We start from the raw sequence: 144,179 nt of genomic DNA on the forward strand, positions 1-144,179 counted from the left end.
CGTCACTTTATTCCAGTGCAAAGACAGTAAATGATCCACCAAAATACATTTAACCCATATTTCCAATTCCTCTTTGTTTCCTAAAAGGAGAAAGACTAAGGAGCAATATCCTAGGAGAATTTAGCAGTAATATTCCGCCTGAAAATGAGCAGGAGGTTTGTTACAGTGTGTCACCCCAGTAGTAAGGAGATTACATGAGGAAGAGGTTTGTTACAGTGTGTCACCCCAGTAGTAAGGAGATTACATAAGGAGGAGGTTTGTTACAGTGTGTCACCCTAGTAGTAAGGAGATTACATGAGGAGGGGGTTTGTTACAGTGTGTCACCCCAGTAGAAAGGAGATTACATGAGGAAGAGGTTTGTTACAGTGTGTCACCCCAGTAGTAAGGAGATTACATGAGGAAGAGGTTTGTTACAGTGTGTCACCCCAGTAGTAAGGAAATTACATAAGGATGAGGTTTGTTACAGTGTGTCACCCTAGTAGTAAGGAGATTACATGAGGAGGGGGTTTGTTACAGTGTGTCACCCCAGTAGAAAGGAGATTACATGAGGAAGAGGTTTGTTACAGTGTGTCACCCCAGTAGTAAGGAGATTACATGAGGAGGAGGTTTGTTACAGGGTGTCACCCCAGTAGTAAGGAGATTACATGAGGAGGAGGTTTGTTACAGTGTGTCACCCCAGTAGTAAGGAGATTACATGAGGAAGAGGTTTGTTACAGTGTGTCACCCCAGTAGTAAGGAGATTACATGAGGAGGAGGTTTGTTACAGTGTGTCACCCTAGTAGTAAGGAGATTACATGAGAAGGAGGTTTGTTACAGTGTGTCACCCCAGTAGTAAGGAGATTACATGAGGAGGGGGTTTGTTACAGTGTGTCACCTCAGTAGTAAGGAGATTACATGAGGAGGAGGTTTGTTACAGTGTGTCACCCCAGTAGTAAGGAGATTACATGAGGAGGGGGTTTGTTACAGTGTGTCACCTCAGTAGTAAGGAGATTACATGAGGAGGAGGTTTGTTACAGTGTGTCACCCCAGTAGTAAGGAGATTACATGAGGAGGATGTTTGTTACAGTGTGTCACCCCAGTAGTAAGGAGATTGCATGAGGAGGAGGTTTGTTACAGGGTGTCACCCCAGTAGTAAGGAGATTATATGAGGAGGAGGTTTGTTACAGTGTGTCACCCCAGTAATAAGGAGATTACATGAGGAGAAGGTTTGTTACAGTGTGTCACTTCAGTAGTAAGGAGATTATATGAGGAGGGGGTTTGTTACAGTGTGTCACCCCAGTAGTAAGGAGATTACATGAGGAGAAGGTTTGTTACAGTGTGTCACCCCAGTAATAAGGTGATTACATGAGGATGAGGTTTGTTACAGTGTGTCACCCCAGTAATAAGGTGATTACATAAGGAAGAGGTTCGTTACAGTGTGTCACCCCAGTAGTAAGGAGATTACATGAGGAGGAGGTTTGTTGCAGTGTGCCACCCCAGTAGTATTGTGATTACATGAGGAGGAGGTTTATTACAGTGTGTCACCCCAGTAGTAAGGAGATTACATGAGGAGGGGGATTGTTACAGTGTGTCACCCCAGTAGTAAGGAGATTACATGAGGAGAAGGTTTGTTACAGTGTGTCACCTCTGTAGTAAGGAGATTACATGAGGAGGAGGTTTGTTATAGTGTGTCACCTCAGTAGTTAGGAGATTACATAAGGAGGAGGTTTGTTACAGTGTGTCACCCCAGTAATAAGGTGATTACATGAGGATGAGGTTTGTTACAGTGTGTCACCCCAGTAATAAGGGGATTACATGAGGAGGAGGTTCGTTACAGTGTGTCACCCCAGTAGCAAGGAGATTACATGAGGAGGAGGTTTGTTACAGTGTGTCACCCCAGTAGTAAGGTGATTACATGAGGAGGAGGTTTGTTACAGTGTGTCACCCCAGTAATAAGGTGATTACATGAGGAGGAGGTTTGTTACAGTGTGTCACCCCAGTAATAAGGTGATTACATGAGGATGAGGTTTGTTACAGTGCGTCACTCCAGTAATAAGGGGATTACATGAGGAGGAGGTTTGTTACAGTGTGTCACCCCAGTAGTAAGGAGATTACATGAGGAGGAGGTTTGTTACAGTGTGTCACCCCAGTAATAAGGTGATTACATGAGGAGGAGGTTTGTTACAGTGTGTCACCCCAGTAATAAGGTGATTACATGAGGATGAGGTTTGTTACAGTGTGTCACTCCAGTAATAAGGTGATTACATGAGGAGGAGGTTTGTTACAGTGTGTCACCCCAGTACTAAGGTGGGGCATGTCAAAGGGCAGGGCCAATGGGCGGGTTCAAGGGATGGCAAAATGAGCTTTTGCCTAGGGTGGCAAAAATCCTTGCACCAGGCCTGCCTAACATGTAAGGGGGCGCCCCGACTATGGCCGGGCCCTATATGATGCTCAACCATAAGCAGCAGCATTTTTTTTTTTTTTACTTTTCCGCGTTTACAAATCCGTCGCACATGTTCTCCAACTTCTCCCTCCGCCGAACACTTGCGAATGTAATGACGCGCTCCATCTGTTTTCGCCGTGACCCGTTACGAATTTCTACAAGGCGCAAGAGGAAGACGTCTTCAGATCCACCCAGCGTTCTGTTTATCCTTTCTATTTTACATTTTGCATTCTAAGAACAGATATTTAATCGCCGCCGCCGCCCCCTCCCCGCAATGAACGAGCATCAGCAGTTTTTAAAGGAGCTTATGAGCTTATCTGCGGATATTACCGAAGCCGAGCGCGGCGAGACAATTATTTATGTACAAGATGAGACGATATCATCACCAGCGGCGACAACTCCCGAATCGGGATACAATGTATCAATGGAGGGGGCGTCCTCCAAAATCATAGAAGGGGCATCACCCCCTAACTGAGAGGTGTATGAAACATACTGTGGCTGTAATGTAGCAGAGCTGTATCAGGGTTAGGGTTAGACTTAAAGGTTAAATTAGGTTTAGGAATTAGGGTTAAATAATAACAGGGGTCATGGTTAGGGTTCTTATTTTTAGGGGTTAAAGTTAGTAGGGTTGGGTTATGGCAGTGTTTCCAAACTAGAATGATCCAGCTGTTGCAAAACTACAAATCCCAGCATGCCCGGACTGTCCGGGCATGCTGGGAGTTGTAGTTTTGCAACAGCTGGAGGCACACTGTTTGGGAAACACTGCCATAACCCAACCCTACCAACTTTAACCCCTAAAAACACTGGGTTAATGTTAGTGGCTAGGTTCAAGGTTAGAGTTTAGGGTAATTGCATTAGTGTTTAGTAGGGTTATGGGTAACAGAATTGTTTTCCAACCAGTGTGCCCCCAGCTGTTGCAAAACTACAACTCCCAGCCTGTCCGGACAGCCTAAAGCAGTCATGGAGTTAACCTATAAAATTTAGGAAATTATTTTCTTTTGGAATTCCTTTTTGTCCTGTCCACAGTGCTCTCTGCTGACATCTGATGCCCGTATCAGGGAATTGTCCAGAGCAGGAGAAAATCCACATAGCAAACCTCTGATGCTCTGGACAGTTCCTGACACGGACAGAGGTGTCAGCAGAGAGCACTGTAGACAAGACAAAAATGAAATTAAAAAATAAAAGAATTTCCCCTGTAACATACAGCTGCTAATAAGTACTGAAAGGATTAAGATTTTTAATTTACAAATTAAAGAAGTAATTTACAAATCTATATAACTTCTTGTCACCAGTTCATAAAATAAAAAAAAATAAAAAAGTTTTCCACCGGAGTATCCCTTTAATATGGGTTAAACCACAGTCCCATGTAAAACAGCAGAAAAGACAATGGGGGTATTCATAAAAAGGTGAATGTATTTTTACTCCATTAAAGGGGTACTCCACCCCAAACATCTTATCTCCAATCCAAAGGATAGGGGATAAGTTATCTGATCACGGGGATCCTGCTGCTGGGGACCCCCGCAATCTCCCTGCTGCACCCGGCGCCGTTTAGAGCATCGGGAGCAGTGCCGGAGGCTCGTGACATCATGGCCACGCCCCCTTCAATGAAAGTCTATAGGAGGGGGCGTGGCCGTGACGTCAACATGTGGGTTTTTTGGACTTTAGCGATCCAAAAACGGGATCAAGATACCATTTTTAATAGAATTTCGTAGGGTACCATTAAAAAATAGTAATAAAAAAGATACAGTAGTGATGGAAAAAATTGTATTTAACAAAATGTTTCTTTTTTATAAGGAAAATGTTATTCATTTTTAAACAAGGATCAATTTATGTGGGCGGGCAGGGCACTAAAAATGTAGCCAACAATGATTTAAAAAGTTGTGTTTTTCACTTTTTTCATTTTTTTATTTTTAAGGTAGTACTACTACTCCCAGCATGGAACACACTGTTCCATGATGGGAGTAGTAGTACCTGTAGTAATTGACAGATCGCCCCGGGTGTCACTTCTGACACCTGTCTCGATCCTCCTGTATAATATTAGGATGTGGGCAGCCGCTCTTCTATGGTCCCCTGCACAGCCATATATATACATATTCATATTTCCCGCAGAGCTGTGATTGGTCAGATATATACACCTACTCATATTTCCTACAGACACAACTCTTTGTAGGAAATATTAAAAGGTGTATATATACGTGAGTGCAGGGGACCATAGAAGAGCGGCCACTGCATCTATACATTATACAGGAGGATCACAGCAGGTGTCAGGAGTGACACTCGCTGTGATCTGTCTATTAATGTGGGTACTATAGCTCCCAGCATGGAGCAGAGAGTGCTCCATGTTGGGAGCAGTAGTACCTGCAGTTAAGGACAGATCACAACGGAGATGTGGAGCGGCTTTCTCCTGCGCTCTACATCTCTGCTCTATACTCCGGCCGGCCGCTCACCATTCATATTTCCCTCAGAGCTGTGATTGGCTGCCACCATCTGGCCAATGAGTGATGTTCTATTCACAGTGCAGGAGGATGACGCTTCGCATCTCGGTGTCAGGAGTGGGGCGATCTGTCTGTTAGTACAGGAACTACTACTCCCATCATGGAACAGTCTGTTCCATGCTGGGAGTAATAGTACTACCTAAATATTTATTTATTTATTTTTAAGAAAAAAAAAGTGAAACACACATACACACTACATTTTTATTATTATTGGCTACATGTTTAGTGCCCTGCCCGCCCACATAAATTGATCCCTGTTTAAAAATGTATAAAAATTTCTTTATAAAAAATATAAATTTTGTTAAATACATTGTTTTCCATCATTACTGCATCCTTTTTTTTCTGGTACCCAACAAATTTAGAAAAAAAAAACGTCAAAGGGGCCAAAAATGCTATTTTCACTCAAAGGCAAAAAACGACAGATAAAAAACACAAGAAAAAAATGCTGTGGCGTTTTTCTGGCGTTTTTCTGGCGTTTTTTTTTCCTTGCGTTTCTTGGGGCCAGAAAAAGTGGAAACTTTGCCTAAAGGTTTCCTTCACTGGGGTTTTTCTGGGCATTGGGAGTTGTGGCTTTGGAACATCTGGAGGTCCACAGTTTGGAGACCACTGTCATGATGGTTGACATCAAGCTTTCCTAGGAACAGAACAGCTGCAAAAACTACAATTCCCAGCATGCTCTGAGGTTTGCTATTCCCTTAGGTTAACCGCAGGATTTCCCAACTACTGTGCCTCCAGCTGTTGCAAATCTACAATTCCCAGCATGCCTGGACAGCCTCCAGCACTTAGGGAAGAAAAACCTGCCTCAATGGAGGAAACCTCTGGAGAACCATGGCTGGAGGTTTGCTATTCCCTTAGGTTAACCGCAGGATTTCCCAACTACTGTGCCTCCAGCTGTTGCAAAACTACAATTCCCAGCATGCCTGGACAGCCTCCAGTACATAGGGAAGAAAAACCTGCCTCAATGGAGGAAACCTCTGGAGAACCATGGCTGGAGGTTTGCTATTCCCTTAGGTTAACCGCAGGGTTTCCCAACTAGTGTGCCTCCAGCTGTTGCAAAACTACAATTCCCAGCATGCCCGGCCAGCCTCCAGTACATAGGGAAGAAAAACGTGCCTCAATGGAGGAAACCTCTGGAGAACCATGGCTGGAGGTTTGCTATTCCATTGGGTTAACAGCAGGGTTTCCCAACCAATGTGCCTCCAGCTGTTGCAAAACTACAACTCCAATCATGCCCGGACAGCCGTTGGCTGTCCGGGCATGCTGGGAGTTGTAGTTTTGCAACAGCTGGAGGTCTACAATTTGGAGACCACTGTCATAATGGTTTTCACCCAGCTTTCCTAGGAAGAGATAAAACAAAACAAAAAATTAATAAATAATCATATAAATACATACAAAATAATAATAATGTGTCCTATAAATCTTTAAATGCACTTAAAAATAGTTATCCAGGACTAGATAAAAAATATAGTTTTCTTCCCAAAACAGTGCCACACTTGTCTTCAGGTTATGTGCGGTATTACAACTCGACTCCATTAATTTCAATGAGAGACTGAGCTGCAATTCCCTGCACAGGCTGAGGACAAGGGCGGCGCTGTTTCTGGAAGCTATGCTCAGTCTATGTGCAGCAGCTAATTTTTTGGTGTCTCTGCTGAGCTTGGGCTTCTACACAACAATGTAAAGGAGCGGCGCTGCAGTGTAAAGTTTATAGCACCCCTGTTACTTCAGGTGACTTTCCAGGAATAGCTGCCTTGTGTGTATACATTAGGAGCAGCACTATTTCTGCCCATTATAAAACTTGTATAAGATATTTTTTTATCAGAGTTCTGCTCTGCAGGCTGTTTATAATTTGCAGTTCTCCCAAAGCTGGTGGGCGGAGCTTTCGTTCCCCCTCCATAGACTTGTATTGCTTGTAAGTGCTAGGGAGACACAAAAACACATAAATTCAGTGCACGGCATGTCCACTAGTCTTTATTTTTATTTGAGTTTAATATGTAACACTTCCTGCTGAGCTTGTGCTTCTAAACAGCAGCCATTCAGAGAAAGCAGAGCTGCAGTGTAAAGTATATGGAAGCCACAGAGCAGCCTCCACTGTAGATGAGTCCAGTAGACAATACATCTAAGTGGAAATCAGTGATTAAAGGAGATCTCGAATGGAAAAAAAACATATCCCGTATATCCGCAGCGAGGATGTTACGCGCCCTGCATACATCTCAATGGGAGAGCCGCTCGGTTATCTTCATCTTTCCCATAGAGATATATGGAGGGGGTGTAGTGGCCTACGCTTCGGGCAGGGGACGTGATGTGCCACTCCAGGGAGAGTCGGGGCTCCATAAAGGAGGTCGCCGGGGGCCTGCGGATAGGGGATACGTTTCCTTCCATGAGTTTAGTCCTAAAAGAGAAGAGCTTCAGTGTAAAGTATGGGTTATAGACTGAGCAGCATTCTGAACCTAAATAAGACAGGAGGTGGGTTTAGGACTACACCAGGGACCAAAAGACGCTGCATAAGCTGGAGTCACCATTTTGTTGTTCCCTATTGGAGCAGAGCTAAAGACAGCCGCTGACCACCCCTTAACACAGCACTATAGCTGAGAGGTTCTAGAGCAGAGAGTCGTAGAGCAGAGGCGTCCTAGAGCAGAGGGGTCCTGGAGCAGAGAGATTCTAGAGAAGAAGGGTCCTGGAGCAGAGGGGTCCTAGAGCAGAAGGCTCCTAGAGCAGATGGGTCCTGGAGCAGAAGTGTCCTGGAGCAGAAGGGTCCTGGAGCAGAAGGGTCCTAGAGAAGAAGGGTCCTGGAGCAGAGGGGTCCTAGAGAAGAAGGGTCTTGGAGCAGATGGGTCCTAGAGCAGAGAGGTCCTAGAGCAGAAGGGTCCTAGAGCAGAGGGGTCCTAGAGCAGAGGGGTCCTGGAGCAGAAGGGTCCTAGAGCAGAGGGGTCCTAGAGCAGAGGGGTCCTGAAGCAGAGGGGTCCTAGAGCAGAGGGGTCCTAGAGCAGAAGGGTCCTAGAGCAGAGGGGTCCTAGAGCAGAAGGGTCCTGGAGCAGAGGGGTCCTAGAGCAGAATGGTCCTAGAGCAGAGGGGTCCTGGAGCAGAGGGGTCCTAGAGCAGAGGGGTCCTAGATCAGAAGGGTCCTAGAGCAGAGGGGTCCTAGAGCAGAATGGTCCTAGAGCAGAGGGGTCCTGGAGCAGAGGGGTCCTAGAGCATAGGGGTCCTAGATCAGAAGGGTCCTAGAGCAGAGGGGTCCTAGAGCAGAAGGGTCCTGGAGCAGAGGGGTTCTTGAGCAGAATGGTCCTAGATCAGAAGGGTCCTAGAGCAGAGGGGTCCTAGAGCAGAGGGGTCCTGGAGCAGAAGGGTCCTAGAGCAGAGGGGTCCTGGAGCAGAAGGGTCCTGGAGCAGAGGGGTCCTGGAGCAGAGGGGTCCTGGAGCAGAAGGGTCCTAGAGCAGAAGGGTCCTAGAGTAGAAGGGTCCCGGAGCAGAAAGGTCCTGGAGCAGAAGGGTCCTGGGGCAGAGGGGTCCTAGAGCAGAAGGGTCCTTGAGCAGAGGGGTCCTGGAGCAGAAGGGTCCTGGAGCAGAAGGGTCCTAGAGCAGAGAGGTCCTAGAGCAGATGGGTCCTAGAGCAGAAGGGTCCTAGAGCAGAGGGGTCCTGGAGCAGAAGGGTCCTAGAGCAGAGGGGTCCTGGAGCAGAGGGGTCCTGGAGCAGAGGGGTCCTAGATCAGAGGGGTCCTAGAGCAGAAGGGTCCTAGAGCAAATGGGTCCTAGAGCAAATGGGTCCTAAAGCAGAGGGGTCCTAGAGCAGAAGGGTCCTAAAGAAGAAGGGTCTTGGAGCAGATGGGTCCTAGAGAAGAAGGGTCCTAGAGCAGAGGGGTCCTAGAGCAGAGGGGTCCTAGAGCAGAAGGGTCCTGGAGCAGAACTCCCAGGATGCCCAAAGCCATCCCCCAAACTGCGTCTTTCTACCTTTAGCTGTTGCAAAACTACAACTCTCTAAAAGCTGGAGATGACAACAATGAATGACATCACTGCCAACGGCTGTTCGGACATGCTGGGAGTTGTAGTTTTGGGAAACACTGCTTTAAATAAAAATACTGTTTATTACCTCCTTTGGCCACTAGATGTCTCTCTTGTGCCTTGATAAAACCCTCCATTCACATTGATTTTCTGTATAGGATGGAGACTGTGAATGGTGTCAGCTCCAGCTCATGGATGTGTTATCCCAGAGAATAACAAGGCCTAAGCAGAATTAACCCAGCGCCAATCTCTGCAAACACCCCCCCCCCTGACCAAATACCCTGACAGCGGCCAACCTGGGAGAATACCCCCATTAATACAGCAATCTGCTCCTCCTACACAATTTACTGATGGATGGGAGACTTACATGCTGCAATGTATCTTAATAGATTTCACAGGAAAATAACAGCTTTGCCGACCATATTGCCGCGATATATTCCAGACATTAATATTCAGATATGTAGAACACTGCTGGTAAACGCCATGTCCCATCCCAAAATCCCCCTAAAGATGGCCACCACCTTACTGCTCCAGTATAGCCGTTTAAAGGGATATTACGCCTTTTGTGCATATTACGAAATAATTATTTCCGGATATCAGGACACTCGGAGCCTTAGGATAGATACAGGGCTGGTGCAAGGATTTTTGCCATCCTAGGCGAAAGCTAATTTTACTTCCCTTTGACCCCGCCCATTGGCTCCACCCTTTGACACACCCCACATTATTACTGGGGTGACACATTGTAACAAACCCCCTCCTCATGTAATCACTTTATTACTGGGGTGACACACTGTAACAAATCTCCTCCTCATGTAATCTCCTTACTACTGGGGTGACACACTGTAACAAACCTCCTCCTCATGCGATCACCTTATTACTGGGGTGACACACTGTAACAAACCCCCTCCTCATGCGATCACCTTATTACTGGGGTGACACACTGTAACAAACCCCCTCCTCATGTAATCACCTTATTACTGGGGTGACACACTGTAACAAACCTCCTCCTCATGTAATCACCTTATTACTAGGGTGACACACTGTAACAAACCTCCTCCTCATGTAATCACCTTACTACTGGGGTGACACACTGTAACAAACCCCCTCCTCCTGTAATCACCTTACTACTGGGGTGACACACTGCAACAAACCTCCTCCTCATGTAATTACCTTACTACTGGGGTGACACACTGTAACAAACCTCCTCCTCATGTAATCACCTTACTACTGGGGTAACACACTGTAACAAACCTCCTCCTCATGTAATCACCTTACTACTGGGGTGACACACTGCAACAAACCTCCTCCTCATGTAATTACCTTATTACTGGAGTGACACACTGTAACAATCCTCCTCCTCATGTAATCACCTTACTACTGGGGTGACACGCTGTAACAAACCTCCTCCTCATGTAATCTCCTTACTATTGGGGTGACACACTGTAACAAACCCCCTCCTCATGTAATCTCCTTACTACTGGGGTGACACACTGTAACAAACCTCCTCCTCACACAATGGTGTTTCAGGCTGGGTGGGTTCTGATGAGCGGCGGGGGCTTCAGATGCTGGCTACTAACTTTATTGCTGCGGGCAGAGCGGTGCCCCCCATGGAGAGGGCGCTTTAGGCGGCTGCCTATTTTACGCATAGGCAGAACCCACCCTGGATAGATAAGTGTCTACTATGAGAGGCGCTCGTGCCTTATAATAGGCCATCAGCCAATCAGCTGTCAGCACTGCTTTATGAATATTGCCGCAGTATTTTATGTTTTATTTTGTGTCTGTGTCTGCGCAGAGTATTTAAGGTCAAGCGCACATTTTTTATTTAGTCCTCGTTATCTGGACTGATTTTCACAGACTTGCAAGAAAAGGAGAAAAAAAAAAGCGAAAGCGATGTTTTCTCGTTTTGTGATATTTTGCACTTTTTGCGCGCTGCTATGCGGGCATTGTTATTTACTTGCACGTAGCGGAGGTGCCAGCTTGTTAGCTGATGCTGCTTGTTACAGATGATTTAAATCGTTTTATCCAGTAGTGTTTTTTTTTTCTTTATATATAAATTAATGATTCGAAAAAGTTCTGCGACTTTCTAAGATACTTTGTGTTCCATTTTTTCTTGATTTTTCAAGATCTCTGCTTGCTGTCAGGGCGTTGTTCGCAACTGTCGCTCTCAAATGACAACCTACAACAGTGGTCTCCAAACTGTGGACCTCCAGGTGTCGTAAAACTACAACCCCCAGCATACCCAGTAAGCTGTGGACCTCCAGCTGTTGCAAAACTACTACTCCCAGCATGTCCGGACGGCCAGTGGTTGTGGTATTGCAATATCTGAGGGGGGGGGAGGCTACTAGTTGGAAAACACCGGGTTATGGACCTTTAGATGTTGCAAAACTACAACTCCCAGCATGCCCCGACAGCCGTTGGCTTTCCGGACATGCTGGGAGTTGTGGTTTTGCAACAGCTGGGGGCACACTTTTTGGGAAACACTGAGTTATGGACATCCAGCTGTTGCAAAACTACAACTCCCAGCATGTCCGGACAGCCGTTGGCTGTCCGGGCATGCTGAGAGTTGTAGTTTTGCAACAGCTGGAGGTCCACAGTGTGGAGACCACTGACCTAAACTTATGATTCCCAACCTGTGGCTCTCCAGTTGTTGCAAAACTACAACCACCATCATGCACGGTCATCGGGATATGTTGGTGGTTGTAGTTTTGAAACAGCTGTTAAGCATCTCTGACCTAAAGCTACAGGAGAGCAGAACATTGTAAGAACTGGTTTGCAGCTTCTGGGTACGAATAAGAATGTTTCCATTCACTGGCAGTAAGCAGAGATTGTAATATATATATATATATATATATATATATATATATATATATATATATATATATATATATTGATACATTGAAGAAGAACATTTATTTAGTGTATACGGTGACTGCGCTTTATGGATGACGTCTTTTTATACATCCTCTGCAGCTAAATGAGGGTTGTTCCTGTGGGAACCACCAGGGGACACCACTGCGCCCCAACACATGGACATATGGAGGCACTTTGTCTATATCCTAATGATATAGAAGCCAAAAATGACATCTGCCAGATAGCTGGCGGTCCCCTTGGATGGCGACATTACCTGCAGCGCGCTCCTTGTATACGGATTGCCGTTTCACTGGAGCAGCTCTGCGCATATGTTGCACGGATAAGTGAGTTCATCTAAGACTGGGCACTCACCCTAGAACCGGGGACCTAAACCTTATCATTGTATCAGACTAGAAATGCTTTGCTGCGGGAACAGCGCCCCCTCTTGTCCATTACCCTGCCTGGTATTGCAGCTTAGCGCAGTTTACATGAATATTAGACATTAGACGTGCCTCCAGCTGTTGCAAAACTACAACTCCCAGCATGCCCGGACAGCCTCCAGCACATAGGGGCGAACCCCCCCCCCCTCAATGTAGGGAACCTCTAGGGAACCATGACTGAGGGTTTACCCTTCTCCTGGGCTTAGAGTGTTTGCCAACCAGTGTGCCTCCAGCTGTTGCAAAACTACAACTCCCAGCATCCCCGGACAGCCTCCAGCATTTAGGGGAGAACACCCCCCCCCCTCTCTCTGTGGAAGGTAACCTCTAGGGAACCATGGCTGAAGAATTGCCCTTCCCTCTGGCTTACAGCAGTGTTTCCCAACCAGAGAGCCTCCAGCTGTTGCAAAACTACAACTCCCAGCATGCCCGGACAGCCTCCAGCCCTTAGAAGAGGGGGTGGGGGGGGGGAACTAAATGGAGGAAACCTCTAGGGAACTATGGCTTAAGATTTACTCTTCCCTGGGGCTTGGGGCAGTGTTTCCCAACAAGAGAGCCTGCAGCTGTTGCAAAGCTACAACTCCCAGCATGCCCGGACAGCTTTCAGCTGTCCGGGCATGCTGTGAGTTGTAGTTTTGCAACAGCTAGAGGCCCCCTGGTCGGGAAACACTGCAACAGATTAATGTTATATGTGGAACCAAGTTGGTTTCTTTGCCATATTTAAGGTTTTTACAATTTTTTTGGGATGACAAGTGCCGTTTCTTCTTCTTGAGCCCCTGCCTCCCAAAATGTCTGTGCACGCCCCCAACCCACTTCTAGATCCACCATTCTGACTTGACCAATTGAGGTCTACAGAGTCAGGAGCAGGAGAGAATTGGCCACCATAACCCTATTGTAGGGGTTGAGGTCGATGGGGGTCGTTGTTGAGGAGGGGACAGTTCTCGGAGACCGTCTGGGTCAGTGGGAGGAAAGCAAGAGATCTTCAGTCCCCATTCAGTCCTGTCATTTGGGTGGAAAGGACATGAAGGAGGAGCCTCATAAAGAGAGACATGTCAATCAACGCCCCTCAGCCAATCAGCATTGCCGGTCCTGCTATGTGGGAGAAGCTGGTTGACAGGACTCTTCGCCCACATGTCCTTTCCAGTTGGATGCCGGCCCAGGTGTGACAACCATTGGGGGCCAGAATGGAGGCTGACCCCCTTTAGCCCTTCCCATAGCCTTATATAGGGGAGGCCCCTGCAATGTGTGGTATGTGACCCCCTATGTATGAAGAAGGGGGGGGTCCTTACAAGATGGAAGACCCTTCTACGTTGCGTACAGCGTTGTGTACAATTCATTACAGCTCCAAATGCCTGAAGACCAGTGTGAGGGGCAGGAGGTGACAATGACCCCCATGGAAGGGTTCACCTTGTTAGGGTGCGCTCACACGGCCGCCCTGTCCCCGTTTTTTTTATCCCCGTTTCGGTTCCGTTCTTGCAGGATATAAACGGAGTAAAAACTGTTTTCTTTTCTTAAATCATATTCATGTCAATGGGATTTTTTTTTACAATCCGTTTACATCCGTTTGTACCTGTCTGCGCTCATTTCCTTTTTTTTTTTTACGGCAGAAAAAACGGCACATGCGGAGAAAAAAAAACGGATACAGTTGTGGTGTCCTGGTACAGGATAAGTATACTTACCTTGTTGTAGTGTCGCAGGACCTGCGGGTCGCGTGATGCTTACAGAACTCTATGGTTTTCTGGTTCAAGGACCTTTGGAGGAAGTCAGGTGATCGCCCACCATGCATTGTAACGGTGACTGACAGCTGACATGGACCAATCCAAAGCGGCCCTGCCCATATAAGGGAGCGGCGGCCATTAATCGCGCTCTTGTTCCTGCGCTGTGGATGAGGACGGATCTGCGCAGCTATCTTCAGCAGTGACTAGGCCCAAGCCTTGCGGCAACGGCCATCTTTACAAAACTGTGAGTTACCTCAATCCCTGTTAAGTCTGCAAGATCACCGGACCTAAACAGACCCCTAAATCAGGACGGATCTCTGCACCAATCCTAATTCTAATAATTTCTGAATAAGTCAATGGTCCTCGGCATCTGCCAATCACTGCGGTGCCGTATAGAGACTGTATTACTGAGACTGTTACTGTTATTGGATGTAACGCAAGTACCTCAGTAAAGTTTATACAAGTCCAAGTTCATCCCTATTGTGGACCTTCATTCATTTAAGCACGCACCTATCCTTTCTGGGAAGGGTGGTGATAGGCCGAAGATTTACCTCAGCGTATTAACCCTCCCCCTGGCGTCACGAGTGACAAGGGTTAAATTAACCCCTCATATACCAACACAGCAACACCCCAACTACACAACACCCCAAGGCAGTTACCACACAGTAAATGTAACATTGAAGTCTATGGATGGGCCTTTTATGTCATCCGTTTTTTCAATATGTTTTTTGATCCGTTGTTACTTCTGAACACGCTCGGAACAAAAAAAAAATTGGGGGTTTTATTAACTGAACATTAATGGATACGAACAGATACAAACAGATAACATCCATTTGCATTCGTTATTGTCTGTTGTTATTTTTTCTTAAGGTCCGTTTTTATTTTTGACGGGAGAAGAACGGGACGGGTCTAGGCGGCCGTGTGAGCGCAGCCTAAATTCCCTTCTGGTGCCTCCACCCCTCGCGTTTACACCAGAAGCGTCAGATAAGACTTGCTCGATATTTAATGATCATGTGCGCTCCGCGCTCTGGTCTGATTTCCTCTCGGCGTCTCTGATCATTAGTTCCTTGTGATTTCCAGAACATTTGGGAAGATTAGACAGCGGCGTCTCGCATCATGTGACGGGTCAATGTTCTGCTGCCACAAAGCACAAGGCAGAGACTGTAGACTGCGGGCCCAGGATGGACTATTAGGGGCCCCACAGATACAGACTGCAGACTGCGGGCCCAGGATGGAATATTAGGGGCCCCACAGATACAGGCTGCAGACTGCGGGCCCAGGATGGACTATTAGGGGCCCCACAGATACAAGCTGCAGACTGTGGGCCCAGGATGGAATATTAGGGGCCCCACAGATACAAGCTGCAGACTGCGGGCCCAGGATGGACTATTAGGGGCCCCACAGATACAGGCTGCAGACTGCGGGCCCAGGATGGACTATTAGGGGCCCCACAGATACAGACTGCAGACTGCGGGCCCAGGATGGACTATTAGGGGCCCCACAGATACAGACTGCAGACTGCGGGCCCAGGATGGACTATTAGGGGCCCCACAGATACAGGCTGCAGACTGCGGGCCCAGGATGGACTATTAGGGGCCCCACAGATACAGGCTGCAGACTGTGGGCTCAGGATGGACTATTAGGGGCCCCACAGATACAGGCTGCAGACTGTGGGCTCAGGATGGACTATTAGGGGCCCCACAGATACAGGCTGCAGACTGCGGGCCCAGGATGGACTATTAGGGGCCCCACAGATACAGACTGCGGGCCCAGGACAGACTATTAGGGGCCCCACAGATACAGACTGCAGACTGCGGGCCCAGGATGGACTATTAGGGGCCCCACAGATACAGGCTGCAGACTGCGGGCCCAGGACAGACTATTAGGGGCCCCACAGATACAGACTGCAGACTGCGGGCCCAGGATGGACTATTAGGGGCCCCACAGATACAGGCTGCAGACTGTGGGCTCAGGATGGACTATTAGGGGCCCCACAGATACAGGTTGCAGACTGCGGGCCCAGGATGGACTATTAGGGGCCCTAAAGATGCAGACTGCGGGCCCAGGATGGACTATTAGGGGCCCCACAGATACAGGCTGCAGACTGCGGGCCCAGGATGGACTATTAGGGGCCCCACAGATACAGGCTGCAGACTGCGGGCCCAGGATGGACTATTAGGGGCCCCACAGATACAGGCTGCAGACTGCGGGCCCAGGATGGACTATTAGGGGCCCCACAGATACAGACTGCAGACTGCGGGCCCAGGATGGACTATTAGGGTCCCCACAGATACAGGCTGCAGACTGTGGGCCCAGGATGGACTATTAGGGTCCCCACAGATACAGGCTGCAGACTGTGGGCCCAGGATGGAATATTAGGGGCCCCACAGATACAGGCTGCAGACTGTGGGCCCAGGATGGAATATTAGGGGCCCCACAGATACAGACTGCAGACTGCGGGCCCAGGATGGACTATTAGGGGCCCCACAGATACAGGCTGCAGACTGTGGGCCCAGGATGGACTATTAGGGGCCCCACAGATACAGGCTGCAGACTGTGGGCACAGGATGGACTATTAGGGGCCCCACAGATACAGACTGCAGACTGCGGGCCCAGGATGGACTATTAGGGGCCCCACAGATACAGGCTGCAGACTGCGGGCCCAGGATGGACTATTAGGGGCCCCACAGATACAGGCTGCAGACATGTGATGTATTATTCTTATTAGAATCTTGTGATGTATTATTACTATTATTATTATCATTATCCTCATGTTTCTATGTGTAATTACAGGAGGGGATGTCATATTATTATTATTATTATTATTATTATTATTATTATCATCATTATTATGTTGCTATGTGTAATTACAGGAGGAGATATCATATTATTATTATTATTATTATTATTATTATTATTATCATTATTATGTTTCTATGTGTAATTACAGGAGGGGATGTCATATTATTATTATTATTATTATTATTATTATTATCATTATTATGTTTCTATGTGTAATTACAGGAGGGGATGTCATATTATTATTATTATTATTATTATTATGTTGCTATGTGTAATTACAGTATCGGATGTCATATTATTATTATTATTATTATTATTATTATTATTATTATTATTATCATTATCCTCATGTTTCTATGTGTAATTACAGGAGGGGATGTCATATTATTATTATTATTATTATTATGTTTCTATGTGTAATTACAGGAGGGGATGTCATATTATTATTATTATTATTATTATCATTATTATGTTGCTATGTGTAATTACAGTATCGGATGTCATGGCGGATGATTCGCTTGTTTCCATCCTCTTATAGACAGCTGCAGATAGACTTTCTATTAGGCCTCCCCTGGGGCTGCTCTGCTCTTTCTATCTTGTTGTCTTTATGCTTCTTTTCTTTCTCTTATATATTTGCTGCTGCAAAGTTAATAATTTTACCTGAGTAATTCTTCCATTTCTAGTTACCTGGGGGATTGTTAATAGCAGCGCATCCCATTCAGACTCTTCTCTCAGCTCAATCAAATCTTCAAGGCGCCAGTTCCCTGTATTGATCTCTGGGTTCCTGACAGACTTTGCCACAAGGATGCAGCATCTTCAGCAATAGTCAGACTAATAGCCTGTGTGCAAGTCTCTAGGAGAGAAGGGAGTTCTCCTGCCTGAGCCTCACATTATCCCCTGACCACAGACACACAGGACTCCTCCACCCTCCCCTGCAGGAATGGTTACACCTCATAGGGATGACATGGAGCATGCAGAGGGGATGACATGGAGCCTGCAGAGGGGATGACATGGAGCCTGCAGAGGGGATGACATGGAGCCTGCACAGGGGATGACATAGAGCCTGCAGAGGGGATGACATAGAGCCTGCAGAGGGGATGACATGGAGCCTGCAGAGGGGATGACATGGAGCCTGCACAAGGGATGACATGGAGCCTGCAGAGGGGATGACATGGAGCCTGCACAGGGGATGACATGGAGCCTGCACAGGGGATGACATGGAGCCTGCACAGGGGATGACATGGAGCCTGCAAAGGGGATGACATGGAGCCTGCACAGGGGATGACATGGAGCCTGCAGAGGGGATGACATGGAGCCTGCAGAGGGGATGACATAGAGCCTGCAGAGGGGATGACATGGAGCCTGCAGAGGGGATGACATGGAGCCTGCAGAGGGGATGACATGGAGCCTGCACAGGGGATGACATGGAGCCTGCAAAGGGGATGACATGGAGCCTGCACAGGGGATGACATGGAGCCTGCACAGGGGATGACATGGAGCATGCAGAGGGGATGACATGGAGCATGCAGAGGGGATGACATGGAGCCTGCAGAGGGGATGACATGGAGCCTGCAAAGGGGATGACATGGAGCCTGCACAGGGGATGACATGGAGCCTGCACAGGGGATGACATGGAGCCTGCACAGGGGATGACATGGAGCCTGCAGAGGGGATGACATGGAGCCTGCAGAGGGGATGACATGGAGCCTGCAGAGGGGATGACATGGAGCCTGCACAGGGGATGACATGGAGCCTGCAGAGGGGATGGGGATGGATATAGAGCCTGCAGAGGGGATGACATGGAGCCTGCCGAGGGCATGACATGGACCCTGCAGAAGGGATGACATGGAGCCTGCCGAGGGGATGGGGATGGATATAAAGCCTGCAGAGGGGATGACATGGAGCCTGCAGAGGGAATGGGGATGACATAGAGCCTGCAGAGGGGATTGGGATGACATGAAGCCTGCACAGGGGATGACATGGAGCCTGCAGAGGGGATGGGGATGGATATAAAGCCTGCAGAAGGGATGACATGGAGCCTGCAGAGGGGATGGGGATGACATAGAGCCTGCAGAGGGGATGGGGATGACATGGAGCCTGCAGAGGGGATGGGGATGGATATAGAGCCTGCAGAGGGGATGACATGGAGCCTGCACAGGGGATGGGGATGGATATAAAGCCTGCAGAGGGGATGACATGGAGCCTGCAGAGGGAATGGGGATGACATGGAGCCTGCAGAGGGGATGGGGATGGATATAGAGCCTGCAGAGAGGATGGGGATGGATATAGAGCCTGCAGAGAGGATGGGGATGGATATAGAGCCTGCAGAGGGGATGACATGGAGCCTGCAGAGGGGATGACATGGAGCCTGCAGAGGGAATGGGGATGACATGGAGCCTGCAGAGGGGATGGGGATGGATATAGAGCCTGCAGAGGGGATGGGGATGGATATAGAGCCTGCAGAGGGGATGGGGATGGATATAGAGCCTGCAGAGGGGATGAGGATGACATGGAGCCTGCAGAGGGGATGAGGATGACATGGAGCCTGCAGAGGGGATGGGGATGGATATAAAGTCTGCAGAGGGGATGACATGGAGCCTGCAGAGGGGATGGGGATGATATAGAGCCTGCAGAGGGGATGGGGATGGATATAAAGCCTGCAGACGGGATGGGGATGACATGGAGCCTGCCGAGGGGATGGGGATGACATGGAGCCTGCAGAGGGGATGGGGATGGATATAAAGCCTGCAGAGGGGATGACATGGAGCCTGCAGAGGGGATGGGGATGACATGGAGCCTGCAGAGGGGATGGGGATGACATGGAGCCTGCAGAGGGGATGGGGATGACATGGAGCCTGCAGAGGGGATGGGGATGATATAGAGCCTGCAGAGGGGATGGGGATGGATATAAAGCCTGCAGAGGGGATGGGGATGGATATAAAGCCTGCAGAGGGGATGGGGATGACATGGAGCCTGCAGAGGGGATGGGGATGACATAGAGCCTGCAGAGGGGATGGGGATGACATGGAGCCTGCAGAGGGGATGGGGATGACATGGAGCCTGCAGAGGGGATGGGGATGACATGGAGCCTGCAGAGGGGATGGGGATGACATGGAGCCTGCAGAGGGGATGGGGATGACATGGAGCCTGCAGAGGGGATGACATGGAGCCTGCAGAGGGGATGGGGATGACATGGAGCCTGCAGAGGGGATGACATGGAGCATGCAGAGGGGATGACATGGAGCCTGCAGAGGGGATGACATGGAGCCTGCAAAGGGGATGACATGGAGCCTGCACAGGGGATGACATGGAGCCTGCACAGGGGATGACATGGAGCCTGCACAGGGGATGACATGGAGCCTGCAGAGGGGATGACATGGAGCCTGCAGAGGGGATGACATGGAGCCTGCAGAGGGGATGACATGGAGCCTGCACAGGGGATGACATGGAGCCTGCAGAGGGGATGGGGATGGATATAGAGCCTGCAGAGGGGATGACATGGAGCCTGCCGAGGGCATGACATGGACCCTGCAGAAGGGATGACATGGAGCCTGCCGAGGGGATGGGGATGGATATAAAGCCTGCAGAGGGGATGACATGGAGCCTGCAGAGGGAATGGGGATGACATAGAGCCTGCAGAGGGGATTGGGATGACATGAAGCCTGCACAGGGGATGACATGGAGCCTGCAGAGGGGATGGGGATGGATATAAAGCCTGCAGAAGGGATGACATGGAGCCTGCAGAGGGGATGGGGATGACATAGAGCCTGCAGAGGGGATGGGGATGACATGGAGCCTGCAGAGGGGATGGGGATGGATATAGAGCCTGCAGAGGGGATGACATGGAGCCTGCACAGGGGATGGGGATGGATATAAAGCCTGCAGAGGGGATGACATGGAGCCTGCAGAGGGAATGGGGATGACATGGAGCCTGCAGAGGGGATGGGGATGGATATAGAGCCTGCAGAGAGGATGGGGATGGATATAGAGCCTGCAGAGAGGATGGGGATGGATATAGAGCCTGCAGAGGGGATGACATGGAGCCTGCAGAGGGGATGACATGGAGCCTGCAGAGGGAATGGGGATGACATGGAGCCTGCAGAGGGGATGGGGATGGATATAGAGCCTGCAGAGGGGATGGGGATGGATATAGAGCCTGCAGAGGGGATGGGGATGGATATAGAGCCTGCAGAGGGGATGAGGATGACATGGAGCCTGCAGAGGGGATGAGGATGACATGGAGCCTGCAGAGGGGATGGGGATGGATATAAAGTCTGCAGAGGGGATGACATGGAGCCTGCAGAGGGGATGGGGATGATATAGAGCCTGCAGAGGGGATGGGGATGGATATAAAGCCTGCAGACGGGATGGGGATGACATGGAGCCTGCCGAGGGGATGGGGATGACATGGAGCCTGCAGAGGGGATGGGGATGGATATAAAGCCTGCAGAGGGGATGACATGGAGCCTGCAGAGGGGATGGGGATGACATGGAGCCTGCAGAGGGGATGGGGATGACATGGAGCCTGCAGAGGGGATGGGGATGACATGGAGCCTGCAGAGGGGATGGGGATGATATAGAGCCTGCAGAGGGGATGGGGATGGATATAAAGCCTGCAGAGGGGATGGGGATGGATATAAAGCCTGCAGAGGGGATGGGGATGACATGGAGCCTGCAGAGGGGATGGGGATGACATAGAGCCTGCAGAGGGGATGGGGATGACATGGAGCCTGCAGAGGGGATGGGGATGACATGGAGCCTGCAGAGGGGATGGGGATGACATGGAGCCTGCAGAGGGGATGGGGATGACATGGAGCCTGCAGAGGGGATGGGGATGACATGGAGCCTGCAGAGGGGATGACATGGAGCCTGCAGAGGGGATGGGGATGACATGGAGCCTGCAGAGGGGATGGGGATGACATAGAGCCTGCAGAGGGGATGGGGATGACATGGAGCCTGCAGAGGGGATGGGGATGACATGGAGCCTGCAGAGGGGATGGGGATGACATGGAGCCTGCAGAGGGGATGGGGATGACATGGAGCCTGCAGAGGGGATGGGGATGACATGGAGCCTGCAGAGGGGATGACATGGAGCCTGCAGAGGGGATGACATGGAGCCTGCAGAGGGGATGGGGATGGGAAGGGGATAACATTTCACCTCTCTTCTCCCTGGTGTCAATACATATTTGTATCCAGCCGTGTATACATAGAGTCACATTCCCTCCCTGGTCTCCGCTTTCCATAATATGATCCTCTGTGATTTTTCTTTTGACATGTGCTTAACCCTCGGTGTGCCAGACAGCAGAGAAAGTGATCAGTTACTAAGTGCAGAGTGCGGCAGATCATCCACTGTAATAGAATCCATCTATCTATCTCATATCTATCTATCTATCTATCTATCACATATCTATCTATCTCATATCTATCTATCTATCTATCTATCTATCTCATATCTATCTATCTATCTATCTATCACATATCTATCTCATATCTATCTATCTATCTCATATCTATCTATCTATCCATCTATCTCATATCTATCTATCCATCTATCTCATATCTATCTATCTCATATCTATCTATCTCATATCTCTCTATGTATCACATATCTATCTATCTATCATCGATCTATCTATCTATCTATCTATCTATCTATCTATGTATGTATCTCATATCTATCTATCTCATATCTATCTATCTATCTATCTATCTATCTATCTCATATCTATCTCCTATCTATCTATCTATCTATCTATCTATCTATCTATCTCATATCTATCTCCTATCTATCTATCTATCTATCTATCTATCTATCTATCTCATATCTATCTCCTATCTATCTATCTATCTCATATCTATCTATCTATCTATCTATCGATCTCATATCTATCTCCTATCTATCTATCTATCTATCTATCTATCTATCTATCTATCTATCTATCTATCTCATAGGTAGAGAAGCAGGTGGAGCAGCACTCTCAAGTTGAACTAGGTGCAGTGGGTGCAGGCTGTGGATGGGCCCTGGTCCTCGGGCCCCGATGAAATATAGCAACCAAGTAAACGCAGCAGCACTCCGGCGTAGTGAAGAATAGTGACTTTTATTTATCACCAAAAAGCAATAGCGACGTTTCAACCACCTCACGTGGCCGTCCTCAAGCCACGTGAGGTGGTTGAAACGTCGCTATTGCTTTTTGGTGATAAATAAAAGTCACTATTCTTCACTACGCCGGAGTGCTGCTGCGTTTACTTGGTTGCTGTATCTATCTCATATCTATCTATCTATCGATCTCATATCTATCTCCTATCTATCTCATATCTATCTATCTATCTATCTCATATCTATCTATCTATCTATCTATCTATCTATCTCATATCTATCTATCTATCTATCTATCTATCTATCTATCTCATGTCTATATTCACACACTTTATCTCTCCCCTTTGTATGTTTCTATTGTCTGATATGTTGCCACTATTCAGACATTGCAGTATAGTTACATTTGTACAATATGTAACCACAATTCTGACAGTCAGCTCTTTATATTTATAGAATATTTATAGGGTGATCCTGCCCCCTGTTATCTTGCTGCACCTCTTGAACCTCTGCTGCCCCCAATTACCCCTGTTGTCCTCCTGATACTCCCCTCCCCCCCTTGCCCCTGTTCCTTCCTTATTACCCTCTGTTCCTCCCTTGTTGCCCCCTGTCCCTCTCTTGTTGTCCCATGTTCCTCCCTTGTTGCCCCCTTTTCCTCCCTTGTTGCCCCCTGTTCCTCCCTTGTTGCCTTCTGTTTCTTCCTTGTTGCCCCTGTTCCTCCCTTGTTGCCCCTGCTACTCCATTGTGGCCCCCCTGTTCCTCCCTTGTTGCCCCTGTTCCTCCCTTGTTGCCCCCTGTCCCTCTCTTGTTGTCCCCTGTTCCTCCCTTGTTGCCCCCTGTTCCTCCCTTGTTGCCCCCTGTTCCTCTCTTATTACCCCTGTTCCTCTCTTTGCTCCTGTTCCTCCCTTGTTGCCCCTTGTTCCTCTCTTTGCCCCCTGTTTCTCCCTTGTTGCCTCCGTTGCTCCCTTGTTGCCCCTGTTCCTCTCTTGTTGCCCCCGTTCATCTCTTGTTGCCCCTGTTCCTCTTTTTGCCCCCTGTTCCTCTCTTGTTGCCCCTGTTTCTATATTTGCCCCTGTTCCTCCCTTGTTGCCCCTGTTCCTCTCTTGTTGCCCCTGTTCCTCTCTTGTTGCCCCTGTTCCTCTCTTGTTGCCCCTGTTCCTCCCTTGTGGCCCCCTGTTCCTCTCTTGTTGCCGGTTTCTCTCTTGTTGCCCCCTGTTCCTCCCTTGTTGCCCCTGTTCCTCTCTTGTTGCCCCTGTTCCTCTCTTGCTGCCCCTGTTCCTCTATTTGCCCCTGTTCCTCTCTTGTTGCCCCTGTTCCTCTCTTGTTGCCCCTGTTCCTCTATTTGCCCCTGTTCCTCCCTTGTTGCCCCTGTTCCTCCCTTGTTTCCCCCAGTTCCTCTCTTGTTGCCCCTGTTCCTCTCTTGTTGCCCTCTGTTCCTCCCTTGTTGCCCCCTGTTCCTCCCTTGTTGCCCCCTGTTCCTCTCTTGTTGCCCCCTGTTCCTACCTTTTTGCCCCCTGTTCCTCTCTTGTTGCCCTGTTCCTCTCTTGTTGCCCCTGTTCCTATTTGCCCCTGTTCCTCCCTTGTTGCCCCTGTTCCTCCCTTGTTGCCCCTGTTCCTCCCTTGTTGCCCCCTCCTGTTCCTCCTTTGTTGCCCCACTGTTCCTCTCTTGTTGCCCCCTGTTCCTCCCTTGTTCCCCCGATTCCTCCCTTGTTGCCCCTGTTCCTCCGTTGTTGCCCCGTTTCTCCCTTTTTGCCCCTCTTCCTCCCGTGTTGCTCCTGTCCCTCCCTTGTTGCCCCTCTTCCTCCCTTGTTGCCCCTGTCCCTCCCTTGTTGCCCCCGTCCCTCCCTTGTTGCCCCCTGTTCCTCTCTTGTTGCCCCTCTTCCTCCCTTGTTGCCCCTGTCCCTCCCTTGTTGCCCCTCTTCCTCCCTTGTTGCCCCTGTCCCTCCCTTGTTGCTCACCTTCTTCTTTTGTTGCCCCTCTTCCTCCCTTGTTGCCCCTGTCCCTCCCTTGTTGCTCACCTTCTTCTCTTGTTGCCCCTCTTCCTCCCTTGTTGCCCCTGTCCCTCCCTTGTTGCCCCTGTCCCTCCCTTATTGCCCTGTTCCTCCCTTGTTGCCCCTGTCCCTCCCTTGTTGCCCCTGTCCCTCCCTGGTTGCCCCTGTTCCTCCCTTGTTGCCCCTGTCTCTCCCTTGTTGCCCCTGTTCCTTCCTTATTACCCCCTGTTCCTCCCCTGTTGCCCCTGTCCCTCCCTTGTTGCCCCTGTCCCTCCCTTGTTGCCCCTGTTTCTCCCTTGTTGCCCCTGTCCCTCCCTTGTTGCCCCCTGTCCCTCCCTTGTGGCCCCCTGTCCCTCCCTTGTTGCCCCTGTTCCTCCCTTGTTGCCCCTGTCCCTCCCTTGTTGCCCCTGTTCCTCCCTTGTTGCCCCCTGTCCCTCCCTTGTGGCCCCTGTCCCCCCCTTGTTGCCTCTGGTCCTCCCTTGTTGCCCCCTGTCCCTCCTTTGTGGCCCCCTGTCCCTCCCTTGTTTCCACTGTCCCTTTCTTGTTGCCCCCTGTTCCTCCCTTGTTGCCCCCTGTTCCTCCCTTGTTGCCCCTGTTCCTCCCTTATTGCCCCTGTTCCTCCCTTATTGCCCCTGTCCCTCCATTGTTGCCCCCTGTTCCTCCCTTTTTGCCCGTTCCTCCCTTGTTGCCCCTGTCCCTCCCTTGTTGCCCCTGCCCCTCCCTTGTTGCCCCTGTCCCTCCCTTGTTGCCCCTGTCCCTCCCTTGTTGCCCCCTGTTCCTCCCTTGTTGCCCCTGTCCCTCCCTTGTTGCCCCTGTTCCTCCCTTGTTGCCCCCTGTCCCTCCCTTGTGGCCCCCTGTCCCTCTCTTGTTGCCCCCTGTTCCTCCCTTGTTGCCCCTGTCCCTCCCTTGTTGCCCCTGTCCCTCCCTTGTTGCCCCTGTTCCTCCCTTGTTGCCCCCCTTCCTCCCTTGTTGCCCCTGTCCCTCCCTTGTTGCCCCCCTTCCTCCCTTGTTGCCCCTGTCCCTCCCTTGTTGCCCCTGTTCCTCCCTTGTTGCCCCCCTTCCTCCCTTGTTGCCCCTGTCCCTCCCTTGTTGCCCCCTCCCATGTAACATTTAATGAACCTCTCTCCATTAACCCCCCATTGATTTCCCATCCTGTGATCACTGGTAAATAATGGGACACGATCTCCTGTGATCGGATATTTTTAGTCGGGATCGATGGATCTGATTAAAAACACGTTAAACATGTGATCGTCTGTCTCCACAGGACGCGACAGCCTCAGCAGCGCTATAGAGGGGTGAGCGGAGCGGTATAGAGGGTAATGGAGGGGTGAGCGGAGCGGTATAGAGGGTAATGGAGGGGTGAGCGGAGCGGTATAGGGGGTAATGGAGGGGTGAGCGGAGCGGTACAGAGGGTAATGGAGGGGTGAGCGGAGCGGTATAGAGGGTAATGGAGGGGTGAGCGGAGCGGTATAGGGGGTAATGGAGGGGTGAGCGGAGCGGTATAGGGGGTAATGGAGGGTAATGGAGCGGTATAGAGGGTAATGGAGGGGTGAGCGGAGCGGTATAGGGGGTAATGGAGGGGTGAGCGGAGCGGTACAGAGGGTAATGGAGGGGTGAGCGGAGCGGTATAGAGGGTAATGGAGGGGTGAGCGGAGCGGTATAGAGGGTAATGGAGGGGTGAGCGGAGCGGTATAGGGGGTAATGGAGGGGTGAGCGGAGCGGTACAGAGGGTAATGGAGGGGTGAGCGGAGCGGTATAGAGGGTAATGGAGGGGTGAGCGGAGCGGTATAGGGGGTAATGGAGGGGTGAGCGGAGCGGTATAGAGGGTAATGGAGGGGTGAGCGGAGCGGTATAGGGGGTAATGGAGGGTAATGGAGCGGTATAGAGGGTAATGGAGGGGTGAGCGGTATAGGGGGTAATGGAGGGGTGAGCGGTATAGGGGGTAATGGAGGGGTGAGCGGTATAGGGGGTAATGGAGGGGTGAGCGGTATAGGGGGTAATGGAGGGGTGAGCGGTATAGGGGGTAATGGAGGGGTGAGCGGAGCGGTATAGAGGGTAATGGAGGGGTGAGCGGAGCGGTATAGGGGGTAATGGAGGGTAATGGAGCGGTATAGAGGGTAATGGAGGGGTGAGCGGTATAGGGGGTAATGGAGGGGTGAGCGGTATAGGGGGTAATGGAGGGGTGAGCGGTATAGGGGGTAATGGAGGGGTGAGCGGTATAGGGGGTAATGGAGGGGTGAGCGGTATAGGGTGGTAATGGAGGGGTGAGCGGAGCGGTACAGAGGGTAATGGAGGGGTGAGCGGAGCGGTATAGGGAGTAATGGAGGGGTGAGCGGAGCGGTATAGGGAGTAATGGAGGGGTGAGCGGAGCGGTATAGGGGGGTAATGGAGGGGTGAGCGGAGCGGTATAGGGGGTAATGGAGGGGTGAGCGGAGCGGTATAGGGAGTAATGGAGGGGTGAGCGGAGCGGTATAGGGGGGTAATGGAGGGGTGAGCGGTAAAGGGGGTAATGGAGGGGTGAGCGGAGCGGTATAGGGGGTAATGGAGGGCAATGGAGCGGTATAGTGGGTAACGGAGGGGTGAGCGGTATAGGGGGTAACGGAGGGGTGAGCGGTATAGGGGGTAATGGAGGGGTGAGCGGTATAGGGGGGTAATGGAGGGGTGAGCGGAGCGGTACAGAGGGTAATGGAGGGGTGAGCGGAGCGGTATAGGGGGTAATGGAGGGGTGAGCGGAGCGGTATAGGGGGTAATAGAGGGGTGAGCGGAGCGGTATAGAGGGTAATGGAGGGGTGAGCGGTATAGGGGGTAATGGAGGGGTGAGCGGAGCGGTATAGGGGGTAATGGAGGGGTGAGCGGAGCGGTATAGGGGGGTAATGGAGGTGTGAGCGGTATAGGAGGGTAATGGAGGGGTGAGCGGTATAGGGGGTAATGGAGGGGTGAGCGGAGCGGTATAGGGGGTAATGGAGGGGTGAGCGGTATAGGGGGTAATGGAGGGGTGAGCGGAGCGGTATAGGGGGTAATGGAGGGGTGAGCGGAGCGGTATAGGGGGGTAATGGAGGTGTGAGCGGTATAGGGGGGTAATGGAGGGGTGAGCGGTATAGGGGGGTAATGGAGGGGTGAGCGGTATAGGGGGGTAATGGAGGGGTGAGTGCAGGTTCACACTGGAACTATAAACGCTACAATGTGCAGCAGCTGATGGGAAGAGATTTATTACCGCCTGTGATGACCTGTAATAACCGGGATCCTGCCGGACCTCCATGTATTGGACTCAACCACAACACAGCAGAGCATTGCACCCTATTAGCCACATACACAGCAGAGCATTGCACCCTATTAGCCACATACACAGCAGAGCATTGCACCCTATTAGCCACATACACAGCAGAGCATTGCACCCTATTAGCCACATACACAGCAGAGCATTGCACCCTATTAGCAACATACACAGCAGAGCATTGCACCCTATTAGTCACATACACAGCAGAGCATTGCACCCTATTAGCCACATACACAGCAGAGCATTGCACCCTATTAGCAACATACACAGCAGAGCATTGCACCCTATTAGCAACATACACAGCAGAGCATTGCACCCTATTAGCCACATACACAGCAGAGCATTGCACTGGAGCAGTCACATCACAGCAGAGCATTACACTGGAGCAGTCACATACACAGCAGAGCATTGCACTGGAGCAGTCACATCACAGCAGAGCATTGCACTGGAGCAGTCACATCACAGCAGAGCATTGCACTGGAGAAGTCACATACACAGCAGAGCATTGCACTGGAGCAGTCACATATACAGCAGAACATTGCACTGGAGCAGTCACATATACAGCAGAGCATTGCACTGGAACAGTCACATACACAGCAGAGCATTGCACTGGAGCAGTCACATCACAGCAGAGCATTGCACTGGAGCAGTCACAACACAGCAGAGCATTGCACTGGAGCAGTCACATATACAGCAGAGCATTGCACTGGACCAGTCACATACACAGCAGAACATTGCACTGGAGCAGTCACATCACAGCAGAGCATTGCACTGGAGCAGTCACATCACCGCAGAGCATTGCATTTGATCAGTCCCATATACAGCAGAGCATTGCACTGGAGAAGTCACATACACAGCAGAGCATTGCACTGGAGCAGTCACATCACAGCAGAGCATTGCACCCTATTAGCCACATACACAGCAGAGCATTACACTGGAGCAGTCACATACACAGCAGAGCATTACACTGGAGCAGTCACATATACAGCAGAGCATTGCACTGGAGCAGTCACATCACAGCAGAGCATTGCACTCGAGCAGTCACATCACAGCAGAGCATTACACTGGAGCAGTCACATATACAGCAGAACATTGCACTGGAGCAGTCACATATACAGCAGAGCATTGCACTGGAGAAGTCACAACTAAGCAGAGCATTGCACTGGAGTAGTCACATCACAGCAGAGCATTGCACTGGAGCAGTCACATATACAGCAGAGCATTGCACTGGAGAAGTCACATACACAGCAGAGCATTGCACTGGAGTAGTCACATCACAGCAGAGCATTACACTGGAGCAGTCCCATACACAGCAGAGCATTGCACTGGAGCAGTCACATACACAGCAGAGCATTGCATTGGAGCAGTCACATCACAGCAGAGCATTACACTGGAGCAGTCCCATACACAGCAGAGCATTGCACTGGAGCAGTCCCATACACAGCAGAGTATTGCACTGGAGCAGTCACATCACAGCAGAGCATTGCACTGGAGCAGTCCCATACACCGCAGAGCATTGCACTTGATCAGTCCCATACACAGCAGAGCATTGCACTGGAGCAGTCACATATACAGCAGAGCATTGTACTGGAGAAGTCACATACACAGCAGAGCATTGCACTGGAGCAGTCACATATACAGCAGAGCATTGTACTGGAGAAGTCACATACACAGCAGAGCATTGCACTGGAGCAGTCACATACACAGCAGAGCATTGCACTGGAGCAGTCACAGCAGAGCATTGCACTGGAGCAGTCACATCACAGCAGAGCATTGCACTGGAGCAGTCACATCACAGCAGAGCATTGCACTGGAGCAGTCACATCACAGCAGAGCATTGCACTGGAGCAGTCACATCACAGCAGAGCATTACACTGGAGCAGTCACATACACAGCAGAGCATTGCACTCGAGCAGTCCTATACACAGCAGAGCATTGCACTGGAGCAGTCACATCACAGCAGAGCATTGCACTGGAGCAGTCCCATACACCGCAGAGCATTGCACTGGAGCAGTCACATCACAGCAGAGCATTACACTGGAGCAGTCCCATACACAGCAGAGCATTGCACTGGAGCAGTCACATCACAGCAGAGCATTGCACTTGATCAGTCCCATACACACCAGTGCATTGCACTTGATCAGTCCCATACACAGCAGAGCATTGCACTTGATCAGTCCCATACACAGCAGAGCATTGCACTTGATCAGTCCCATACACACCAGGGCAGGGGCGATCTACAACCTTCTCTATACCGCTCAAGGACACAGAGCTGGTGCTATAAACACATTTACTATAGAGATCGCGGAGAAGCAGGAGGCGGCTGGTGGAGAAGCTGCAGCAATGATCCTGCAGGGATACACGGCTTCTAATGTATCTAAGCTGAGTGCAGGGGGGCAGCAGAGACCAGGGCAGAGATCCAGCAGAGCACTGAGGGTCCGCAGCAGCTCCGGCACCTCGGACAGCTCCTCCCTGCAGCTCCTCTGCTGCTGACTGCTGAAGTTTTACTCCCCTCTTGGAAATTTGAAGCTCCCCAGCTCCAATGAGAGGCGACGGCCCCCCTCCTCCCCAGCAGTCTGTGATAGGCTGCAGCCTGCAGGATGCCAGCTCCCTCCCCCTCCCTGCTCCTCTGTCTCTCTTTACAGACTGCACTGGCAGTAGTTGTTAGCAGCAGCAGAGAGAGACAGCAAGGTGCCAGGATCCAGAGAACTCCGGGAGAGGAACTACAAATCCCGGGCACCCGGAGGACTGTGCCATAAGGAGCCCATTCTCCTGCTTGGATTGTTAACTACTTCATTCCCATTTTTCTGCATATTCCAGAAGAATTCCAGAAGGGAAGAGGCGTCGGGTGGGCTCGGGGGCTCCGCAGGAGTCTTCTCCCCCCCTGGACATTATCTGGAGATAACTGACAGTCTTCCTGCTGCATCCGTACTGGATTTATTTGCTGCTTGGCTCCTGCAGACATTCCGGGAGGGGGGCTCCGTGCAGCCCACCTGCTCTCCTATCCTTCACACTTTGTGGAGATCACAGGCATAAGGTGGGACTTGGCATTTTTTTTCTTGGCAAATCCACAATTGCAGATAAGGGGAGCCGGCGGTGGGCACTGGACTGCGTAAATGAATGGACGCTGCTGTCTGCTCTGGATCAGATGGGGCTGAGGGAGGTTTGGGGCTGAGCTGAGCCTCGGACTCCCTGTCATGCTCCCAGACACCTCCACATCCCTGCACATCTTGAGTCATGAGGACGCGGTATAAGTGCCCATCTAGTGCCCTCTGATGCCTTCTCCCTGACACATTGCGCATGCAGAGCAGGTGTCGGGGTCCTAGGCAGCCCCCCATTCTTCCATCCTTACATTGGAGCTGAGACTGCAGCACAGAAGGCGAGAAGAAGCCAAGTAGTGGACCCCTCACCCAGCCGGACCCCGATTGTGTAGATGTGTGTTGTGCCCCTTGGTTGTGTAGCCTGCACCTTGCATTTCCCCGCCTGAGCCCTGTCAGCCCCTCAGTGTGACACTTCAGGGGGCAGCAGAAGACACTATGTGGTCGTGTATGTGGAGGGAGATGGATATTTTGCACATTTTGCTTCTTCTGGTCGTGTCGTGGAGTCGTAGTCGGGCGCTGATCAATCTGAAGTACTCGGTGGAGGAGGAGCAGAAAGCGGGCACCCAGATCGCTAACGTAGCTAAGGACGCTAAGGATGCGGGCTTCGTGCTGGACCCCCGGCAGCCAGCCTTCAGGGTGGTCTCCAACTCTGCCCCCCACCTGGTGGACATCAATGCCTCCGGGGTGCTGGTCACCAAGCAGAAGATCGACCGGGACCTTCTGTGCAGACAGATGCCCAAATGTGTCATCTCCCTGGAGGTCATGTCCAACTCCATGGAGATCTGTGTCATCAAGATCGAGATCAAAGATCTGAACGATAATGCCCCCAGCTTCCCCACCGACCAGATCGACCTGGAGATCTCGGAGACGGCCAGCCCCGGCACCAGGATCCCCCTGGAGAGCGCATACGACCCCGACTCGGGCAACTTCGGGGTGCAGTCGTACGAGATCACCCCAAACGATCTGTTCGGCTTAGAGATTAAAACCCGGGGGGACGGATCCAGGTTTGCAGAATTGGTGGTAGAAAAGAACCTGGACCGGGAGACCCAATCCCACTACAACTACATCATCACGGCCCTGGATGGGGGGGACCCCTCTAATTTCGGGACAGTGGAGCTGAATATTAAGGTGATCGACTCCAATGACAATAACCCGGTGTTCGAGGAAGCGGCTTACACCGTCAATGTCCCGGAGAACGCCCCCCTCAACTCCATCGTCATCGATCTCAACGCGACCGATCCAGACGAGGGCACCAACGGGGAGATCGTCTACTCCTTCAACAGCTACGTGTCCGACAAGACCCGGGAGCTCTTCAAGATCGACCCCAAGACCGGAGTCGTCACCGTTATCGGGGCCATAGACTATGAGGAGGGCCACGTCTATGAGATCGATGTCCAAGCCAAGGATCTGGGACCCAACTCCATCCCCGCTCACTGCAAAGTGACAGTCAATGTGCTGGATGTCAATGACAATGTGCCTGTCATCAACCTGCTGTCAGTCAACAGTGAGGTGGTGGAGGTGAGTGAGAATGCGCCCCCCGGCTATGTCATCGCCCTGGTGAGGGTCTCAGACAGGGACTCGGGCATCAATGGTCGGGTGATGTGCAAACTCCTGGGCAATGTCCCCTTCAGGCTGCAGGAGTATGAAAGCTTCTCCACCATCCTGGTCGATGGCAGATTGGACAGGGAGCAGAGGGACCAGTATAACCTGACCATCCAGGCCAAGGATGGGGGGAACCCTTCTCTACAGTCCACCAAGTCCTTCACAGTCAGGATCACAGATGAGAATGACAACCATCCCCACTTCTCCAAAACCTTCTACCAAGTCATTGTCTCCGAGAACAACACCCCCGGGGCCTTCCTGCTGGCGGTGTCAGCCAGGGACCCCGATCTAGGATTAAATGGCAGTGTGTCCTACCAACTGGTGCCCTCCCAAGTCAGAGACATGCCAGTCTTCACCTATGTGTCCATCAACCCCACCACTGGGGACATCTATGCCCTCAGGTCCTTCAACCATGAGCAGACCAAGGCTTTTGAGTTTAAGATTTCTGCCAAAGATGGGGGGACCCCACCTCTCCAGAGCAATGTCACTGTCAGAGTCATAGTGGTGGATGTAAATGACAACACCCCAGTGATCACTGCGCCCCCACTGGTCAATGGCACCTCGGAGGTCTACATCCCCAGGAATGCTGGCATGGGCTACCTGGTGACTGTGGTCAAGGCTGATGACTATGATGAAGGCGAGAATGGCAGACTGTCCTATGAGATCACCGAGGGGGACAGGGGCTTCTTTGAGATTGACCAAATGAATGGGGAGATCAGGACCACCAGGACCTTCGGGGAGAACTCCAAGACCACCTATGAACTGATTGTAGCTGCTCAGGACCATGGGAAGCCATCACTCTCTGCATCTGCCTTGATTCTCATCTACCTGTCCCCGGCCCTGGATGCCCAGGAGTCCATAGGATCTGTCAATTTGTCCCTGATTTTCATCATTGCCCTGGGATCTATTGCCGCCATCCTCTTTGTCACCATGATCTTTGTGGCTGTGAAATGCAAGAGAGACAACAAGGAGATCAGGACCTACAACTGCAGGTAAGGAGCCATTCCCAATGTACCGAATAGCAGGGACGTGCACAGATATATATATATATATATATATATATATATATATATTATATATATTATTATTATTATTTTTTTTTTGGGGGGGGGGGCGAGGGCTCAAGTAAAAAAAAAGGGCACTTTTTGCTAAAAAATAAATAAATAAATATATAAATACATATATATATATATATATATATATATATAATATATATATATATTTATTTGTTTATTTTATTTTTATTTTTTTATTTTTTTATTTTTTTTAAACTGTCAGCTGAATAGGACCTGCATCTCCCCCACAGAGGTCCCAATCTAGGTGCATTAAAGGGGCAGGGGGTCAAGAGCCCCCTTTAGTCTATGTGTGCACGTCCCTGCATAAAAGGGTGAATAATGTGCAGTGTGACCAGTCCTGGTCCAATAAGTCAGAGCTTGTGCACCTTCCTATCCTCTCTCCCTCCCTCTGATCTTCTTATGTTTTCACTGTTGACCAGTATTCCGCATCTGGTATATGTATGGCTGTGTTTTTCCAACCAGGGTGCCTCCAGCTGTGGCAAAACTACAATTCCCAGCATGCCCGGACAGCCTTCGGCTGTCCGGGCATGCTGGGAGTTGTAGTTTTAACCACAGCTGGAGGCACCCTGGTTTGGGAAACACTGGTGTATGGACTCAATTGAATATGTCGCCTGATAATACAGGCAATGAAAGTGTTAAGCACTGCTATAGAACTTTGCATGTACAGCATAGATAGAGTGCTAATAGGATGGGGGGGGGGGGGTTGCAGAATGGGATTAGTTTATTCCTAGGTTTTAGAAATGCAACACAAATGACAAACTCATGCAGGTGTCTGCAGTCACTGCTCCTCTCTGCTGCCAGTTCATGGAGCAGGTTGCAGGAGACAAGGTGCCACTTCTGACTTTTCACCACTAGGTGGCAGTGTGAGCACAAGGAATGCACGAGCCAGCGGAGTCCTGCAGGCTGATGTGAATCACAGTTGGAATTTGAAAGAAAACTGAATTAAATGAAAACAAAATGATTTTTACATTCAATGCTGCCCCGTGAGGTGATCGCCCCCCCCCCCCCCAGCCCCGTCCCCCCTGCCCAACCCGAGTGACAGCACAAATGGCTAAAGAGAGAGCGAAAAACACCAACAAATGCCAGGAGTCACTGTCCATTCCTCCTTATCAGATCAGATTTATTAGAATTATTTCCATCTCACATATTGTGGAGGCAGCAGCGGGGTGGTGGGGGGGAGAAGCCTCCTGTATAGGGTGCGGGGGTGGTGGGGGGGAGAAGCCCCCTGTATAGGGTGCGGGGGTGGTGGGGGGGAGAAGCCCCCTGTATAGGGTGCGGGGGGGGGGGGGGGAGAAGCCCCCTGTATAGGGTGCGGGGGTGGGGGAGAAGCCCCTGTATAGGTTGCAGGGGTGGGGGGGGAGAAGCCCCCTGTATAGGCTGCGGGGGGGGGGGGGGGGGGGAGAAGCCCCCTGTATAGGGTGCAGGGGGTGGGGGGGAGAAGCCCCCTGTATAGGGTGCGGGGGTGGTGTGGGGGGGAGAAGCCCCCTGTATAGGGTGCGGGGGGGGTGGGGGAGAAGCCCCCTGTATAGGGTGCAGGGGTGGGGGGGGAGAAGCCCCCTGTATAAGGTGCGGGCGGGGGTGGGGGGGAGAAGCCCCCTGTATAGGGTGCAGGGGGGGGGGGGGGAGAAGCCCCCTGTATAAGGTGCGGGGGGTGGGGGGGGAGAAGCCCCCTGTATAGGGTGCGGGGGGGGGGGAGAAGCCCCCTGTATAGGGTGCAGGGGTGGGGGAGAGAAGCCCCCTGTATAGGGTGAGGGGGTGGTGGGGGGGAGAAGCCCCCTGTATAGTTTGCGGGGGGTGGGGGGGGGGGGAGAAGCCCCCTGTATAGGGTGCAGGGGGTGGTGGGGAGAAGCCCCCCTGTATAGGGGTGCGGGGGAGAAGCCCCCTGTATAGGTGTGCGGGGTGGGGGGGAGAAGCCCCCTGTATAGGGGTGCGGGGGGTGGGGGGGAGAAGCCCCCTGTATAGGGTGCGGGGGGGGGCACTGGGGCTACTATCAGGGACCAGGGCTATGGAGCAGGATTTCTCGCCTTACACTATTGTCAGGAAAATAACAAAAGTTTGGTAGAGAAATGGTCGCCCCAGATGAATATCAATCAGATACAGGGGGGGGGGAGGGGGGGGGGGAGGGGATAATATACAATATACAGCCTAATCCTGTTACTCTGATATCAAATATTACATATCACAAATATTACATATCACAAATATTACATATCAAAAATATCACAGATCACAAATATCACAGATCACAAATATCACAAATATTACATATCACAAATATCACAAATATTACATATCACAAATATTACAGATCACAAATATCACATATCACAAATATCACAAATATCACAAATATCACAGATCACAAATATCACAAATATCACAGATCACAAATATTATATATCACACAAATCTCATATCACATTTATAACATATTACACGTACTGTATCACATCTCAAATATCATATAAATCCCATATCACATATATCAGATATTACATAAATCACAAATATTGTATTGCATCTCAAATATTGCATAAAACACATATCACATATTATATAAATCATACAGCTTGTGAATCACATAAATTATATTGCATAAATCACATTTAAGACATATCACATATCACATAAATCACATGTATCAAATCATCATCACATATATCATGTATCAGATATTACAATAATCACATCTCACATATCCCATATATCACATAAATATCATATAGTATATAGCATAAATCACATATCACATCGATCCCATTACATAAATCACATATCACAGGAGACAGGCCGAGATTTACTAGATTGTTATGTATTATGTAGCTCAGTTTACTTATTGTTGTTATAATAATAGAAAATGCCACAAAAATCTGTGTAAAATCATAGATAGATAGATAGATAGATAGATAGATAGATAGATATGAGATAGATAGATAGATAGATAGATATGAGATAGATAGATAGATAGATATGAGATAGAGAGATATGAGATAGATATGAGATAGAGAGATATGAGATAGATAGATAGATAGATAGATAGATAGATATGAGATAGATATAAGATATATAGATATGAGATAGATAGATAGATATGAGATAGATAGATAGATAAGAGATAAATAGATGGACATATATATATATATATATATATATATATATATATATACACACACACATATGAGACAGATAGATAGATAGATATGAGATAGATATGAGATAGATGGATAGTTAGATATGAGATAGATAGATAGATATGAGATAGATAAATAGATAGATATGAGATAGATAGATATGAGATAGATAGATATGAGATAGATAGATAGATATGAGATAGATATGAGATAGATATGAGATAGATAGATAGATATGAGATAGATAGATAGATAGATAGATAGATAGACAGATATGAGATAGATACATAGATGTGAGATAGATAGATATGAGATAGATAGATACATAGATAGATATGAGATAGATAGATAGATAGATAGATATAAGATAGATAGATAGATGGATAGATATGAGATAGATAGATATGAGATAGATATGAGATAGATATGAGATAGATAGATATGAGATAGATAGATATGAGATAGATAGATATGAGATAGATAGATAGATAGATAGATAGATGCATCCCTGGAATGACAATTGCCATCTTGTCCTGATATCTAGGAGGGCATGCTGTGATTTGTAGTTCTCCCCAGATCACAGGCCCCTTCCCTGTCTTGGTATCTAGGAGGGCATGCTGTGATTTGTAGTTCTCCCCAGATCACAGGCCCCTTCCCTGTCTTGGTATCTAGGAGGGCATGCTGTGATTTGTAGTTCTCCCCAGATCACAGGCCCCTTCCCTGTCTTGGTATCTAGGAGGGCATGCTGTGATTTGTAGTTCTCCCCAGATCACAGGCCCCTTCCCTGTCTATTCTCCCTACAGATCATTGTATCTTCTCCCTGTGCAGTAAATCAGGTTCCTTTGGGCTGAATCCTATGACCCCCGCGTCCACTATAGGGGGGGGGGGGGGGATATATATATTCACTCACTGTCTATAGAATGGAGAATAATTAACCCTTTGGTTTACTGAAGCAGAATAGCAGAGCCTGCAGAGGATGTGAGGGGGCTGCACAGATGTAATGAGTCAGGGAGCTAAACATGTTACACCCCAGTTGTGCAAACATCTGCCTCTGTCCAAATACACAAGGCTGACTGCAGCGCCTGTGCTGATCTGTGGCTGATAATGCGGAGAGCAGATCTGTCAGGTCGGGGAGGCTTAGACTGGAGAGCTGCTCTCTGCTTCACTGACTACTATGTGCTAAGTCTCCTGCACTGTGTCCAATAGGGAGGGGGGTGCATTGACTGCTTGTAGTGAGGGGGTGGGGGGTCAGGTGCATGCACTGCTTCCAGTAAGGAGTGTCAGGGGGCATGGGGGACTCATGCATGGTGGGGGGGGGGGGGAGAGTAGGTGCATGCACAGGAGCACGGGGGGGGGGTAGGTGCATGCACAGGAGCACAGGGGGAGAGTAGGTGCATGCACAGGAACACGGGGGGAGTAGGTGCATGTACAATAGCACAGAGGGAGTAGGTGCATGCACGGGCACATGGGGAAGTAGGTGCATGCACAGGAGCACATGGGGAGTAGGTGCATGCACAGGTGGGGGTTAGGTGCATGCACAGGAGCACGGGGGTAGGTGCATGCAAAGGAGCACAGGGGGAGTAGGTGCATGAACAGGAGGAGTAGGCGCATGCACATAAGCACATGGGGTAGGTGCATGCACAGGAGCACAAGGGGGAGTAGGTGCATGCACAGGTGGGGGTTAGGTGCATGCACAGGAGCACGGGGGTAGGTGCATGCAAAGGAGCACAGGGGGAGTAGGTGCATGAACAGGAGGAGTAGGCGCATGCACATAAGCACATGGGGTAGGTGCATGCACAGGAGCACAAGGGGGAGTAGGTGCATGCACAGGAGCACATGGGGGAGTAAGTGCATGCACATAAGCACAGGGGGAGTAGGTGCATGCACATAAGCACAGGGGAGTAGGTGCATGCACAGGAGCACAAGGGGGAGTAGGTGCATGCACAGGGGCACATGGGGGGAGTAGGTGCATGCACAGGAGCATAGGGGGAATAGGTGCATGCACATAAGCACAGGGGAGTAGGTGCATGCACAGGAGCACAAGGGGGAGTAGGTGCATGCACAGGGGCACATGGGGGGAGTAGGTGCATGCACAGGAGCATAGGGGGAATAGGTGCATGCACTGTTTCCAGCAAGGTGCCTCAGAGGGGATTTCCGTCATTTGGGGAATTTGGGGGTACATGCAATGTTTCCCAGGGGAGCTGGGTGGGGTGGTAAGGAGCAAGCACTGCTTCCATTGGGGAGCCTTGAAGAGGGGGGGGGGTACATTGATTGCTTGTAGTGAGGAGCACAGGGGGTGGGAGTAGGTGCATGCACTGCTTCCAGTGAGGAGAACAGGGGGGAGTCTATGCAGCCCCCATTGCACATAATGCAGTTATAGACTATAGATCCCCCCCCCCCCCCCCTTTTCTTCTTAACAATTTTAGGAAATTCTATCAAAATGAAAAATTGATGGGCAGGCGAAAATTACAATTCCTCCGCTCTGCCCGGCAGAACCTTCCCTCTGTATTTTCCCTGTGCGGCTGGGAGTCTGGATGACTTTTTCGTGGCTCCGTTGCCCCTCCCCCCACCCCCATCGCTATTTAATTCTGTGGTTTTATTTCCGTCAAGATGAAAATGTCATCGGGACTGAGGGATAAATCCATGTCATATTTTTTAGTTTTATGTGACATTTCCAATTGCCGATCGTGGGCCTCCATTCATTACCATCACTTAGCTTTCTTGGGTTTTCTCGTAGGAGGAAGAAAAAAATAAATAGATAAAAAGGAGGTGGTATTAACCCTTCATGGCCTGCGCTGTCTCATTGATCTTTCCCAATGCAAGGAGAACTTCATGATCATAGATGTAGATCTGCAATGTGTAGCTATGATCATAATCCCAACCCCCCCCCCCCCCCCCCCAACCCCCCACACATCTGTACCTGCCCATAGAGGGCCTGTTAGAAGAAGTAAATCATTTGGTCCATAAATGCATTGTATAAGTTTGTGCCCCCCTCCCCTTCTATCCATAGTCTATGGCTGTGGTCTCCAAACTGTGGACCCCCAGAGTGCTCAGAAAACCCCCCTGTGGAGGAAACCTCAAGGGAACCATGGCTGGAGGACTGTCCTTCTCTTGGGCTTAGAGCAGTGTGTTCCTACTATTCTGCCTCCAGCTGTTGTAAAACTACAACTCCCAGCATGCCCAGATTGCATCCAGTGGAGGGAACCTCTAGAGAACCATGGCTAAAGGATTGCCATTCCCTTGGGCTTAGAGCGGTGTTTCCCAACTAGTGTTGCTCCTGCTGTTGCAAAACTACAACTCCCAGCATGCCCGGACAGCCAAAGGCTGTCCGGGCATGCTGGGAGTTGTAGTTTTTCAACAGCAGGAGGTACCCTAGTTAAGAAACATTGGGTGTCTAGAACTGGACTTCACCTATAGTAGTTGTCCGGGCATGCTGGGAGTTGTAGTTTTGCAACAGCAGGAGGCACCCTGGTTAAGAACCATTGGGTCACTAGAACTGGATTTCACCAATAGAAGTTGTCCAGGATGTTGGGAGTTGTAGTTTTGCAACAGCAGGAGGCACCCTGGTTAAGAAACATTGGGTCACTAGAACTGGACTTCACCTATAGCAGTTGTCCGGGCATGCTGGGAGTTGTAGTTTTGCAACAGCAGGAGGCACCCTGGTTAAGAAACATTTGGTCTCTAGAACTGGACTTCACCTATAGCAGTTGTCCGGGCATGCTGGGAGTTGTAGTTTTGCAACAGCAGGAGGCACCCTGGTTAAGAAACTTTTGGTCTCTAGAACTGGACTTCACCTATAGCAGTTGTCCGGGCATGCTGGGAGTTGTAGTTTTGCAACAGCAGGAGGCACCCTGGTTAAGAAACTTTTGGTCTCTAGAACTGGACTTCACCTATAGCAGTTGTCCGGGCATGCTGGGAGTTGTAGTTTTGCAACAGCAGGAGGCACCCTGGTTAAGAAACTTTTGGTCTCTGGAACTGGACTTCACCTATAGCAGTTGTCCGGGCATGCTGGGAGTTGTAGTTTTGCAACAGCAGGAGGCACCCTGGTTAAGAAACATTGGGTCACTAGAACTGGACTTCACCTATAGCAGTTGTCCGGGCATGCTGGGAGTTGTAGTTTTGCACCAGCTGGAGGTTCACAGTTTGGAGACTACTGGCCCGATGTGGTGAAGCAGTGTCTATGGCTTCTATTTGTGGACTGGGTATTCAGGTCGGGAGTTTTCTCGCTTTCTTGGCTTCTTGCACTTATTTACTTGTATTTTCTACTCGAATCTCCATCTTTCAGTCATTTGGGGGTTGTTTAGCTATCAGATTGCTCCTCACGCTCGGGTGCTTGCAGGAGAAGAGGAGCCTTAGGTGAGACGTGACTGCTCATTGACTAGTCATTGGAGATAAAGGTTCCCTGTATAATAGACTGTAGTCTCCAATAAGCAAATCCTCCGGAGTATGTTCTCCCAGGCCGGACAGGTTATCATCATCATCCTCACTTCACCGCACAAATGCATTAGTAAATGCGACACATGCCTTCCCGATCCTCACTGACAAGCATGCAGATGTAGCAGAGCCGTTGACGATTTGCATAGGACTGCATCTAACAGCTATGGTTGGATAGGGGTTGCTGTTGTATCACAATGTGCGAGTGGATACAATGTGTCAGCTTAGATGGCTGATTAGTAACAGTGACATAAATGGTTAATATTAACATTTACCCAAATTATTGCAAGTCAGCCCTGCGACATCTGTATTCTATGGCCCACTCTATCATGGTGGTCAAATACCTAGTGCATCTTTTCCCAACCACTGTGCCTCCAGCTGTTGCAAAACTACAACTCCCATCATGCCCGATCAGCCAACAGCTGTCTGGGCATAGTAACATAGTAACATAGTTCATAAGGTCGGAAAAAGACCAGAATCCATCAAGTTCAACCTATGACCCTAATGAGTCCCTACTGAGTTGATCCAGAGGAGGCAAAAATCCCTCAGACTAGAGGTAAAAATTCCTTCCCGACTCCAAATATGTCATGAGAATAAATCCCTGGATCAACGTTCTGTCCCTATAATTCTAGTATACATAACCTGTAATGTTATTATTCTCCAAAAATGCATCCAGACCCCTTTTATATTCTTCTACATAGTCCCCCATGACCACCTCCTCAGGCAGAGAATTCCACAGTCTCACTGCTCTTACAGTAAAGAACCCCGTCTGTGCTGGTGTAGAAACCTTCTTTCCTCTAGACGTAGAGGATGCCCCGTTGTTATAGATACAGTCCTGGGTATAAATAGATCATGGAGAGATCTCTGTACTGTCCTGATATATTGATACATAGTTATTAGGTCGCCCCTAAGCCTTCTTTTTACTAAACTAAATAACCCTAATTCTGATAATCTTTCTGGGTACTGTAGTCCTCCCATTCCCCGTATTACTCCGGTTGCCCATCTTTGAACCTCCTCCAGCTCCACTATATCTTTCTTGTACACTGGTGCCCAGTACTGTACACAGTATTCCATGTGTGGTCTGACCAGTACTGTACACAGTATTCTATGTGTGGTCTGACCAGTACTGTACACAGTATTCCATGTGTGGTCTGACCAGTGCTGTACACAGTATTCCATGTGTGGTCTGACCAGTACTGTACACAGTATTCCATGTGTGGTCTGACCAGTACTGTACACAGTATTCTATGTGTGGTCTGACCAGTACTGTACACAGTATTCTATGTGTGGTCTGACCAGTACTGTACACAGTATTCTATGTGTGGTATGACCAGTACTGTACACAGTATTCTATGTGTGGTCTGACCAGTACTGTACACAGTATTCTATGTGTGGTCTGACCAGTACTGTACACAGTATTCTATGTGTGGTCTGACCAGTACTGTACACAGTATTCTATGTGTGGTCTGACCAGTACTGTACACAGTATTCTATGTGTGGTCTGACCAGTACTGTACACAGGATTCTATGTGTGGTCTGACCAGTACTGTACACAGTATTCTATGTGTGATCTGACCAGTACTGTACACAGTATTCTATGTGTGGTCTGACCAGTACTGTACACAGTATTCTATGTGTGGTCTGACCAGTACTGTACACAGTATTCTATGTGTGGTCTGAACAGTACTGTACACAGTATTCTATGTGTGGTCTGACCAGTACTGTACACAGGATTCTATGTGTGGTCTGACCAGTACTGTACACAGTATTCTATGTGTGATCTGACCAGTACTGTACACAGTATTCTATGTGTGGTCTGACCAGTACTGTACACAGTATTCTATGTGTGGTCTGACCAGTACTGTACACAGTATTCTATGTGTGGTCTGAACAGTACTGTACACAGTTTTCTATGTGTGGTCTGACCAGTACTGTACACAGTATTCTATGTGTGGTCTGACTAGTGATTTGTATAGTGGTAGAATTATTTCCTTGTCGTGGGCATCTATGCCCCTATTGATGCCCCCCATGATTTTATTTGCGTTGACAGCAGCTGCCCGACACTGGTCTCTACAGCTAAATTTACCATTATCTAAGACTCCCAAGTCCTTTTCCACATCAGTCGTCCCAAGTGAGCTCCCATTTAATACATAATCCCAGCCCGGATTTTTCCTCCCCATTTGCATTACCTTACATTTATCAGTGTTGAACCTCATCTGCCACTTCCCAGCCCAAATCTCCAACCTAGCCAGATCCATTTGTAACAGTGCACTGTCCTCTATTGTGTTATCTACTATACACAGTGCACTGTCCTCTATTGTGTTATTTACTATATACAGTGCACTGTTCTCTATTGTGTTATCTACTATATACAGTGCACTGTCCTCTATTGTGTTATCTACTATATACAGTGCACTGTCCTCTATTGTGTTATCTACTATATACAGTGCACTGTCCTCTATTGTGTTGACCACTTTACAGAGTTTAGTATCATCTGCACAGATTGCTACTTTACTATTCAACCCCTCTATAAGGTCATTAATGAATATATTAAATAGAATAGGACCCAAGACTGACCCCTGTGGTCCCCACTAGTAACAGTCACCCAATCAGAATAAGTACGATTAATAACAACCCTCTGTTTCCTATCACTGAGCCAGTTACTTACCCACTTACACACATTCTCCCCCAGCCCCATCCTTCTCATTTTATGCACCAACCTTTTATGTGGCACCGTATCAAATGCTTTGGAAAAATCCATATATACGACATCCAGCGATTCCCCCTTGTCCAGTCTGGAGCTCACCTCCTCATAAAAGCTGATCAGGTGACAGGTCCGATCCCTCATAAAGCCATGTGATATGGGGTCATACATTTATTTGTATCAAGATATTCCAAAATAGCATCTCTTAGAAACCCCTCAAACAATTTACATAAAACCGAGGTTAAACTAACAGGCCTATAATTCCCGGGGTCACCTTTTGACCTCTGTTTAAATATTGGCATGCTGGGAGTTGTAGTTTTGTAACAGCTGGAGGCACCGTGGTTGGGAAACCCTGACGTAGTGGATTTAGCCCCATCATTCCCTGTATAGTCTACTGTAACCTCCGGAGTATGTTCTCCCAGACCGGACAGGTTATCATCATCATCCTCCTCACTTTACCGCATAAATGCATTAGTAAATGCGACACATCCCTTCCCTATCATCACTGACAAGCATGCAGATGTAGCAGAGCTGATGACGATTTGCATAGGACTGCATCTAACAGCTATGGTTGGATAGGGGTTGCGGTTGTATCACAATGTGCGAGTGGATACAATGTGTCAGTTCGGATAGCTTATTAGTAACAGTGACATAAAGGGTTAATGTTAACGTTTTCCCAAATTAAATGAGTCAGCTCTGCTGCATCTGTATTCTACAGCCAGCTCTATCATGGTGGTCAAAGCCCTAGTGCAGTGGTGTTCAACCTGCGGACCTCCAGATGTTGCAAAACTACAACTCCCAGCATGCCCGGACAGCCAACGGCTGTCCGGGCATGCTGGGAGTTGTAGTTTTGCAACATCTGGAGGTCCGCAGGTTGAAGACCACTGCCCTAGTGGATTAAGCCCCATTATTGCTTTTTTACATTTATTTTTGGTCGAGAAGAGGACAAGGTGCAGCTCCAGAACTGGACGTAGTATAATATCTAGATAATATCCGCAGCAATGAGCTAAAGCCCAGGGCATTCTTGGAGTTGTAGTTCAACATCACTAAAGGTGTCCACCTCTGTGTTCTTCCCTACTTGGTTGGATACACATTCTGTATCGTTTTCCATCCATCCCTGTAATTAAAGACTAAATGCTAAATCTATAGGCTCCGTCCTAATGAGGGGCCGTAACAATGTGTCAGGGAAGAAAGGAATCAAATAGAACAGTGGTCTTCAACTTGCGGACCTCCAGAGGTTGCAAAACTACAACTCCCAGCATGCCCGGACAGCCAAAGGCTGTCCGGGCATGCTGGGAGTTGTAGTTTTGCAACCTCTGGAGGTCCGCAGGTTGAAGACCATCTTCAACGCGAAGCTAAAAAAAAACGTGACACAATTGATAGATTCCCGTATATAAAGCCGAAACGTTTGACGGCCGCCCGCAATCTCAGCGCGGCTTTGTAGATACGTCTCTCTGTCCGACCAATTAACCCCTAGAACTTCCCATTAATATTCTCCAAATCCGGGTTCACGACTCCTAACATGAGCGTAATGAGAGGATGAAGGGAACGACACTTGTAAATCTTCACAGCGTGTGAGTCTGGAGAAGCTTAGACAACCATCATCCAGGGTTCCGGAAATGTTTTCTCTGCATGTAGAGTTTTATTATTTATTTATGTAGAGTTTTATTATTTATTTATTTATTTATTTATGTTGTTGTTGTTTATTTATTTATTTTTTTTGTTTCTTCTGCATTCATTCATGTTGGGTTTGCCATGTATGACACCCTGCCCTAATAAAACCTGCATGTGTTTGCACCTTATTAATGTTGTCTTGCAGAATAGCGGAATACTCCTATGGCCACCAGAAGAAATCCAACAAGAAGAAGAAAATCAGCAAGAACGACATCCGCCTGGTGCCTCGGGATGTGGAGGAGACGGATAAAATGAACGTGGTGAGCTGTTCCTCCCTTACTTCATCACTAAACTACTTTGACTACCACCAGCAGACCCTCCCGCTTGGCTGCAGGCGTTCCGACAGCACCTTCCTCAATGTGGAGAACCAAAACACCAGGAATGCTGGCTCCAATCATGTCTACCACCACACCTTCACCAACCAGAGTCCTCCTCAGCCCGACCTCATCATCAACGGGATGCCTCTACCCGAGGTGAGTACATTGAGCAACCACCTTCTCTTCCACTAGCCTCATGGTGGGGGTGGGTCTACAGCATAACCAGCATGGCAGGTGAGATGCATTATGGGTCACACGTAGCCTTTGGCAGTCAACGAAAGCTCCTACGAAGTCAACCGAGTGTCTCGTCTTTGTGTGTTTGCTCTTTCGCCATGATTCTTGTAGCTCGGTATAAGCTTCTTATGGTTGACTTTTATGGATGTAGCGTTGGGAACGACACGTAGAGGTTGGCGCATCTCCTGTGAATCTTAACTGATGGTATTATTGCTTATATAAACGCTATCACGGAGAAAATTGAAATATGCGCTCATTTAAAACGTAACATTTATTTAGTGTGCAATTGTTGCTGCCGCTCAGGGAGGAGGAGAAATCGTTATCCGAGATCCCTCTATAGCTACTATTGGTTCATCCATGGCGTCTGAGTGAGTGGTCCGTAACCGGACCGATCTGTCATTGTTTTGGCAATTGTCTACATCTTATTTAAAGGGGTACTCCGTTCCTAGACATCTTATCCCCTATCCAGCGGCAGGACCCCCAAGATCTCCACGCTGCACCTTGCGTTCGTTTAGAGCGTCAGGTGCAGAGGCGGAGGCTGGTGACATCATGGTCATGCCCCGCTCGTGACGTTACGGCCATGCCCCCTCAATGCAAGTCTATGGGAGGGGGCGTGACGGCCGTCACGCCCCCTCCCATAGACTTGCATTGAGGGGGCATGGCCGTAACGTCACGAGCGGGGCATGACCGTGATGTCACCAGCCTCCGCCTCTCATTGCCAGTCATCCAGCGCGGAGCGAAGTTCGCTTTGTGCACCGGATGTCTGCTGGAGTGCCGTGGCCGAGATCGCGGGGGTCTCCAGCGGCGGGACCTCCGCAATCAGACATCTTATCCCTTGGATAGGGATAAGGTGTCTAGGGGCGGAGTACCCCTTTAATGCTATATTGTTTTTTTATGCCGTTTTTTTGTTCCTAATTGTTGTCCCCTGATGAACCCCTCTCATTGTTGGTCTCTCTAAATAGGGGGGAAACGTGTCGGGACTTGTTGTACATTAGAGTGTTTATTACACAGTACTGTAGGAAATTACTTAAATATCTATCCCAGGCTGTTGTGGAATTTACGTGGAGGCATTACCTGGTTAGCCCCCGACCCAGCCTTCGTTTTTGAGACGTATGTTTTTGGTGTATTATTTCTATGGTTTTTGAGGACACTTATTTATTCCATACTAAATAAAGTTTTAAAAGAGCGAATATTGCAATTTTCTGTGAAGTGTATTATTGCTTATATAACTCATGGAAGTATCCTGAGCAATAAGGGACTATATGAAGGACTGTAGGCCGAGTTATTCCCAATATTCTCCGTAATCTTTGTCTATGTCAGCGCCTCCATGAGACGACTTCAGTGGTGATGGTCGAAGCATAGGAACAGATTGCCGGAATGGCCACTGGATTGTTTGGTTGTGGGGGCGGAAGGAAAAGTCCCTGAAGTTTTTGAAATGTTTAGATTATGTGTGTGAACAAGGATTGAAAGGCGAAGAAGCGTCATAGACCAGAAAAAAAAAAGAAAACTATGTTCGTTAAGGAAGATGCTTACTAGCATAGTAATAGTAGTTTTTTTCTGGTCTTTATTTATCGCTGAAAGATTACACCTAGCGTGGTCCCCTGCAGGACCGATACAATAAATTGTCTTCTGTAGTAATAAGATTTTGGAGATGCACCGTACCCATATAGAGAGGTTTTGGGTCAATGCGTTGACTTTATTGAAACAGCAGGTAGAATTGTCACACATTGTTACTTTTTGGTACTGTGTGGTATTGTTATTTTGTATCTGCTCAATGGACGTTGACTTGGTTTCTAGAACAACTTTGCAACCCAAGCTACAATAACCAGAATACGGCAGTGACCAAGAAGAGATTTACTGTGTAGACTGGGTCGTGTGTGCGGAGCCTTTACTGCAGAACATTGACTTCCTATGATACTATGGAGCTGTAATGTGTTGCACTGCGCTTGTATAACACTGTATAGTATAGTGCAGTATCATATAGTATAATTTAATACAGTATCATATAGTATAGTGCAATATTATAAGGTATAGTATAATATACAGTATCATATAGTATAATATAATACAGTATCATATAGTATAGTGCAATATCATAAGGTATAGTATAATATACATTATCATATAGTATAGTGCAGTATCATATAGTATAGTATAATATACAGTATCATATAGTATAATATAATACAGTATCATATAGTATAGTGCAATATCATATAGTATAATATAATACAGTATCATATAGTATAGTGCAATATCATATAGTATAATATAATACAGTATCATATAGTATAGTGCAATATCATATAGTATAATATAATACAGTATCATATAGTATAGTGCAGTATCATATAGTATAATATAATACAGTATCATATAGTATAGTGCAATATCATATAGTAAAGCATAACACAGTATCGTATAATATAATACAGTATCATATAGTATAGTATAATACAGCATCAAATAGTATAGTGCTGTATCATATAGTATAAAACAGTGTCATATAGTAACATAGAATACAGTCTCATATAGTATAATATAGTAGAGTGCAGTATTATATAGTAAAGCATAATACCGTATTATATAGTATAGTGCAGTATTATGTAGTGTAGTACAGTATAGTGCAATACCATATAGTATACAATAATACTGTATAGTAAAGAATAGTATAGTATAATACAGTATGAAATAGTATAGTAAAGTGCAGTATCATAAAGTAGAGTACAGTATCATATAGTTTAGTATAGTGCAGTATCATATGGTATAGTGAAGTGCAGTATCATAAAGTAGAGTACAATATCATATAGTTTAGTATAGTGCAGTATCATATGGTATAGTAAAGTGCAGTATCATAAAGTAGAGTACAGTATCATATAGTTTAGTATAGTGCAGTATCATATGGTATAGTAAAGTGCAGTATCATAAAGTAGAGTACAGTATCATATAGTTTAGTATAGTGCAGTATCATATGGTATAGTAAAGTGCAGTATCATAAAGTAGAGTACAGTATCATATAGTTTAGTATAGTGCAGAGCCATATGGACTGTTGTCTTTTTTCTACCTTAAAAAGGATCTAGTATATAATAATATTGTACAGTAAAGATAATTACAGTATAATTAAAATTTCAAAGTACAGAACACTATAGTACATTATAATATAGTAAACTATATTGAAGTACAGCAGGGCACAGTTTTGTATAGCATACGGCAATAAAGTACAGTATATAATAGACAAGCATAGTGTATTACATTATAGTAAAGACAGTGTTATAAAGAATAGTATGTTGTCATATAGTATAGATTAGTGCAGTATCATGTATTATAGTATCATGTGGTATAGCAGAGTATAGCATAGTATGGCAGTATAGTAAAGTACAGTATATAATAGACAAGCATAGTGTATTACATTATAGTAAAGACAGTGTTATAAATAATAGTATATGGTCATATAGTATAGATTAGTGCAGTATAGTATCATGTGGTATAGCAGAGTATAGCACAGTCTGGCAGTATAGCAAAGTACAGTATATAATAGACAAGCATAGTGTATTACATTATAGTAAATACAGTGTTATAAATAATAGTATATGGTCATATAGTATAGATTAGTGCAGTATAGTATCATGTGGTATAGCAGAGTATAGCACAGTCTGGCAGTATAGTAAAGTACAGTATATAATAGACAAGCATAGTGTATTACATTATAGTAAAGACAGTGTTATAAATAATAGTATATGGTCATATAGTATATATTAGTGCAGTATCATGTATTATAGTATCATGTGGTATAGCAGAGTATAGCATAGTATGGCAGTATAGTAAAGTACAGTATATAATAGACAAGCATAGTGTATTACATTATAGTAAAGACAGTGTTATAAATAATAGTATATGGTCATATAGTATAGATTAGTGCAGTATAGTAACATGTGGTATAGCAGAGTATTGCACAGTATGGCAGTATAGTAAAGTACAGTATATAATAGACAAGCATAGTGTATTACATTATAGTAAAGACAGTGTTATAAATAATAGTATATGGTCATATAATATAGATTAGTGCAGTATCATGTATTATAGTATCATGTGGTATAGCAGAGTATAGCACAGTATGGCAGTATAGTAAAGTACAGTATATAATAGACAAGCATAGTGTATTACATTATAGTAAAGACAGTGTTATAAATAATAGTATATGGTCATATAATATAGATTAGTGCAGTATAGTATCATGTGGTATAGCAGAGTATTGCACAGTATGACAGTATAGTACAGTACAGTATATAATAGACAAGCATAGTGTATTACATTATAGTAAAGACAGTGTTATAAATAATAGTATATGGTCATATAGTATAGATTAGTGCAGTATCATGTATTATAGTATCATGTGGTATAGCAGAGTATAGCACAGTATGGCAGTATAGTAAAGTACAGTATATAATAGACAAGCATAGTGTATTACATTATAGTAAAGACAGTGTTATAAATAATAGTATATGGTCATATAGTATAGATTAGTGCAGTATAGTATCATGTGGTATAGCAGAGTATAGCACAGTATGGCAGTATAGTAAAGTACAGTATATAATAGACAAGCATAGTGTATTACATTATAGTAAAGACAGTGTTATAAATAATAGTATATGGTCATATAGTATAGATTAGTGCAGTATCATGTATTATAGTATCATGTGGTATAGCAGAGTATAGCACAGTATGGCAGTATAGTAAAGTACAGTATATAATAGACAAGCATAGTGTATTACATTATAGTAAAGACAGTGTTATAAATAATAGTATATGGTCATATAGTATAGATTAGTGCAGTATAGTATCATGTGGTATAGCAGAGTATTGCACAGTATGACAGTATAGTACAGTACAGTATATAATAGACAAGCATAGTGTATTACATTATAGTAAAGACAGTGTTATAAATAATAGTATATGGTCATATAGTATAGATTAGTGCAGTATAGTATCATGTGGTATAGCAGAGTATAGCACAGTATGGCAGTATAGTAAAGTACAGTATATAATAGACAAGCATAGTGTATTACATTATAGTAAAGACAGTGTTATAAATAATAGTATATGGTCATATAGTATAGATTAGTGCAGTATCATGTATTATAGTATCATGTGGTATAGCAGAGTATAGCACAGTATGGCAGTATAGTAAAGTACAGTATATAATAGACAAGCATAGTGTATTACATTATAGTAAAGACAGTGTTATAAATAATAGTATATGGTCATATAGTATAGATTAGTGCAGTATAGTATCATGTGGTATAGCAGAGTATAGCACAGTATGGCAGTATAGTAAAGTACAGTATATAATAGACAAGCATAGTGTATTACATTATAGTAAAGACAGTGTTATAAATAATAGTATATGGTCATATAGTATAGATTAGTGCAGTATAGTATCATGTGGTATAGCAGAGTATTGCACAGTATGACAGTATAGTACAGTACAGTATATAATAGACAAGCATAGTGTATTACATTATAGTAAAGACAGTGTTATAAATAATAGTATATGGTCATATAGTATATATTAGTGCAGTATCATGTATTATAGTATCATGTGGTATAGCAGAGTATAGCACAGTATGGCAGTATAGTAAAGTACAGTATATAATAGACAAGCATAGTGTATTACATTATAGTAAAGACAGTGTTATAAATAATAGTATGTGGTCATATAGTATAGATTAGTGCAGTATCATGTATTATAGTATCATGTGGTATAGCAGAGTATAGCACAGTCTGGCAGTATAGTAAAGTACAGTATATAATAGACAAGCATAGTGTATTACATTATAGTAAATACAGTGTTATAAATAATAGTATATGGTCATATAGTATAGATTAGTGCAGTATAGTATCATGTGGTATAGCAGAGTATTGCACAGTATGACAGTATAGTACAGTACAGTATATAATAGACAAGCATAGTGTATTACATTATAGTAAAGACAGTGTTATAAATAATAGTATATGGTCATATAGTATAGATTAGTGCAGTATCATGTATTATAGTATCATGTGGTATAGCAGAGTATAGCACAGTATGGCAGTATAGTAAAGTACAGTATATAATAGACAAGCATAGTGTATTACATTATAGTAAAGACAGTGTTATAAATAATAGTATATGGTCATATAGTATAGATTAGTGCAGTATAGTATCATGTGGTATAGCAGAGTATAGCACAGTCTGGCAGTATAGCAAAGTACAGTATATAATAGACAAGCATAGTGTATTACATTATAGTAAAGACAGTGTTATAAATAATAGTATATGGTCATATAGTATAGATTAGTGCAGTATCATGTATTATAGTATCATGTGGTATAGCAGAGTATAGCACAGTATGACAGTATAGTACAGTACAGTATATAATAGACAAGCATAGTGTATTACATTATAGTAAAGACAGTGTTATAAATAATAGTATATGGTCATATAATATAGATTAGTGCAGTATCATGTATTATAGTATCATGTGGTATAGCAGAGTATAGCACAGTCTGGCAGTATAGTAAAGTACAGTATATAATAGACAAGCATAGTGTATTACATTATAGTAAAGACAGTGTTATAAATAATAGTATATGGTCATATAGTATAGATTAGTGCAGTATAGTATCATGTGGTATAGCAGAGTATAGCACAGTCTGGCAGTATAGTAAAGTACAGTATATAATAGACAAGCATAGTGTATTACATTATAGTAAAGACAGTGTTATAAATAATAGTATATGGTCATATAATATAGATTAGTGCAGTATAGTATCATGTGGTATAGCAGAGTATAGCATAGTATGGCAGTATAGTAAAGTACAGTATATAATAGACAAGCATAGTGTATTACATTATAGTAAATACAGTGTTATAAATAATAGTATATGGTCATATAGTATAGATTAGTGCAGTATAGTATCATGTGGTATAGCAGAGTATAGCACAGTCTGGCAGTATAGTAAAGTACAGTATATAATAGACAAGCATAGTGTATTACATTATAGTAAAGACAGTGTTATAAATAATAGTATATGGTCATATAGTATAGATTAGTGCAGTATAGTAACATGTGGTATAGCAGAGTATAGCACAGTATGGCAGTATAGTAAAGTACAGTATATAATAGATAAGCATAGTGTATTACATTATAGTAAAGACAGTGTTATAAATAATAGTATATGGTCATATAGTATAGATTAGTGCAGTATAGTATCATGTGGTATAGCAGAGTATTGCACAGTATGACAGTATAGTACAGTACAGTATATAATAGACAAGCATAGTGTATTACATTATAGTAAATACAGTGTTATAAATAATAGTATATGGTCATATAGTATAGATTAGTGCAGTATAGTATCATGTGGTATAGCAGAGTATAGCACAGTCTGGCAGTATAGCAAAGTACAGTATATAATAGACAAGCATAGTGTATTACATTATAGTAATGACAGTGTTATAAATAATAGTATATGGTCATATAGTATAGATTAGTGCAGTATCATGTATTATAGTATCATGTGGTATAGCAGAGTATAGCACAGTATGGCAGTATAGTAAAGTACAGTATATAATAGACAAGCATAGTGTATTACATTATAGTAAAGACAGTGTTATAAATAATAGTATATGGTCATATAGTATAGATTAGTGCAGTATCATGTATTATAGTATCATGTGGTATAGCAGAGTATAGCACAGTATGGCAGTATAGTAAAGTACAGTATATAATAGACAAGCATAGTGTATTACATTATAGTAAAGACAGTGTTATAAATAATAGTATATGGTCATATAGTATAGATTAGTGCAGTATAGTATCATGTGGTATAGCAGAGTATTGCACAGTATGACAGTATAGTACAGTACAGTATATAATAGACAAGCATAGTGTATTACATTATAGTAAAGACAGTGTTATAAATAATAGTATATGGTCATATAGTATAGATTAGTGCAGTATCATGTATTATAGTATCATGTGGTATAGCAGAGTATAGCACAGTATGGCAGTATAGGACAGTATTATATAGTATAGTGCAGTATATTAGAAGGGTAGGGTCACATGTACTGTACGCTATCACATAGATGGGATCCACTAGACATTGATGATCTGTTGGCCTCATCTGTCTCCGCGAGACTCATGGGTGATGCCGAGGAGCAGTTGCGCCATTGTCTGTGCCCATTCTCTGGTGACTATAGGATTAGGGATCGCACCTCCTTGGTCCAATTAGTTCCTGTAGTCAGCCGGCTCATAAGACGTGTGAATTTCTCCCTTATCATCTGTACCGAGCTCCTTTCACACTTATAATACGACTAAAGAGATTTCTCGCGCCAAGTCAAAGCCAAGTGACAATGGTTTCTGCACTTCTCCTGGCACCTGTGCTCCGCGCTGTTCTTATAATATCCGGAGCCATTCTTCTCTCTCCTGTTTACATTCTGTCAGACAACTGAGATCTAATGCACCGGGGATAATGCTTGGATATAGAACATTACTCTACATGATGGCTTCATGGTTGAATATTGGTTATTTGCTTGATATATTGGGTTTTATCATTTTTCTTTGTAGTCCATTCTTGGCATACTGGTCCACCATCTTTACAAAGCCAAGCAGAAGCATTTACATGGCAAAAGTCCTGAATGACTGTTAATAATAAAGAAATGTAGAATGTTTATAGCAGAACAAATACCTTTTCATCATCTTCTGATTCCGTGCATCACATTTATTGCTGCCAATCTGTTTAACTGGGGTGAATTAGTCTCCTTCCCCCTCTGGCAACGGTCAATATAGTCCCCCCTTACTTCATCACCAGAAGGAGTCTTCTCCACTATACTATCCTGGTGGTTAAAGTTGTAGTTACAGTTGTATCTAATTATCAGTGATCTGTGAACTTGACCTGATAGTTTGCTACAATGTATCAGTGCATATAAAACGCATCATGGAGTCCCCAGGGATTCCCTACAGTGTATTCAACTGTAACAAACCCTCAGCTGTGACAAGCTGAGGTCAGAGTGGACACCTATGACATCATAGGAAGCGTCAAGTCTTCACTCTGATGATGTCATAATTCCAAAATGGCAGCCATATAACCCACTGCTGCCCTTAAAGGGGAAGTGCACCATTAACCAGTGAACTGCCCCTTTAAGAATTATTTGTAGATATAATGATAAACTTATTATACACGGTCCTTTTAATGTCATCTAACTCTGCATTTAGGTCAAGGGAATACCTGTGAGCGAGGGGAAATACGGGGCGTAAATTAAAGGGTCTCGTGTTATATAAATAGTCATTGTAGTAGAAGTTCATCATTATGGATCTCAAAAGTACATTTTTTGTTTAAGTCACCAATAAAGTCCCTAAAAAGGTCCTTAGTTCCGGACCACAAAACGAACACATCATTAGTGTTGAGCACGAATATTCGTAATGCTAATTTTTATATCAGCACGCTGCGATTTAGCAAATATTTAGAATATAGTGGTAGATGTTCATAATGAGGAATATTTGTTTTTATTTTATTTTTTTTTGTTTTGTTTTTTTCACATGCAAATTTTTAAGCAAATTTTATGCAAATTTTCCATGTGGATTTTCGCATGGGAAAAAAAAGTGAACGAACATAGCGAATATGCGAATTTCGCAAACATAGGACGAATAATCGTCAATATATTCGTGAAATATCGCAAATTCGAATATGGCCGCTGCCGCTCATCATTACACATCATCAATATACCTGCCCCAATAGATGATGTGGGAAATTTTTTTCCCTAAGTGCTGGAGGCTGTCCGAGGATGCTGGGAGTTGTAGTTTTGCAACAGCTGGAGGCACACTGGTTGAGAAACACTGCTCTAAGCTCCAGGGAACAGTAATTCTCCTGCCATAGTTCCCTAGAGGTTTCCTCCATGTTCACACTGAGGAATTCATGAGGAATAATTTCGGTCAGGAAATTGTTGCCTTCTGTCATTTTATCCATCAAACGGAATTTCCATGCGGAAATGAAGAGGAATGAAGGAGGAGGATATTTAATTCTACTTTTCTGAATTCCGCTAGAATTCCACTCGAAAACGATGTCGGGCAGAATGTTTTTTATACCATTGACTTCTATTGGCTTTCGCTTGAAGAATGAACATGCTCTTTCTTCAAGCGGAAAGGAATTCAGTGTTGGAATTCCGCTAGCGGAATTTCCGCAGAGTGAACAGGACAGCGGAAAAAACATTAAAGGGGTATTCCAGTAAAAAACCTTTTTTTTTTTTTTTTTTTTTTTAGATCAACTGGCTACAGGAAGTTAAACAGATTTGTAAATGACTTCTATTAAAAAAATCTTAATCCTTCCAATAATTATCAGCTGCTGAAGTTGAGTTCTTTTCTGTCTGACAACAGTGCTCTCTGCTGACATCTCTGCTTGTCTCGGGAACTGCACAGAGTAGAAGAGGTTTGCTATGGGGATTTGCTTCTACTCTCGACAGTTCCCGAGACAGGTGTCATCAGAGAGTACTTGGGCAGAAAAGAACAACTCAACTTCAGCAGCTCATAAGTACTGAAAGGATTAAGATGTTTTAATAGAAGTCATTTACAAATCTGTTTAACTTTCTTGAGCCAGTTGATTTATAAAAAAAGTTTTTTTTTTCCTGGATAACCCCTTTCAAATCAATGGGCAGAGGAGATGGGCATTCATTTGGAGCGGAGAATTCTAGAGGAATTACTCAGTGTGAACGGGCCCCTAAGTGCTGTGTGTACAATGTTTCACAATCCTATGTAACTTGTATCATGGAATCCTGCCCAATATTGATACATTTGTATCCTGGAAATCGTCCTATTTTTGTGCGCGGGGGCCGAGGCGTTTTGCAGTATATTGTTTCTTTAATTGTGCAAATTGGCCACATCGGGACTCATCCCGAAGTTTAATTCTCATTATTAGCTTGTTACGAAATTAAAACAACAACAGTCAAATTGGCAGAAGAGATGAGTCAAAGTGATGAGGAGAAATTAATTATCTGTGGACTTTTTACATTTCAATCAAAGAGTATTAGAAAGGGAAGACGACGCGCTCCTCGCCGCCGCCGCCACTCGCAACGCTTTAATGATGAAAAAAAGGGAAAAGGATACGAAGTTTTGCGCAGGATTTAGTGCGAGTGTCAGCGAGATGTTTAGAATGAATTCTTATTATTATTGAAGGGATATGGGAGATCAGTTGGAACCGATGAGGTTGGTTTTAATTAAGGAGCCTGATTCGTAGATTATTAGATTAGGTTTTGTTTGTTTTTTGGCTGTTTGTTGTGTTGGTTAATGGTTGGTAGCAGTTTGCATGGGTTGCTTAGTCGGTTTGAAAACTGTTTAAAGGGGTACTCCGCCCTTAGACATCTTATCTCCTATCCAAATGGCCAGGCCCCTTGTGATGTCACGCCACGCCCCCATGGCCAGGCCCCTTGTGATGTCACGCCACGCCCCCTCAATGTAAGTCTATGGGAGAGGGCGGCACGCCCTCTCCCATAGACTTGCATTGAGGGGGCGTGGCATAATGTCACAAAGGTCGTGGTCATGACGTCCCAACCCCTTGCCCACCGCACCCAGTGTTCTAAACGAACACTGGGTGCTGCACAGAGATGGCGGGGGTCCCCAGCTGCAAGATCCCCGCAATCAGACATCTTATCCCCTATCCTTTGGATAGGGGATCAGATATCTAGGGGCGGAGTACCCCTTTAAAGAATACCTGTCATGTTCAACAACAAAAAATACACAAATATTATATGTTACCCAGTCCCTAATCCTGATCATGTACATTTCATTTTTATGTATCTAGCACCTATATTTCTCTAACAAATACCTTATATCTGTTGCTCACTTGGTTTGTCATCCTGTGCTATGGAGGGGGCTTGCCCTCACTCTGCATGACTCCTCCTTCTCCCTGAGTCTGCTGTGCTGTTCTAGGTCTCTTTATCCAATCACTACAGGCTGCTCTGTAACCCCCTCCTCTCTGTTTTTATGCTGTAGTCTGATAGGACAGGAGTGAGCACAGAGGAGTACTAGTCCTGCCCTCACTTCCTGGACTTTGTCCCTGCCTGTGCTTTAGCTGGGTCAAAGATGATGCTACAGCCGGACAGGATTATGTTCTGGGTGAAATGGGGACCCCTAGTGGTCATTTTAAAAGTCATTATTTATATTAAAAGGAAATACAAATTTATTATTAAATATACAAGAAAGGTTACGTACAGGTTAGGCTGGGTTCACATCAGTTCCTAAAATGGACAGAGATGTCAGCAGAGAGCACTGCACCCATGATGTCAGCGGAGAGCTCTGTGTTCCAAAAAGAAAATAATTTCCCCTGTAGTATTCAGCAGCTAATAAGTTCTGGAAGGATTAAGTTTTTTTTTAATAGATGTAATTTACAAATCTGTTTAACTTTCTGGCTCCAGTTGATTTAAAATATAAAAAATAAAAAGTTTTCCACCGGAGTACCCCTTTAAAAGGGTACTCCGGAGGGTGGAAAAAAATAATTCAGATCAACTGGTGCTAGAAAGTTATACAGATTTGTAAATCACCTCTAATCCCTTTCTTACTCTAAATTCTACCATAGAGGACGTGAAAGTTCCCTATGACAAAATATGGAAAAAAATGGCAGATGTTAAATTGGATCCTTAGTCCGGCGCAACGCAGTAGAAGAAGAGTCTGTAATGCAGGGGTTAAGTTTGTATGGTTTATTCAAAACACAATCGCAACGCGTTTCTTGCCCGTACAGGGCACTTCCTCAGGTAATGTGTATACAGGCATGGCAAACAGCTCAGATTAAATAAGCATGGCAAACCTTCTAAAGTGACAAAATCTAACCACATTTTACTTTATCTGCATTTTCAATTTGATCGATCATTGGTTTTATTACCCGAAATGACAGATTTGGACTTCTGTGTGAGAAAAATAACACTAAACCTTGAGAAACCCTGAGGAACAGCGCCACTCTTGTCTAGAGGTTACATGTGGAATTACATATTAACCACACTTACTTGTTTTTTTAAAACGGCAATACCAAATATGACCAGAGAAAGCAAGGGTGGCGCTGTTTCTGAGAAAATATTCCGGGTACCGTATTTTAATCTTTTACATTTTTTTTTATTTGTTTATTTTTTTTTTTTGTTTTTTTTTTTTGGGGGGGGGGGGGGGGGGGGTAACAATACCAAAAGCATCCGCATTTCATTCAGTTATCCCACTCCATGCGGTCCTCTGCGGACCCCCTAACAATGTTTCGGATTTTGGCTGCCTATGTTTTGTCTGCTGCTTTTTCATGTCGCCCCCGTCTGCTCCTTCAGGCGTAAATGCCGTATTCTGCTTATTTGTACAGGACTGAGCCTGATAAACACAATTGGAAGTGAATTGGGGACTGAGTGGAGACGCCGGCGCTCGTATTAGGGTCTGGATCCGTTTCTTCTGTCGCAGTTCGGAGCTCATTATTTTTACTTGCAGCAGATATCAGAGCAGGCGGCCGTAATGGAAAGGCATATGCTTATCGCTGGAGTGTGCCGGGGCTGCAGCGCCGCGCCGTAACGGAACTCCCTAAAATGACCACCTGTCTGTCAGGGAACGCCGCGCCGGTTTTCATATGTAGCTGCTCTTTAATGAGAGACACTTTTAGCTTAACAGTTGTGATTCTTGAAAAAGAGACCCCCAGAGAGAAGACGATCTAATAAAGAGAGCCCCCAGAGAGAAGACAATCTAATAAAGAGACCCCTAGAGAGAAGACGATCTAATAAAGAGACCCCCAGAGAGAAGACAATCTAATAAAGAGACCCCCAGAGAGAAGATAATCTAATAAAAAGACCCCCAGAGAGGAGACGATCTAATAAAGAGACCCCCAGAGAGAAAACAATCTAATAAAGAGACCCCCAGAGAGAACATAATCTAATAAAGAGACCCCCAGAGAGAAGACAATCTAATGAAGAGACCCCTAGAGAGAAGACAATCTAATAAAGAGAGCCCCCAGAGAGAAGATGATCTCCTAAAGAGACCCCCAGAGAGAGGACGATCCAATAAAGAGACCCCCAGAGAGAAGACAATCTAATAAAGAGACCCCTAGAGAGAAGACAATCTAATAAAGAGACCCCCAGAGAGAAGACAATCTAATAAAGAGACCCCCAGAGAGAAGATAATCTAATAAAAAGACCCCCAGAGAGGAGACGATCTAATAAAGAGACCCCCAGAGAGAAGACAAACTAATAAAGAGACCCCCAGAGAGAACATAATCTAATAAAGAGACCCCCAGAGAGAAGACAATCTAATGAAGAGACCCCTAGAGAGAAGACAATCTAATAAAGAGACCCCCAGAGAGGAGATGATCTAATAAAGAGACCCCCAGAGAGAAGACAATCTAATAAAGAGACCCCTAGAGAGAAGACAATCCAATAAAGAGACCCCCAAAGAGAAGACAATCTAATAAAGAGACCCCCAGAGAGAAGATGATCTGATAAACAGACCCCCAGAGAGAAGATGATCTAATAAAGAGACCCCCAGAGAGAAGACAATCTAATAAAGAGACCCCCAGAGAGAAGATAATCTAATAAAGAGACCCCCAGAGAGAAAATGATCTGATAAACAGACCCCCAGAGAGAAGATGATCTGATAAAGAGACCCCCAGAGAGAAGATGATCTAATAAAGAGACCCCCAGAGAGGAGATGATCTAATAAAGAGACCCCCAGAGAGATGACGATCTCCTAAAGAGACCCCCAGAGAGAAGACTATTTAATAAAGAGACCCCCAGAGAGATGATGATCTAATAAAGAGACCCCCAGAGAGAAGACAATCTAATAAAGAGACCCTCAGAGAGAAGATGATCTAATAAAGAGACCCCCAGAGAGAAGAAAATCTAAGAAAGAGACCCCCCAGAGAGAAGACGATCTATTAAAGGGACCCCCAGAGAGAAGATGATTTAATTAAGAGACCCCCCAGAGAGAAGATAATCTAATAAAGAGACCGCAGAGAGAAGATAATCTAATAAAGAGACCCCAGAGAGAAGACAATCTAATAAAGAGACCCCAGAGAGAAGACGATCTAATAAAGAGACCCCCAGAGAGGAGACAATCTAATAAAGAGACCCCCAGAGAGAAGACGATCTAATAAAGAAACCCCCAGAGAGAAGACAATCTAATAAAGAGACCCCCAGAGAGAAGACGATCTAATAAAGAGACCCCCAGAGAGAAGACAATCTAATAAAGAGACCCCCAGAGAGATGATGATCTCCTAAAGAGACCCCCAGAGAGATTTTTATCTTCCTTAGGGGTACTCCACTGCTAGACATCTTATCCCTATCAAAAGGATAAAGGATATGATGTCTGATCGCAGGGGTCCCGTTGCTTGGGCCCCCTCTCGATCTCCTGTGGCAGTGGTCGTGACATCACAGACACGCCCCTTCCCATAGACATGAATAGAGGGGGCATGGTGTGACGTCGCATGCATGTGACAGGAAGTTGTTTAGTTCTTTCCAGTCTGACCACAGTGCTCTCTGCTGCCACCTGTGTCAGGAACTGTACAGAGCAGGAGAGGTTTACTATGTGGATTTTCTCCTGCTCTGAACAGTTCCTGACATGGACAGAGGTGTCAGTAGAGAGCACTGTGATCAGACTGGAAAGAACTACACAACTTCCCGTGGAGCATACAGCAGCTTATAACTACTGGAAGGATTGAGATTTTTAAATAGAAGTAATTTACAAATCTGTAGAACTTTCTGGCACCAGTTGATTTGGAATTATTTTCTTACCCCTTTTAGTCTTCATGTCAATACTGAAAGCGGGTCCCATTGGGCGCAGTGTTGTGCGGAACCCACCATAACCAGACAGATAGAGTTAAAAGGCCTCTGTGACAATGCGGAACTCTCTGCCGGGTATTTGCCTTTTTTATTTTTTGGCGCGTCTGCTCTCATCTCGCTCTGCTTTGTATCTGTTCCAAGGAAAATGATCCTGACATCTGTAAAAGACGGATCTGTGTCTTCCCCTCCTCTTGGCCCCGTCACGTGCTCAGAATCTCCCATTGAAGACGTAAAGGAAACTTCCAAAGGGAACCTTGTTGTTCACATCACACGGCTCGCAACGCGCTACACCAACCTTATCGCTTGGAATTGATTTTGTCTTCCGGGGCTTCTCTCTTTTTGTGATTTACTTAAACAATATAATGCGATGGAGAATCCCGAATCCGGACCCGTCCTGTCTCCATTCTTTATTTATCGGCTTCCAGCTGTTTATCCTCCTCGCGGTCTCTTTAGAGTATTTTCACTTATTGTGGGAACTCTTCATGTTGTGTAGGGGGAACGTCTTCACGCCGGGACGTTGCTCGGCAACACTTCCGAATTATTGTTTCACAGACGTAAATATTACATTTTTAAGGCTTCGCTTTCTCCTGTCGTTTATAAATAAAGTTCTATCACTTCCGCCGTTGTAGGTGGTTAATGAGGATGATGCGGGTGGGAGGACAACGGCTTCATTTAAAGGGGAATCCCACGGGTGATAAGGAGAGACTGTACCGGACGATCCAGAACCCAACATGACTCTGGGGGAAGAAGGTACTGAAGCCTTGTCCGCCATGGAGGAGGCTACAATATATACAGGGACATATACTGGTTGGGAGGAGGGGCAGGACGGATTGTACATCCCAGCCATATACTGTATACAACCACCACATAGAGTATATAGATGCCTCTTCATATAAAGCCCCAGATACTGTACACAGCCCCCTACAAACTCTATACAACCACTACATCAGCCCCACATACTCTATATAACCACATACTCTATATAACCACATACTCTATATAACCACATACTCTATATAACCACATACTCTATATAACCACATACTCTATATAACCACATACTCTATATAACCAAATACTCTATATAACCACAAACTCTATATAACCACATACTCTATATAATCACAAACTCTATATAACCACATACTCTATATAACCACAAACTCTATATAACCACAAACTCTATATAACCAAATACTCTGTATAACCAAATACTCTATATAACCACATACTCTATATAACCACATACTCTATATAACCACATACTCTATATAACCACATACTCTATATAACCAAATACTCTATATAACCACATACTCTATATAACCACATACTCTATATAACCAAATACTCTATATAACCACATACTCTATATAACCACAAACTCTATATAACCACATAGTCTATATAACCACAAACTCTATATAACCACAAACTCTATATAACCAAATACTCTGTATAACCAAATACTCTATATAACCACATACTCTATATAACCACATACTCTATATAACCACATACTCTATATAACCACATACTCTATATAACCAAATACTCTATATAACCACATACTCTATATAACCACATACTCTATATAACCAAATACTCTATATAACCACATACTCTATATAAGCACAAACTCTATATAACCACAAACTCTATATAACCAAATACTCTGTATAACCACATACTCTATATAACCACATACTCTATATAACCACATACTCTATATAACCACATACTCTATATAACCACATACTCTATATAACCACATACTCTATATAACCACATACTCTATATAACCACATACTCTATATAACCACATACTCTATATAACCACATACTCTATATAACCAAATACTCTATATAACCACAAACTCTATATAACCACATACTCTATATAATCACAAACTCTATATAACCACATACTCTATATAACCACAAACTCTATATAACCAAATACTCTATATAACCACATACTCTATATAACCACATACTCTATATAACCACATACTCTATATAACCACATACTCTATATAATCACAAACTATATAACCACAAACTCTATATAACCACATACTCTATATAACCACATACTCTATATAACCACATACTCTATATAACCACAAACTCTATATAACCGCATACTCTATATAACCACATACTCTATATAACCACATACTCTATATAACCCCATACTCAACTTAGCCCCCCCTTATAGCCACTCTTTCACCCTAACACCCTATATAGCCCCCTTATACTCTGCATTGTCCCTCATACCATATACAGTCTCTTCAATCCATATACATCCCTCACATACCCTATATTACCTCCTTATACCCTATATAGCCCCCATATACTGTATATAACCTCCTTATACAGCTGTTGACATACCCCACTTACCCTTTATAACCTGCTTTTATCCTACACAGGCATGCACATACCCTATCTAACCTCCTTATACCCTATACAGCCCCCCACATACCCTATATTAGCTCCTTATACCCTACACAGACATCCACATACCCTATATAGGCTTATTATACCCTATACAGACCCCACATACCCTATATAACCTTATACCCTATAAAGCCCCCACATACCCTATATAAGCTCCTTATTACCTATACAGTCCCCCCACATACCCTATATAAGCTCCTTATTACCTATACAGTCCCCCCACATACCCTATATAACCTTATACCCTATAAAGCCCCCACATACCCTATATAATCTCCTTATAACCTATACAGTCCCCCCACATACCCTATATAACCTTATACCCCATACAGCCCCCTCATACCCTATATAAACTTCTTATACCCTATACAGCCCCCACACACCCTATACAAGCTCCTTATACCCTATACAGCCCCCACACACCCTATACAAGCTCCTTATACCCTATACAGCCCCCACACACCCTATATAAACTTCTTATACTCTATACAGCCCCCACATACCCTATATAAACTTCTTATACCCTATACAGCCCCCACACACCCTATACAAGCTCCTTATACCCTATACAGCCCCCACACACCCTATACAAGCTCCTTATACCCTATACAGCCCCCACACACCCTATATAAACTTCTTATACTCTATACAGCCCCCACATACCCTATATAAACTTCTTATACCCTATACAGCCCCCACACACCCTATACAAGCTCCTTATACCCTATACAGCCCCCACACACCCTATATAAACTTCTTATACCCTATACAGCCCCCACATACCCTATATAAACTTCTTATACCCTATACAGCCCCCACATACCCTATATAAACTTCTTATACCCTATACAGCCCCCACATACCCTATACAAGCTCCTTATACCCTATACAGCCCCCACACACCCTATACAAGCTCCTTATACCCTATAAAGCCCCCACATACCCTATATAAACTTCTTATACTCTATACAGCCCCCACATACCCTATATAAACTTCTTATACCCTATACAGCCCCCACATACCCTATACAAGCTCCTTATACCCTATACAGCCCCCACACACCCTATACAAGCTCCTTATACCCTATAAAGCCCCCACATACCCTATACAAGCTCCTTATACCCTACGCAGCCTCTTTATTCTGTGTCTGATTTCAAAGTTAAAAGTCTCCATTTTCTTCTCACCCCAGGATTTTAGTGGGTGACAAATCCCTTATCGTTCACCTCCATTTACCTAATCACCCCAGGAATAAGATTTCATGCAAATCCAATGTGCCGGATGGTCCTAATCCCTGTCCGGAACGTTTTGCATGTAGATCCGCAGTGTGCGCTCAGTCTGGGCGCTGTACACACTGGGGGGGGGGGGGTATTTGAATACAGGAGAGAAGGATCCATCTCCAGGAGTATTATCTGTGCACATCCGGGGGTCCGGTCTGTGATATTTATAATTCAGAAATATTTATAATTCTAATTCAGAGATATTTATAATTCTAATTCAGAGATATTTATAATTCTAATTCAGATATATTTATAATTCTAATTCAGATATATTTATAATTCTAATTCAGATATATTAATAATTCTATGTTATTTTCACAGCAAATTATGTGTGAAGAGAACAAAAATCACCAGCGAAATAGTCATCAGCAAAGTTACCGGAAAAGACTTAATATCTCACTGTCTGAAGATGCATTAGCACATTGATATATATAGGCCAAGGTGATAAGGGACTACAAGTCCCAGCATGACCAGTCCATAAAGTTTTCTACTGAAGAGTATTATAATATGGTCTTTATATGACGTGTGCTAGAACATGGCAAAACTATAATCAGGCACAGAGCTGTATAACTATGATCAGGCACAGAGCTGTATAACTATGATCGGGCACAGAGCTGTATAACTATAATCAGGCACAGAGCTGTATAACTATAATCAGGCACAGAGCTGTATAACTATGATCAGGCACAGAGCTGTATAACGATGATCGGGCACAGAGCTGTATAACTATGATCGGGCACAGAGCTGTATAACTATGATCAGGCACAGAGCTGTATAACTATAATCAGGCACAGAGCTGTATAACTATGATCGGGCACAGAGCTGTATAACTATAATCAGGCACAGAGCTGTATAACTATGATCGGGCACAGAGTTGTATAACTATGATCAGGCACAGAGCTGTATAACTATGATCAGGCACAGAGCTGTATAACTATAATCAGGCACAGAGTTGTATAACTATGATCAGGCACAGAGCTGTATAACTATAATCAGGCACAGAGCTGTATAACTATGATCAGGCACAGAGCTGTATAACTATGATCAGGCACAGAGCTGTATAACTATGATCAGGCACAGAGCTGTATAACTATGATCAGGCACAGAGCTGTATAACTATGATCAGGCACAGAGTTCTATGACTATGATCAGGCACAGAGCTGTATAACTATGATCAGGCACGGAGCTGTATAACTATGATTGGGCACAGAGCTGTATAACTATGATCATGCACAGAGCTGTATAACTATGATCGGGCACAGAGCTGTATAACTATGATCAGACACAGAGCTGTATAACTATGATCAGGCACAGAGCTGTATAACTATGATCAGGCACAGAGCTGTCTAACTATGATCAGGCACAGAGCTGTCTAACTATGATCAGGCACAGAGCTGTCTAACTATGATCAGGCACAGAGCTGTATAACTATGATCAGGCACAGAGCTGTATAACTATGATCAGGCACAGAGCTGTCTAACTATGATCAGGCACAGAGCTGTATAACTATGATCAGGCACGGAGCTGTATAACTATGATTGGGCACAGAGCTGTATAACTATGATCAGGCACAGAGCTGTATAACTATAATCAGGCACAGAACTGTATAACTATGATCAGGCACAGAGCTGTATAACTATGATCATGCACAGAGCTGTATAACTATGATCGGGCACTTAGCTGTATAACTATGATCAGGCACAGAGCTGTATAACTATGATCAGGCACAGAGCTGTCTAACTATGATCAGGCACAGAGCTGTCTAACTATGATCAGGCACAGAGCTGTCTAACTATGATCAGGCACAGAGCTGTATAACTATGATCAGGCACAGAGCTGTATAACTATGATCAGGCACAGAGCTGTATAACTATGATAAGGCACAGAGTTGTATAACTATGATCAGGCACATAGCTGTATAACTATGATCAGGCACAAAGCTGTATAACTATGATCAGGCACTGAGTTGTATAGCTATGATCAGGCACAGAGCTGTATAGCTATGATCAGGCACAGAGCTGTATAACTATGATCAGGCACAGAGCTGTATAACTATGATCAGGCACAGAGTTGTATAACTATGATCAGGCACAGAGCTGTATAACTATGATCAGGCACAGAGCTGTATAACTATTATCAGGCACAGAGTTGTATAACTATGATCAGGCACAGAGCTGTATAACTATGATCAGGCACAGAGTTGTATAACTATGATCAGGCACATAGCTGTATAACTATGATCAGGTACAAAGCTGCATAACTATGATCAGGCACAGAGCTGTATAACTATGATCAGGCACAGAGCTGTATAACTATGATCAGGCACAGAGCTGTATAACTATGATCAGGCACAGAGCTGTATAACTATGATTGGACACAGAGCTGTATAACTATGATTGGGCACAGAGCTGTATAACTATGATCAGGCACAGAGCTGTATAACTATGATTGGGCACAGAGCTGTATAACTATGATCAGGCACAGAGCTGTATAACTATGATCGGGCACAGAGCTGTATAACTATGATCAGGCACAGAGCTGTATAACTATGATCAGGCACAGAGCTGTATAACTATGATTGGGCACAGAGCTGTATAACTATGATTGGGCACAGAGCTGTATAACTATGATTGGGCATAGAGCTGTATAACTATGATCAGGCACAGAGCTGTATAACTATGATCAGGCACAGAGCTGTATAACTATGATTGGGCACAGAGCTGTATAACTATGATCAGGCACAGAGCTGTATAACTATGATCAGGCACAGAGCTGTATAACTATGATCAGGCACAGAGCTGTATAACTATGATTGGGCATAGAGCTGTATAACTATGATCAGGCACAGAGCTTTATAACTATGATTGGGCATAGAGCTGTATAACTATGATCAGGCACAGAGCTGTATAACTATGATCAGGCAGAGAGCTGTATAACTATGATCAGGCACATAGCTGTATAACTATGATCAGGCACAGAGCTGTATAACTATAATCGGGCACAGAGCTGTATAACTATGATCAGGCACAGAGCTGTATAACTATGATTGGGCACAGAGCTGTATAACTATGATTGGGCACAGAGCTGTATAACTATGATCGGGCACAGAGCTGTCTAACTATGATCAGGCACAGAGCTGTATAACTATGATTGGGCACAGAGCTGTATAACTATGATTGGGCACAGAGCTGTATAACTATGATCAGGCACAGAGCTGTATAACTATTATCAGCCACAGAGCTGTATAACTATGATCAGGCACAGAGCTGTATAACTATTATCAGGCACAGAGCTGTATAGCTATGATCAGGCACAGAGCTGTATAACTATGATCAGGCACAGAGCTGTATAACTATTATCAGGCACAGAGCTGTATAACTATGATCAGGCACAGAGCTGTATAACTATGATCAGGCACAGAGCTGTATAACTATGATTGGGCACAGAGCTGTATCCTGTGCCATCCCTGTGCCGCCAGCCTCGTGGTCCACACAGCGTCTCGTTCACCTTTGCGGTACGGGGTGACGTGTCAGACGCGGTCATGTGACCATTGTAGCATAGAATTAAAATGGCAAATGTATTACAGGGGGTTATTATGTCTGAGGCATAAAAGTCATGTAATAAAATAATAATTATGAGGTAATGATAACCCCCCATCCCCTCCGGTCCCCATCACAGTCCTAGTTGTTTTTCTTTACTCTTCGCTGGGATCTTCTCCTCTTTGAGGACTGAGAGAAGTTCGGGTCCCATTTATTGTGCGGAGGCTGCACTTTTGTTGTAGTCGCTGACCAGTAGCTCCTGCACCTGCTAATGAAACAGTTAGGGGGGAACAATGATCCGTCAGGCGGCCATTATATGGGACAAAACACTCAGCTGAGTCAATAATCCAAGGGGGGAATGAAAAGGGCCACAACCAGGACAATGGGCATGTAAATAGGACCGTACAGTACGGGGCCCGTCCCCTCACATACAGACCCCCTCACTGCAATTACCCAGCAACAAAACAAATGGGGGACGGAAACTTCCCAGAGAGCCATAAAGGGATTGGAATGGAAATCTACTGGATAAACACAGGAAAGAGAGAAGAAAAGATGGAGGGAAGGAAGGAGAAAGAGGGGAAAAGAAGGGGCTTCTCTGTATTTACTATGGGGGCCGAACCCCCCGGGCAAGAAATAAAGGGAAAATGCAGAAATATAAACCCTAAATTAACAGTAATGTGAATATAACACTGGAAAGCTGAAAGCGTATATCAATAAATTAGATAGATATAAGATAGATAGATAGATAAGAGATAGATAGATAGATAAGAGATAGATAGATAGATATGAGATAGATAGATATGAGATAGATAGATAGATAGATATGAGATAGATAGATAGATATGAGATAGATAGATAGATATGAGATAGATAGATAGATAGATAGATATGAGATAGATAGATATGAGAAAGATATGAGATAGATAGATAGATATGAGATATATAGATAGATAGATAGATAGATGGATAGATATGAGATAGATAGATAGATATGAGATAGATAGATAGATAGATAATAATTATCATACAAAGCAGCACCTCCTCGTATCCAGATGGTTGGGTGCAGGCCCTTGAACCTCGGTGCTCCGGTCCTCTTTAGATATAAATGGATATAGGCAGCACACCAAAATGGGTGAAAAAAGTAAGTGCTTTTATTCCATAGATAGATATGAGATAGATAGATAGATAGATAGATATGAGATAGATAGATAGATAGATAGATAGATATGAGAGAGATAGATAGATATGAGATAGATAGATAGATATGAGATATATAGATAGATAGATAGATAGATAGATATGAGATAGATAGATAGATAGATAGATAGATAGATAGATATGAGATAGATAGATAGATATGAGATAGATAGATAGATAGATAGATATGAGATAGATAGATAGATAGATATGAGATAGATAGATAGATAGATAGATAGATATGAGATAGATAGTTAGATATGAGATAGATAGAAGATAGATAGATAGATAGATAGGTAGATAGATCGATAGATAGATATGAGATGATTGATAGATATGAGAGATAGATAGATATGAGATAGATAGATAGATATGAGATAGATAGATAGATAGATAGATATGAGAAAGATGGATAGATTTATAGATAGATATGAGCGATAGATAGATATGAGATAGATAGATATGATATAGATAGATATGAGATAGATAGATAGATAGATAGATATGAGATAGATAGATAGATAGATAGATATGAGAAAGATAGATAGATAGATAGATAGATATGAGATAGATAGATAGATAGATATGAGAAAGATAGATAGATAGATATGAGAAAGATAGATTTATAGATAGATATGAGAGATAGATAGATATGAGAGATAGATAGATATGAGATAGATAGATAGATAGATAGATATGATATAGATAGATATGATATAGATAGATAGATATGAGAGATAGATAGATATGAGATAGATAGATAGATATGATATAGATAGATATGAGATAGATAGATAGATATATATGTAGAGAGCAGGCAGCACACCACGTATTCTGACAAAGTCTTGGGGTGCAAGCGAGGATAGCAGTCCCAATCGCAGACGGCTCGAATAATCCAAGATGCAGAAAATACAGCAGCACACCCAGTAGTAAAGTGCAAAAATTGGGATTTATTGACCCATATCAAATGCTTTTGATATGGGTCAATAAATCCCAATTTTTGCACTTTACTACTGGGTGTGCTGCTATATTTTCTGCATCTTAGATAGATACATAGATATGAGATAGATAGATTTATAGATAGATATGAGAGATAGATATGGCTGGGTTCACATCACGTTTTTGCCATACTGTTTTCAATCCGTTTTTCTAAAGAAAACCGTATGGCAAAAAAACGGATGGAACAGTATGGGAAAAAGTAAACCGTATGCGTTTTTAAACAGTATACTGTTTTTAAAAGTGCATACAGTTCTGTCAGTTTTTATAGAAAAAAAACTCATACGTTTTTGAAAATGTTGTCCATTTTTAATGGGAGGGGTCTTGGGTGGGGACTTTAGGATTCAAATGCGCATGTGCAAAGTAAAAACGTATACATTTTTCCCGTATGGAACCGTATACATGTGCGTTTCCATTGACATCCATGTTAAAAAAAACATATGCGGTTGCAGTACGGTTTTTAAACCAGAGCCAAAATCGTGGTCAACCACGGTTTTGACTCCGGTTTAAAAACCATACTGCAGCCGCATACGTATACGTTTTTACTTTGCACATGCGCATTTGAATCCTAAAGTCCCCACCCAAGACCCCTCCCATTAAAAATGGACAAAATTTTCAAAAACGTATGGGTTTTTTTTCTATAAAAACTGACGGAACTGTATGCACTTTTAAAAACAGTATACTGTTTAAAAACGCATACAGTTTACTTTTTCCCATACTGTTCCATCCGTTTTTTTGCCATACAGTTTTCTTTAGAAAAAAGGATTGAAAACAGTATGGCAAAAACGTGATGTGAACCCAGCCTTAGATAGATATGAGATAGATATGAGATAGATAGATATGAGATAGATAGATAGATAGATAGATAGATAATATGAGATAGATTGATAGATAGATAGATATGAGATAGGTAGATATGAGATAGATATGAGATAGATATGAGATAGATATGAGATAGATAGATAGATATGAGATAGATTGATAGATAGATAGATATGAGATAGATAGATATGAGATAGATAGATAGATAGATAGATATGAGATAGATAGATAGATAGATAGATAGATAGATAGATATGAGATAGGTAGATATGAGATAGATATGAGATAGATAGATATGAGATAGATAGATATGAGATAGATAGATAGATAGATAGATAGATAGATATGAGATAGATAGATAAATATGAGATAGATGGATAGATAGATATAAGATAGATAGATATGAGATATATAGATAAATAGACATATATGAGATAGATATATAGATAGATATGAGCAGATTTTTCTTACCATCTAAATACCTTGACTGTTTTTGATAATTTTTTATATTTTAGAAGTCATTGTCACCTGACCCTCGGAGACCAATCAGAGACGACTTTGTGAGTTTTACCTTTTGACTTTCCGATGTGTTTTCCTCGTCTCACATATTCTACAGATGACTGAATCAGAGTTTTCTCATCTTGTTCCTATTTCTGGTCTCTGTGATTCACAGTGGGATTTTTTTTTCTTGGCTTCTGATGATTTGATTATTTTCCATATTTACGGTTTGGTACCGCGTGGTGTCACGTCATATTACTCCGCAGATATCGCCGCAGTGAAGAGTCTTCAACATAATCTTCACCAAATTAGGATTCACCCGGTGACCTTTCCGGTCGGATTATGATAAATTTTAATTTTATTTTTTGAAGGTCATCATATTGTAATTACGAAGCGCGGGCCGGGATCACTTCAGGCTCTAAAATCTGAATTTTCATATATTTTTATTTTTTTGCAGAAATACATATTTGATTCTAATTATTTCACATATCTTAAAATTACTTAATGTTTCTCCGAACTTTCCGTAACGCGGATCATCATCTCGCACATTCCAGAGACGACGGTAAATATGGTTCATTTCCCCGGATTTCGGAATGTAAAGTTAACGCTTTGAATGGGACTTTGTGCTGAAGTTGAGCAAAAATTTCTCTAATCAGGACAGAAATATTCCAGACACCCAGATAAATAGAGGGAAGCGTCTGCGCGGAATACCAAGCGACCGTCAATCAGAGCGCCATTGTGTCGGGAGGGAGTTGTGTTTTTGTTGTGTTTTGAGACTGGAATTAATTTCTGATTTTACAACATTAACCTGTAAGGAAATCAAGTCGCCTATTTATATAGATGACGGATTCTTCCTCTACTTGTGAACTGGATTGTGTCAGGGTAAATGGGACCGTGATTGCTTTGCTGACGGGGAGAACCTTTTTGGTTGGTGCAAACATTTCGGAGAACCGTGCAAAAAGTTCTTATATATTTCTTAAAGGGGTACTCCGCTGCTCAGCGTTTTTAACAAACTGTTCCGAATGCTTGAGCCGGCGCCGGGAGATTGTGACGTCACGCCCCACCCCCTCAATGCAAGTCTATGGGAGGGGGCGTGACAGCTGTCACGCCCCCTCCCATAGACTTGCATTGAGGGGGCGGGGCACCGTGTCATGAGGGGGTGGGGCTATGGCATCACGAGATCCGGGCGCCAGCTCCAGCGTTCGGAAAAGTTTGTTCCAAACGCTGAGCAGCGGAGTACCCCTTTAAGGATTGAGCAAAGATGGAGGGTTCTAAACTATGGTACCATATCTCTCCATTGAACCCATCCACTATCTTCTTAAAGGGGTACTCCAGTGGAAAACAAATATATTAAGATGTGAAGCAATAAAAATAGTAGAAGAAGAGAATTGCACTCACCCATTTTTGTGCGGTAATAGATGAAGCTTCGGCACATTAGTTCATCTCGGTGCAATGGCAGGGAGTAGCGGTCGGCATACAGCGGCTGTATGCCGAACCGCTACTCCCTGAAATTGCACAGAGATGAACTAATCTGCCGAAGCTTCATCGATTACCGAACAAAAACGGGTGAGTGCAATCCTCTTCTTCTACTATTTTTATTGCTTCACATTTGTTGTCTACGTTGGATTTGCACCCCCGGAATCCTTATGGTATTTGGAACCCTGGCGCCATTCATATATCTCTCCACATAGCTGATTGCCTAAATGTATTGTCCCGCCGCAGTGCCAGCCCTAGATTTCTCAGCCTAAACATTTTTTTTTTTATTAAGTGCCAAAAAGTTAAACAGATTTGTAAATATCTTCTATTTAAAAATCTTAATCCTTCCAGTACTTATGAGCCGCTGTATGCTCCACAGGAAGTTGTGCAGTTCTTTTCTTTCTGTCCACAGTGCTCTCTGCTGACACCTCTGTCCGTATCGGGAACTGTCCAGAGCAGAAGAAAATCCCCATCTGTCCACAGTGCTCTCTGCTGACACCTCTGTCCGTATCGGGAACTGTCCAGAGCAGAAGAAAATCCCCATAGCAAACTTCTCCTGCTCTGGACAGTTCCTGACATGGACAGAGGTGTCAGCAGAGAGCACTGTGGTCAGACTGGATTGAACTACACAACTTCCTGTGGAGCATACAGCAGCTGATAAGTACTGAAATGGTTAATATTTATATGCAGAAGTAATTTAAAAATCAGTTGATTTAAAAAAAAAAAAAAAAAAAATATATATATATATATATATATATATATATATATATATATTTTTTTTTTTTTTTTCCAACCAGAGTACCCCTTTTAATGATTCTAAAGTTCTTCTTAAGTCCAACCAGGTCTGAGGGACCCTCTGTTTCCTATGGATTACTTGGATACTTGAATAATCAAAGACTTGGTTCTATTTTTCTTTGAAGAAGACTATTTTGGTAAATGAGTCCAACAGTGGCTTCGAGCGTATTTTATACCACTATTGGACTCATTTACCGAAATAGTCTTCTTCATAGCAAATAGAACCAATTTTAAAAAAATAAAAAAACTTGGAAACTTGAGTCCTGGACTCTAACTTTTTGCTATGGGCAACCCCCCCCCCAAAAAAAAAAAAAAAAAAAACAGTTTCAAATTTTTACAATGGTGGGAATGTCATCCAATGTGGAGCAGGGCTGGTGCGAAGATTTTTGCTACCCTAGGCAAAAGCTAATTTTGCTGCCCTGTTGACTCCGACCATTGCACCGCCCTTTGACACGCCCCATGCTGGCTGAGCGAGTGGTTCAGATGCTGGTTGTAATGTTCTTACGGCAGACAGAGCGGCGACCCCCCCCCATCAAGAGGGCGCTCCAGGCGGCCACCTATTTTGCCTATAGGCAGAGCCGGCCCTGATGTGGAGCCACTTCACCTGAACATGATTCATTGGCATCGTCCTAGACCAGCGGTCTCCAAATTGTGGACCTCCAGCTGTTGCAAAATTACAACTTCCAGCATGCCCGGACAGCCAACGGCTGTCCGGGCATGCTGGGAGTTGTAATTTTGCAACAGCTGGAGGCAGAATGGTAAGAAAACACTTCTCTAAGGCCAAGGGAAGGACAATCCTTCAGCCATGGTTCCCTAGTGGTTTCCTCCACCGAAGGTTTTTTCATAGCTAAAAATTGTAGTTTTACAACAGCTGGAGGTTCACAGTTTGGAGACCACTGGTCTAGACCATGATCGATCCCAACATCTTCTAGCCTAGATATGTCTTCTACTAAAATAAATAGCAACTCAAAATCTCAATGTACTTTTGAGCCCTTTCATGTGAAAATACACTTGACAGGTCCATTAAGGCGATAAATGAGGAGCATTGTTGGTTTCGGGATCAGAGAACATGTTTCTTTTTGGGGGCGCTGAGCAACTGGAGAATTTTTATTTTTTTTATAAAATTTTTTTTTTAGCATTTAGTTTTTTTGTGACATTTTACAGTCTTTGCGGCACAAGAGACAGTAAGATGTGATCTATTTTTACCTAGGAACACACAACAAGGACGTTTGCTGTTTGTTGTCGTTGTGGGAGGTTCCCTATATATTATTCTCCACTTGCTACATTGTATCCGATCAATAATGTGTCAAGAAGCATTTTCAGAACAACTTTTCATTGCATAGGAAATCGCACAATATCACAGTCGGCGAAAAACAGGATGGAAGGCAGGGAATAGACCAATATAGACGTCCCTGAGCCACAATGGTTGTGTCTGACTCCACGCGTGCAAAAAATAGGTCACCCTGGGTGTTAGCGGTGAAGCGCCGCAGCCTTATCGTGGGTGCAAGTCTCAACCGGATTGGTTAAAATTGAAAAAAAAATAAAATAAATAATGATAATAATTATATATATATATATATATATATATATATATATATATATATATATATGGGAATATGCAAATCAGCTCATTACATCACCTGATTTGCATATTCCCCTACCCAGAATGCCTTCGGAGTGCTTAGTGGCCCTTGAAAGCTCCGTCACACCAGAAGTGGTGAACTCTCCCCGAGTTAAATACTCATCTTGTTTATATATATATATATATATATATATATATATATATATATATATATCTTTTTATTATTATTTTAAGTTACATATTCTATGTAAATGATAATATAGCAACTAGATATAAGCAAATCTGCATAAATAAATTTTTGGCTCCATTTGGCGAATCAGGTTACTTTCGGAATCTGATCCCAATTTAGACTGGAATTGCCCCCATTGACCTGCAATTATCCATACAAAGTATGTGCAGGAGCAGGGACACCTGTCAGAGCGCACTAAGGCTAGGTTCAGACTACGGAATCTCCGGGCAGAAAATTTCCGCCCGGAGATTCCGAGTTCCGCCTGCGCCGACTGAATTAGTCAGCGCTAGGACCGAGCGGACACTGCAGTCCCCTATAGACTGCTATGTGTTCCGCTAGGATTTCCGCCTGAAGAAAGAGCAACCCCTTTCTTCAGGCGGAAATTTTCTAGCGGATTTTTCATCCGGATTTTCCGCTTCACAAATTCCGAAGTGCGGATTTGTGAACGGAAAACCATTCACTACACTATGCATTATAGTAAGCGGGAATTTCTGCCGGAAATTTCAAAGCGAAAATTCCGGCGGAAATTCCTTAGTCTGAACCTAGCCTAAGTGGGGGGGACACATTTTCTTGGCCTCTTCTCCTGTACAAGTCAATCAACCAAAAAAGAATTACAAAAAGTTGGAATTCTAATGAATAAGAATTTTATTTTTTGGTGAAATTTCGACCGAATCCAATTCAAGCTGGATTTTCTGGCTTATTTCGAAGGCTATGTGCCTTATTTCAGCCTTTTTTCTGTTTTTTCTGTATTTATTTATTTTTGAGACGTGTATAGCTCAAAATAGGGCTCAAAAACATGGCCTAAAAACCACAAACCACTTTTGGTTGAGATTTGTTTGAGATAAATAAATAAAAACAAATAAATAAAGAAATATGCAAAATAAAATAAAAACTCTATTAGGTTTTATGTTGTTGTTACTTGTTTTATTATAAATGTTTTATTATTATTTTTTCTACTACTCACTGTCAGTATTGAAGATATTTTTATACTTAGATCAACTGGTTGGTAATAATAATAATGTTCTAAAATAATAAGAAAACTAGAAATAACAATAATAATAATAATAATAATAATAACTATCATTATTATTATATAAAAAATCTTTTTTTTTTGTACATCTATTTATTAGTACTAAAAAAAAAATCTATTAAGTGCACGAGATGCCGGACAATGTCCAGATTCACAAATAACAAACATCTATTTCATTGTATCATTTCCTACCGTGTTGTCCGGATTATTTGAATCTGTTGAATTATTTCCCTTCATCTACATCCGCTCTGAGGTTTGTGTTATTATTGACATCGCAGAAAAGGAATGTGCTTTAAATATAGTCAAATCATAATTCACGTATAATCCTCTTTGACTATGCAAATAATCCAAGCAAATTATTACTGACCTGGAAATGCTGAGAAAGGCAAAATGTAAATAATAATAATCGAAAAATGATGTATTCACTATAATATATGAAACATTAAAATGTGACGGTTCTATGGTTTGTTTTCTTATCTCGCTGGATTTTGTATATCGGAGAAACGTGGAAAAAGCACTTCTGCAGATTTTATGTTACTGCAGTTTAAGCCTCATATTGTGCAGATTTCATCTTATACAATCTTTAGATAACATGGATCCCCTACAGATTGTGTGATACATAGTAGAAGGTGAAGCCATAACAAAAACTGATAGCAGTTTCTTAAACAGCTTGTGACAATCCTGATCCTTAATGGATATTTAACATTCAATATAAAGAATATCTGAGCTGTTCAAAGGATTTGGATCATTGATGGAATTTGGGATCTTGAATTCTATAATACTTCCACATGTACTGGAATATAATTTATATTCCCTGTGTACAACAGTATAACTACTATAATACTGCTCCTATATACAAGAATATAACTACTATAATACTGCTCCTATATACAAGAATATAACTACTATAATACTGCTCCTATATACAAGAATATAACTACTATAATACTGCTCCTATATACAAGAATATAACTACTATAATACTGCTCCTATATACAAGAATATAACTACTATAATACTGCTCCTATATACAAGAATATAACTACTATAATACTGCCTCCTATATACAAGAATATAACTACTATAATACTGCTCCTATATACAAGAATATAACTACTATAATACTGCTCCTATATACAAGAATATAACTACTATAATACTGGTCCTATATACAAGAATATAACTACTATAATACTGACCCCTATATACAAGAATATAACTACTATAATACTGCTCCTATATACAAGAATATAACTACTATAATACTGCTCCTATATACAAGAATATAACTACTATAATACTGCTCCTATATACAAGAACATAACTACTATAATACTGCTACTATATACAAGAATATAACTACTATAATACTGCTCCCTATATACAAGAATATAACTACTATAATACTGCTCCTATATACAAGAATATAACTACTATAATACTGCTGCTATATACAAGAATATATCTACTATAATACTGCCTCCTATATACAAGAATATAACTACTATAATACTGCTCCTATATACAAGAATATAACTACTATAATACTGCTCCTATATACAAGAATATATCTACTATAATACTGCCCTATATACAAGAATATAACTACTATAATACTGCTCCTATATACAAGAATATAACTACTATAATACTGCTCCTATATACAAGAATATAACTACTATAATACTGCTGCTATATACAAGAATATATCTACTATAATACTGCCTCCTATATACAAGAATATAACTACTATAATACTGCTCCTATATACAAGAATATAACTACTATAATACTGCTCCTATATACAAGAATATAACTACTATAATACTGCTCCTATATACAAGAATATAACTACTATAATACTGGTCCTATATACAAGAATATAACTACTATAATACTGCTCCTATATACAAGAATATAAATACTATAATACTGCTCCTATATACAAGAATATAACTACTATAATACTGCTCCTCTATACAAGAATATAACTGCTATAATACTGCTCCTATATACAAGAATAGAATTACTATAATACTGCCCCCTATATACAAGAATATACCTACTATAATACTGCTCCTATATACAAGAATATAACTACTATAATACTGCTCCTATATACAAGAATATAACTACTATAATACTGCTCCTATAGACAAGAATATAACTACTATAATACTGCTCCTATATACAAGAATATAACTACTATAATACTGCCCCTATATACAAGTATATAACTACTATAATACTGCCTGCTATATACAAGAATATAACTACTATAATACTGCCTCCTATATACAAGAATATAACTACTATAATACTGCTCCTATATACAAGAATATAACTACTATAATACTGCTCCTATATATACAAGAATATAACTACTATAATACTGCTCCTATATACAAGAATATAATTGCTATAATACTGCTCCTATATACAAGAATAGAACTACTATAATACTTCTCCTATATACAAGAATATAACTGCTATAATACTGCTCCTATATACAAGAATATAACTGCTATAATACTGCTCCTATATACAAGAATATAACTACTATAATACTGCCTCCTATATTCAAGAATATAACTACTATAATACTGCTCCTATATACAAGAATATAACTACTATAACACTGCTCCTATATACAAGTATATAACTACTATAATACTGCTCCTATATACAAGAATATAACTACTATAATACTGCTCCTATATACAAGAATATAACTACTATAATACTACTCCTATATACAAGAATATAACTACTATAATACTGCTCCTATATACAAGAATATAACTACTATAATACTGCTCCTATATACAAGAATATATCTACTATAATACTGCTCCTATATACAAGAATATAACTACTATAATACTGCTCCTATATACAAGAATATAACTACTATAATACTGCTCCTATATACAAGAATATAACTACTATAATACTGCTCCTATATACAAGAATATAACTACTATAATACTGACTCCTATATACAAGAATATAACTACTATAATACTGCTCCTATATACAAGAATATAACTACTGTAATACTGCTCCTATATACAAGAATATAACTACTATAATACTGCTCCTATATACAAGAATATAACTACTATAATACTGCTCCTATATACAAGAATATAACTACTATAATACTGCCTCCTATATACAAGAATATAACTACTATAATACTGCCCCTATATACAAGAATATAACTACTATAATACTGCTCCTATATACAAGAATATTACTACTATAATACTGCTCCTATATACAAGAATATAACTACTATAATACTCCCCATATAAAGCTCCTATAATGTTATATACAGTGACTTTCTTTTTCAGGGTATATATTGATGTTGTGATCATTTCACTATAACCCGTGGGTGAAGCCTCCATGGTCCTCGGCCTCGTGGTCTTGCACTTTCATTGATGACCTGTTTATCTCATCTTTGGACCCTGAGACGGTTTTACGGGTTTATATTTTAGCCGGTGATGTTTCTAATATTAAAATGGTTTTGTTGCCCTTTAAAGGTAAAATCCAATCTGCTTTGCCGCGGAGGGAACAATACATTTCATTACGGCTTCTGCAGACACAGAACCTCGGAGTCCTTAAAAAAAGCGAAGCGTAGGATTGAGCTTGTCGGATTACGCCATCTTTTTGTAGTGGCAGGTGTATGCCAGAGGGCAGCTTTACAAATCCTTGTGTTATAGAATTACCTCAGCCCTGAGTCAGGTATGTACAATACTATTAAGCTCACACACCTCCTGGCGGTGCGGGATGAGACGTCTGCAGGACACGCACAGGCACCGACTGTCCTATCTATTAGTGTGATGAAGGTTCACGAAAAATAACAACATCTATCTCTCCCTGCGTATTGACCTATAATGGAGCGCGCTGGGTAATGGGCTCTGAAAATGGCGAAACAGATTAAAATGGGTCAAACCAGATTGATTAAAAAGTTTGTGTGAAGAAAATCATTTACTAGTCAGCTGAGCCGCCATTAACCCCGTCAGCTGCCGAGAGATACAATAAATTAGAACTTGTTACATAAAGGATACAATGGGACAATTCACACTGTAAATACATTATATAACAGAGTGTTTACAGTGACCTCACCAGCAGAATAGTGAGTACAGCTCTGGGGTATAATACAGGATATAACTCAGGATCAGTACAGGATAAGTAATGTAATGTATGTACACAGTGATCTCACCAGCAGAATAGTGAGTACAGCTCTCGAGTATAATACAGGATATAACTCAGGATCAGAGCAGGATAAGTAATATAATGTATGTACACAGTGACCTCACCAGCAGAATAGTGAGTACAGCTCTGGAGTATAATACAGGTTATAACTCAGGGTCAGTACAGGATAAGTAATGTAATGTATGTACACAGTGACCTCACCAGCAGAATAGTGAGTACAGCTCTGGAGTATAATACAGGATATAACTCAGGGTCAGTACAGGATAAGTAATGTAATGTATGTACACAGTGATCTCACCAGCAGAATAGTAAGTACAGCTCTGGGGTATAATACACGATATAACTCAGGATCAGTACAGGATAAGTAATGTAATGTATGTACACAGTAATCTCACCAGCAGAATAGTGAGTACAGCTCTGGAGTTTAATACAGGATATAACTCAGGATCAGTACGGGATAAGTAATGTAATGTATGTACACAGTGACCTCACCAGCAGAATAGTGAGTGCAGCTCTGGAGTATAATCCCGGATATAACTCAGGATCAGTACAGGATAAGTAATGTAATGTATGTACACCGTGACCTCACCAGCAGAATAGTGAGTACAGCTCTGGAGTATAATACAGGATATAACTCAGGATCAGTACAGGATAAGTAATGTAATGTATGTACACAGTGACCTCACCAGCAGAATAGTGAGTACAGCTCTGGAGTATAATACAGGATATAACTCAGGATCAGTACAGGATAAGTAATGTAATGTATGTACACAGTGACCTCACCAGCAGAATAGTGAGTGCAGCTCTGGAGTATAATACAGGATATAACTCAGGATCAGTACAGGATAAGTAATGTAATGTATGTACACAGTGACCTCACCAGCAGAATAGTGATTACAGCTCTGGAGTATAATACAGGATATAACTCAGGATCAGTACAGGATAAGTAATGTAATGTATGTACACAGTGACCTCACCAGCAGAATAGTGAGTGCAGCTCTGGAGTATAATACAGGATATAACTCAGGATCAGTACAGGATAAGTAATGTAATGTATGTACACAGTGACCTCACCAGCAGAATAGTGATTACAGCTCTGGAGTATAATACAGGATATAACTCAGGATCAGTACAGGATAAGTAATGTAATGTATGTACACAGTGACCTCACCAGCAGAATAGTGATTACAGCTCTGGAGTATAATACAGGATATAACTCAGGATCAGTACAGGATAAGTAATGTAATGTATGTACACAGTGACCTCACCAGCAGAATAGTGATTACAGCTCTGGAGTATAATACAGGATATAACTCAGGATCAGTACAGGATAAGTAATGTAATGTATGTACACAGTGACCTCACCAGCAGAATATAAGTTTCGGTGGTGCTCACTTCCCCTTACATTAGGATATTAGACGCCACTTTACAGATGTCTTTGTTGTGGAATTAAAGGGGCGTCGTACTCAACTAAGAGATAATAAAATGTTCATCCCATGAGAACTGATCCTGAGGACTTTGGAGAAGAAAGAGTCCCTTTTAATGGAGTCATGTGATGCAGACATGTTTGCTGTGTGATGTGCGGCAGTGATGGTTCTCATGGGGCCTATGATCCCTCTGACGTCTTTTCATTATTAATATTGTCCCTTTGTATATTACTCTGTTTTTAAGGCCAATTTTATGGAGTTAAAACCACATCAAAGCCCCCGCGAGCACAAGCCCCCCTTTCATTGAACCATTTGAAGTCATTTGATGATTTCAGCGCTTGTGTAGGAGACAATGGCGCGGCTGACAGTTATGGCCGTACGTACTTTACATGGGATTTGCCTCCTCAATGACAACTTCGTCTTCATCGGCTTTTATTCTCTAACAACAAAGTGATTGTTTACAAATTGTTTCTGCTCGGAGATTGCGGATTCCTGCGGCGGAGCAGGTTACGACTTGTGACAGCGCCGGCGAAATATTAGTCACTGAGAGGGGAAAAGTGTGCGAGACGGGAAGGGACGGGGAGATTGGGGATTTTTATCTTTTATGGTGTGTATTTTTTTTATTTGACAGCATTTTCTCACTCTGTTAAAGGGGTTATCCAGGAAAAATACTTTTTTTATATATATATATATCAACTGGCTCCAGAAAGTTAAACAGATTTGTAAATTATTTCTATTAAAACAATCTTAATCCTTTCAGTACTTATGAGCTGCTGAAGCTGAGTTGTTCTTTTCTGTCTAATTGCTCTCTGATGACACATGTCTCAAGAACTGTCCTGAGTAGAAGCAAATCCCCATAACAAACCTCTTCTACTCTGTGCAGTTCCTGAGACAAGCAGAGATGTCAGCAGAGAGCACTGCCAGCAGACAGAAAAGAACAACTCAACTTCAGCAGCAAATAATTATTAGAAGGAGTAATATTTTTTTGTAGAAGTAATTCACAAATCTGTTTAACTTTCTGGAGCCAGTTGATATGTATAAAAAAAAAGTTTTTTCCTGGAATAGCCCTTTAAGGCAATGCTATAGAATTTATAGATGTATCACTGGCCGCTCATTAAAGGGGTACTCCACCCCTAGACATCCAATCAGCTGGGGTCGTGATGTCACGGCCACGCGCCCTCGTGATGTCACACCACACCCTCTCATTGCAAGTCTATGGGAGGGGGCGTGGCGGACGCCACGCCCCCTCCCATGGACTTGCATCGAGGGGGTGTGACGTGAGGTCACGAGAGGTGTGGCTGTGATGTCATGACCCTCTGCCACCTGCTCCAAGCATTCGGAACAAAATTTTCTTAAAGGGGAACTTCACTGGAAAACATTTTTTTTTTTTTTTAATCAACTGGTGCCAGAAAGTTAAACAAATTTGTAAGTTACTTCTATTAAAAAATCTTAATCCTTCCAGTACTTATCAGCTTCTGTATACTACAGAGGAAGTTATTTTCTTTTTGAATTTCCTTTCTGTCTGACCACAGTGCTCTCTGCTGACACCTCTGTCCATGTCAGGAACTGTCCATAGTAGTAGCAAATCCCCATAACAAACCTCTCCTGCTCTGGACAGTTCCTAAAATGGGCAGAGGTGTCAGCAAAGAGCACTGTGGTCAGGCAGAAAAGAAATTCAAAAAGAAAAGGACTTCCTTTATATTATACAGCAGCTGAAAAGTGCCAGAAGGATTTTTTTAATAGAAGTAATTTACAAATCTGTTTAACTTTCTGGTAGAGTACCCCTTTAAATAGTGATTCATTGGGGAACCATAACTACCAGCAGATCCTCATGGAGTCCAGATTTGAATGTTTTAAAAAAAAACATTGTGAGGCTGGTTTACAGTGAAATATTATGGCTTCCTTATAAACTATGTATCCCAGGAAGCGTATATAATACATAGTGTAGGTATATAATACTGACTTCACATACAATACACAGTATAGATGTATAATAAACAGTATAGCTATATCATAAAGGAGATGAGTATATAACTCAAATACAACATTGGATAGAAGTATTATACACCAAATAGGTATATGACACACAGGAGTGGTATGTAACGCTTGTAACTGATATAAAATTCACAGAATAGGTATAGAATAGACAGAATAAGGCAGTAATGCACAGTATAAGCACATGATAAACTAGCTACCATAGACATATAGCACACAGGATACAATAGGCATATAGAACACTGTATATCATATAAGATAGGTGTACATTATACGCTCATTATATACAGTCTATATAGTCCACATGTGTAGAGATCACAGGATAGATATATACCACTCAGCTGATACAATATACATAGGATAGACATGTGACACTTTGATATTCCTTCATCTTGGGGAACAATTTAGTTTTTTCCTTGTTCTGCAACTATATTTCCTTACCAGGGCTGCACAGTTTGTTGCATTTTCCCCAGCACCCGTACCCCACCTCCCTTTCTACCCCTGGCCAGGGCCGGCTCTGCTTATAGGCAAAATAGGCAGCCGCCTGGAGCTCCCTCTTGATTGGTGGGGAGGGAGGGGAGGCGCTGTGTTGCCTGCCGCAAGAAAGTTACAACCAGCATCCGAACCACTCCCTCAGCCAGCATGGGGCGTGTCAAAGGCCAGGCCAATGGGAGGAGCAAAATTAGCTTTTGCCTAGGGTGGCAAAAATCCTTGAACCAGCCCTGCCCCTGTCTTTTAGGATCCAGGGGCCAACCCCCTCCTAGGCCTCCAGGGGGTTACTTTCTACTGCATATTTCTAGAATCCAGGGCCTTTCTCTAACTCTTGGCTCCCACGAGCCAACCCCTCCTGGGCCCTTACCTCCCCTGACTCTTAGAACCCAGGGGTCACCCCCAACTTTTAGCACTCAGTTGCCAACCCCTTCCAAGCACACAGGGGCCAACCCTTCCCCGGCACATCGTGGGTCAATTCCCACCCCAGACTTCTAGAACCCAGGGGCCACCCCTTACTCTCAGCGTCCAGTTGTCATCCCCTTCCAGACACACAGAGGGACACTCCTCTACCCGGACTCTTAGAACCCAGGGGCCACCTCTAACTCTTAGTGTCTAGTTGTCATCCCCTTCCAGACGCACAGAGGGACACTCCTCTACCCGGACTCTTAGAACCCTGGGGCCACCCCTAACTCTCAACGTCCAGTTGTCATCCCCTTCCAGACGCACAGAGGGACACTCCTCTACCCGGACTCTTAGAACCCTGGAGCCACCTCTAACTCTCAGCGTCCAGTTGTCATCCCCTTCCAGACACACAGAGGGACACTCCTCTACACGGACTCTTAGAGCCCACCCCCAGGGATGTAAAGGGGACCACTCCTCTTCCTTGACTTCTAGCATGCAGGGACCACCCCCTCCCCTTGCCCCTAACACCGAGGGGCCACACCTCAACTACAGGATGTGTATATTGGCGGTCGTCTTATGTCCTCTACAATCATCGGCATCCATTTTACTAACAGTCCGTGTTCTTCTTTTTCTTTTAATTGGAAGTAAATTAACATATTGGCCAATTTATTAACCATTTAATTTCCCTCCATCAGGTCTGGTCCCTGTTTTCATTAAGGCTCATTACATAATGTGCTGAATGTGATTAGTTCTCTCGGGTTCAGCGTATTTGATTCTTATTTTGTATCCAAACATATTCTATTACCGGAGAGCCCAGAGACCGTTCCTTATCAGCCCATTCAGAATAAAATTAATTTCTTAGCACCGGAGCCCGTCCATTTCCCCAGCTGTAAGTTGTTAAGTTCCCCTTTTATACCTGCACAGTATTGAGTTTCCTTTCAGGAGGATATTTAATCGTCATGTAATCACATCACAACGTATCAGGTTACTTGTTACATTTGTCCTGTGAGAACTCATTGTATTTTCCTTTTACATCCAAACCCGGGTGAGTGAATGGGGCTTTATGTAGACTTAAATTACATACATTTGTTGGGAGGGTTATGGCGGGCCCCGGCGCCGTATGTTACTAAAAGCAGCAGAAAGTAAAAAAATAATCAATAATTAATGAGTTCATAAGAGGGAATTAGAGCAGACACAGGGACCGCATTGTCCTGGGAGCTTGCAATTCTATCAGTTCACAAATAGGTTCCTTTAAATTCACTTCAGTTTCTTTTGTTAGGATTAGTCATGAGTTTTATGAGTAAAGTCAATGGCAGGAGAAAGTGACTTTGTGCTCGGAGAAAAGCGCCTACTATCTACACCCGGCAGCCATGAGTATCTGTAGACTGGGGCGCCCACCCATTCCGAAGACAAAGGAGCCTTAATGGTAACGCATCGGGTGCCCATGGAGAGTCTTGTCACTTGGATTCTCAGATACAATGGGGCTTTGGATGTGTCAGTGAATTCGTAGAGTCTTCATGAACTGGACATTCATGACAAAGCATCATTACCATCAATGGTCTCATTGATGTTGATGATCCCCAGATAGATACTTCTCCAACCATCATCAAAGAGATTGGGAACATCTTAAAGGGGTATTCCAGGAAAAAAACACTTTTTTTAATTATATCAACTGGCTCCAGAAAGTTAAACAAATTTGTAAATTACTTCAATAAAAAAATCTTAATCCTTTCAATAATTATCAGCTGCTGAAGTTGAGTTTTCTGTCTGCTGGCAGTGCTCTTTGCTGACATCTCTGCTTGTCTCGGGAACTGCACAGAGCAGAAGAGGTTTGCTATGGAATTTGCTTCTAAACTGGGCGGTTCCCGAGACACGTGTCATCAGAGAGCACTTAGAAAGAAAAGAACAACTCAACTTCAGCAGCTTATAAGTACTGAAAGGATTACAATTTTTTTATAGAAGTAATTTACAAATCTGTTTAACTTTCTGGAGCCAGTTGATATATATATATATATATATATATATATATATATATATATATATATATATATATATATATATTATATAAAGTTTTTTTTGTGGATAACCCCTTTAAATGCTCATATATCTTACTTTCCTCATCTTCTGTAGTTTTGAGCTTGAATATTTGAAATGCTATTTTTTACTGCGAATATCTGCACTTTGCGATTTTGCGAATATTTTGAATATAGTGATATATATATATATATATATATATATATATTTATTCGTAATGATGAATATTTTTTTTTTTTTTTGCAAATATGTGAATGTATGCGAATATGCAAATCGGCACTTCCAGTCAGAGGACACTGAGCCCTCCCTTTCTTTATGTGAAAGATATAATCGCGCATGTGCACTCACTATGCAAATTTCCCTACAAATTTTCACATGAAAAAAAAAAAAGAAGGAACATAACGAATTTCGCAAATATGGGACGAATATTCATCCATATATTTGCGAAATATCGCAATCTCGAATATGGACAATGCCGCTCATCACTAATCTTCTGCAATGTCTCTTGCGCTCCCAGCAGAACACAGACTATCTACACTCTCTAGTGTTACCTGTTCTACTAAGGCTGGATTCGCTTCTGTCCGGCGTACGTGAACCCAGCCTAAATCTCAGTCATCAGTTGTGCAACATCCGGCGTCCATGGTTTCTGAATAGGGGAACGCAGCACGCTTTGTTAGAAAAGTAATTCAAATAAACTAATCTATTACATAGGAAAAAAGCAAGGACAACGCTCTGTAGTGCAATAAAACCAAGATACCGGTAAGCAGGAAAATTAATAACGTTCTCCCGCTTACCATAGTAAGTTGTGCAACCTATACAACAATGGTGTGTAAGGTAAAACACAATTGCAAGGATTGGTAAAACAAGAATGGGATTGCAAGGATTGCAATGGCACTGACCGGACCGAACGACATAACCGGAATGGTGAATAGAACGTTTTATTTACCAGGATGCAACGTGTTTCGCTGCGCATGCGCAGCGAAACGCGTTGCATCCTGGTAAATAAAGCTTTCTATTCACCATGCCAGTTGTGTCATTTGGTCCTATCATCGCCATTGCAATCATGCCTTTGGTCTATTGAAGCCTGCTCTTATACTCCATAGGTAAAGTTTGTTGACCTAGACTGGTCCTGTGACCAAGATAACGCCAACAACCAACACTCTGAGCTCATTCTACATCCCAGCACCAGGTCCCATCTTTTACAGTAGAGAATTAATTATTGATCGAAACGCGTTGCTTCCTGGTAAATAAAACTTTCTATTCACCGTTCCGGTTGTGTCATTTGGTTGGGTCAGTGCCATTGCAATTATGCTCTTGTTCTATTGAAGCCCGCTCTTATACTCCATAGGTTCAGTTTGTTGACCTAGACTGGTCCCGTGACCAAGATGGCGCCAACAACCAACACTCTGAGCTCATGCTACATCCCAGCACCAAGTTCCGTCTTTGACAGTAGAGAATAAATTATTGATCAAAATGTGAAACGTTTTCTCTTCTAATTTGACTGAAGTGATAACAGATAATCAAAGCCTCATCTCGGCCCCGCTTTCTTTCTTTACCTTCGCTTCATTTTCTTCATTTTGCCGACACCATTTTATAAATACTTGACAGGGCCTCTTTCTTTATATGCGGAGCCTTCTCCCACCCCTAACCCTGGCTCTTTGAAAATTTCCGAACAGCTGTCACGCTTCTTGGTTTTAATTGGACCATTGCGAAAACTCATTTCATGGGAATCATCTCCCTCTCCTCGTCCCTCTTTACGGGGGGGATCACAGAGAAAGTCTACACAAATCTTCCATCTTGTCCTTCCTCCGGCAGATACAAAGTATCTCCTTGGTCATTTGGAAATGAATCATCGCTAAAGGAAAAGAGAAGAGAGCCGCTCCTATCAGTCATAAAGTGTTCCGTGTGACCTTCTGAGCGGTAACACTAATTATTATAACACAAGTCAAGAATGTGATGGCGATAATTAACGGAGATTTATCGGAACGGACAGTGAAGGGAACGCGCGAGCGAGGCAGCCGTCCATGTTGTCATGACAGCATCGCAAATCTGTTTTATGGACCGGGTTAATTAGGATAATTAAGAACTTCTGTTGTCCTGTTGTGTATTTTTTTTTTTTTGTAGTCAAGTCTATGTTGCCGTTACCATCTCACGATCGCCTTAGCGCGTTATAATACTCATATCACTGTAATTATTTTGTTGCAGATTTATTTCTATCATCTATCTATATAGACAAGTAAAACAAGTCATTAATAGTCATTTTGATACCTGGTTTAGTTTTGAGGCATGAAACAGCTGTTTTACGTCTTTTGGGGCAGGAAACAGCTGTTTTACGTTGATAATTTGGTCACAAGTTTTACGTCTAAAAACAAGTCCATTTTACATTCCCTCATTGTAGTTTTGTGAATTTATTTCTATCACATACCTATGTACTCTAGACTAGGAAAACAAAGTCATTTATAATTGTGTTGATACGTAATTTTCCTTAGTATATTTTCAGGCATAAAACACATTTTACGGCTGTTTTTTTTTTATTGGAGATTTGGTCATAAGTTTTAGGTCCAAACTATTTTGTTGCCGATTTATTTCTATCATCTATCTATGTACTGTAGACATGTAAAGCAAGTCATTAATACTCATGTTTATACATAGTTTTCTTAAGTATATTTTGAGGCATGAAACAGCAGTTTCACGTCTTTTGGGGCACGAAACAGCTGTTTTACATCTGTTTTTATTGATAATTTGGTCACACGTTTTATGTCTAAAAACATGTCTGTTTTACATTCCCTTATTGAATTATATTGAATTAAAAAGAAAAAGACTTACCAGTTTACTTGTAGTTTCTAATTATGGCCGTAATTATTACGGTTATTATGTTTCCTAACCAGTATGTTGCAAAACTACAATGCCTAGCATGGGAGTGGTAGTTTTGCAACAGCTGGAGGCACACTGGTTGGAAAATACTTCTCTAAACCCAAGGAAAGACCAATTCAATACTTCAGCCATGGTTCCCTAGAGGTTTCCTCCATTGACGCGGGTTTTTCTCCCCTGAGAACATAAAACAAAGTATCCCAACCAGCGTGCATCCAGCTGTTGCAAACCTACAACTCCCAGCATGCCCGGACAGCCTTTGGCTGTCCGGGCATGCTGGGAGTTTTAGTTTTGCAACAGCTGGATTCACGCTGCTCTAAGCCAAAGGGAATGACAATCCTTCAGCCATGTTTTCCTTGAGCTTTTCCTCCATTGATGCAGTTTCCCCTTCCCCCTCCCGAGAACATAAAGCAGTGTTCCTAACCCATGTGCCTTCAGCTGTTGCAAAACTACAACTCCCAGCATGAGCTGTGGTTTTGCAACAGCTGGAGGTACGCTGGTTGGAAAACACTGCTCTAAGCCTAAGAGAAAGCCAATCCCTCAGCCATGGTTCCCTACAGGTTTCCTCCACTGAGGCGGGTTTTTCACCTCTAACTGCTGGAGGCTGTCCGGGCATGCTGGGAGTTGTAGTTTTCCAACAGCTGAAGACACACTGGCTGGGAAACACTGATATAACAGTTAGAGAAGTTAACGCTTTGTGATCTAGAAAGATCCACCAGAGAACCATCCTGATTTTGCAGAAGACTTTTTTCCTCTAGGGACACTTTTTAGGTTTTTCTGATTTTTTATTGATAATTTGGCCAAGAGTGGAAGAAATAAATCAAATTTAACAATTGAACACATAAGTGTGTATGAGCTGATCACAATCCCTGTCTGTAATGGACCCAATGGAGTAGAAGCCAACAGCATGTTCCCCGTCACTAGAGGCTTTATGTAGACCTTCCATCTTCCGGCCCACTTGAGAAAAGTGATATTTGTCCTTAAAATGGCAGAAAACCAATCGTTGGAACCCGAGCAGACCCCAGTATAAGTCAATGGAGCCAGTTGGGCTTCAATGGAGCACATGTGGCTCCTGTTATGAACCCAAGCCAAGATGTAGATGTGAACAGAGGCTAAGAAACCCAAGTACAACAAGTCTGAAGAAGTGGGGATTGTTCAAAATGATTAAATTTAGATGTTTTCCCAAAGTGATTGTTACATCCACCGCTGCTGCTCCCTCTTCCTACTACCCCCTCCCTCCCGATGACGTCAGCGCATTTTCTGTTCTCGATGATATTCTTAGGGTTAAAGATGAAGGACTCGGTGACTCATCCGGTGGTTTACAGATTAGTGGTTACAATGTAAAGGGCACCGCCATGGATATTCCAGAAATGGATGCGGAGACCTTGTTATCCTTCAGTGATCTATGGTGAGGAGGCTGTAACATACGATATGAGGAAGACGCTCCTGTTATATATACAGTATACGCGGTAACTGCAGCTCACACTGGAAATCTTTCGCCTCCACATTGAAGTTCTTGTCTTAGGAATGAACCAATAATAACCGGTTCATGTCAGGACAGATGCACCTATAATTAGGGTTACGGATACTATAATTATATGACATTAAAATATATGATAAATTGTAGGTCGGCGGCCATTTTCAGGAGGGTGGGGATTGATGCGAAAAAAACATCCAATCAAATTGTCAAGAAAGTATTACATCACTGGACTTTTGGTGATGACATCAGTGTCTTGGATATTTAGAAAAAATAAAATAAAAATAACATAATTTTTGAACCTTACAACAAACGTATCCATCCTTTCTTTATTTCATTTATTTGTTTGTTTATTTATTTATATTTATTTATTTATTTTTTATATTTTTTATTTTTTTAAATTGTATTTATGTATTGGTTTATTTATTTCGTTTTATTTGTTTATATTTATTTTTGTATTTAGTTTTTTTTTTAAACTTTTTTATTTATTTTTATTTATTTGTTTGAGGATTCAGGGCTTCAATGCCTCACAATATACATTCAATTCATTTTTGCAACAGGCTGAAAAGATCCTTCAACAGGCTGCAATTAACATCACAACCACTGGGGGCCACATATAGAATAATTGGAGGCAATGTATTATTTGTTTTGTTTTTGGAGATTTTTCTTCCCACCGGAGTACCCCTTTAAGTCTTCTGAAATAATTTCTCCTAAATCCCTTTCCTCAGATACTGAGGTCAGGACTCTGTAAAATATTCTATATTCTGCCCGAGGGTTTTTACCCCCCAGGTCCATTATCTTGCACTTATCCACATTAAATTTCAGTTGCCAGAGTTCTGACCATTCTTCTAGTTTTCCTAAATCATTTCCCATTTGGCGGATCCTCCAGGAACATCAACCCTGTTACATATCTTTGTGTCATCAGCAAAAAGACCAAAACCATCAAGACCTTCTGTAATATAACTAAAGAAGATATTACACAAAATTGGTCCCAGTACAGATCCCTGAGGTCCCCACTGGTAACAAGACCATAATGTGACAAGTTATGTTCCGGTGGGAACACTGGGTAGCAGTTTAGGGGTACAGTTCTGTATCTCGCTCTTCTTAGCTTCCTTTTGCATTTTTACTTGGACTCACCATGGACACCCATCTGGTACATTCTTCCTGACCACGTCCATCCTTTAATATATTAGTAATTATCAGCAATTACTACATTCGGCTTCGATCAACAAACATCCAAATGCTGAATTTCAGGGATTGTTCACCTCCAGATGTAAAGACAAACGGCTGCTGCCATGTTCTTCTGAGCGCGCTCAGTGACAACCAGACAAACTTCCCTAAGAATTGAGTTGTTTAGGGTAATTAGTGAATGTTTTTGGATACTTTTGTCAAATAAACCTACTTAGGCATGCTCGGGCGCGGCTTCAAAAAGACAATCGGTAGAGAAAGAGACGCTCTGCCAGCCGGGGACGCGAGGCTTCTGCCAAGAATTCTTCTTCTCCAGTCAAATAATTTATCTGTCCTGTGAATCCTGCTATTTTGCTAATGTAATTATAAAATTACCTTCCTTTCTAGTTTTCGATTCCGCTGTTCTCCAAAGATTTATGGCTGGACGTTAAGTAATGGACATTTTTTTCTCTGTAGTTCAGAATCAGAACACTGTCTCCTTATTCGGTGGCAGAACATTGACGACTCTTTTCTCTTTTTGTACAGATGTTCTGTGGGGAAGTAAAAGTGATGTTGTTGCCTTTGGAGGGGATTTATGGCTTTATTCAATTATATCTTTAAAGGTGTTATTCACCAATTGGTGATTTTAATACTTACCTGCCAGACAGTAATGAACATGCTTAGGAAGATTCCGTGCTTGTTTTGGGGTTAAATTGCTATTTTGTGAGATTCCCATAACATTGTGGCTATCTTTTTGTGAACTGGGTATTTCCTGTTGGCGTTTGTTCCCTTAATCTAAAAATCCCATGATTCCTTGTTTGTAAGTGTGAGGTCACTTTCCTTGCTCCCACACATCAGCCACTCCACCCATTGAAACTCACCCGCAATCCCTTCAATGCAATAGACCAGTGTTTTCTGACCAGGGTGCCTCCAGCTGTTGCAAAAACTGAATGATCTCCCTCCCACCCAACAGTCGCCCCACCCACTGAAGCAAATACAGGCTCCCTCTGAAAACCTGACTAGTGATGTAATATCTGGGGTTGCACTGTCACATGGGAAAACCTGATACAACACTAATTTTGTTAAAAATAAACCTTGGGGCAAAAATCACAGAAGAATTGCGAGACCACCATGAAACACAGGTACAGACACTGTATTATGATCTACACTAACATTACAGCCTCTGTAGCATAGTCAAATAAAAATAAAAACCCAGAATACCCCTTTAAAGTAAGGTTGTTATAATAAAATAAAGACTTTACAAGTATATGCTATTCATATAACCCTATTTTGCCAGGTGCTATAGCAGGTGGTATAAAGTTGGGTGGAAGTAGTTCAGCCTCTAGTGACAGTTTTTTTAGGTTGAACTTGATGGACTTTTAGGTTGAATTTTCAAACTTGCAAATGATGCTACTATGTTGCGATGACTTATCAGGGAGTGTGGCTAGTGATGGAAAAAACATTGGGAAATGTGACGGAAGCCAACGTCTTTAGTCTCCTCCACAAGGGAAGCTCTCAAGTGCCATATTGTGGAGGTAGGTTCCCTGTAAGTCAACACTTGACCTAAAGAGCATAGAATCCTGACTAGAATCTCCTCCAATGCCAGAGAACCATCAACCATCTGTAGACTCTTGCCCTTCCTATGTACAGATCTTTGCGTTGATTGGCTAGAAAGTTGTCATTGGTGTAAACTGAGGGGATAGTGTGACAGGGAGACAGCTAAGCAAGATGAAGGAACTTTATATGCCATGTGATTTGGGGGACAACTCCTAGTCATGTTTAAAGGGGTACTCCACCTCTAGACATCTTATCACCTATCCAATCGGGGTGTCCTTCTGTGCCAGATGACTGGTAATGTGGGGCGGAGGATCGTGACGTCACGGTCACACCTCGCTTTTAACGCCACGGCCATGCCCATGCCCAAGTCTATGGGAGGGGGCGTGACGGCCATCACGCATTGAGGGGGCGTGGTAGTGACATCACGAGCGGGGTGCAACCATGACGTCTCGAGCCTCTGGCACTGCACCTGAATGCTGAATGCAGCTGGGAGATCGCAGGGGTCCCCAGTGGCGGGACCCCCGCGATGAGACATCTTATCCCCTATCCTTTGAAAAGGGGATAAGATGTCTTGGGGTGGTGTACCCCTTTAAGGGCTCTATTAAAGACTGAACATTGACGTGACAGAGAAACAATCTCAACTAGGCGTCCACATTGCATGCTTTTCTTCCCCTTGGAGCATTGCATGACCTATACGTTTCCTTATGTTTGTTTTATGACCTCCTCCCAGAGACAGGCTACCTTCTGAGGTATCTACCTTCTGATTTACCTACCTTCTGATGTATCTACCTTCTGATGTATCTACCTTCTGATGTATCTACCTACTGATGTAATACAACCAAAGAATAAATTGGCCAGCACTATTGATCCAAACTATTGTAAAAGCCTGGCTTGCAGGTGCAGGCTGCTGGGCTAAATATACAGCAACAGGAGAATACAGCAGCACACTGCTAGCACAAAGATATAAATGAAACATGAGTATATAGATAAAACAGTGTGCTGCTGTATTCTCCTGTTGCTGTACCTTCTGATGGATAAAGCAGTGTGCTGCTGCATTCTCCTGTTGCTGTACCTTCTGATGTATCTACCTTCTGATGTATCTACCTTCTGAGGTATCTACCTTCTGATGTATCTACCTTGTAAGATATCTACCTTCTGATGTATCTACCTTCTGAGGTATCTACCTTCTGAGGTATCTACCTTCTGATGTATCTATCTTCTGATGTATCTACTTTCTGATGTATCTACCTTTTGATGTATCTACCTTCTGATGTATCTACCTTGTAAGGTATCTACCTTCTGATGTATCTAACTTCTGATGTATCTACCTTCTGAGGTATCTACCTTCTGATGTATCTACCTTCTGATATATCTACCTTCTGAGGTATCTACCTTCTGATGTATCTACCTTCTGAGGTATCTACCTTCTGATGTATCTACCTTCTGAGGTATCTACCTTTTGATGTATCTACCTTTTTATGTATCTACCTTCTGATGTACCTACCTTCTGATGTATCTACCTTCTGAGGTATCTACCGTCTGATGTATCTACCTTCTTATGTAAGCATTTGTTATTGGTCTTCATTGTTGGATTGGATGATTGGAATAGAAGTTGAAACTTGTAATGAAAATGTTGGGGATTACTATGGTCTGCCAGTGAGACTTTGCCATTGACTTGATTGATTAGCACCGATCAGGATGATCTGAGATTCTACGATATATTATTAGCAATCACAACTGGACCATGCATGGCTTGTCTTTGTGGTCCACTCAATGTGAAGTGGTGAGATCCCCTATCCGGACATGTTAGGGGTTGTGATTTGGAATTGTCACAGGTCGCTGATCACTAGAGAATTGCTTTAACAACAAATCTCCTCTATACTCCAGTTACCCCAATCAATCCCTTTACAGGCGAGAATGAGGAACGGTCCGTTTCATACCATGTGATACATATGTATCAGCGTTTCCTTTTCCCCATACTCTTTTCACTTTGATTTATGGTGTCGGTTGTTTCTCTCAGACTGGAAGTCGATATTTTTGCCACAAATTAGCATTTAAAGCTCTGCTACGTCACCGCACAAATTGTTTTACATTGCTGAATGAGTCAGACCCAGATGTCTTTCCACTCGAGTGATTGATCTACTGTAGGTTAAAAATACATTGTTCGCCCCAACACAAATAATTCATTAATACAACCAAAACTGATTTAGTGGTACACTTTGTACATGTGGAATTCTTTCCCTCTATTACATTTCCCCTTGAATTTATCAAATATGGTTTTTAGACACACTATGCAGCTTATATGAAGCCCTGGTGCAGGTTGTGCTCAATATCTACTATGTAAAGACTTTGATACTCAAATTGTCCCACTTACCGAATCCAAAAGTAGACGACTATTTCCAGCTTTAATTTATCATCTCATAAATAGAATATCTACAGCCTAGACAGTAATAAATAGAGCCGAGGAGCTATAGGCAGCCTTCTGGCGTAAGAGATGGGGAGAGAGAAGTTTCTCATGAACAATTTAATTCAAAATATTTAGCATGAATAGCGCAAAACAATAAAAAAGAAACATAATTTTATATTCAAAAATAAGTCAATAAAACCAGTTCATATAAATAAATTAAAAAAAGTTGAAAACAATAACGTTAGAATACTAATGCAAGGAGAAAAAAATCAGTTAATAAAATCAATAAATATACCAATACGGCCTCAAACATGAAAATTGCTAGAAAAAGAAAAAAAAAAAAAAGTTAAAACAGTTTGGTAGACAAAAAATAAATAAATAAAATTTGTAAATACACAAAAAAGTCAAAAACATTAAAAACATATAAAACAAAACAAATTAAAATATTTTTAATAGGCAATAATAAGTAATAACAACATAAATATCAATACATAACGGGAGGCTTGCATGCCAGCTTTCTAGCATAAAAAAGTCACAAAAACCCATTTTGTTCTAAAATTTGTGACTTTGCCAGAAAAAAAATAGAATAAAAAAATAGATCGTTGTGCAAAACTTTGCAACTTTGCGGTGCCAGTTTTCTGGTGTAAGCGTTGATCATTTTCCCCCCAAAAGTTCTAAAAATAACTCTATTAAGACTAGTTAGGGACACATGATTTATAATTTATTTCTCCTTCCTGTATAGCGATGTATTGGGATCACTGATTTACTTTTGTATGCCTTCTATATTTTTGTTTTGTTTTTATTTCTTTTTTCATTTTCTTTATTATATTGCATTTATGTGAAAATGTGAATGTTATTTTATTTTTGGAAAACTAATAAATAAACAGTTATACAAAAAAAAAATACTACAAAAATTAATAAACAGAAAATAGTTTAGTAGGCAAAAATAAGCAAATAAAATCACTAAATATGTAAGTAATAAACTTCAAAACATAACTAAATAAATACCTAATACATTCTATAAAACTAATAAATCCAATATTCTTTTATGTGTGGTTATTATCTTAATATCTTCTTTGTGTAATGGGAAACAAAGAGACTGTATCCCATATCTTGTCTGTTGTTGGAACATTTAGGGTATGTGACACTACGAGGTCAAGGCTAACTTAGTAATGGTACAAATATAACAAAAACACAACTCCAAGGTGTGGAAGGGATACAAAGGCGCTCGACAGCCAGGTAGTAGGACCAAATGTTTATTCACCCATAATGCAACGCGTTTCACAGCACAGCTGCTTCATCAGGCAGGCCTGATGAAGCAGCTGTGCTGTGAAACGCGTTGCATTATGGGTGAATAAACGTTTGGTCCTACTACCTGGCTGTCGAGCGCCTTTGTATCCCGTCCACACCTTGGAGTTCTGTTTTTGTTATATTTGTACCTGACGAGACGTGGAGTGGCTGCTGACAAATCATCTTTATTGTTCTACGTCTTGATCCATTGTTTCACTTGGTTAAGTGTAACCCATTGCGGTAACCGTGTTTTCCACCTGAGTTACCCTTTGTGCAACAATGGTATCACACTATGGAGCGCTGTCTGTCTTTTGTTTCAACTTAGCAATGGTGCAAGAGTATCTCCAGGGTGGATGTTGTAAAAGTATTAGCACCGTGTACAATAGATGACCTTAACCTTTCACCTCTGACCCTGAGTCTATATCCCGAGCTATTATACTGGGTATAGTCATGACCGTTGCACAGTAGTCGATCAGGTTTTACCAGGTGTTTCCCACACGTATGACAGGTACATTAACCTGGCATTTGTTATTCTTTTCATGGTGTCGGCGCCTTCCGGCCCCAGCCATATTGATGGCCTTTGGCTCCTGAATTTAGATACCCTTGAGATGTCTTTCCTTATTGTTTGGGTGGGTTAAGTTCTGACCTCAAACAAATTACCTTTCTGTTCATCCATTATATTGTCATTGACATCAGCTGTAATCCGGGAACATGAGGCAAGTTAGAAAAGTTGCATAAAATTGTAAAAAAAAAATAATAAAAATATATATATATATAATAATTTTTTTTAACCTCAGTATTACTCTCACATTTCCCAATTTAAAATATTTATTATATTTATTTATTTTTTATATGGCCCGGATCTAATACTTCTAATACATTCAAGAAATTTTAGAAGGAAGATTTGCTTCAAATTAACCTTTGATTTATTTTGCCTTCCGACGTGTTTCCGCACCTTCCTCAGGTCCAAAATACATACCCAGTTAGGCAGGGTTCAAGTCCTGGGAAAAATAAAAAAAAATTATGGGGACTGACCCAAGATTTCCACTCAAGGACTGGTCCTACAGGACTCCATTTAATGGGAACGGTGTTCCTGCTGTTGAAAAAGTGCAGGAACTCCATTCCCATGCGTTCCCATTAGCAGAACCAGCCCTTGAATGGAAATCTTTTTTCCCCAAAACTTGACCCCTGATGCTAAGAATACTTAACCAAACATCTCTTCCAGCACGCTATCCATTGATGACACCTTCAGCTCATTCCTATGAGGTGTATATTTTGGACCCAAGGAAGGTGCTAAGTTAGGCACCGAAACGTGTTGTCGTATGATTTATGTGTGCACTTACCATTAGTTTAATGGAAAATATGGATCTACAGGACATCGGACTGTGGTGATTCTAAAGTAGCACTCTACACACAAACCAGGACTTTTGTTCAAGGCATTTGGAGGTTTAGGAGCGGGGACTCCTGTCAAAAAGAGTTGCACTTGGAATTAATCTGATTAATTCTGAATTGATTTGGACAGTGTAAAAAGTGACCCAAATCTGAGTGTGCAGATGGCGACCGATAGCTAGAACTAGCTGGGAGAAGAGGGCGCTAAGCCCTAAGACCTCGACCAACAAAAGTTTCTTAAAGTGGCAGTGCCCATTTAAATCTAATTTGTTGGTCCAATTTTTGGTGCAAAAAGTGGAATTAGAGCCGTTGCCCCTTTTATCTTACTGAGTAATGTCTAACATATATATATATATATATATTGAAGAAAGAACAAGGTCCGGCACTAGATTGGTTGCAGGTAAAAACTTCTTATATCTTTATTTGAAGATTCTGCAGTACAAGGCTGGAAGCCTGACGCGTTTCGCTATAGAGCTTAATCGTTGACTCCCGATTAGATTAGAGTCTACAATTAAGCTCTATAGCGAAACGCGTCAGACTTCCAGCCTTGTACTGCAGAATCTTCAAATAAAGATATAAGAAGTTTTTACCTGCAACCAATCTAGTGTCGGACCTTGTTCTTTCTTCACTAAGCGAGCAGCCGAAGGCGGTACCGGCCGGTCCGCGGCACAGGTGGTGAGGTAGGCGTGCACAAGGTGAGCGGCTCACAATCCAGCCTTCTGATTCATAGATATATATATATATATATATATATATATATATATATATATATATACATACCGGATACGAAAACATTTCATATCATTTTGGCCGGATCTTCGTCTCTTTTGAACCAGTTTTAGCCAACAAGGAGCAGTCAGGAAGGGGTTACTATAAAGTTTGATGGAGTTTCATGAAGTGAAGGAAATTTTAATAAAGAAGTAAATGCCAGACTTCAGCAAAATCAGGGCTAATGTCTTGCGACTCTTATTCCAGCTCTTCTCAAAGAAAAAGACAAGCAGGCTCGAAAATATTTTTTTTAGTTATTTTTAGTCCATGCTACCCGGCAATTCCCATTCTGCAATGCTACATTAACTGAGAGGCTGCAAAGTATCTGATGATATTAATGGGAAGTTCCTTTTGAAGTAAAGTTGAAGCTGCGTCTATAAATTTTGTTTATGTTTAAATTGTTGCAATGTATTTAGTTGTTTATTTTGTTATTTATTAATTCATTCATTTATTTATTTATCTATCTTTATAGCTGGTGATTGTATTGGAATAGTCTGTTTATTTTATTTATTTATTTTTATTTCATTTATGTATTTACTTTATTTATTTATTTAATAATTATTTATTTTATTAATCTGTTTATTTATTTAATTAATTTACTTTATATATACTTAAAGTTTATATACTTTTTTAAAATTTTTATTGGATCTATTTTTATAGCTGGTGATTGCGCTGGAATATTCAGTTTATTTATTTTATTAATGTATTTGTTTATTTATTTTATTATTTATTTATTCATTTATTTATTTATCTATTTTTATAGCTGGTGATTGTATTGGAATAGTCTGTTTATTTTATTTATTTATTTTTATTTCATTTATGTATTTACTTTATTTATTTAATAATTAATTATTTATTTTATTAATCTGTTTATTTATTTCATTAATTTACTTTATATATACTTTAAGTTTATATACTTATTTTTTAAATTTTTTTTATTGGATCTATTTTTATAGCTGGTGATTGCGCTGGAATATTCAGTTTATTTATTTTATTAATGTATTTGTTTATTTATTTTATTATTTATTCATTTATTTATTTATCTATTTTTATAGCTGATGATTGTGTTGGAATAGTCTGTTTATTATTATTTTTTTATTTCATTTATGTATTTGCTTTATAATAATTAATTAATTAATTATTTTATTTATTTATTTTATTAATCTGTTTATTTCTTTCATTAATTTATTTGTTTATATATTTTTTATTTATTTATTTATTTATTTTTTGTTATTGGATCTATTTTTATAGCTGGTGATTGTGGTGGAATATTCTGTTCAGGGGCGTAGCTGTAAAGGTAGCAGGGGCCCCGGTTCCTAAGGGGGCCCCAAAGCACATCTTCCCCATAAAAGACCAGTATAATAATTGGCATATGGGGCCTGGTGCAGATTTTGCATCGGGGCCCAGAAGCTACAAGCTACGCCTTTGATTCTGTTTATTTATTTAACTGTTTATTTCTTTCATTAGTTTTTTTTTGTTTTTGTTTATTTATTTATTTATTTAGTTATTGGATTTATTTTTATAGATGGTGATTGTGATGATATATTCTGTTTATTTATTTCATAAATGTATTTGTTTATTTTATTATTATTATTATTATTTATTTTTATCTTTTTTATAGCTGGAATATTTTGTTTATTTATTTATCTGTTTATTTATTTCATTAGTTTTGTTTGTTTATTTATTTATTTAGTTATTGGATCTATTTTTTTAGCTGGTGAATTGTGTTGGGATATTCTGTTTAATTTATTTATTTCATTAATGTATTTGTTTATTTCTTTATTTTATTTAGTTTACTTTCTTTCTTCTTAATTTATTTGGATCTATTTTTATAGCTGGCGATTGTGTTGGAATATTCTGGTTACTGCCGAGCAGTCAGACATTTTTCGGTCTCCCATGTTCCTTTCCCCACAGGCTGATGATATGTGCCACAAGTATCTAGGATGTTGAAAGTTATTTGTAAAGCGCAGGGGCCGCGTTCCGTGGCAGAACAGAATAATTAGTTATTTCGGGCTTGTAGGCAGCCGGCACACCTGTGACATTCTTCTACATGAGCTGCATGGAGAGAAATCCTATTGGGAGCAAAGGAGACGGGAGATAGTTGAGCAGAACAGTGAAGTATTGTGCATTAAATACATAGCGGAGGAAAGGGGAGAAAAATCCTTTGAAATTAATATGTTTCTTATGCAGCTGCTTCTTTTATATCCTGAAGACTTTTGAATAGATGGCGGCGGTAAGCACCGGGACACCCTGTACCATTCCTATTTTGGATCTTCCATTGATAGAGCACATTCCAATTTTCTTCCTATAAGAGTAGATACAGAAGCGGCAGATTGGCTGCAAGAACTTCTGTGACTTAAAATCAGTTCTATTCTTCTTGCTGTAATATCTTTTGGTGGCAATGGCGTATGGATTTCTGCAAACCCCATTCAGTAGAAGACATTCTGCCATGTGAGGGTAAAACCTAATTGTAGTAACTTATTTAGGAAAATGCTGGGTTTTAGTAAACTATTACTGTATTATTGCCAACTCATTTCTATTATTTTATATTAAATTTAATATAATATATCCCAATATATACTGTATTGGTCCCCCTGGTTCTCTGATACCTCAAGGCCCGGACCCCATATCCCTGCGCTGTGTCCTGTGGTATCAGATCCTATAAGGTGTGAGGTGCGGACCCCATATTCCTGTGCTGTGTCCTGTGGTATCAGATCCTATAAGGTGTGAGGTGCGGACCCCATATCCCTGTGCTGTGTCCTGTGGTATCAGATCCTATAAGGTGCGGACCCCATATCCCTGTGCTGTGTCCTGTGGTATCAGATCCTATAAGGTGCGGACCCCATATCCCTGTGCTGTGTCCTGTGGTATCAGATCCTATAAGGTGCGGACCCCATATCCCTGTGCTGTGTCCTGTGGTATCAGATCCTATAAGGTGCGGACCCCATATTCCTGTGCTGTGTCCTGTGGTATCAGATCCTATAAGGTGTGAGGTGCGGACCCCATATCCTTGTGCTGTGTCCTGTGGTATCAGATCCTATAAGGTGTGAGGTGCAGACCCCATATCCCTGTGCTGTGTCCTGTGGTATCAGATCCTATAAGGTGTGAGGTGCGGACCCCATATCCCTGCGCTGTGTCCTGTGGTATCAGATCCTATAAAGTGTGAGGTGTGGACCCCATATCCTTGTGCTGTGTCCTGTGGTATCAGATCCTATAAGGTGTGATGTGCGGACCCCATATCCCTGTGCTGTGTCCTGTGGTATCAGATCCTATAAGGTGTAAGGTGCGGACCCCATATCCCTGCGCTGTGTCCTGTGGTATCAGATCCTATAAGGTGTGAGGTGCGGACCCCATATCCCTGTGCTGTGTCCTGTGGTATCAGATCCTATAAGGTGTGAGGTGCGGACCCCATATCCTTGTGCTGTGTCCTGTGGTATCAGATCCTATAAGGTGCGGACCCCATATTCCTGTGCTGTGTCCTGTGGTATCAGATCCTATAAGGTGTGAGATGCAGACCCCATATCCTTGTGCTGTGTCCTGTGGTATCAGATCCTATAAGGTGTGAGGTGCGGACCCCATATCCTTGTGCTGTGTCCTGTGGTATCAGATCCTATAAGGTGTGAGGTGCGGACCCCATATCCTTGTGCTGTTTCCTGTGGTATCAGATCCTATAAGGTGCGGACCCCATATCCTTGTACTGTGTCCTGTGGTATCAGATCCTATAAGGTGTGAGGTGTGGACCCCATATCCCTGTACTGTGTCCTGTGGTATCAGATCCTATAAGGTGTGAGGTGCGGACCCCATATCCCTGTGCTGTGTCCTGTGGTATCAGATCCTATAAGGTGTGAGGTGCGGACCCCATATCCCTGTACTGTGTCCTGTGGTATCAGATCCTATAAGGTGTGAGGTGCGGACCCCATATCCCTGTGCTGTGTCCTGTGGTATCAGATCCTATAAGGTGCGGACCCCATATTCCTGTGCTGTGTCCTGTGGTATCAGATCCTATAAGGTGTGAGATGCGGACCCCATATCCTTGTGCTGTGTCCTGTGGTATCAGATCCTATAAGGTGTAAGGTGCGGACCCCATATCCCTGTGCTGTGTCCTGTGGTATCAGATCCTATAAGGTGTGAGGTGCGAACCCCATATCCTTGTGCTGTGTCCTGTGGTATCAGATCCTATAAGGTGTGAGCTGCGGACCCCATATCCCTGTGCTGTGTCCTGTGGTATCAGATCCTATAAGGTGCGGACCCCATATTCCTGTGCTGTGTCCTGTGGTATCAGATCCTATAAGGTGTGAGATGCGGACCCCATATCCTTGTGCTGTGTCCTGCGGTATCAGATCCTATAAGGTGTAAGGTGTGGACCCCATATCCCTGTGCTGTGTCCTGTGGTATCAGATCCTATAAGGTGCGGACCCCATATTCCTGTGCTGTGTCCTGTGGTATCAGATCCTATAAGGTGCGGACCCCATATTCCTGTGCTGTGTCCTGTGGTATCAGATCCTATAAGGTGTGAGGTGCGGACCCCATATCCTTGTGCTGTGTCCTGTGGTATCAGATCCTATAAGGTGTGAGGTGCGGCCTCCATGGAGGGGTCTTGTTTCTCCAGCAGATCCCACAGATTATCTGGGGAATCTGGAGGCCATCACCTTCATCTCTGTCATGTTCCTCATTCCTGAACAATATCTGCAGTGTGGCCTGGGGGGCATTATCCTGTTGATATAGGCCACTACCATAAGGGGGTCCGGCAAGGCTCAAGTCCTGCAGGAACGCGTGAGAACTGAGTTCTTGCACTTTTTCCACAGCAGGAAGGAGTTCTGCAGGACCAGACTTTGAGTGGAAATCTTGGGTGAGTTCCTGCACCTTTTTTCCCAGGAATTGACCCCTGGGGTCTGGCTACTATTAGGGGGGTGACTTGGTCTGTACAATGGTTAGGTAGGTGGTACATGTCACAGTCACATCTACATGAAGCCAGGACACATGGTCTCCAGCAGAGCAATTCCCTACCAGCTTTTATTCTTCCCATAATGTATCCTGGTGCCATCTAGGTAAGTGACACCGGGCCGTCCACATGATGGAGAACGTCATCCATTAGACCAGGCTTCTGCTTCCATTACTCCATGCTCCATATACACATCAATGACCCTTGTGCCCTCATGACCCTGTCCCGGTGATCAGTTGTCCTTCCTTGGACTACCTTTGGTAGGTACTAACCTCCATATACCAGGAATACCCTGATTCGGTCCTCTGTCACAGTCAGATACTTACACTTGCCCATTTTTCCTGCTTTCTATGTGAACCAACATATTGTGGTATTTCTTATAACAAACCCAATGGAAGTCTTAGAATCCGGGGTTATTAGTCAAGGTCAGGCTAAAGTTTAATGTTTTCCTTGCTCGGCCGGTGTAAAATACTCTCATTTGTCAACCAAAACCAACGCGGCCCAGAGCTGGCTCATTCTAATTCTTCTTGGCAGCTTTTCTATCAACAAGGAATCCACAATCTTTTGAAATCAGCTTTATTTTTACTCTGGAGCTGCTAATCTCCTTTTGTAAGAAGAATAAATACATTATATATGTCACCTTTGCCAATATTGATTCTGGTGCTGTGATAAGACATTGGCAGACCTATAATTCAGCAGCATGACCGCGTTCTCATTACACGCGCAGGTTGGCTTCAATTGAAGCACAATACAATTTTGAACATATATACGCTGCCGCACCCGGAAGCTTTTATGACCAATTCTGAAAGGAAATCGATGGCTGGAATACGGTGGCATATAACATTTTCTATGAAATATCTTTTTCAAGAAAGATTCTATTTAACAGTTTCCATGAATTGTGGCTTTTCAGGTTCTGTAGGTTTCTTCGCCAAGATTCATGTCTTACTCCAGCAAGGCTTAAAAAGTTTCTTAAAGTCTTTATTGAGATAGAGTTTTCTGCAAATAAAGACCATCTTAAATTTCAACTCTGACCCCGATCCTCCAGATCCCAACATCTCAAATGCACCAAACTTCAACCCTCATCCTCCAGACACCTTCCCACCAGATTCCAATCATGGCAAACCAAAATCCAACCTTGACCTACCAAACTTCTGCCCCAAGCCTCCAGACACCTTCCCACCAGACTCCAACCTTGACCTACCATGACCTACCATTATTTTGAGATTATGATGGCAGTTTAGGATGGTAAAATAACCTTCCATGAGTGGTGGGAGGATCAAGGACTCACAGGCTTTTTATATGAGTGGGAAGAAGACAAGAGAGTCACAGGTTTGCTCTATGATAGGAGAGGAAGCAGGACTTACAGGCTTTTTCTATGAGTGGAGGGATCTATAAAAGTAGGTGGGGGACGGGTCCTGGACTTATAGGCTTTCTATATGAGTAGTAGGGGGTCCTGGACTCACAGGCTTTCTATACGAGTAGGTGGGGGTCCCGAACTCACAGGCTTTCTATATGAGTAGGTGGGGGTCCTGGACTCACAGGCTTTCTATACGAGTAGGTGGGGGTCCTGGACTCACAGGCTTTCTATACGAGTAGGGGTGGGGGTGTCCTGGACTCACATGATTTCTATACAATCAGGGGGGGGAGGGGTCCTGGACTCACAGGCTTTCTATACGAGTAGGTGGGGGTCCTGGACTCACAGGCTTTCTATACGAGTAGGGGCGGTTCTGGACTCGAAGGCTTTCTATACGAGTAGGTGGGGGTCCTGGACTCACAGGCTTTCTATACGAGTAGGGGTGGGGGTGTCCTGGACTCACATGATTTCTATACAAGCAGGGGGGGGGGGTCCTGGACTCACAGGCTTTCTATACGAGTAGGGGGGTGTCCTGGACTCACAGGCTTTCAATACGAGTAGGGGTGGGGATCCTGGACTCACAGGCTTTCTATACGAGTAGGGGGGTGTCCTGGACTCACAGGCTTTCAATACGAGTAGGGGTGGGGATCCTGGACTCACAGGCTTTCTATACGAGTAGGGGGGGGGGGGTCCTGGACTCACAGGCTTTCTATACGAGATGGGGGGTCCTGGACTCACAGGCTTTCTATACGAGATGGGGGGTCCTGGACTCACAGGCTTTCTATATGAGTAAGTGGGGGTCCTGGACTCACATCTTTCTATATGAGTCTATTCAGCAGTTAAACAGCTTTTGATATGAAAATCCTGAAACAATAGAACACTCTCCCCCTGAGCTCATCTTCTCCGCCATCATATTCTGCCCCCAGATAGAGACCTGACAGATTCCCTTTAAATACTTATGAGGGTCACAGCCCTTCTGTCTTCCTGTCTCTCCACAGACTCGCCACATAATATTGTCTCGCAGTCATTGACCTGATGTTTCGCACTTTATAATTCTAGTTCCCGACCCCGAATCCTGGGCCATTCTCTTCTCATCCATCATTTGACTCTGCTGTAATTTTTAGCTTTGAGCTTCACATTAAAACATTTTTCCTAAATCAAAATAAAACAAGTGATCATAAGTGATATTGTAATAATAATAAAAATAACAACACACATTAATTACTCCCGTCCAGACATCCAACGTTATTCCCTTCGCCCCCCGAGCCCCTCCTCATACTCTTCCTTGCTCCTTGGCAGTGCAAGAGTTAATCTCATTTGTATCAGAATGTCGCGGGGAGGACGGCAGATAAGTATTTTCTAATTTAGTTTTATGCTTTTTAATCTAATCTGCGTTGATACACAGAATTATATTTCTTTTTATGCCTCCATTTTTCCATATATCAAATGAGGAAAATTATTAATTTGAGAGGAAAAGTCACAATTTAAAGGGGATTAGTGGGACTTTTAATCTTGTCTATGTTTCTGTTCATTATAGAGAGACGAGTTACGGCGAGATTTAAGCCTCGCCATCGTATTTGCAGGGAGCCTTTTACTCTATTAGAAAATAGAGGCCGACTTAGCCCCACGGTTGCCGCTTTTCGCTTGTATTATCCTGCTTGTTTTTTTTTTTTTTTCGTGTAATTATTACAAGGAGGTTTATGTCAGGCGGCTCGTCCGCCCGCGAAAGTCGCTCCCTGAGTCTTATTAAATGTAAAATTAGTACTTGAAAAAGGTCAGCCATAAATATTCTGTTTGTACCACGTCTCCCTGACATAAATATAGAGGACACTGGCTGCAGATGTGCGTCCCTCCCCCCCCGGGTAGACCCCGTGCGCCATTCTGCCTTGAGATGCGGCTTTGTTAAGCAGGATAAAAATAAATAAATAAAAAACTAAGGGAAAGCGTCCAACTCATGAGACGCGACAACCTCTTCCATTTTATTAGGTCTAATGATGAAGAAAGCCCCATCCAGCCACGTCTGCTCCACCAACAGGCTGTTTCCCTGCACGTCTGCTCCCTATTTCCATATGATCTACAATGTAATAGAATTTTATGTACTCTCTGACCCACTTAGAAAATGCACGCTGAGTCGTGTGCATCACTAAATTTGATGAAGTCTCTTAAATCGGTGACTCTTCTTCCTTTATTTTCCCTTCTCGGCTAAGATGTATTCAATAGAAGCCTTAAAGAAAGCCCCCATTAGACCTGAACGTAGAGCTGTTCTCTACAAATGACATTGCGAAACCCACTTGGGGCTTAAATGAAGTTTACTTAATCTCCGTCACATATGTTAGGCTAGCTGGCCTACTTTAGAGTGCTGGAAAGCTGGGGGAAAAAAGTAAGTCAACTTTGATATGGATAATTTAGAGCGAGAGTCGGCCTACAGGCTGCGGGAGTAATCTCGGGAGGACCACCGAGCCGTCTGCAGCCCCCTGGCTCGCTGTGAGCAAGGAAGTGGCTAAGAAATTGCCTTAGTACTTGGATATTCTGTACAATACATCATTGTTTCTTAAAGGGGTACTCTGGTGGAAAACTTTTTTTTTTTAAATAACTTTCTGGCATGGTCAGCCTGGAAAGAACTACACAACTTCCTGTGGAGCATACAGCAGCTGATAAGTACTGGAAGGAGTAAGATTTTTTAAATAGAAGTGATTTACAAATCTGTACAACTTTCTGGCACCAGTTGATTTAAAAAAAAAAAATGTTTTCCATCGGAGTACCCCTTTAATAGACATCACCTACTTCCAGTACTTATTAGCTGCTGAAGAGTAAATACTACAAAGTAAACTCTTTTCTTTTTGGAACACAGAGCTCTCTGCTTACATCACGGGCACAGTGCTCTCTGCTTACATCTCTGTCCATTTTAGGAACTGACCAGAGCAGCATATGTTTTCTATGGGAATTTTCTCATATTCTGGACATTTCTTAAAATGGACAGAGATGTCAGCAGAGAGCACTGTGCTCATGATGTCAGCAGAGAGCACTGTGATCATGATGTCAGCAGAGAGCACTGTGGTCATGATGTCAGCAAAGAAGTAATCTACAAATCTGTTCTGTGTTCCGAAAATAAAATAATTCCCTCTGTAGTATTCAGCAGCAAATAAGTACTGGGAGAATTAAAATTGTTTAATAGAAGTAATTTACAAATCTGTTTAACTTTCTTGCACCAGTTGATTTAAAAAAAATATATATATATATATATATATTTTTCCACCGGAGTACCCCTTTATTAGACATCACCAACCAGTTAAAGGGAATTGGTGCCAGAAAGTTAAACAGATTTGTAAATTACTTCTATAAAAAAAAATGTATCCTTTCAGTACTTATTAGCAGCTGTATGCTACAAAGGAAATTCTTTGCTTTTTGAATGTCTTTTTTGTCTTGTCCACAGTTCTCTCTGCTGACACCTCTGTCCGTGTCAGGAACTGCCCAGAGCAGCACAGGTTTGCTATTAGGATTTTCTCCTGCTCTGCACAGTTCCTGACACGGACAGAGGTGTCAGCAGAGAACACTTCCTGTGGAACACAGCAGCTGTTGGGTGTGTCTGATTTCCAGGGCTTTCCAGAGAGAGGGGATTGAAGCAGATTTTCCTACAGCCTTTTTCCCAGGAGGGTGGCAGCCTCCTTGGGAGAACCTCCTGCTATGGAGCCCCAGACTTCCACCCCTCGAACTAGGCCGGAGGGGGGTGGGAGTGAGAGAGCTACGGCCGATTCTCAGGACGGGGTGAGAAGATCCAGCAGGCTCCGCAGAAATGTGGAGCCCACTCCCCCGTCCGTCGCTGGAAACCGCAAGGCGTCCGGTAAGAAAATTACAGTTATGTCTTCAGGGACTGTTGTTATGGAACCCCAGCAATGGGGGGTGAAGGGACCCAGGGAGTCGCTTGCCACCTTTGGATCCCGCATGCAGGCAAAGCTGGTGGAATATGAGCAGCTGGGAAAGAAGCTGAAGGTGTTAAGGGAAGATCTGAAGTTTGCTCGCTACCAGACAGATAACTCTGCCAAGGCCATGAGGGCTAAGTTCGCTGCCAGGGTGTGTGAACTGAAGGCAGAGGAGCAGGAGGTGGTGAGAGCCCGAATGCAGATCGTAGAGGGAGCGGGTATATTTAAGGAAAAGTTAAAAAATGACGACCGCTATAAAATCATGAAGACCCCTGTGAAGGAGGAAGAGGATAGTCAGGGGGAGGAAGAATGCCTGTTTGATACAGAGGAGAAGATGGAGGAAGGTGGTGAGGGAGATGGCGGCAGTGAGGGTGATGAGAGTGAGGGGGATGTGTGTGATACCCCATGTACCCCTAAGACCTCTGTCACCCCAAGTGCAGAATATATTAACCCTGCCCAAGTCGCCTTACCAACCACCTCAGAGGAAAGTGACAGCAGTGATGGCGGTGACAGCAGCCCGGTCGGTGGGGGGCTCCTGCGGGCCATAGTGATGCAGGAGTCACCCACCCGTTTTGAAAATTTCAGTTTTGGCCAGGACCTGGGCCCTGAGGAGAATAAAAGGAAGAAAAAGAAGAAGAAAAAGGCTGGGAAGCAAGTGAAGTTTGTTTTCTCTCCTATCCAGCAGTCTGGGCTACCTGAAAAGTTGGTTCAGGCTGCTGGGCCCCCCACCCTGCCAGATCCCGCTTCTGCTGTGGAACGGGACCAGCACGGGGGGTACAGTGCTGCATCCAACATGGCCGCGGGTGCTACAGTCATGCGTCCTGCTGGTAGGGAAGAGCAGGACGGGCTAATGGTGGGCAGTAGTTATGCGGCAGTGTGCAAGGGGAGCGGTTCCCCGAGTATTGTGGGCAATGTCACCAGCTCTGCAGGGCACTCCCCTGAGAGGGGGGGGAGTGTCCAGGCACCGGGACCTACTGCTGAGCCTGTGCGGTCGGGCGCAGTGTGTAGCGCGGATGCTGCAGGGATCTCCCCTGATAGGGAGGGGAGTCCCTGCACATCAGTGGCAGAAGGAGGGGTGGAGGTGCGCCCGGAGGGGCAGCCTCGGGATTTGACGTCTACGGTGGCGTCTCGTATAGAGGAGGAGTCAGTGTCGGCAGCCGCCGGTGACCTAAGAAGGAGCAAGAAGCCCAAGCTAAAACACATCCAGGCCAGCCCAGAGGTAGTGGGTGAAGCAGCTGCTGATCCCATATATACTGTAAATGAAAGCAATGTAAATACAAAGAGTGTGAATGATGAGAGTGGTAGTGCTGTGGATGAGAGGGGTGTATGTGGGAGTGGTAGTGGTGTAGATGGGAAGAGTGGTAGTGGTGCAGATGGGAGGAGTGGTAGTGGTGCAGATGGGAGGAGTGGTAGTGGTGCAGATGGGAGGAGTGGTAGTGGTGCAGATGGGAGGAGCGGTAGTGGTGTAGATGGGAGGAGTGGTAGTGGTGCAGATGGGAGGAGTGGTAGTGGTGTAGATGGGAGGAGTGGTAGCGGTGTGAATGGGTGGAGTGGTAGTGGAGTGAATGGGAGGAGTGGTAGTGGAGTGAATGGAAGGAGTGGTAGTGGTGTGAATGAGAGGAGTGGTAGTGGTGCAGATGGGAGGAGTGGTAGTGGCTTTTGTGGCAGTACAGGTGGCCTAGGCAGGGACATAGGGACGGTGTCTGGTCCGGCTGCCCCCCCGGTCGCCAGGAGTTATGCGAGTGTGGCGGCTGGGGGTTCAGTGGGATCTTTACCTCCTGCATCTGGTGACGGTCAGTTGCAACGGCGCCTCCTGGAGGCACTGAAGAGAGGAGAAAGGACGCTCCAGGTAGAGGGAAAGGAGATGGACCTGTCTTTTTGGGTGGAGAGACATGGTCTGGGAGCGTTCCGAGAGAGGAATGGGGAGACCGTATGGTCCCTCCAGACACCCGGGCAGGAGATAGGTCGCAGGAATGTGGCCCGTCTGGTCTGGAAAGGCGAAGATGCGTGCCCCCAAAGGGGCAAGGTGGTGGAGCTTCTTTTCCAGATGGGTTTCAGGGCTAGGGACATCTTTGCCCTGATTCACCCCTTCGGCTCCTCCGAGTTTGACGTCAGCTTTGTTAGGCCGGAGGGACTAGATCTCTTTTGGTCTAATTATGAGCTGATGAAAAACGAGCCCGGATGGCGAGATTTCGCTGTAAAAGCGGTATCTCGCCAGAGTATGGTAAAGAAAGTGACCGTTTTGACACGTAACGAGTCACTTTCTTGTTATGACATTATGACCTGGTTGGGCAGGTACGGGGAGGTGACGGACATCCCCCGGAAGAACTTTGATGAGCACAATATATGGTCAGGGGCCTGGACGTTTTCCGTCCGTCTCAGGCGTTCAGGGAACACGGTCACCCACATCCCTTCGGCCGCCTTCCTGGGACGCGACAGGATTCAGATCTTCTACCAGGGGCAGCCGAAGCTGTGCCACAGGTGTGGTGACCCAAACCACTTTAGTGCCAACTGCACTCAGCAGATATGCGCCCTCTGCTGTGGGGTGGGTCACCTGGCGGCCACCTGTGGACAGATTTGGTGTAACTTGTGTGGTGACTTAGGTCACCCGTTCAGCCGGTGTCCGCGCTCGTTCTCTAATGCTGTGACCGCCCCGGCTGGGGAAAGCCTAACGGTTGCCCCGGCGGGGGAAGGGACCAGTGGAGGAGAGGGGGCACCAAAGCCAGTGAAGGAAAAACATAAGACCCCCTCTATGCGGAGGCGAGAGGAGAAGCGCAGGTTGGAGAGGGCCCTTGAGAATGCCCAGGTGCCAGGGGTAGCTCGGGGTCCCACTCCAGACACTGGCTCAGAAGGAGGTCAGAATAACTCTGAGGCTTTGGGTGAGGCCAAACTGGACGAGGAGATGGGGAGACTGCGTAGGGAAGAAGGTCAAGATGCTCCTTCCTCCAGTCATGCCTCTGAATCCGAAACTGTGGATGAGGAGGAGGAGGAGGGGCAGACAGTAAATGGTGGCCAGAAAAAGAAGAGGAGGAAAAAGGGTAAGAGTAAGGTGGCGCCATCCTCCTCTTCAGTTGTAGCCTCAGACTATAGAAGGAACAATTCAGTCTCCGACCCTCTGATCGTCCATTCAAATCGGTATGAGGCCCTCGGGGATACTACCTTCCCTCCTCCTCTTGAGGTTCAGGAAGCAGTGCGGCCTCCAGGAGGTGCCGAGCCTCCTTCCTCTGGGACAGTTTCCTCAGGGGTGGAGGTAACACCAGATGCCAGAGGTAAAGATCCTGGGATGGATATGTCTCTGAGCCTAAAAAGGGGTAAAGGGTCTTCCTCTGATTCAGATGGGGATAGAGGGAAGGAGAGGAAGAAGGTATAAGGGGTGAGGCCATCTAACTCAATCACCCAGGATGGCGGCACTCACCCCACTGACGCTGGCATCTATTAACTGCGCCAGCATTAAGTCGGATACGGCTAGATTCGCAGCCTTTGATTTTCTCGGCCGTGTTGAAGCCGACATTTTCTTTTTACAAGAGACCAGGTTGTCAGATCTAGCCTCTCTGGTAAAAGCCAGAAGAGAGTGGAGGCGCGGTCCCTCCCACTGGTCTCTTGCGGCTGAGCCGTATAGTGGGGTGGCGGTCCTTTTTACCGCTCCAGTTGAATGCAGACGGGTTATTGAGTTAGAAATGGGGAGGTGCCTGATCTTAGATGTCCTCATGAAGGGACAAGAGCTCCGGCTCATTAACATCTACGCCCCACAAACCAAGTGGGGCCGCAAAGATCTCTTTATGAGGATTAAGCCCTTTCTTTTTACGAGTCGGCAAGTGATCTTTGGAGGGGACTTCAATAATGTCACGAGGTCCCAGGATAGGAGAGGCTCCAATGGTCCGCTGACTTGCGATAGTGTGGCACTGATTAGCATAGCTAGAGAAGCTCGCCTAGAGGACGCCCACATCCGGAGCCCCTCGGGCCACGCGGGTTTCACCTATCATCAAGGTAGTCGCAGGTCTAGGATAGATAGGTTTTATTTAAAGGAGGAAGCCGTCTCTTCCGCAGTGTCCGTGGTTGAGGTGGAGTTCTCCGATCACTGTATGATTTTGTTTTCCCTGAATGTTTCAGAGACCCCCCGGATGGGTAAAGGTTATTGGAAGCTGAATTCGTCCCTCCTGGAGGAAGCAGAGGTGAGACAGTCCTTTGAGGATTTTCTTCAGAGTCAGGTACCTTTACTGGGCCTCTGTAGTAATAAGCTGGAGTGGTGGGAGATATTCAAGAAGCGGGTTGCGGGGTTCTTCCGCCAGCTCTCGAGCCTCAGGTCCCTGAACAGGTATCGCCTGTATCAGGGTCTGAGGAGGAAACTCGAGCTCCTTGTCTCGACTGGAGGTAGCCGAGAGGATATCTCCAGAGTGAAATCCTTGCTGATGAGGTGTCAGTACGATAGGCACGCATCTTTGGTTTTTGAGAGGGATTTCGGGAAGTACCGCTCGCCCGACCCTTACAGAAACTGTAAGATGTCAGTGAGTAGTAAAGTCATTTCAGGACTGATTGATAGTACAGGATCTCTGAATCGGTCCAGATCAGGGATCTTGGAGGTTGTCAGATCCTTCTACTCGCACCTCTTGGGGAGGAAGGATCTGGATCGAGACAAGATGTCGGTTTTCCTGGCTGAAACCATTCCTGAGCCAGGGGTAGACCCTTCTCTTGATGTTTTGGCAGTAGAAATCAGGGAAGAGGAAGTGAGACTGGCGATCGAGGGGCTCGCCCCTAAGAAGTCGCCAGGTCCGGATGGCTTAACATCCGAGTGGTACAGGACCTTTAAGGAGTCTTTAGCTCCCCTCTTGACTGAGGTATTCAATGAGTGTCTCTCCTCGGGCACTCTGCCGAAGTCAATGAGGAGGTCAGCCCTGATTCTCCTGTCAAAGGGTAAAGATCCCAGCCGTATTGAGAATTGGAGGCCCATAGCTCTTCTCAATACGGACAGGAAACTTCTGGCCAAGATACTGTTTAATCGGCTGGTGAAGTTTGCACCCCGGCTCCTTTCGGGGGCCCAGCACTGCTCTGTTCCAGGCCGAAGCACCTTAAGTGCGGTCCTTAGTGTCAGGGAGGCAGTGGAGCGGAGTAGTGCGGGTCTCTGGAAGGGGTACTTGCTGTCCTTGGATCAGGCCAAAGCATTTGATCGGGTGAACCATGAGTACCTCTGGTCTGTCCTCCTGAGATATGGCTTACCGAGTACTTTTGTTAATTGGCTTAAGATCTTGTATGCAGGGGCAGAGAGTTTCCCGCTAGTGAACGGGTGGTCTGGCCGCTCTTTTGAGGTGGGGTCCGGAGTCCGTCAGGGTTGTCCTTTGAGCCCGCTTTTATACGTGTTCGCAATCGATCCCTTCGTCAGGAGGGTAGATTGTGGGCCGTTGGCGGGAGTCGGGATGAGTCTGGTGGAGCTGGATGTCCCCCAGAGAGTAGTGGCGTACGCTGATGATGTCACCATTTTCGTGTCCTTGAGAGAGGAGGTCGATGTGGTGATGTCAGAAGTGGATCGCTACTCGGAGGCATCCGGGTCTAAGATCAACCGGGATAAGTGTGAGAGTCTCTGGCTGGGAGGGGGAGATCCCACGTTTGATCTCCCGGACACCCTTCCAGGGCCCCAAGAGTCAGCAAAAGTTTTGGGCATCACATTCGGTCAGGATGATTATTCCACCAAAAACTGGGATGGTAAGCTCCAGGATGCCACTCAGAAGGTGAACCAGTGGAAGGGTTGGTCTATGACCCTCAGGGAAAGGGTACACCTGATCAAATCGTACCTGCTCCCCTTGTTTATCTATCTGGGCAGCGTATGTATCTTGCCAGAGGCTTACTACACTAAGATCTACAGCCTGTTTTTCCAACTGTTATGGGGAAACAGGATGAACCTAGTCAAGAGGGAGGTTACGTACCGCACGAGGAGACTAGGGGGTTTATCTATGGTAAACCCTGTGGTGTTCTTAACAAACACCTTCTTGAAAGCTAACATCTCAAACCTCTGGTCAGAGAGGGCTCCTCCGTGGGTACTCTCCTGCAGGGAATGGTTTCGGCCTTTCTTCCAGGAATGGGAGAGAGGAGGGCAAGTGAAGGACCTCCGTACGCCACACGGATATCTTCCGGCTTATGCTACCCCGACTCTGAAGGCGATACGTCGGTGGGGTCTGGGAGTGTGGGAGATCAGGACCCAGTCAAGGCAGTTCCTTGACAAACGGGTTCTGTTGACCCACTTCCAGAAGCCTCTGGCGCTCAGGGACTGCCCAGGTCGGGATCTGAGGGTGGGGTTGTACCTTTTAAACATGAAAAGGATCCCCCAGAAGTTTTGGGACTTGGCCTGGCGCTGCTTTCAGGGGAAGCTATATGTAAAGGACAATTTGAAGTGTAGGAGCTCTGATGACCGGGGATGTCCCCGAGAAGAGTGCGGGGACACGCTGGAAAGCATGGACCATTTCCTGCTTCATTGTCCTTTTAATGTAGGGGTCTACAACCGGGTGGGCGCTTCCATTGGCTGGAGTCACCTTGCTGGCCTTACCTATCCGGAGTGGGCTTATGGGGCATTCAGGAACCTGGGTGGCCGAGACCGGGGCACTTTATTTGTAGTCAGTTTAGTGGTTAGGTACTACACGTGGAATGCACGGTGTCTAGTATCTACACAGCGGAAAGTCCTCTCCGAGGTGGAGGTCTGTAGGAACATCACCGGTGACCTCGGGAAGATCAGGTCTTTGGAGTATGGCAGTCTTGGTAACAGTAGGGCTTCTCTCCTGTGGAGAGGTTTTTCATTTGATGTGCCCTAGGTACTAGACCTCTTGGGTAGAGTACCCCTGTTTCTGGTTAGGGATAGCAATATAGGGACAGAGAGAGGGTGAGTGCAGGGTCAGTTTGTTGAAGGGATAACGGTAGGGTGAGTCGAAGGGAAACGTTAGTGGAGAGAGTTTAAAAAAGTAATATCAGGATTGCCATCCTTCTTCCTGGTGGTGGGCTATGCATGTACACCCTAGTATTTTTGTTTTGTTTTCAGAATATGTATTGCCTAAAGGGCTTGCAGGCGACCGAACTTGGGCCTAAGGTGGGTTGTATTGTTTTGTATTTGTATATGATGTTATGTTGTGTTTTGAAGTTGTATTTGTATAGTTGGTTTGGGTATAGATTAGGTTGGGTGGGGGAATTGGTGGGTTGGTGGATGTTTGGAGGGGCTTGCATGGGTCAGTTATGGACTGGACTGGATATCCATGGACTATGGACTCTGACCCATGTCAAGGTGGGTGGTTGTGTGGGTGATGGGTTAGACTAGTGTAGGATGTCATGTGTTTTGTAGATGTATAGTTTGGTTTTTGGTGTATATGGTTTATGTATATATTTGCATTTAGGTTATGTATTTGTATTTTTATATTTGTATTGTATATATTATTATATAGTAAGGATTGATTATTTTATTTTATGAGGGGATGGGGATAGGCAGTCGGATCAGATTTAGTTAGCATTTTTATATTACTTTAAATATTGGTTATATTATGGTAGTGTAGATAAAAAAAAAAAAAAAAAAAAAAAAAAAAAGTATATGTATGTATATGTATGTGTAGGTGTGTGTATGTATATATATACATATATATATATATATATATATATATATATATATATATATATATACATGTGTATGAATAAAATAAAAAAGTAAAAAAAAATAAAAAAAATTATAAAAAAAAAAAAAAGTGTATGTGTGTATATATATATATGTAGATATGTGTATGTATGTATATATATATATATATATATATGTGTATGAATAAAATAAAAAAGTAAAAAAAAAAAAAAAAAAATTATAAAAAAAAAAAAAAAAAAAAAAAAAAAAGGGTGGATGTTAGTTGTGAATGTAATGTGCAGTTGAGTTTTTACCAAGTTTGGTTGTTTAGTTTAAAGCTAAGTAAAGCTATTTTTATGTTTATGTAAAGAATGCGTGGGTATGTGTGTGTGTGTGTGATAGTATTTTTCATAATTTATATGTAGGTAATTTATATGTAGGTATAATGTTATGTGTTTTGTTAGATTAGCTAAGCTGGGCTGGCCGGTTAGGCAGGTTTTGTTGTGTTGTGCTTTGTTATTGCTAGTTAAGCCTGTTTTTCGGTTTTGTTAAGTTTTATATATTTATAATAAAAAGAGTGTCAGCAGAGAGCACTGTGGATGAGACAAAAAAGAAATTCAAAAAGAAAATAATTTCCTCTGTAGCATACAGCTGCTAAAAAGTACTGGAAGGGTAAAAATTGTTTAATAGAAGTCATTTACAAATCTGTTTAAAGGGGTACTCTGGTGAAAAACCTTTTTTTTTTTTTTTCTGGCACCAGTTGAATAAAAAAATAAAATGTTTTCCACCGGAGTACCCCTTTAAGGAAATGTAATTGTCAATACGTAACTGGTCACAACCTGTATAGATGTAGCAGGGCTGATTTTGTCAGTAAAGACAATATCTTATCTAATTTTGTCCAACAACAAACACGGTCCTGCTACATGTGCGCACAACATTCCGACACCATAGATCTTATGTATCTCCAGCTGTGGGAGAGGACAATGGCAGCCATGGTGGTCAAATGGGATTGTGAGGGTCTTCAGACTGGTCAAAAGACCCTGTAAATCCTCTCCAGCTATTGGAAACGTTCCTTTGAAGAATGTCGCCCTCCTCCGTATTTTTCTATGGAGTCTCATTTTCATTTTTTCCTGAAAGGCTTCTAATCGGAGGAGTTCATGAGAAAAGACGTTGCGTGGCTGAACGGCCGCGCTCTGCGGAGTCTATAAAGAAGTCCATTTCTTAAATGTAGCATCCAACAAAGGAAAGTAATTGAATGTCGCGCCCTTAGCGGCCGCTCATTGCCGGTGACACGGGTCACACACTATGAATGATGGGAGGTTAAGTGGCGCTGATGTATGCCGTGTCCCCGTCTGAACCCGAATCAACACGAGGCCACGAGGAACCAAACCCAACAAGAAGCAGAGGACCCCTCCCCCGTTTCCCGCGACATTGCGCCTCATTATTTCCTCCCAATATCACAGTCTGGAAATTCTGTTTCCCAACATTCTTTGTTACCAGCCATAAACTAATTGCCTCTTAGATTAGTTACATTTTTGCGCAGAAAATCCAACAATTGTTTCAGACTAAGTCAAGGAATTCCATTATTTGTAGCCGAGCAGAACAGTGAATCAATTATTTGTTATTGTAGAATATTCCGGGCGCGGAGCTCGCATTATGCCTTGTCTTGGTGGATTATTACAAATGCTGCCTTATATCTGACATCCTGTTCTCCGCTAATACGCTCGCGCTCATATTCAGCTAAATTGCCAGTGCAGTGAAGGTAGAGATGGCGAGGAAGGGGAATCCGGGGGGAAAGGTTGTGTATGGGGGTGGGGGATGGGCACCAGCCAATGATGGGGAATAGGAATGGGTCATAGGCATCGTCCCCTCCAGTTCATTTAGGGGTCTATTTACACGTACAGTATTCTGCGCAGATTTGATGCTGTGTTCAGTCATTTAGTTTACATTGGAATCTGCAACAGAAAATCCTGCGCATAAAATCTGCACAGAATCCTATATGTGTGAATAGACCCTTAAAGGGGTACTCCACTAGCCAGCGTTCAAAACCAAATGTTCCAACCGCTGTTTTCAAGCTGCGGGGGTCGGCCATACCCCTCATGATGTCACGGCCACGCCCCCTCAATGCAAGTCTATGGGAGGGGGCGTCAGACGTAGGAGTTGCCAAGAATTTCAGACGTAGGGATTCCCAAAAATGTATGGGTTTCCCCAGATTTAAAATGAAACATGTTCAGATTAGGCCACCGCAGCCACGACATACAAAATATGTATAAAACTCAACGTGTGTATGTATGTATGTATGTATGTATGTGTGTATATATGTGTATGTATGTGTGTATATATATGTGTCTATGTTCCAGCATCACGTCCAAAGATATAAAGATATTAACATGAAACTTGGTCACATGTTACTTATATGTCACCAACAAACATAAGATAGGTGATTTAACCCTTACTCACCCCCATTTGCCAGGGTCGGGGTTTATGTTTAAAGTCCCATACAAGTCTATGGGAAATATATGTTACTGCATAACTTCCAAACGGCTGGAGATATTTCCATAATACTTGGTCACATGTTACTTATATGTCCACTTAAAATATAGGATAGTAAATTTAACCCTTCACTACCCCCATTTGTGAGGGTCAGGGTTTTTTGTTTAAAGTCCCATGCAAATCAATGGGAAATGTATGTTCCCACATAACTTCCGTACGGCTGGAGATATTTCAATACCTGGTATTGGATAGGAGGACAGAATAGGAGGACGGAATAGGAGGTCGCGATAGGAGGTCAGGATAGGAGGTAGGGATATGATGACAGGATATGATGACGGGATAGGAGGACGGGATAGGAGGACGGGATGGGAGGTCAGGATAGGAGGACGGGATAGGAGGACGGAATAGGAGGTCGCGATAGGAGGTCAGGATAGGAGGACGGGATATGATGACGGGATAGGAGGAGGGGATAGGAGGACGGGATAGGAGGTCGGGATATGAGGACGGGAAAGGAGGTCGGGATAGGAGGACGGGATATGAGGACAAGATAGGAGGACGGGACATGAGGACGGGATAGTAGATCGAGATAGGAGGACGGGATAGGAGGTCGGGATAGAAGGATGGGATATGAGGATGGGATAGGAGGACGGGATAGGGGGTTGGGATATGACAACAATATAGGAGGACGGGATGTGAAGTCAAAAGTTTCCTCCTTTGTTTATTTTCCTCCCCAACAAGGATTAGAAAGGAAAAACTGGGCAACGCCGGGTATTCAGCTAATATATATATATATATATATATATATATATATATATATACAAAACTGGATAATTGCTGTTCCCTTTGGTTTAGACTAGGGTTTGCCAGCCAGTGTGCCTCCAGCTGTTGCAAAACTGCAACTCCCAGCATGCGTAGACAGCCAACGGCTATCTGGGCATGCAGGAAGTTGTAATTTTGCAACATCTGTAAGTCCACAGTTTGGAGACCACTGCTCTACTTCTTTATAGTCATATATAGGATTCATGGAATTGGGATAGGTATGTACCCAACCATCCAAGATACAATAGATTCATTACTACCTGTTACCTAAAAACATGTCATAATGTACATTAATATTCTAATACACTCATATAGATATATATATAATGACATGTTTTTAGGTAACAGGTAGTAATGAAATATAGTAAGATATATATATATATATATATATATATATATATATATATATATATATATATATATATATATTACGATACTTCAGAATTTGACATAAATTTTTATTGAAAACCTACAAAATGTTTTAGCCTCCTGGTTAGGAAATCCACATTTATTTACAGCAAAGTTTCAAGAAATATTGAATATTTTTTTTATTATTCCATAAATGTGTCATGCGTTATATGAAATTTTAATATTGGCTTCCGGAAAGCTCAGGGCAACAGAGCAGCCCTCCCGAAACCTCCATCTAAATGTAGATATTGGGAAATGTTCTGATTTAAGTGGAATCCCCGATTTAGGAAGGTTTCACAAGTCGCCTCCAGTGAACAGAAGTTTTCCAGCTGCAAAAAAATAAAAATAAAAAAAAATAGTTGGGATGGTTGGGCCCCTGGGAGCATGAAGGGCCAATTTTCAGCTCGGTTAAGCTAAGAGGGGCCTTGAGTAGGGGGCGTGTAGCCGATTATCACACGTTCTCCATGGGGGACAAGCGTAAAGTGGAGGTTCAATGTCTCCAAGCTGGAAGCCGAGTGGCCCCACCAGGTGTGAGCGCTTGGACTTTACATCCGAGTCGGCTCCTATTGTTATCGCCATGGACGCCCATGAGGATGGTAATTTGTATTCGCCAAAGGTCAGAGAGAGCTGGTGTATCACAAAGGGATCTTTGTATTCCGAGGAGAATCAAGTAAGATTAATGATGGTAGAAAAGCCGTCCACCACTAACACCGGAGAAGTGACCCGAGTCCTCCGCCGAGCGCTCATCGCCCATTGTAATCACAGACGGTGAAGAACACCTAAAGGCATCTTATCTAACAGGCCGCCCCATCCGATCGATATTACTCAGGTTCCTTTCAGCTTATCCTCGTATCGTAATGAATATCTGGTTGCAAGCTTAAAAAAAATGAATAAATAAATAAAATATATAATGAATATGTGGTTACAAGTTTAAAATAAATGAATAAATAATTAAATATATATATATAGATAAAAAGGAGGTTGACTGCAGCACACCAGGGTAGTCAGTAAAAAGTTGGAGCTTTATTCCATAGATACAATTTGCGGCCTCTGTAAGTCCTGGACTGCCGCCCCCCATTCTACCTATTATAGTAAACTATTCGATACTTCTACAGTTATACTTGTATGTGTGGTTACACCCGCTTATTGTATTTCTTTGTTTTCAATAAGTACCATATGAGTATATAACACTTTGTATGCACTTTGCACCTTCCGGACATGTATATATTGTCCCCTATGTATATCTTAAAGGGGTATTCCAGGCAAAAACATGTTATCCCCTATAAGATGTCTGATCATTCTATACGGGGACTGCTTCTCTAGTTTCCGAAACCTCCAGGTTTCCGGAACTGGGGACGTGACGTCACGCCACGCTCCCCTCCATTCATGTGTACGCCACGCCCCCTTCCATAGACATGAATGGAGGGGGCGTGGCGTGACGTCAAGTCCCCAGTTCCAGAAACCTGGAGGTTTCGTAAACTAGAGACGCAGTCCCCGTATAGAATGCGGTTGTTGCAGGGAGATCGCCGTCGGGGGGGGGGGGGGGGGGGGGGGGGGTCTTAGCAGCGGGCCCCCCGCGATCAGACATCTTATCCCCTATCCTTTGGACAGGGGATAAAATATTGTTGCTCAGAATACCCCTTTAAGTGGCACGATTATGTACTATCTATTCTGTTTACACTTATGTTTTGATATTATGTATGTAAATTAATGAGTCACATAATTAGAAAGAAATATCTGAGGTTGAGATAAATGTAACATTTTCACCGTTTGCTGCACTGGTTTCTATTTGATACTTTTGATGGTCACAGACGGGACCGGCTTTTCCTATAGGACAATAGGCAGCTGCCTAGAGCGCCCTCTTGATGGGGCGCCACTCTGCCCAAAGCACCCACCTATCAAGAAAAACCCCGCCACTCCACCCGTACTATAGAATCAGCATTTTTCAGGCAGCTAAAGGAGCGCAGCGCCATCTCCGAGGCAGACGGGCGATCACTAAGGTCAGGTCCGTTCAACATCGCGCGCGTCCATACGATGGGCGGGGTCAAGGGGCGGCAAAATGAGCTTTCGCCTAGGGTGGCAAAAAGCCTTGCCCCAGGGCTGGTCACAGAATGTACTATATGTATCGAATGGATCACTTTGAGATCTAATATAGAGATTGGTGACCACATGAAAAGATGGACGACCTCTGTGATTGATAATATTGAATGTATTTATTGTAATCTGTGGGATGGAGGGAATATCACTTTGTATCTTGTATTATTGGAGTCTTTACAATGGTTATTAATAATGGCCCCGAGTCCTGGATGATAATAACATTGGCCGGAGGATCCTGTGGTTGGCTTGTTAGTCAGCAGCCGCTCCGCATGGGTGGGGTTTGCCCTGATTGGTCACATGTCCGCGCCATCAAACTGGACCTGGATACAATATATTGGTGCCTGGGGGGAGGACAGGATTATTCCAGCTGGATGTTGTTTTGTATCAATAGATCTTCATATCAGTCTGTGAATTGTGCAACAAACCTTCAGCCAAAAATGAAAACTCTTCAAGTTTCTGTACAGGTGCTGTATACCTTCTGTACAGGTGCTGTATACCTTCTCTACAGGTGCTGTATACCTTCTGTACAGGTGCTGTATACCTTCTCTACAGGTGCTGTATACCTTCTCTACAGGTGCTGTATACCTTCTCTACAGGTGCTGTATACCTTCTGTTCAGGTTCTATATACCTTCTCTACAGGTGCTGTATACCTTCTGTTCAGGTTCTATATACCATCTGTACAGGTGCTGTATACCTTCTCTACAGGTGCTGTATACCTTCTCTACAGGTGCTGTATACCTTCTCTACAGGTGCTGTATACCTTCTGTTCAGGTTCTATATACCATCTGTACAGCTGCTGTATACCTTCTCTACAGGTGCTGTATACCTTCTCTACAGGTGCTGTATACCTTCTCTACAGGTGCTGTATACCTTCTGTTCAGGTTCTATATACCATCTGTACAGGTGCTGTATACCTTCTCTACAGGTGCTGTATACCTTCTCTACAGGTGCTGTATACCTTCTCTACAGGTGCTGTATACCTTCTGTTCAGGTTCTATATACCATCTGTACAGCTGCTGTATACCTTCTCTACAGGTGCTGTATACCTTCTATACAGGTGCTGTATACCTTCTCTACAGGTGCTGTATACCTTCTCTACAGGTGCTGTATACCTTATGTACAGGTGCTGTATACCTTCTGTACAGGTGCTGTATACCTTCTCTACAGGTGCTGTATACCTTCTCTACAGGTTCTATATACCTTCTGTTCTTGTTCTATATACCATCTGTACAGGTGCTGTATACCTTCTCTGCAGGTGCTGTATACCTTCTCTAAAGGTGCTGTATAACTTCTCTACAGGTGCTATATACCTTCTGTACAGGTGCTGTATACCTTCAGTAAAGGTGCTGTATACCTTCTCTACAGGTGCTGTATACCTTCTCTACAGGTGCTGTATACCTTCTCTACATGTGCTGTATACCTTCTCTACAGGTGCTGTATACCTTTTCTACAGGTGCTGTATACCTTCTCTACAGGTGCTGTATACCTTCTCTACAGGTGCTGTATACCTTCTATACAGGTGCTGTATACCTTCTCTATAGGTGCTGTATACCTTCTCTACAAGTGCTGTATACCTTCTCTACAGGTTCTATATACCTTCTGTAAAGGTGCTGTATACCTTCTCTACAGGTGCTGTATACCTTCTGTAAAGGTGCTGTATACCTTCTCTACAGGTGCTGTATACCTTCTCTACAGGTGCTGTATACCTTCTCTACAGGTGCTGTATACCTTCTGTAAAGGTGCTGTATACCTCCTGTACAGATGCTGTATACCTTCAGTTAAGGTGCTGTATACCTTCTGTAATGGTGCTGTATACCTTCTCTACAGGTGCTGTATACCTTCTCTACAGGTGCTGTATACCTTCTCTACAGGTGCTGTATACCTTCTGTAAAGGTGCTGTATACCTCCTGTACAGATGCTGTATACCTTCAGTTAAGGTGCTGTATACCTTCTGTAATGGTGCTGTATACCTCCTGTAAAGTTGCTGTATACCTCCTGTAAAGATGCTGTATATCTCATGTAAAGGTGCTGTATACCTCCTGTAATGGTGCTGTATACCTATTGTAAAGTTGCTGTATACCTCCTGTAAAGGTGCTGTATACCTCCTGTAGTGGTGCTGTATACCTCCTGTAGTGGTGCTGTATACCTCTTGTAAAGTTGCTGTATACCTCCTGTAATGGTGCTGTATACCTCTTGTAAAGTTGCTGTATACCTCCTGTAAAGGTGCTGTATACCTCCTGTAGTGGTGCTGTATACCTCCTGTAATGGTGCTGTATACCTCCTGTAAAGGTGCTGTATACCTCCTGTAGTGGTGCTGTATACCTCCTGTAATGGTGCTGTATACCTCTTGTAAAGTTGCTGTATACCTTCTGTACAGGTGCTGTATACCTTCTGTAAAGTTGCTATATACCTTCTATAATGGTACTGTATACCTCTTGTAAAGTTGCTGTATACCTCCTGTAATGGTGCTATATACCTTCTATAATGGTGCTGTATACCTCCTGTAAAGGTGCTGTATACCTCCTGTAATGGTGCTGTATACCTCTTGTAAAGTTGCTGTATACCTTCTGTACAGGTGCTGTATACCTTCTGTAAAGTTGCTATATACCTTCTATAATGGTACTGTATACCTCTTGTAAAGTTGCTGTATACCTCCTGTAATGGTGCTATATACCTTCTATAATGGTGCTGTATACCTCCTGTAAAGGTGCTTGTTTTTTTGGCTGACGCTTGGTGTTTGGTTGCAGTTTTCTCCCTCCTGCTCATTGAGAACAAATGCACGCTCAGCTGAGAGGAGTGTGTAAGAGATGGGAGAGATTGTTACAACATCATCTGTCGGGGGAAAGTCAGGAGACCCCAATAACCATGAGATATCCGGCTGATCCCACGCAAATCGTTGGGTTTCGTAGACTTTTTCTCCAACGTGTGTGAAGGTCTTCAGCCAGTGTTTCCCAACCAGAGTGCCTCCAGCTGTTGCACAACTACAACTCCCAGCATGTCAACAATTCCTGGCAGCCAATCAGTTTTATCCTAGGAGTCACATAACCGCCACAAATTGTTCTGTTTGTTGTTTACATAGATTTTGTATGATGCCTCAATGTAACAATTGGTGTCCGAACATCAAACAGCACAATTCATGGCTTATAATAATGGCGTAAATATGGCGGCCGTTCTGTCACCGTACTAGCGGAGTTTAGCGTCCTCTGATTATATCTGTACATGTCACCGTATGGCGGTAGTATGACAGGCCGGACGCACCGAGGCGACGCAGCGTCCTACCGCATTGTCTGAAATCCATCCCTATTGTCACGTGACTTCTTCTCTATCCCAGGAATGTCCCGAATGTCAATTGTTGCTGAATGTGACGGCGTCGCCGCAGTAAAGCGCCTTTGTTCGCCTATAGAAGTGCGGGCGGTGGGACGGAATGGAGGAGACGCTGAATGCCTCGCGGGGAGTTACCGCAGATAATCCCTCCATAGTGAGCGCACAATAGGTGCGGAGGGCGGGGAGCGCCGCGCTGGATCGGAATTATTTGCTGCCGGCTCCTTCTGTCGGACAATAGACCCATCTGCAATTTTAATTTCACACGGTGGCGTTTCTACTTTTTTTTTTTCCGAGGCAGCGACGTCTTCCAAGGATAGGACGGCGGAATAGTCGCCAAATGAACGCCACCCACCGCGCTCCGGCTATTATGGCTCCCATTACAGATCGCTCTCTTCAGATGCCAGAGCTGGAGTCTTCAAATTGTTACAGTATCGGGCAGAGGTGCTGCGCCAAAATCTGTATGAGTACTGCGACCACAGGGGGCGTCCGCACGGCCTATCCTAATGTACCGACCTGATACTTCTCACAGCGGGGGTTTTGTTACAGTTGTAATACATCAGCAGCACAAGCTTATCCCTGTCTTAATGGTTTGTTACAATGTATCAGTGCAACAGGGGCTACATTCACAGCCTAATACAGTGTTTCCTCAACAGGGTGCCTCCAGCTGTTGCAAAACTACAACTTTCAGCACTTTCTATACTAAGTGCGGGAGGCTGTCTGGGCATGCTTGAAGTTGTAGTTTTGCAACAGCTGGATGCACACTTGGTGGGGATCACTGTACTAGCAGAAATGCTTTCCGGGCATGCTGGGAGTTGTAAATTTGCAACATCTGGAGGCATCCTATTAGGAATCACTATAATAGAGGGAAAGCTGTCCGGACATGCTGGGTGTTGTAGTTTTGCAACAGCTGGAGGCACACTTGTTAGGAAACACTTTACTAGAGGGAATGATGTCCAGAAATGCTGGGTGTTGTAGTTTTGCAACAGCTGGAGGCACACTGGTTAGGAAACACTTTACTAGAGGGAATGCTGTAAAGACATGCTGGGTGTTGTAGTTATATAACAGCTGGAGGCACACTGGTTAGGAAACACTTTACTAGAGGGAATGCTGTAAAGACATGCTGGGAGTTTCTGGAGGCACACTGGTTAGAAAACACTATACTAGCATAAATGCTGCCTGGGCATGCTGGGAGTTGTAGTTATATAACAGCTGGAGGCACACTGGTTAGAAAACACTATACTAGCATAAATGCTGCCTGGGCATGCTGGGAGTTGTAGTTATATAACAGCTGGAGGCACACTGGTTAGAAAATACTATACTAGCATAAATGCTGCCTGGGCATGCTGGAAGTTGTAGTTTTGCAACAGATGGATGCACAACATTAGAAAGTGCTGTAATAGAGGGAATGCTGTCCAGATATGCTGGGTGTTGTAGTTTTGCAATACCTGGAGGCACACTTGTTAGGAAACACTTTTTACTAGAGGGAATGCTGTACAGACATGCTGGGAGTTGTAGTTGTATAACAGCTGGAGGCACACTGGTAGGGAAACACTTTACTAGAGGTAATGCTGTGCAGACATGCTGGGAGTTGTAGTTATATAACAGCTGGAGGCACACTGGTTAGGAAAAACTTTACTAGAGGGAATGTTGTAGTTATATAACAGCTGGAGGCACACTGGTTAGAAAACACTATACTAGCAGAAATGCTGCCTGGGCATGCTGGGGGTTGTAGTTTTGCAACAGCTGGAGGCACACCATTAGAAAGCGCTGTAATAGAGGGAATGCTCTCCAGACATGCTGGGTGTTGTAGTTTTGCAACAGCTGGAGGCACACCATTAGAAAGCGCTGTAATAGAGGGAATGCTGTCCGGACAAGCTGGGTGTTGTAGTTTTGTAACAGCTGGAGGCACACTTGTTAGGAAACACTTTCCTGGAGGGAATGCTGTACATACATGCTGGGAGTTGTAGTTATATAACAGCTGGAGGCACACTGGTAGGGAAACACTTTACTAGAGGTAATGCAGTGCAGACATGCTGGGTGTTGTAGTTTTGTAACAGCTGGAGGCACACTTGTTAGGAAACACTTTCCTGGAGGGAATGCTGTACATACATGCTGGGAGTTGTAGTTATATAACAGCTGGAGGCACACTGGTAGGGAAACACTTTACTAGAGGGAATGCTGTACATACATACTGGGAGTTGTAGTTTTGTAACAGCTGGAGTAACACCATTAGTAATAGAGGGAATGCTGTCCGGAAATGATGGGAGTTGTAGTTTTGCCACAGCTGGAGGCCCACTTATTAGGAAACACTACCTTATACCTTGTGGCCCCTGTCCTGCCCAAATCTCATGAGTCTAGCATTTGTATCCAGATCATCATTGGCCCCAAAGCCCCCCGGGCCCCTGCATCTGTCTGGTTGTCCCGGTGCAGTCACTTGGGTTGAGTTCATACCTGGACGTTCCTCGGCCCTTTTCCTATCCGGCACGGCGCTGGTTAATTCGCCATCTCTTCTCGGAGGTATTAATAGATGTAATTGTTCCCACTCACTGACAATGCGCCGAACTCACAGATTTCATAACTGATGGAAGTTCTTATTATTTTTCTTCTCTTTATGAATTAGTATTCTGATTATCCGCCGCGCTCTCCCCGATCGGATTCCTTCTCTGACACAATGGCAATCATCACGTGAAAGATTCTCTTTTGTTCCGTTCTTTATAACCAGATTGGCGCATCCTTCTTCTTCAGCTATTAGAGAGGCCATAATGTGACGGCGACGACGGGAACCGGTCCGAGGAGAAGACCAATCGGATATATTTTTATATAAAATAATAATAATAAAAAATAATGGGCTGGAAAAGGTGGATACAGTCCTGGGAAAGAGTCTCCTAGGACTAGATCCACCTTTTCCAGCCCACCGGAGCACCTGAAAGCTGAACTCATTTATGCAGGATAAGTCATCAACTGCCGAGCCGAGAAGTTCGTGACGAATCGAATTTACTGTAAGTTCGCTCATCTCTAGCGGTGGTCTTCTCATAGCGATGTTCTTCTCATAGAGGTGGTCTTCTCATAGAGGTGGTCTTCTCATAGCGATGGTCTTCTCATAGAGGTGGTCTTCTCACAGAGGTGGTCTTCTCATAGCGATGGTCTTCTCATAGAGGTGGTCTTCTCATAGAGGTGGTCTTCTCACATAGGTGGTCTTCTCATAGAGGTGATCTCATAGAGGTGGTCTTCTCATTGAGGTGGTCTTCTCATAGCGATGGTCTTCTCATAGAGGTGGTCTTCTCATAGAGGTGGTCTTCTCACATAGGTGGTCTTCTCATTGAGGTGGTCTTCTCATTGAGGTGGTCTCCTCACATAGGTGGTCTTCTCATAGAGGTGATCTCATAGAGGTGGTCTTCTCATTGAGGTGGTCTTCTCATTGAGGTGGTCTCCTCACATAGGTGGTCTTCTCATAGAGGTGGTAATCTTAATGAGGTGGTCTTCTCATAGAGGTAGTATTCCCATAGAGGTGGTCTTCTCACATAGGTGATCTTATCATAGAGGTGGTCTTCTCACATAGGTGGTCTTATCATAGAGGTGGTCTTCTCACATAGGTGGCCTTATCATAGAGGTGGTCTTCTCACATAGGTGGCCTTATCATAGAGGTGGTCTTATCATAGAGGTGGTCTTCTCACATAGGTGGCCTTATCATAGAGGTGGTCTTATCATAGAGGTAGTCTTCTCATAGAGGTGGTCTTCTCATTGAGGTGACATTCTCACATAGGTGGTCTTCTCATATAGGTGGTCTTCTCATAGAGGTAGTCCTCTCACATAGGTGGTCTTCTCACATAGGTGATCTCATAGAGGTGGTCTTCTCATTGAGGTGATATTCTCACATAGGTGGTCTTCTCATATAGGTGGTCTTCTCATAGAGGTGGTCTTCTCATATAGGTGGTCTTCTAATAGAGGTAGTCCTCTCACATAGGTGGTCTTCTCATATAGGTGGTCTTCTCATAGCGGTGGTCTTCTTATAGAGGTGGTCTTCTCATAGCAGTGATCTTTTCATAGAGGTGGTCTTCTCATATAGGTGGTCTTCTCATAGCGGTGGTCTTCTCATATAGGTGGTCTTCTCATAGCGGTGGTCTTCTCATAGCGGTGGTCTTCGCACATAGGTGGTCTTCTCATAGCGGTGGTCTTCTTATAGAGGTAGTCTTCCATCTGGAGTTATAGCAGTGGTCTTTTCATAGCGGTGGTCTTCTCATATAGGTGGTCTTCTCATAGCGGTGGTCTTCGCACATAGGTGGTCTTCTCATAGCGGTGGTCTTCGCACATAGGTAATTTTCTCATATAGGTGGTTTTCTCCATCTGGAGTTATTTGCGTCCTGCGTTTTCTTACGTGTTTTGACGCCTTATCTGGTGTCTGTAAACTGCAGGATGATCCGGCGGATGTAACACCTGGGATCGGCGCTTATTACTCTGCGTCCTGATGTTTTCTTAATACTCCGAATCCAATGTCATCTGCCCAGAGCCCCCTTTTATTTCAGTGCTCAGTATTTACAGCGAAAAAAGGAAATGACGGCGACAGGAGGAGCGGCGCAGAGCGGACGCCATTAGCTTCATGAGACGTGCGATTCCGCTGATAGACTCTGCTGTGATAATCTGCTGCGAGATGTGGGGCCCTTAAAGGGCCAAGAACTTCATCCACAGATCAGGGGGTCCCAGAGCAAATAGCTTAAGGGGGGGGGGGGTCTGTCCCATACACCTGTCTTTTCATTCTTTGTAGATTTGTACAACTCCCAGCATTTCCCGACCGCCTGGGCCTGATCCAGTCTAGTGTTCCCAACCTGGGGCACTCCAACTATAGCTCAACTACAACTCCCATCATGCCCTGACAGTCTGATCTAAATTAGTGTTCCCCAACCTGTTACTCCCCAGCTTTTGCAAAACTACAACTCCCAGCATGCCCTGACAGCCTGTGCCTGTGGATGAACTGGAGACAGGGCAGTGTTTTCCAATCAGGGTGCCTCCAGCTGTTGCAAAACTACAACTCCCAGCATGCCCAGACAGCCTCCAGCACTTAGTAGAGAAAAAAAAAACTCCAAAATGAAAGAACCCTCTTAAGAACCATGGCTGAAGGATTGCGGTTGGTCTTCGAGCAGTGTTTGCCAACCAGGGTGCCTCCAGCTGTTGCAAAACTACAACTCCCAGAATGCCCAGACAGCCTCCCGCACTTAGTATAGAAAAAAAAAAAAAAAAAACTCCAAAAGGAAGGCACCCTCTTAAGAACCATGGCTAAAGGATTGCCCTTGGTCTTCGAGCAATGTTTGCCAATCAGAGTGCCTCCAGCTGTTGCAAAACTACAACTCCCAGCATGCCCGGACAGCCTCCAGCACTTAGTAGAGAAAAAAACCCTCCGAAATGAAGGAACCCTCTTAAGAACCATGGCTGAAGGATTGCCCTTCCCTTGGTCTTCGAGCAGTGTTTGCCAACCAGGGTGCCTCCAGCTGTTGCAAAACTACAATTCCCAGCATGCCTGGACAGCTGAGCCAAGCCAATAAACTATAGACCAGTGTTTCCAACCAGGGCGCCTCCAGCTGTTGCAAAACTAAATCTCCCAGCATGCCCGGACAGCCTTTGGCTGTCCGGGCATGCTGGGAGTTTTGGTTTTGCAACAGCTGGAGGCACCCTGGTTGGCAAACACTGTACTAGTAACTATTCCTTATAGGATGATCCATAATAACCTATTAGATCCTATTGATGATCCATCTTGTGTGTTCTATGATGCAGGTGTCCGTGGCCCTTTGTGTCTAGATGGAGTGTGGCCCCTCATTGGGCCCCAGCAGCTCCGGTCTGATGTGTCCTGATTGTATCCATCTTGGTCAGCAGGGACGTGCACACATAGACTCAAAAGGGGGCTTGACCCCTGCCCTTATAATGCACCTGCCCTATAATGCCCTCAATGATTGGGACCACCATGGGGTGATGCGGGTCCCATTCAGCTGACATGACTGCCGGGGGTCCCTTAATTCAGGAAATGTGTTGTGTTAACATATGGAAGGTTTTTACAAACATTTTTATAATTAGAAGAAATGCCCTTTTTTTCGAGCCCCTGCCCCCCAAAAATGTCTGTGCACGTCCCTGTTGGTTTGTGATAGAATAATCCCTGTGATCTCCGGCACCTTATTGCCCCCTCCGCACTCTCTAGCGCCCCCCGGGGGTGACACCAGCTATAAACGCAGCTCTGCACAATCCACCGGCTCCTGTAAGCGTCTCCGCATGTTCTAGTCACACAATGTCATTCTCATTCTAATGAAATCACACATGACGCCTCCGGCGCTTCTTTTTTTTATTATTTATTCCTTTTTCTCCTTTTTTTTCCTCCGATGATGCATCGCTGCTCGAAAGCCATGACAAATATGTGCCGTGAATCGGAGAGAACGCGTGGAGACTCGGATCACACTCTCCAGGAAAGGGAGATTCATTGTATGTCGTATTTAAAGGGACCGGTTGGTGCTGGAAGTTGTAGTTTTGCTACATCTAGAGGTCTGGGCATGCTGAGAGTTGTAGTTTTGTTTCATTCGGAGGTCCGGGCATGCTGGAAGTTTAAAATTTGCAACATCTGGTGGTCAGGGCACGCTGGGAGTTGTAGTTTTGCTACATCTGGAGGTCTGTGCATGCTGGGAGTAGTAGTTTTTCAATATCTGGAGGTCTGAGCATGCTGGGTGTTGTAGTTTTGCCACATTTTGAGGTTCAAGTGTACTGAGAGTTGTAGTTTTGCTACATTTGGAGGTCCAAGCATGCTGGGAGTTGTAGTTTTGCTACATCTGGTGGTCTGGGCATGCTGGGAGTTGTAAGTTTGCAAGATTAAGAGGTCCGGGCATGCTGGGAGTTATAGTTTTGCAATATTTAAGGTCTCTGCATGCTGGAAGTTGTAGTTTTGCTACATCTAGAGGTCTGGGTATGCTGAGAGTTGTAGTTTTGTTTCATTCGGAGGTCCGGGTATGCTGGAAGTTTAAAATTTGCAACATCTGGTGGTCTGGGCATGCTGGGAGTTGTAGTTTTGCTACATCTGGAGGTCTAGGCATGCTGGGAGTTGTAGTTTTTCAATATCTGGAGGACTGAGCATGCTGGGAGTTGTAGTTTTGCCCACATTTTGAGGTTCAAGTGTGCTGAGAGTTGTAGTTTTGCTACATTTGGAGGTCCAGGCTTACTGGGAGTTGTAGTTATGCTACATCTGGAGGTCAGGACAAGCTGGGAGTTGTAGTTTTGCAATCTCTGGAGATCTCTGCATGCTGGGTGTTGTAATCATATTTACAACATGCAGAGGTCAGGGCAGGGGCGTAGCTATAGAGGTAGCAGTCACACCTTGGCCCCCGGTGCATTAGGGGGCCCCAAAGCGAATCTGCCTCATAAGAGAACAAGTATTTGAGTTGGCATATGGGGCCCTGTTGCAGATTTTGCATCAGGACAAAAGCTACAAGCTACACCTCTGGGTCAGGGCATGCTGGGAGTTGTAGTTTTACTACATCTGGAGGTCTGGGCATGCTGGGAGTTATAGTTTTGCTACATCTAGAGGCCTGGACATGCTGGGAATTATAGTTTTGCAATATCTGAGGTCTGACCATGCTAAGAGTTGTAGTTTTGCAACATCTGAAGATCCACAGTTTGGAGACCACTGATGTACAGTATAATGTCACATGACCTGAGATCTTAGGCCCTAATGAGGTCATTAGTGAGTATACTCCTGCTAGCACACTCACACTTCACTTACTTAATATATATATATATATATATATATATATATATATATATATATATATATATATATACATATATATATATATATATATATACTGTATATGCTCAATATCCATTGTTGGCTAAAAGATAAAGAAATATACAAGAGATTATACAGGTATCATATGTAACTATATTACCCAGTCATACAATCAAATCTTACTTGTTCTCATTATTATTTATGTTGTTTTTCCTTCTTATTAAACCCCAAATATCAATAAAAAAAATCACAAATTAATATAAATATATATTTATCAATTGTAACAAAATGGCATAAAAACATATACAGTAATGAATAGAATGCTGGTGATGATCACTGCTGGAGGGTCTATGGATCAAATAAAGAAATGTGCAAAAATATTATCAGCAAATTACTGGATACAAACAAAGTACAAAGTACAAAGTACAAAGTGTAATCATAGACGGCATCAAAAAGAAGGAATACTGACATCACACAGGACCACAACACCAACACCGCCTCCCTAAAACACTTTATGAGGGGGATCATTCTTTTATTGTAACATGGGGGTCTTACTATTCTATGGTCCGTGGAGCAGAAACGACCACTTACCTGCGGTTCACTGGGGAGGAGAGTATAGATTAACCCCGGGAGATCCCTACACTCCTTAATAGAGAAGGAAACCAGTAAATGTAATAAATTATTATAAAATGTAAAGTACTAAGCAAATGAAAGCCAATATAGATGATAATAATAATAATAATAATAATAATAATAATGATGATGATGATGATGATGATGATAATAATAATGGTGATGGTTGTTGTTGTTGTTATAATTAAGAATGTTTACTGATTATATAATGCTAGTAATAATAATAATAATAATAATAATAACAATAACAACAACAATAACAATATTATTATTATTATTATTACTAGTAGAGATGAGCGAACTTACAGTAAATTCGATTCGTCACGGACTTCTCGGCTCGGCAGTTGATGACTTTTCCTGCAAAAATTAGTTCAGCTTTCAGGTGCTCTGGTGGGCTGGAAAAGATGGATACAGGCCTAGGAAAGAGTCTCCTAGGACTGTATCCACCTTTTCCAGCCCACGGGAGCACCTGAAAGCTGAACTAATTTATGCAGGAAAAGTCATCAACTGCCGAGCCGAGAAGTTCGTGACAAATCGAATTTACTGTAAGTTCGCTCATCTCTAATTACTAGCATTATATAATCAGTAAACATTCTTAATAATAACAACAACAACCATCATCATCATCATCATCATCATCATTATTATTATTATTATTATTATCATCATCATTATTATTACTAAAATTATATAATAATTAATAATAATAACAACATTATGTAATATAACAGCCTAAATGCTCGGGCCAGCACTGACAGTTAAAGGTCCATTTATTAAAATTCCATTAAAAGTTCCAAAATAGTTTTAGCAACGTATGAACAGGACATAAAAATGCAGGCAAAATGTACCCAAATACACACAGACGTGTTTCGGGTAAGAGGTCCTTACTCGGGGGGCATGAATATAACAAACTGCACAACCTGCCATTGAGAACAGGATCAGTAACCAACCCTATACAGTAAATATAGCGCCACCTATAGGCCATAACAGTGCATCAGTCTCCTGTGTGACCAGTATATATATATATACTCTGTATCTGTCAGGATCTCTGTATCTTCGTTGTAATAATGCCTTTATTTCCCGAGTTTCGCACTGTATATTTCGCTCTGGTTGCGCCATGTATCATATATCATTACCGAGAAGTGATATTTCTCTTTATCTCTTTGTTACGCTTTTGGTCACCAATTTCAACCGTGGACAGAAGGCGACAGGGGGCAGCGGGCAGGTATACATCACTCGGCGGGGAGGTGGGCCGACACCGCAGGATCATTTCACACTGGACTGACGTTCGCTCTATGGCCTCCTATATATTTACCTCCTGAAAATAGATCCATGAAGATGATGGTCAGGAGCTGGTGACATAAATGGCGCGAGAGGAAGGACAGCTAAGAAAATATATCTGTATTTATACCGAGATGTAGCAATTTGGTTTATTTAGTATTTAATATAGAATTCACTGCATGACTTAAAGCAGTATTTCCCAACCAATGTTCCTCCAGCTGTTGCAAAACTACAATTCCCAGCATGCCCGGACAGCCTTTGGCTGTCCGGGCATGCTGGAAATTGTAGTTTCGCAACAGCTGGAGGCACACTGGTTGGGAAACGCTGACTTAAAGCTTTTGTGCTGTTATACATAGTAACAGCGCCACCTGGTGGTGATAAATTCATGATAAAAGCTTGAAAGGGGTATTCCAGGCCAAAACTTTTTTTTATATATATCAACTGGTGCCGGAAAGTTAAACAGATTTGTAAATTACTTTGATTAAAAAATCTTAATCCTTCCAGTAGTTATTAGCTTCTGAAGTTGAGTTGTTGTTTTCTGTCTAACTGCTCTCTGATGACTCACATCCCGGGAGCTGTGCAGTTCCTTTGGGGATATTCTCCCATCATGCACAGCTCCCGGGACGTGACATCATCATTGAACAGTTAGACAGAAAACTTCAGAAGCTAATAACTATTGGAAGGATTAAGATTTTTTAATAGAAGTAATTTACAGATCTGTTTAACTTTCCGGAGCCAGTTGATATATAAAAAAAAGTTTTTGCCTGGAATACCCCTTTAATTTCTGTATTATCCAATGTCATCCACACTTGGTGGCTCCCAGCATTTCAAATGTACAATTCTCAGCCTTCAGCTGTCATGTCATGCTGGGACTTGTAGTTCAACAGTTGAAGATGGTGGTCTATATATAGGTAAGAGAAAGCATGCATTTCCTACACATGATAGTGATATCAATTAGGTCTAGGCCCTGTTTCTCTAGGGGCCCCATATCAGGTGCATTGTCTACCTCTATGGCAGTGTTTCCCAACCAGTGCTCCTCCAGCTGTTGCAAAACAACAACTCCCAGCATGCCCAGACAGCCTCCAGCACTTAGGGGAGAACCCCCCCCCCCCCTCGATGGAGGAAACCATGGCTGAAAGATTGCCATTCAATTGGGTTTAGAGTAGTGTTTTCTAACCAGCGTACCTCCAGCTGTTGCAAAACTACATCTCCCAGCATGCTGGAAGTTGTCGTTTTGCAAGGCACACTGGTTGGGAACACACTGGAATAGACCCTAGTAAATGGCTCCAAAGTCACTTGCATATGGGGTCTTTTGCTGTGCCTATGGGGTCCCTAGTACCTTAGTGGGGTGTTAAGTCCCTGTATAAGATCTTACAAGGGGCGCGACCAGATTGAAAAACAAGGCAGCAGTCTTCAATAAAAGAGCACCCCACCTGTGCACAGGTTCTGTGTGGTATTGCAGCTTAAGGCCACTAAAATACTAAAAATGAATATGGGTTGAGCTGCAGTACCACATGCAACCTGTAGACAAGTGTGGTGCTATTTTTGGAAGAAAGCTGCCATGTTTGTTTAAACCTGAGCTGAAGGCTGTTGGGCATGCTTGCAGTTGTAGTTCTGCAACAGCTGGAGGCACATTGTGGCATATATATATATATATATATATATATATATATATATATATATATATATCTCATTGGCTGGAGACACAGCTGTCATGGTTTATCTTGTTCTAGTAATGGCGCCACCTAGTGGTGACATATTTATGCTGAAATGACAAATTTCGGGATCATCCAAAGCCTCCTTTCCCCCTTTTTTCCTGCATTATCTCTTCTATTTGTATTTTATGCCGCACATTCATTGAATGACTTAGATTTCCCGGATAATCTCATCATTATAAAAGCATTAAATGGCGAGCGGCAATTACCCGAGGTTTATCAGAGCCGGACGGCATTCCATCTGCATTCATGGCTGAGTCCGGTCCGGTCCTGGAGACAGGAATAGATGACGACTTCATTAACATTCCTGGTGGAAGACGAGTAATGAATTCTATATATTTATGCAGTTATGTTAATGGCTCCACGTATAAGAGCTGTAGGGTAGAGTAGCGGATGGAGCCCTGTGGGGGGGGGGGGGGGGGGGCACAGGTTTGGTCGGAGGCCGTTCGCTCTCAGTAGTCGCCTCTGTAGGAAGAAAATTCCAGTCATTATATTTCTGACAATCGTATCCGGAGACGCGGTCCTGGTGTCAGCGCCGCGGTGACCTTCAGAGCGTCATTCCGTTGGGCGCCTTCTATCTTGTGTTGGTTTTAGTCATGAAAATAAAGATCATTCATCAACTAAGATGCTGGGAAAGGCTCCTGGTATATATATATATATATATATATATATATATATATATATATATATATATGTATATATATATATATATATATATATATATATATATATATATTTATATATATATATATATATCTATATATATACAAACGCCCATAGGGCTCCATTCACCTGAGGCCCGGTGAATCCGCTGGGCAGGTATATGTCAGTACAGTGGACCCTCAAGTTACAATATTAATTGGTTCCCGGACGACCATTGTATGTTGAGACCATTGTATGTTGAAACCATTGTATGTTGAGACCATTGTATATTGAAACCATTGTATGTTGAGACCATAACTCTATGGAAACCTGGTAATTGGTTCTGAAGCCACCAAAATGTCATTCAAAAATAGGAAACGGAAGGGTTAAAGAAAAATAAGTAAATAACTAATACAGATAAAACAAGTCCTTACATATAAAAGTAAGAACGAGCTGCTGGGAGCTGTAAATCACTGTCTATGTCAGTGTTTCCTAACCAGGGTGCCTCCAGCTGTTGCAAAACTACAACTCCCAGCATGCCCGGACAGCCGTTGGCTGTCCGGGCATGCTGGGAGTTGTAGTTTTGCAACAGCTGGAGGCACCCTGGTTGGGAAACAATGGTTTATGTAGAGGACAGGAGCTTCTTCAGGGTCCTATACAGTACACACAGTGTCCCAAATGGTGTCGCCCTTACTTGGTGTCCAAAAGGAGCAGCTAACCCTGGCACAGGTAAGGAGTAGTACAGAACTTGTAGTTCCTCCTTGTACTGTAGGGGGCGTACTACCAGAAAGCCGGTCAGTGCATACAGGGGTTTTACCAGTAAAATGCCCATTCTGATTGGTCAGTTCCTCCAGTTGTGAAATGTCTCACAAATCTGGACTGTCCGTACATTGGATGTTGAGTCTGGTTTCAAGTTACAATGGTCCGGAAAGAAACATTGTATGTTGAAACTATTGTATGTTGAGGCCATTGTAAGTTGAGGGATCACTGTATAGTTTTCTAGAATAGTGTAGTAGACTATGGTTTTTGTAGGCAGATGCATAAACCTTCTCCCATGTTTCATTGTAGATAAAGAGCCTTGTATGTATGGGCACCTGTATGGGTCCTAACCCATTTGCCCTTTAGAAAAATGGTACCTGTTAAAAGGACCGGCTCTTTACATGTCCATAGAGAAGAAGCCTGAGTGGCCTCCACATCTTGCAGACCTTACAAGTAATCTATTGACTTCAGCTCTCCAGGGTCCCCCAATAGCAGTCTGTCTCCCCACCTTTCCAGGGTCCCCCAATAGCAGTCTGTCTCCCCACCTTTCCAGGGTCCCCCAATAGCAGTCTGTCTCCCCACCTTTCCAGGGTCCCCCAATAGCAGTCTGTCTCCCCACCTTTCCAAGCTCCCCCAATAGCAGTCTGTCTCCCCACCTTTCTAGGGTCCCCAAATGGCATTTTGCTGACCCCTTCCTCTCCAGGGTCCCCCAATAGCAGTCTGTTGCCCTTTACTTTTCAGGGTCCCCCAATAGCAGTCTGTCTCCCCACCTTTCCAGGGTCCCCAAATGGCATTTTGTTGACCCATACAGGTGCCCATACATACAAGGCTCTTTATCTACAATGAAACATGGGAGAAGGTTTATGCTTCTGCCTACAGAAACCATAATCTACTACACTATTCTAGAAAACTATACTGACATATACCTGCCCAGCGGATTCACCGGGCCTCAGGTGAATGGAGCCCTATGGGCGTTTGTATATGTATATATACCAGGAGCCTCTCCAGGGTCCCTAAATAGCAGTCTGTTGCCGCCAGCTCTCTAGGGTCCCCAATAGCAGTCTATTGTCCCTTACTTTTCAGGGTCACTTAATAGCAGTCTGTTGTCCCCACCTCTCCAGGGATCCAGTAGTAGTGTGTTGTCAGTACCCCTCCAGAGTCCCCCAATAGCAGTGGTATATAACTTCTCCCATGTTTTATAGGAGATAAGGAGCCTCCACCCTTCCAGATCCCCAATAGCAGAATGTGACCCCCACCTCTACATGGTCTCCCAATAGCAGTCTGTTGCCCCCCCCCCATCTCTCCAGGGTCCCTAATAGCAGTATGTTTCCTCACCTCTCCAGGGCCCCCAAAAGCAGCATGTTGCCCCCACCTTTCCAAAGGAGCCTATAGCAGCCTGTTGCCCCCACCTCTAGTGGGTCCCCCAATACCGGTCCCAGGAGATATCTACATGGAGCATAAACCTTTGACTTTTTTGCTTGTCTTCCATGCACAGGATCCGTCTATCTTCCTCTGGTTCCATTGATATAACAATGGGGGGGGGGGGGGGGGGGGGGTTAGGATGTAGCATTCCCAGCCCAGCCCTTCTACAATGGAGCCCCCCCACCCCCCACTCTGTATAATTGTACATCAGTCAGTAGGTAGGGAGCACAATGATGAGCGCACAATGATGTTACCCTCCATTATACAAATCCCACACTATTATGATGTCATCGTATGATGTCACCAAACCTCATTACTGGATAATCCATGGATCCAGGCTCCTCCGTTCACTAATACTGAGTGGTTACATTATTACGAGCCGGGGAACGTATCTATTTGACACAAATCTGTTACATCTGGATTTATCGCTTCTACTTAAAGACTTTTCATCAGTTCATTACGTTTTCCTCCAATACCGACGGACTTCGCTACCAGGTGAACAGATTAGTCTCCTGCGCCCTCAGGGCCGCGCCGTGACTGACATCTTCAATTGGCCCCAGTGGTGGACGGATGGCCTCATACGGGGGCCGATGTGATTACGTTCATCTCCTGGGGGAAGACGTCCTTAACCAACTCTATGGATGTGAAGGAACTTTCTCCAGTCTGGAGGCCTCAGTTATAGCATTGTAAATATTATGTGCACCAATTATAACGTTCCCCTCAAGAAGGGATCTGGGGCAGCCTAAAAAAAAACATGATTCTCCATAGTGTAGTAGATCTGATTAAATAGTTCCCACCGTAAAGGGACTGAAACGCGTGGCCATTGTTAAATAAGTCTTTACATCATGATTATCAATCTATAGTGGTATTCCATAGAGCAGTGTTTTCCAAACAGTGTGCCTCCAGCTGTTGCAAAACTACTACAACTCCCAGCATGCCTCCAACTCCAACACTTGGCAGAGGAAAACCCCCCTAGTGGAGGAAACCTCTAGGGAACCATGGCTGAAGGATTGCCGATCACTTGGGTTTAAAGCAGGGTTTTCAAACCAGCGTGCCTCCAGCTGTTGCAAAACTACAACCCCCTTCGGCTGTTCGAGCATGCTGGGGGTTGTAGTTTTGCAACAGCTGGAGACTCACTGTATGGATAACATTCCCATTGAGAATATAATGAATAATACTTGATGCTTACATTTTGTTGCGTTTCATGCCCTGGCATGGCCCCTCCATCAGGTTATGTACAATAAGACTATATATCCATCATGCACCAAGGTTACGTGTTTTGGTACTGGCTCGGTACTGTCTATAGCAGTGTTACACAACCAGGGTGCCTCCAGCTGTTGCAAAACTACAACCCCCTTCGGCTTTCCGAGCATGCTGGGGGTTGTAGTTTTGCAACAGCTGGAGACTCACTGTATGGATAACATTCCCATTGAGAATATAATGAATAATAC

General features: G+C 43.7%; 1 protein-coding gene across 1 annotated transcript; it reads left to right on the top strand.

Annotated features, from left to right (window-relative positions):
- Nucleotides 1-30,751: 30,751 nt before the first annotated feature.
- On the top strand, nt 30,752-90,101 carry PCDH19 (protocadherin 19). The gene is made up of 3 exons (XM_056541465.1): nt 30,752-33,777; nt 45,950-46,277; nt 90,003-90,101. The coding sequence occupies exons 1-3, from the start codon at nt 31,619-31,621 to the stop codon at nt 90,099-90,101; spliced, it is 2,586 nt and encodes an 861-aa protein (XP_056397440.1). The 5' UTR covers nt 30,752-31,618.
- The last annotated feature ends 54,078 nt before the right edge of the window (nt 90,102-144,179 follow it).

The sequence above is a fragment of the Hyla sarda genome, chromosome 9, assembly GCF_029499605.1.
Source record: "Hyla sarda isolate aHylSar1 chromosome 9, aHylSar1.hap1, whole genome shotgun sequence".
In the NCBI taxonomy this organism is placed as follows: domain Eukaryota; kingdom Metazoa; phylum Chordata; class Amphibia; order Anura; family Hylidae; genus Hyla; species Hyla sarda.

Excerpts from the sequence above, each read along its gene's own strand:
- PCDH19 (XM_056541465.1), top strand. The coding sequence starts at position 31,619 with ATGTGGTCGTGTATGTGGAGGGAGATGGATATTTTGCACATTTTGCTT. Across the intron at positions 33,778-45,949 it reads ATCAGGACCTACAACTGCAG|AATAGCGGAATACTCCTATG; the intron begins GTAAGGAGCCAT and ends GTTGTCTTGCAG. Across the intron at positions 46,278-90,002 it reads ACGGGATGCCTCTACCCGAG|GTTCAGTTTGTTGACCTAGA; the intron begins GTGAGTACATTG and ends TATACTCCATAG.